This window comes from Dermacentor variabilis, chromosome 6 (genome assembly GCF_050947875.1).
Source record: "Dermacentor variabilis isolate Ectoservices chromosome 6, ASM5094787v1, whole genome shotgun sequence".
Classification (NCBI taxonomy): Eukaryota; Metazoa; Arthropoda; class Arachnida; order Ixodida; family Ixodidae; genus Dermacentor; species Dermacentor variabilis.
This window is the reverse complement of record NC_134573.1, coordinates 98,001,128-98,145,306: the sequence shown is the minus strand read 5'-3', so window position 1 is coordinate 98,145,306 and position 144,179 is coordinate 98,001,128. Positions and strand designations below refer to the sequence as shown.

Here is a 144,179-nt window from a genome sequence, read left to right as displayed (position 1 = left end):
TGTAAGAGGAGCTGAACATAGTACTTTAGACATCATCATTCAAACAATGATCAGTTCTTCCACTATTTGATAAATTAAGAAAATTCTTACAGTGGAAATTTAGGATATTTGTGCCATCTTTCCCAAGATATCTACAAAATGATGGATGTCACAAAGGCATGACACATTTACATTCGACTGCATCCAAAAAGAATTTAGACAACACATACAGGGCGTCTAGTTAAGTTTAGTTAGATTTTGAAAATATGCCAATGCACTCTAAGACGACGTGACGAAGTGCATGTTCCTGACTATGTTATGGAGTAAGTTACACTATTTTTTGTATTCTGCTTAATTGTATAACTATTCGAGATAACTTACCCCCTTCACAAGGTACAAAGTTAGGCAAAAAATTGCAATTAGAATGTTATAGAGGGGTTCGCGAAACGTCCGAGTAATGTCTCCAACATTCCATCTAGTAGATATTAGTTTTTTTTCACATCCTGTGTAAAAAAGATGTCATAGCACTGCTTAAGACTCAAATATAAGTCATAAAATATATACTCGGGGCAAAAGCAGCATTCGTCATATTTCAATCATGCCTATTGAATGTTTTATAAATGGTTCATTCGAGGATATGATTATTTGTTAAGGGCACCATGAAAAAAAGGAACAAAATGGAAAGAACAACAGTGAACTAACCGCTGTGTATAATAAAACATGTGTTCACAGCTTATTCATTGGTCTTGTGGTTATTTATTTAGAGCCATTAGGCCTGAAATCAACCCATACAAGTTAGCTCAGTTTTCTACACCTCTGAGATTGGAACGGTACCTGCAGAGCTTTGATAAATTGCCAACTTTCAAAAGAAAGCCTATAGAGATATTCTAATTAATGGTTTCTTTAAGGTTTTGTACTGGATACCAAAATCACTGACATATTAAAGTAGCATTCACATAAAAAATACACAGCACATGCACAGACTTCTGTGGCACCATTCATTGCCTGGTTTCTTGCAACATTCGAGTTACCAGCAGCAAAATTACGCACATAGCCATTGTTCAAGCTCTCCTTCAACTGCAGGTATGAAGCCACCAGGGACCCTGCTGTGGCATTGTAAATCTTTTTCGGTACCAAGGAATAATATTTTGGCAAGATTTAATTGAGTAAACAGAGCAAGGTTAGACAAGTGCTGAAGTGATAAAAAAAGTTAGCTTCACATTTAAGTAGTCAATTATGCATTTCTAGTTTTTGTGCAAGTAATTCCATCCTCTTGAAGCAATCAACGTTGAAGGTTGGAATTATTTTATCTGCTACAGGCGATTAAAAATTTGTCTGATCATTTCCATACATGTGGTATATGGTATGGTGTGGCATGTGGTATGGAATGAGGTATGGTAAACACCAACCTGCCACGCAGAAGGCGCTTTCCGGTCGTGTGCAGACGCCAACAGAGCCCTACGTCACGTACATTCAGGACGTCTTGGCTCTATGCCGCAAGGTTGATTCACACATGACTGAGTCAGGCAAGGTTTCCCACATCCTCAAAGGCATTGCCGATGAAGCCTTCAACTTACTTGTTTGCAAGAACGTGGTGACGGTGGATGCAGTTATAAAAGAGGGCCGCCGCCTGGAACTCGCTAAAAATTGACGTATCGACCAGCAATTTGCCCGTCTGCCCAACACTCCAGCGACATCTTCCTGTGCCGACGCTCCTCGTCCCAACAACACTGGCGATGTTACTAGGGTCGTCCAACGTGAGATTGGGGCTGCCTATGCGTCTGCCTTCGACTCCAGCCCCTCCGACGCACCTGCAGTCACGGTTTCCTTGATGCAGGCAATTGTCCTCCAGGAGTTCGCAAACATGGGTGTTCACACCATCTGCTCGGCGCATCGCCCTGATACTCACCAGCCTTCTTCGACTCCGCCCCATCCCGCATCTTATTACCCACCACGTTTCCACAACCCGTCTGAATGGCGCACTGCTGACGTCAAGCCCGTTTGTTTTCACTGCCGTCAAATCGGGTACATTTCTCGGCACTGCCGCAGTCGCTGGAGTTCTCCGACCCGGTCTACTTATAATGCCTACTCTCGCCCCCCAGGTGGCTTTTCGCGTCCCTAAGCCATACGCTCCGATAATGCCGCCACTGATTCTCCTGCACCGAAACGTCCCTATTCTCGTTCGCCTTCGCTCTCCCCAGCCCCGTCTCTCCTGTTCGCCGGCTTCCTTCCGATGCCGCTCCCAGCCGGAAAACTAGGCGATGGAGCGCCTCGAGGTGACGCTGCATTGCTCCCTACGCCACCAACTCCTCTACTAACTCACTTGAACCTTCTTGACGTGAAAGTCGACGGTGTTTCTGTGTCTGCTCTTATAGACACTAGGGCGAATTTGTCGGTAATGAGTGCTGACCTTCGTAACCAGCTGAAGAAAATAGTCACGCCCGCCACGACGCCTGTTGTCCACGTCGCCGATGGCGGAACAGCCCCAGTAATTGATATGTGTGCCGCCCGCGTCTCCTTCGCCGATCGCTCCACTATCGGCATATTCACAGTCATCGACCACTGTCCCCACGACCTCATCCTCGGCTTAGACTTCCTCTCCGCACATTCAGCTCTCATCGATTGTTCCGCGAGTACTGTCCGCCTGGACCTGCATGTTCAGGATCCCGCTGAACAACACCCCAGTCGCCTCCGGTCCGTCGACTTCGTACACTTGCCACTTTCGGCACTGACTTACGTTGACTTAACGTCATCCCCTTCAGTTTCTAACAGTCACTACATCGCGGCTCCTATGCAAGACGTCCTTCTTAGACACGGGATCACAGTACCTCACAAAGTTTTATCTGTTACGGCGCATTGCGTCTGCCTGCCAGGGGTCAATTTCGGCTTGACGACACAAGTGCTGGCACGCGGGATGTCTCTGGCCCAGCTTTGATCATTCGAGGATGACTCAGTAGCATCTATTGCAGTAGACGACAATTCAGCCTATCCTCTTCTACCATCGCAGTCGGCAACTTGTACCATCGCCGACACTCAGAAAATTATTGTGCTCGACATGCCGTCCGAGCACGTTCATGAGCTCTACCGCGTTCTGTTTTCCTACCACGATATTTTTTTACTTTAACCATCGTCCTTTGGCCCAAACTACAGCTGTTAAACATCGCATTAGTACAGGCAATGCGCCTCCTATTCCTCGTCGCCTCTATCGAGTGTCAGCGGCTGAGCGTCTAGTTATTGACGCAGAAGTTCGCAAAATGCTTGCCAAGAACATTATTGAACTATCATGTAGTCCATGGGCGTCACCTGTTGTACTGGTAAAAAAGAAGAATGGCTCATGGCACTTTTGCGTGGATTATCGGCACCTTAACAGGGTTACCAAAAAGTACGTAGAGCCCCTACCTCGGATTGATGACGCTCTTGACTGCCTCCACGGTGCTGGCCATTTCTCCCCTTTTGACCTTCGCTCCAGCTACTGGCTGAATGTAGTAGGCAATCTCGACTGCGAAAAGGCTACTTTCATAACGCCCGACGGTCTTTATCAATTCAATGTGATGCCATTCAGTCTATGTAACACTCCTGCCACTTTTGAGCACATGAAGGACTCCCTTCTTTAGGATTTCAAATGGTCCACGTGCCTGTGCTACTTGGACTACACTACAGTATTCTCCACAACGTTCGCTAGGCACCTCGAGCACCCCTCAGCAGTCCAGGACGTTTTTCGTCGATCCGTTCTGCAACTCAACGCATCGAAGTGCCAATTCGGCCGTCAGCTGATTACCGTCCTTGGAAATCTCGTTGACGCGAGCGGAGTGCAACCGGACCCAGGCGAGATCCATGCTGCTACGCACTTCCCTGTTCCAAAGTGTGTGAAGAATTATTGCACCTTCATCGGCCTTGTTCGTACTTCCGCTGTTTCGTGAAAAATTCCTCGGCCATACCATGACCACTAACCGAGCTTTTGAAAAAAGACGTCCCTTTCCAGTGCGGCGATAACGAGGCCTCTGCATTCTCCCATCTAATCGACCTTCTCACAACGCCTCCCATTCTGGCCCATTTCGATCCTTCTGCACCTACCGAAGTCCGTACTTATGCCAGCAGTCACGTAATTGGCGCAGTACTCGCTCAACGCCCGCGCGGCCACGACCATGTTATCGCTTACGCCAGCAGGCTCCTGTTACCCTCGGAGCGCAACTATGCCATCACTGAGCGTGAGTGTCTGGCCCTAGTTTGGGCGGTTGCGAGGTTCAGCCGTACTTATATGGCCGACCCTTTTTCGTCGTCACAGACCATCACGCGCTTTGCTGGTTATGCTCACTGAAATATCCTACATGAAGACTTGGTCGTTCAGCCTTACGCCTCCAAGATTATTCGTATTCTGTAACATAGAAATCTGGCCGAGTACACAAGTACGCTGACTGCCTGCCTCGCTACCCGGTAGACGAGCCTGACAATGCCCGGCAGTAGTACCGCCAACGGCATTTTCTCTGTGTCTACCTTCGCTAACATCGCCGATGAGCAGTACCGATATCTATCGCTGCGAGCACTCAGCGAGCATCTGCGCTCTACACCTACCGACACATCCCTTCGGTGATATGTCCTCCAGGGCGGCATTCTGTACCGAAGTAACTTCCTTCCTGAAGGATCTTATCTTCTTGTCGTGCCAAAACATCTACAACAGACTGTGCTCTTTGAGATGCATGACGCACCCATTGCAGGACATCTTGGGGCAACACGCACGTACGACCGCATCCGCCGACGCTTCTATTCGCCTGGTCTTGAGCGCTCCATCCGACGCTATGTTGCTGCCTGTGATCCCTGCCAGCGGGGGAAAACAACTCAGGTACTACCTGATGGTCATCTCCAGCCGATTACCGTCCCTGTGGACTAGTTCTTTCGTGTTGGATTAGACCTCCTCGGTCCCTTTCCCACGTCATCCTCTGGGACAAAATGGGTAGCCGTCTCAACTGATTACGCCACCCGATACGCTACACCGCGGGCTCTCACTACCAGTTGTGCCACCGAGGTCGCGGACATTCTCTTGCCTGACAGTATCTCCCTTCATGGCGCCCCACGACAGCTGCTTACTGACCGGGGTCGTATCTTCCTCTCGAAAGTTATCGCCGACATTGTGCGTTCCTGCTCTATTCAACACAAGCTGACTACCTTATCCCAACCTCAAATAAATGACCTGACAGAGCGGTTAAACCGTGCTCTTACCGATATGCTGTCCAAGTAGGTTTCCAAGGACCACCACGACTGGGACATTGCCCTTCCTTACGTCACAACATTACCGCAACTCCGTTAGACAGGATGCCAGTTATTTATCGCAGGAGATGAAAGATCTGATCAAGAAACGCCAATGTGTGAAAGCTCTAACCCTACAGCTAGAATAGATCTGGCAGAACTTTCCAAGTTAATCAACAAGCGTAAGACAGCTCACATCAGGAAGTATAACATGGATAGAATTGAACATGCTCTAAGAAACTGAGGAAGCCTAAAAGGACTGAAGAAGAAACTAGGAATAGGCAAGAATGAGATGTATCCCTTAAGAGGCAAAGCCGGCAAGATCATTATTAATATGGATGAGATAGTTCGAGGGGCTGTGGAGTTCTATAGACACTTATACAGTACCAGTCGCACCCGCAACGATAATGGAAGAGAGAATAATCTATAGGAATTTGAAATCACACAAGTAACGCCGGAAGAAGTAAATAACACCTTGGGAGCTATGCAAAGGGCGAAGGCAGTTGGGGAGGATCAGGTAACAGCAGATTTGTTGAAGGCAGGTGGGCAGATTGTTCTAGAAGAAGTGGCCACCCTGTATACCCAATGCCTCATGACTTCGAGCGTACCGGAATCTTGGAAGAACGCTAACATAATCCTAATCCATAAGGAAAGGGACGCCAAAGACTTGAAATATTATAGACCGATGAGCTTACTGTCTGTTGCCTACAAAGTATTTGCTAAAGTAATCGCAAATAGAATCAGGAACACCTTAGACTTCTTTCAACCAAATAACCAGGCAGGATTCGGTAAAGGCTACTCAACAATAGACCATATTCATACTATCAATCAGGTGATAGAGACATGTGCCGAATATAACCAACCATTATTTATAACTTTAATTGATTCCGAGAAAGCGTTTGATTCAGTCGAAACATCAGGAGTCATAGAGGCATTACGGAATCCGGGTGTAGACGAGCCGTATGTAAAAATACTGAAAGATATCTATAGCGGCTCCTCAGCCACCCTAGTCCTCCATAAAGAAAGCAACCAAATCCCAACAAAGAAAGGCGTCAGGCAGGGAGATACGATCTCTTCAACGCTATTCACCACGTGTTTACAGTAGGTATTCAGAGACCTGGATTGGGAAAAATCGGGGATAAGAGTTAATAGAGAATACCTTAGTAACTTGCGATTCTCTGATGATATTGCCTTGCTTAGTAACTCAGGAGACAAATTGCAATGCATGCTGACTGACCTGCGAAGGCAAGGCAGATGGGTGGGTGTAAAAATTATTCTGCAGAAAACTAAATAATGTTTAACAGTCTCGGAAGAGAACAGCAGTTTATGGTATGTAGCGAGGCACTGGAAGTGGTAAGGGAATACACCTGCTTAGGACAGGTAGTGACCGTGGATCCGGATCATGAGACTGAAATAATCAGATAAAGAAGAATAGGCTGGGGTGCGTTAGGCAGGCATTCTCAGATCATGAACAGCAGGTTTCCACTATCCCTCAAAAGAAGAGTGTATAACAGATCTGTCTTACCAGTACTCACGTACGGGGCAGAAACCTGGAGGTTTAGGAAAAGGTTTCTATTTAAATTGAGGACGAGCAACGAGCTATGGAAAGAAGAATGATGGGTGTAACGTTAAGGGATAAGAAAAGAGCAGATTCGTTGAGGGATTGTGTAGGCTGGACGGAGCGGCAGCCATGCAACCGCATCAAAGCCCGTTCTTGTTTGTTGTACAGATTCTGGCGTTCCTCAGCACGTGGCAGTCCTTTGATTCGTTTTGCGAAGCTATCGTCGTGCCTTTATCACCATGTTACGTCAGAGGTCAACACTATGGCGGGAACGCCACATCATCAACCCTTGACGCCGCGTACATCGTGCCCCGATTTGGCTGGGCATTCCCATCGCCTACGACACCATTCAGCCGGATGTATTTAAGAGCGACGCTTTCAGCGGCCCACTTCGGTGGGCTGGACGGAGCGGCAGCCATGAAACTGCATCAAAACCCGTTCTTGTTCGTTGTACAGGTTGGTAAACACCTGTCGTTGCACGCTAAGCGATCCAGTAATATCTGTCTGCTGCTCTTCCCAGGCCCACTGGTGATTCTTTGTGATTTTTTTGTGTGTATATATGTTGTTATATTGCTCATGTTAGCTGGGGATGTGAAACAGAACTCTGGTCCTCAAAAGGAGATTCTAGACGCCATTGCCGCCTTGTCGGCTAATAGTGACGCACGCCGTACCGAGGTGATAGGGATGCTATCAGAGGTCCAAGCTAATCAGCAAAAACTTGAGGGAAAGGTTTCCAGCTTAGCCAGTAGGCTTGCAACAGTTGAATCCCTGGTGGAATCATATGAAGCAAATCAGAATGGTGTTGATCTACCGAGAGTAGTCGATGAAGCCGTGAGAGACCAAACTGCAGCAATAACTTCTTGGTTGGACGAGCTGGAAGACCGCTCTCGCCGTGACAACCTTAGATTCTACGGTATTCCTGACGTCCCCGCTGAGAACTGGTTCGAATCTGAAACTAAAATTCGAAACTGCCTTACCAATCTACTACAGATAACTTTAATAGACGAAGCCATTTCCCGCGCCCACAGGCAGGGTTCCTATGCAGTAAATAAACACCGGCCCATAATTGTAAAATTCTCGTCATCAAAACTTTAGCAAAAGGCTTTCACTGAGCGAAAAAAATTCAAAGGTTCTAGAATTTCTGTTAGCGAAGACTTCTGCCGCACCACACGCTTGTCACAGACAAAATTGATTGAATTCGGAAAGGCTAGCGGACAGAAATATGTGCTACGGCTTAACCGCCTACAAATCGACAAAAAAAAACTTACGTTTACTGTCCGGTAACTGATCGAGTCTGCGAAATCCACACAAACGAGCTTGGTTCAACAAATTCTTTCCCAAATGAACTTTCTGATGGCCCTAGCAATTCACAAATACAGCGGAGTCATGGTCCGATGGCAAAGAATATTTCTCTTTTGTATTGAAATATTCGCAGCGTATGCAACAAGCGGGATGCTTTATCTTCTGTCGTCGACACGTGCAGTGCCGATATTGTTATCCTGACAGAGACATGGCTTTTTAGAAAAATTGAGGACCGTGAAATTTTGGAATGCGAGGGTGTTTACCGTTTCTATCGACATGACCGTGATGTACGGTGTCGTGGCGGTGTACTTATCAGTGTTCGTGATTCGATTACCGCTGCTGCAACTGAGCTTGCGCCACCATTATCTTTTATCTTTTGCGTCGTTTACAGGCCCCTTTCCTCACCTAACACATTTTGTTCACACCTTCACGATGCGTTAAATAGTCTAATTTACGGTTCCCTCTCACCACTAATACTCCTTGGGGACTTTAACTTTCCTGGCATTAACTGGCATACTGATCCCCCTTTCAACCCAAGAGTGCTGTTCTGAATATGCCGAATTCATCAGCTTTTGCCTCGATTTTAACCTGCACCAGCTTGTTCTGAAGCCTACTCAATGTTCTGCACACTCGGCTAATATCCTAGATTTAATCCTTACTACATCCCGGAATTTGTTTCGCCCCTAAGTTACCTACCGGGTATTAGCGACCATTGTATATTCCAGTGTAATTTGCAGTTAACTATCCCATCTGTTACCTCGTCGAAAGTTATACGTGATTACAGAAATGCTGATTTTGCCGGAAATAATAACGAACTAGAAACTTTCATCACTGACTACATTCCAAGTTTCCACACTCGATCGGTTGAAGAAAACTGGTCGATATTCAAAGAAAAAGCCAACTCCTTAATTAACCGGTACATCCCGCAAAAACGTATTTATTCTAATTCTTGCGCACCCTTGTTCAACTCACGTCTTAAACGTTTACTGAACAAAAAGAAACGGCTTTTCCGACGAGCAAAATTAACTGGCAATCATGAGCGTTGGAATGCTTACACAATAGCACTGAGCGACTACAAGAATGCTGTAGCAGAGTGCAAAACAACATTTTGTGAGCACACGTTGCCTTCTTTATTGAAAGACAACCCACAGAAATTTTGGAGTGTGGTCAACGGTAAAAAATCTAGTGCCACTGAAGTGTGTGATCTTAACAACGAACCTGTCGATCGCAGTGTCTGTTGTGAAGTATTGAATGACGTGTTCATCTCGGTATTTTCGGATTCTGTGCCGTGCCCAAGCGCTGTTTTTTCTGATGTGCGTTATTTTCCAATGCTTCCTATTACCATTGACCTTGATGGCGTTGTAAAGTTGATGCAGACCTCAAAAGTTTCTGCATGCAGTGGAGTAGATGGTATCAACACGAAATTTCTTAAGGGAACTATTACTTATTCATCTATAATTCTGAGCGAAATCTTTGCTCAGTCACTTAAAACAACCATCCTTCCGAATGATTGGAAGGCAGGGATGGTGATTGCCGTACATAAGTCCGGCAATCGGTATTCCGCACTTAATTACAGACCTATATCCCTAACCACAATTATATCCTATATCCTATATCCCTAACCGCATGGCCACAATTAGTACATGACCGGGGTTGTTGGAGAAGTATGGGAGAGGCCTTTGCCCTGCAGTGGGCGTAACCAGGCTGATGATGATGATGATGATGATGATGATCCCTAACCAGCGTTCGCTGCAAGTTAATGGAGCACATAATTTACTCACACGTGGTTTCGTTTCTCGAGTCAAACTTATTTTTCACCCCCTACAAACACGGATTTAGAAAACACTATTCCTGAGAAACACAGCTTTTGTCATTCACTAATGATTTATTGCAGGCGATGGATGCTAACGTTATTATTGACTGCATTTTTTTATACTTCGCCAAAGCATTCGATACTGTTTAACACGAATTACTTTTACCTAATTAAGTAACCTCAACATTGATCCTAACGTGCTTGCTTGGATCAAGTGTTTTTTGTCTAACCGTTCGCAATTTGTTTATGCTAACGAATACTTCTCTTCCACTGGTGTACCGCAAGGCTCACCAGTGCAAGAGAAGTACCGCAAGGCTCGGTTCTAGGACCATTATTATGTTTCATTTATATTAATGACCTCTCACACGAAATTAAATCATCAATTAAGTTATTCGCCTATGACTGTGTTCTCTATCGTGTCATTTCTAACTCTGGCGACTGCGATACTCTTCAATCAGACATTGGCATAGTAACATCATGGTGTGCTAGATCCCAAATGAAGCTCAATTCTAATAAATGTAAGGTGATGCGTGTGTCCCGTGTTGTAAGAAATACCACCCTTCCTACGTGCAATATTAACTACATACCTGTAGAAAATGTATCATCATACAAATATCTTGGTATCTATATTACACACAATCTCACATGGAACATTCATATAAATTGCATTTACGGTAACGCTAATCGCATGCTTGGGTTTTCACGGTGTAATTTTTCATCGGCAATCGCAGCTGTCAAGTTATTTCTGTACAAATCCTTAGTGAGGCCTAAACTTGAATATGCATGCTCCATTTTCGACCCTTCTACTCTAAAGCTAAAAAACACCTTCGAGTCCATTCAAAACCGAGCTGCTCGTTTTATTCTTTCGAATTATTCTCGTCATGCAAGTGTCTCATCAATAAACTAACCCTTGACTTGCCTAACCTAGAGATACGTCGTAAATACTTTCTATGCCTTTTTCACAAGATGTATTACTCTAACGAAACACTTAAGGATGAACTAATCTCCCCGCCATCATACATATCGTCACGCACGGATCATCGTTTCAAGGTTGCAGTTCCCTGTTGCGCCAACGTTTATTTCGATTCCTTTTTACCAAGAACGACGAATGACTGGAACCGCCACCTTGCCTCCATCACTGCCAATTCTGACGCCACAAATTTCAAGAATATTGTTAACAAATTTGTTTGTAATAATCACCATTCTTCTCTGTAATGCCCCCGGGCCTTGAGAGTATGACAATAAATAAATAAACGCGAGTTAATGACATATCAAATCAAATAAAAAAAAAACAAATGAGCATGGGTTGGACATGTAATGAGGAGGGAAGATAACCGATGGTCTTTAAGGGTTACGGGCTGGATTCCAAGGGAAGGCAAGCGTAGCAGGAGGCGTCAGAAAGTGAGGAGGACGGCTGAATTTAAGAAGTTGGCAGGGAGATAGCCAAAATTATTGCATGACCGCGGTAGTTGGAGATGTATGGGAGAGACCTTTGCCTTGCATTGGGCGTAACCAGGCTGATGATAATGATGATGACGTCACATCTGCTTATAATTCTTCCCAAGATGACACCACCGGATTTGCTCCATTTTATGTACTTTATGGTCGCGAACCGACCTTGCCCCTAGACACGGCACTTCCTCCGGCTGCGATCTCAACAAACGAGTACGCGCGCGACGCCATCGCCCTCGCCAACCATGCACACCAGCTTGCCCGTACTCGACTGACGGCCTCGCAAACCACTTAGCAGCGTCAGTACAACGCCCGCCACCGTGACGTACAGTTTTCGCCTGGTGCGCTCACGCTGCTGTGGTCGGCCTCTTGTCACATCGGATTTTCAGCGAAGCTCCTTTCGCGATTCACAGGGCTCTACCGCGTGCTGCGCAAGGTGACGCCTGTGACGTACGAAATTGCTCCTGTGCATTGAACCTCGTCCTCTACTCTAGAATCTAGTGATGTCTTTCACGTCAGTAGGCTCGAGGCTTACTACACCGCTTCCGAGTCCGGCCTTTAGTCGCTCCGGGATTTGCGCTTTTGCCACCGGGGTATTGCTACGGAGTAGTAATGGCAATGACGAAGAGGCTAGCAGTGTGAAGACGACGACGACGACGATTAGAGGCTAGTGCTAGCAGTTTGCTTCTTGGCCAAGTCTGGCGTATTTCCTTTTAAATATGCTTGTATATGTCTTTTGGTCTGCGTCTTCCTACGTAACAATATATATAAAGTTTTTTTTTTAAATGCGGCCATGTCATCTTTTTAATACTAAAAGGAAATCTTCAGGACAAGAAAACAATCCTCAATAACTTACTCAAAGGGCACCTGGTTAACTTATGAACCCAATGGAGAAAATAGATCCATAGGTTCTTTTCCCTGTACATGTGCTCACTTGCAGATGTATAGCCTGACTAAGACCTAAGTGCTTAGTGCAGTTTATTAAACATATATGCAACCGGCTTCCCTTTGGCTGCTTTGTGAACAGGTGACTTGTACAATAATGCACTTGCTAGCAAAAGGAATGCAATAAAAGTTACACAACTGAATTTGTAATACACGAAACCAAATTTTTGCACAATATTCATATTTGCTTATATTCCAGGTGATGACAAATCTTAGAATATGCAGTCAACAATTCCCCTTCTCAACCGGTCTGGAACATGGCCTTTTCTCATTGTCTTTAGCTCCACTGCAAGTCAACTGGCATTTGAGGCAACACATATTCGTCCGCCTCTATTGGTGAAGCTTGTGTGCTGCCCAGCTAGTTTAGGTCCTGAAGCACTATGTTTGGTTGTGTAGAACATAGTAGCCACAAGTAACAGCCTGCTGAAGCTGAGCGCAAGAAAGGCCCTTAGCTCTGTGCAGTAAAGTGTAAACAATCAAAAATCAATCGATATAGGCAGCTCTGTGCCGAAACTGGAATGACTCGTAAATCCGTCTATTAACTTTCCATAAACGCGGATACTTTGCCACATGGTGCTTCAATAGCCACACCAGAATTAAATGCTGCGCAGGTAGTCGCTCCACAACAAAAAGTAATTACATGCCCACAATAAGTCACAGCGGCTTCGCGAATCAACTGCTGTACCGTCCCCTTAGACTTTATGAAAACTGAGTAAAGGATTGATGGGGACAACATTTTAACAATTAGCATGTTTTAATTACTTGTTACATGTTAAGAAAGTATGACATATAAGAATATACTCAAAAATAAAAATTGAATTCTTTTATGAAATCACTCCACAAGACCTTTCAGAAATGTATCCACATAAAACACAATGCAGCAAACAAACGTGACAAAACTGGTTAGAAAGTGACCTCAGCAATGGTTTCGGTCGTGTACTGGTGAGCACGACATACATAAGAAACGTGTAGATGTACCTCAAAAAAGAAGTTATTTAGGCGCTTATTGAGTAGAGAATCCTTACTTTTCTGCTAGTGATCGGTTAGTGTCTTTGCAGACGAGCAAATTAATTTTTGCGCCATCCTCAATTTCTGTCATCGTCCAGGTCCACGATACACTGAAAGCGTTCATTGTATATCCGAAAATGCGCAATCTCGTTAGGATAGCCTGCTGGCATTGGGGCTGAATATAATGTCTTAGAAAACACAATGTGTTTATTTAGTGTTTAATGCTTTACGGAAGCTTTTAACACTTCAGTACATTAAATAAAAAATTTTCTCTCTTGGGTTTGAAGTTTACTCAGCTTGCACAAGCTGACAAATATTAAGGCTATAGTGTGCTTAAATTTACAAGCATTTTACAGCCACTAGCAAGGTACAAACTACTGACCTTACTTTGAATGGCATGAAAAAGAAAATAACAGCAATAACAATAATAATTTTATTATTATTGCACTACGTTACTGGCAGGAGGAGGAGGCAACACTTTATTTTCATCAGACCTTCGAATTACGTGCATTACGGGGTTATTTCGTTTCGCAGGTAGCATGAGGTGGCTGTAAGCCCTTGACTATCAGCGATCTCCAAAGCCCAGTTGACGGGCCGCAGCTGGACTGCGGGATCCGAGCTGGACACCGCTACATCCTGGTCCGAAGTGTTAAGTTGGAGTTCCGCGCAAGGTTTTAGCCTTGGGTTGAACTCAGTTGTTGCTAGTTGAACTCACTAGTTCCTCAGTATCTGTGTCAGGCCTGCCTTATGGGTTTTGAAGTTTTTGCACTTAGGTGAGAAGCAGCCCTGATATATCAGTGAGTACTTGTAAGGGTTGGTAAAACATCTTTCTTTCAAAATGCCCACTAAAATGCTGCAAAACGGTGTGTACAATGCGATGCTTTAGTTCACTAAGAACGGAATTGTTCTCAAAGCCAAAAAACATTTTTGTCTTTTCTCTCCACTCAATACTGCTTTAATTAAACTGCCTTTCTACCTAGAATAAGAATCATAATCAGAATCCACTTTATTTCCAACACACTAGTTGGGGGCCACCAGGCAATAAACTGTCGCAGCCAGCTTGACGGGACCTGGGGGCCTACAGAGAGCAACAGGCAGTGGATTTCACAAATTCGAACAATTTCAAGTACATGCAGTCATTAGTAAAGAAATAATCATCTGGTTTTACGTGGCAAAACCACTTTCTGATTATGACGCACACCGTAGTGGAGGACTCCGGAAATTTCGACCACCTGGGGTTCTTTAACGTGCGCCTAAATCTAAGCGCACAGGTGTTTTAGCATTTCAGCCCCATCTAAATGCGGCCGCCGTGGCCGGGATTCAATCCCGCGACCTCGTGCTCCGCAGCCCAACACCATAGACACTGAGCAACCACGGAAGGTCCATACATTCATTATGAAGAAGAAATGAACTTGCTTGATACATATACAGCATACATGGTGGACACTATCACAGAATGCATAAGCACTGCTGGAAATGTAGCAGCCAGGAGAAAAGAGAAAAAATTCATTGCTTCATGAGGTAAACACACCTCCAATTTAAATGTGCCGAGGGGGGGGAGACCTAAATTAATGTGAGCGTTTTAGGGGTTGTACAGTGTTGGTATGCATTAATCCAGCCTAGATCTACCGTAGTTTGTACGTGTACGCGGCACTGGTTACGTATGCTGTAGTCATAAAGTGTATGTTCTGTATGGTATGGGAGTTTATTTCTTTACATATAACTAGATAGTTTGAAGTAGATCGTATCACTTAGACGCTTTAAACATATTATGTTTAATGAATAGGGGACCAGTGGGTAATAGGCTCGGGTGTCCATTAAAGTTCTCAAAGATTCTTAGTACCTTCTTTTGGAGCCGCTCCAGTCTGTTATAGTTGGTGGTCGTTGTAGTACTCAAAATTAAAGCGCAATATGAAAGGCGTGAATAACAATTAGCATAATATAGTGCATTCTTTAGTCTAATTGGAATTATTCTCTTAGTCTGTAGAGGCAACCAAGTGCTTTGCCTAATTCATTTGTGAGCGCATTAACGTGCATGCTTTAAGACATTGTTTCTTCGAACCAAACCCCCAAAATTTTTCAAATGCAATGCGCTGCAAGGCTATTTCTTTAACGTTTAGGGTGAGTTCGAAGTCACTTTGTTTGTTAAGATGTTGAAAAATAATATATTTAGTTTTATTACTATTTAAGGTTAATCTCTTTGATTTCACTCACTGTTCAAGATTAATTAGGTAATTGTTTATCGTTGTGTTTGGGTGGGCTAAAGTTGGTGCGGAAAAGAAAATAGTATCATCAGCATACATGACCAGTTGGGAGAATTAGGCACATCACATAAGTCATTGATGTAAAGTGTAAACAATAAGGGACCTAGAATCGACAACTGAGGTACTCCGTGTTTTACCACAGTAGTCGGAGATGACAAGACATCGACTTTCACTCGCTGTTTTGTATTGTAAAGATAGTTCTTTATGAGATCAAGGGTGACGCCACGTATACCGTAGTCATGCAGTTTTGGCTGCAGAATATTATGATTTACACAATCAAGTGTTTTCCTTAAATCAACAAGCAATCCCACAGTAAAAATTCTGTTTTCAATGTTGCTAAGAATTTAATTCTTGATTAGTAATAACGCCATTTCAGTAGATTTCCCTTTCTGGAAGCCGTATTGTGAATCATTCACAACGCGTTATTTAGTGCGAAAGTTTTTGAGCCGTGTATGAATGACATTCTCAAAAACATTGGACAAGATGGGCAGAACAGGTATCGGTCGGTAATTTGCTGTATCACTGACGGCTCCACCTTTGTGAAGAGGGGTTATACGTGCCAGTTCAAGGTCAAAGGGAAATATACCAGTCCCTAACATTTGATTAATTATGAATGTCAGCGATAAGGCTATATTAGACGCCACATGCTTAATAGGGACAACGCTCAGGCCATCCAACCCGGCGGCGACCTTGTTTATAATTCTGAAGCTGAAATTTGTGACTTCTTGGGCTGTAACCGGAGGATGAATAATTGAATTAGCCAGTTTTGTGCGTGCAAACAGTGTCGTGTTAGTACAATCACTATGACTATTCGGAGACACGTAGTCGCAAACATTGGCAAAATTCGTTCGTTTCTGTTAGGACGTCTTCATCCATCTTGCCGTGAGCAAAACTGCAATATTATGCACCTCAGAGTTATTAGACAAATTATTGATTTCCTGCCAAACTTTTCTTGGGCTGTTGTATATTTTAGCAAACAAGGACTGATACAAGAAGATTTCTGCCTTTTTTAAATCAGCGTTTCATTTATTACGCAATGATTTGAATTCTGTGAGCAAGGTAGCATCACGTGATTGTCATATTGTTATGATTGTCGTGCTGTTATTGTTATAATAGTATGACGAGGATGCAATCTCCGATAGTGAGACGCCACTACGATGTTCCGTATAAAGCCCAAGTGCGATAAGATTCTATCACCACCCCTCAAGCCACATCTTATGTGTGCTAAGGGAAGCGTGCAAGCGTGAGGTGATCTGGATGGTGGCTGAATGTTAGCCAATTTTTCACGCGTTCCATTTGGGGGTGCGGGCGGCAGGGTGTATAGGATGAAGAATGGGAGCATGAGTCTCCTCCTCTCGACCACCTATGAGCCGCCGCACCCTAACGCGGAATTAATCTTCGTAGCGGGCAAATGCTGGGGTGCCGAGACGGCTGGTGATTGCAGCTGCGCTTTCTTCGCGCTCGGCAAGCACTGCAGGTTTCGTAACCTCATGGTTTGAAGAAGCGTTGACGGGAGAGTCTTAAAATGATTTCCTCTTCTAAGTTTGCATTTTTGATAATGCTAGCGTTCAGACAGCGTGTTTTCGTGTTCATACAATGAGATCGCGGCAGGTCTGTCTGTGGGCGTATGACTCCATGCTCGCTAATTTAATAGGCAAAATAATGCTGTCTGCAATCATATGTCAGGGAAAATGACGAACGTTACCTTGAGCAGTCGTTTAATACTTTGCTATCGCAATCATTGCTACGCCTTTCAGGCACCCATGCGACGGTCTGGCTAATCATGCAGAGGTAATGGTAGAAATAGAATAAAAGCAGATAGGAATAGCGTTGCGCCGCTTGCCGCTCTGCGGGCCCGGGTTCTATTCCTCGCAGGTATTTGATTTTCACAAATATTTTAGCAAAAGAGTGGATGTTCACTTAATATCATAGCTAAAGTAGGACAACTTGAGCGACCGGTGCTGAGCCTTCAAGTAGCCCAATAGAAACGCTACGCGGCGCTGCAGCGCGGTCCCAGAGCTGATGTCACACGCAAGAAGGGACCAGTTTATAACTATGTATACATATACGCGCGCGCACACACACACACACACACACACACACACACACACACACACACACACACACAGATATATATATATATATATATATATATATATATATATATATATATATATATATATATATATATATATATATATATATATATATATATATATATATATATATATATATATATATATATATATATATATATATATATATATATATATATATATATACAGAGAGAGAGAGAGATAGACGAGAAGGAAGAGGTCCGTTTTTTCTAGTCCTTTCATAAAAACCCAACAAACACCGAAACCAAGGACAACATTGGGGAATCTACTTTTTTTTTGCTTAATAAATGAAATAAACTATAAATAATTGGGAATGAAAGTGGATGTAAAAACAACTTGTCGCAAGTGGGGAACAATCCCACAACCTTCGCATTACGCGTGCGATTCTCTATCAATTGAGCTACCGCGGCGCCCTTTCCACATCCACTTGCTTGGGTATTTACGTTCCCTAGTAGAACCCTGGGAGTGTTAGCGAACGCCACCACTCACAAACCTTGGCGGCGAATGTGTAACATCCTTTCTACCGCAGGTGTCACGAGAACGTTATCTCTCTGGGTGAAAGCAACTGGTCAGTAAACCCACCCATGCTACGTGAAAGCATCAATGTTGCCGGCTTCCAGACCCCCGTTATGCAATCAACGAGAAAAAAAGGGCTCTATCCGGGGGGCCAAATTTTTTTTAGTGATAGCATAAGAAGCCAACAAACATTGACACCAAGGACGACATAGGGCAAATTACTTGTGCTGAATAAATGAAATAAAGAAACGATATATTAATGGAAATAAAAGTGTATGAAAAAAGAACTTGCCGCACGTGCGGAATGATTCCACTTTAGTCCTACACTGAAATTTCCAGTGCGGCAAATTCCCGCACTGGAATTTTCAGGCTCCGCCAAAATGCATTGGCATTCCAGTTGCTTTTGCGTTTCATTGCATAAAACAGCGCTTTCTTTAAAATGTAACTGGAACGCTAATGCACTTTGTCGGAATGTTTGAAAATTGTTATCTAAGAACTGCTACTACAGACAGTTCGTTCCAAGTGGGTACGCTGTGCGAACTCGGTGGCTATAATGGTTGAAATATGTAGCGGAAAGTAATCAACTCAAAATTGAATTACCGTCACTACTTTATTATTCAGTTGAACATTCTGATTTCTTGTACAAGTAATGGTAGCCTGATCGAGTAACGTAGATCACGGGTTAGATAGAATTTCGCTAATTGACATAGGCTATCTTTTAAAAATTTAAAAAAATTTTTTTAAGTATATATATATATATATATATATATATATATATATATATATATATATATATATATATATATATATATATCTTCAAATGTGAAGGGAAGCCCGGGGGTCTGACTTTTATTGCTCCCAGTCATATGAAACAATCATAGTCACGCATGCGCAATGCTCTTAGCAAGGTATAATATTGCGCATGCGTTGGCTGTTTGATGTTCGAGGGTTGAAGCGTGTTTTTAAATATATATCAGTTTCTAGTTCAGCGTTGTGGTGTCTCTTCTTTCTGTCATGTTTGCGTCTCAATTTCTTCGCTGGTTTACACAGGTGCCTCTTTCTGGATTGTCACTTCTGACTGCATGTGTTGTACCCATCGAACCAACCGCAGCGTGCACAGCCGGTGTGATTATTCAAGACGCTAAGTACATTGTGGAGTTTATGGTTCTATCGTGCTCCCACGGGATTATTCTAGGGTGGTATTTCTTCTCTTGTCGCAACGCAGTAACGGATTGTGTTTGCCCTGAGGTTGAATTCAATCAACTCAGTGACCTTGCCTTCATCGATCCTAATTTTTCCGCTAAGCTTGTCACCGAAGACATTAATATACCGTCGCGCTCGTCCACGCTCGTACCAGTTTCATGTGCTGCTATCTCCGATGAAACGGCCTTCTTCAGGTCGTCCGACCTCTACGTTGCCCGAAAAGCCCTTTCTCTGCCGTCTGCTACTTTTGACTTCACTGCCGGCTTCAGCACAATGCCCGTTTATAACCCGCGTTCATCCCCACTCAATTTGAATTTTCACGAATGCCTTGGTCATGTCGAGACCATCGATTCTATACAGGTTGCCTCCGTCCCCCATGAGGCATTCCTACGACCGTCCTTGATCTGAGCGCTCTCTCCGCTACAGACATCTACGAAGTGCTGAAGACATCTACGGATGTCTTCAGCACATTCATGGCCGAGGATCTCACACCCTCGCAACGATCCCAGCTTCTTACCATTCTGCTGCACTTCCGAACTTCTTCCGACGTCGGACAAGCGTTCGCACTTCCGAACTTCTTCCGACGTCGGACATGCGTTCATAGGCCGCATATCAAAAGGCGAGCACCACATCGACACTGGCTCCCACTCACCGCTGCGCCGACATCCATATCGTCATACGCTGCGGAGCGCCGCCTTATTGCAGAGTAGCTCGAACACATTCTCCGTTGAGGAGGGACTAAAGCTTGGCAGAGCCGGTGACATTGTCCCGGGGTGCGTGTCACAAAGAAAGACGGTTCCAGACGTTTCTGTGTGGATTTTCGCCGCTTAAGCAAGATCATGCTGAAATGTGTCGACCCGCATTCATGTTCTTGACTGCTTACAAAGCGCAGAGCTCTCTTCATTGGCCTTGCGGTCAAGCTACTGGAAGGTCCCAATGGTGGAGGCCGTTCGCCCAAAACCTTCATTCATTATGTCAGATGGCCTATCTGAGTTCACCGGCATGCAACGCGCGTGCTACATTCAAAAGAATGATGAACAACATTCTGTGCGGCCTTAAATGGGAGATTTCTCGATGTTACTTGACGACATCTTGGTGTTTGCCCCTCATTTTGCAACATACCTTGAACATGCACTGAGTCCCTTGACGAACGCCGGTACGCAGCTTAACCATAATAAATGCTGCTTTGCCGTATGCAAGTTGACGACCCTCGGCCACGTTGTGTCTAAGGATGGCATTATTCTGGATACAGAGAAATTACAGGTCATCGCTACGTTTCTTAAGCCCACTACATTGAAAGAACTTCGCAGTTTCACCGGTTCGTCTTCTTATTTCCGGGGCTGCTTTCAAAATTTTGCATCTATCCTGTCACACCTAACGCCACTGCTTCGGGGAGCCGTAGACTTTTCATTGTGGTCCCTTACCTTCGGCCATGCGGTCTCCACCTTGCGCCGTCTTACGACGTCACCTATTCTTCGCCATTTTGACGCTGGAGCTCCTACTGGAGTACATGCTGATGCAGTTGGTCTAAGCCTTGGTACTCTGCTTGCACAGCGTCGTGTTCGCCACGCAGAACATGTCATGGCTTCTGCGGGCCCCCTGCTAACCAAGGCGAAGGGCCATTACAGCGCCACGGAAAAGGAGAGCTGGGTCATTCCCTGTGCACTTGGCAAGCTTCACTCTTATTTATGAGGCTTATATATAGTGACCTACCGCCATGCGCTTTGTTAGCTTTCGAATTTAAAAGAGCCATCCCGCCGCCTCACTCGCTGGGCGCTGCGAATCCAGGACTACGACATTTACGTGGCGTATTGTTCCGGGCGGAAGCATTCTGATGCTGACGCACTTTCCCTCTCACTACTTGCACCAGAGGTCAATCGTGAGTCGCTCTGTGAGCTCACGTTATCATCTCTTGATGTTGACAGTATTGCAGTCGAACAACGCAATGAACCCTGGACTGCATCCCTTTTCAACATTTCTGAGATACCTCAACAGTTCCGACCTCAAGAACACTTCTGCGCGATGTTACACATTTTTTTATTAGTGATGAGCTCCTGACCGACGAAGCCGTGCCCAACAGAGACATACCTGGTTGCTCATCATGCCGAGAGCCTTCAAATGAGAGATCTGTTCTTCTTGCCCCTCTGAACCCCAGTGTGGCCACGCCAGCGTTTTCAAGACGCACGAAACACTTCGGCCCCACTTCATTCGGAACATTCATTCGGAACTGCATCCGCTCTCGCCGTGAATGTCAGCAACACATATCTCCACCGCACCTCTCAGCCGATAAACACCAACCCCTGCCCTGCCCATCTCAACGCTTGGATTGTGTTAGTCTCCATGTATGATGGTGATTACGTCAGCCAACTGGTGGATTATTGTCGCCGTTGACCACTTGATACGCTACGCTGGCACTGCTGCACCCCTAGCCGCTACAGCGTAGGAAATCGGCACTTTTATACTACACCACTTTGTGCTTCGTCTTGGAGGCCCTCGTGAACCCCTGGGCGACCGAAGCCACGTCTTCCTGCCTGAAGACACTCAAAAAGTGTTCGCTCAATACGCTATCCTTCATGAAACATGCACTGCTTATCACTCGTAAAACAAAGGCAGGATAGTGGCGCGACAACCGCCTCGAAAGCAAGTGAAGCTAAGGGCTTATGCACACGTAAACCGCGAGAATAGAACACACTAGCGCGCTCGACCTGAGCGGCCACGCTGTCGGCCGTTCACAAGATGCCGCTGCACCCTGGCTGGCCAGCCTAAATAAATCGTGGCTACGGAGGCTACCTCATCGCGCCGCCTCCCACAAATTGGTGACCCGGACGACCGAGCACAGCGATGTCAAAGTCCGCAAATCGACTCTAACAAGGCGAGTGACGTGTCCTCACGCAGTCCGGCAGACGTCCCGCCGTTGTAGGGCGTCGGGAAATTCTATATAGACATGCCGGACAACTGGTCCATCCAACAGGACAGCCATTTCCTTCTCAAGCACGTTCTAGGCTCCGGCTGCGTTCGAGGCTCCGGTTGCCACAAACACTTCGGGGCAGCTGTCCTTGCTCACTACGTCATCTCGAGCGCTCACTCTCCTCCAGCTGGGGCTCTGTCAAACCAGCTCTCGCCACCTGAAGCATCGCATCACTCCGCGTGTTGCCGTCCCACATCGCCTGCGTTAACCACTGCCGATCCTCAGCATGCTACGGTCCCAGCATCAAACTACAACTCAGTCCGTGAGCCTCCTGCCCAACTGAAAAACAGCTGCGCGACTCTTTCTAATTAATTTATTGGGACAAACGTGAGCACTTTCAGCTACTGTACGGCCCACCACCCTCCTTCCTTGGATGTTTCCGCAAGCTGTAGGCTTTTCGTTCAGAGACACCTCATTCATGACTGATTCGGAGGCTCTGCCACCGGCTCATCTAGGCGCAAATTTCGCCCTCGCAGGCACGGCGACGCCGCAAGCACAAACCGTCCTGACGCTGTCAGCGACCACCGCAATCTTGATGCTATCGGTATGTGAGATTTCACCACAAGTAGCAGCAGATCAGCCTACCAATTTTCTCTGGTCCCCACTTTCGCGGATGCGTGTCCTAAAAAAGTCTTACAGGAGCAGCCGTCCCATCTGGTTTCTTCAACTCAAGCATAACTTGTACGTCGACAGCGTGAGTGACCAACACTTGCGCTATCTCCACGCAAGTTCCGAACTGCCAGGCGGTCTACTTTTCGAGCTTCGAATTCTACAGGCCCGGGCATTGAGGAGAACCTGCAGCAGGTCACGTTTTCGCAGTAAGCCATCACTGTGGCTGCGCCTCACTCACAACATACGCTAGCGCTGCTGCCTGGTACATCTCTCCCGGATTGCGTGAACCCAACACTAACAACGACGACACCATCTGCACACTTTACCTGGACTTTATTTCAGTCGTTCATTGCAGTAGGAGAGGGGGGGGGCATTTAGCAGCGCGACTATCACCTCCAAAGCCAATGAGAAAGTAGAGCGTACGTGCGCAGGTAGCGCGAGAACAGAACACCTAGCGCGCTCGACCTCAGCAACCGCGGAGTCGGCCACTCCCGAGATCCCCCTGCATCATGGCTAGCCGGCCTAAATAAACCGTGGCTACGGCGGCTACCTGGTCACGCCACCTGCCACAGTACCACATAATGCTATAATCGCACCCTTGGTGAAATTCTCACAATACAGATCGCATCCGACGACTCCAATTAGGACCTAGTTCTTCTATTCGTCGTCTACGCCCACAGTACCGCAACGCAAGGCACTACTGGTTTCTTCCTCTTCCATTTTCTCTATAGCGGTCATCCTTCTCATACAATCGGTACCATTCTGGCCTACCACCTAGACCCATCGGAATGCCTGCCAATCTTGGATGCCACGAGACAAGAAGAGTGCCATCAGTTGGACCGCCAATTCCCTTCAGACGATCAAAATCGACAGAAATGAAAACGCGATGCCCGCAACTCGACTCCAACTTTTTTACCAGGAACATTTGCTTGGCTGTCCGTACCGAACCGCCAACCAAGACTCGCTTCAAAATTTCTTCCTAAATAGTGCCCAGCTTCACCTCCTGTGTAGAGTAGCAGGCTGAAGCGCGCTAGCTCAGGGAAACCTATCTGTCTTAAGATAAATTGTCTCTCTCTTCCTAAAAACGATGGACTAAACCGCGTCCTACAGCGAACTTCTCCCGTGAACTACCTCATAGAGCCATTCACACCGCCGTTCGACGTGCGTCATCGTAACCACGAAATCGTCTACGTCCAGCAGCTGAAACCGTATCATTATTCTGCAGGCTCATGTACAGTCTAAGCCGTCAGGATGGCTCCTTTTCGTAATGGGGCCATCAGGCCGATGTCGAATATATATATATATATATATATATATATATATATATATATATATATATATATATATATATATATATATATATATATATATATATATATTGGCGCGAAATAACTTTGCACGTGAACGTGATGACACGGGACCCTTAAAGGGAAGCTGAACGCTTTTCCAGAAAAAATGAGTGAAGAGCAGTACGCCGTGGTTCTCAACCCTCTGAATTCGAACATCGCATCGAAATTGAGCGAAAGAAAGCGCACGCATATTTAATTTCGACGAAAAGTGCAGCAGCAGACACGCCCAACTCGCGCGCCTCGTTTCCGCCTGTGATTGGTTGGGCGCCTCGTGACGTCAACAATGGTGTTCGTCCGGAGCGACTGCTGCCGCTACACACGAAGCACGGTTCAAAGTATTTTGCTGAGACCTTCATGGAAATTTTCGACAATTTGCGTTTCTCTGAGGAGTTCGGCGTTAAGTCCAAACTCTACGAGAGCGATGTTGCGCGCGACGGTGACGGGCTACGGCTCCGAGCGACAAAACGGGCCGTCGCTTGAACAGATCGCTCGGTGTTGTCGCTCGGTCGCTCGTTTCTAGAAATCTAGAACTCGTCGCTCGTCGCCCGGAAATGCTATGAGCGACTAGCCAATTGTGCGAAGCCGAAACTGGATGTACATACCTCAAATACTACTGTTTGTCGCACGGAACGGTCAAGCTATTGAATTTTACACGTGCAAGAATAAGAACCTAGTGCAAGACCTTCAGAAATATTTTATGCTCCTTCTTCAGTAAAATACATCAACCTAAATTGATAAAGCATGCCTCACGCTAGTTTCGGCGCGTATATTGCTGCCCTCATACCGGGAAGTCATCGCTCAAAGCCGTCGCTCGCGTAGAGTTTGGCTTGCAGAAGACGAGTGAACGCGACAGCCATCGCCTCGCTTGTAGCGCTGTCGCTGTCGCGTGCAAGATTACTTGTAAGGGGTTTATACTTGTACATACTACACGTGCGTACATACTTGTACATACTACATGTACGAGCCGATTGCGAAGAGCCGGCCTCTCCAAGAAGCAAAAAATGCTGGTGGAAGCACTGCTTTCCACGCGAACGAAGGCGGTGTTAACATCTCCTGGTGTTGGAAATGATCTTTGGCGAGTACGTTTTTTGCTAAGCTGCATTGAGCGTTCCAGTGAGTACGTTTCCGAGCAAACAACTGTACTGTTGTGTTCCTGCATGCCTCCTCGTAGAACGAAAGCGGTGGTGCGATCTTCAGCATTTGTGCGCTGCCTGAAAGCTGTCGGCAATCTACACAGACGGTCTAAACGCGGGAATAGTTTACCGGCTGCTGTAGCCCGTGTAGTATAGAACCTTCATCAGCGCGCCATCCCCACGCTACTCGTAACCGGCGAATTCCGTCGGCTACGTGAGATGGTCGGTTTCTTATGTGTGCAAGAGAAGGGGGAGCGCAGCGTGTTGGCGTGAGCAGGCTTTCCAACACATGCAAACTTTGCGCTTGCACTGTGTTATGGTAGCTGCATGCAGGCTGCTTCATAACACACGTGCGAATAGAAAATTCTCGGCGCTTGGCGATGAAACCTGCGTCAAGGGTGGGCGATAAACATGCACCTTCTGTTCAGCGTGCTAACTATTTTTCAGGAGAACCCAAAGCACGCATTATTGATAAACTCCGGTAGTAATCGTCACGGAAGTGGTTAGAGCACAACACTTGTTCTTGAGCGCTTGAAGTGGTTTCGCTTCACAGCAGCCTCCCACTTAGCTGAAAGCTTCTTGTCTTGCAGGAACTAATGGAACATCGGAACATCGTCGTGGCTGCTGGTGTTCGTGCAAGCGTAGGCTGCACAGAACGCCGGCATGATCGGCCTATAAGTTCAATTAATGCTGCGCACGTCAACTACCACTCTTATATACACACAGATAAAGGCATGTAGGGTCGAGCGAACCAGATTAGGACGGCACGCAAGCAGAAATAAGCCCGGTCAGGCACGGTCGCGGAGACTGCGAAGGAGCGTAACACCAGTGTTGACGTCACTAAGCGGCGGTTTCCGGTCTCCGCTCGCATCGTCAGCGTCAGCAGCAGCGCGCGGTGCTTGACGGGGGCGGAACTACAGCGCAATTTTAATCGATGATTGCGTCGCTCCTAAGTGAAAAATCCCCCCCCCCCAAAATTTTACCTTCATGGTTTATAAGGTTCCCGCATCCGTATTTGAGCGTCTTATTGAATTCGACAGACTCTTCAGTTTCCCTTTAAGGAGAGAACGGCGAAGTTCGTGGTTGCGCTCGCGCTCTCCGAGGACCAGCGATCGCTAAACTGTTTTAGTTGTAATAGCTGGGTGAAATTTCTAGTGGAGGTGCGGCGTTCGGTCGATGTTAAGATCTCCGGAGCATACCCCAGACCTAAGCCCGGAGAGTAGTTTATCCGAACTTGCCCCTGTGCACGTACGTGCCAGCCGACGTCTCCAGGGACTCCAGCCACAGCACGGTCTGCTACCCGAACGAACTAGAATGACGAACCAACCACCTCCTGCCACTCCTGCAGCATCGCACGTTGTCGTCAATCACACCCGGACGCCGAATCTGTTCCACGGAAGTGCTTCAGAGGACGCCGACGACTGGCTTGACCATTTTGACCGGGTTGCCAATCTCAGCGACTGGACCCACGAGCGTAAGCTACGCTATGTGTACTTCGCCCTTGAGGATTGCGTGAAAACATTGTTTGAGAACCACTAGGCGACACTGACGTCATGGGAAGAATATCGCAGGCAGTTCCCCAATGCCTCCGCCTGGGCAGACAGGAAAGAGAGGGCGGAGTTAGCGTTGGAGGTAAGAATTCAAGGCCCGAATGAGCGAGTGACGGCGTACGTAGAAGACATGAATCAGCTTTTCAGACGTGCGGACCCTTCTATGACTGAAACAAAGAAGGTGCGCCATCTTATGCATGGCGTCAAAAAGGAAATCTTTGCTGGCCTCATTCGAAATCCGCCGACGACACTTGCAGAGTTCCATGACGAAGCTACTACCATGGAAAAGGCCCTTCAACAGCGGGTCAGGCAAAATAACCGCGACGCCATGTTTTCAAGGGACCTCTCTGTGGTTACCCTGTGGTAACCTGTGGTAATGACGTTGGCGCCTTGGGAGAACTCATCAGGGCTGTCGTCAAGGAGGAACTGCAGAATATGCAGACGACCACAGCCCCTGTGGGACAACTTTCCATTGCGGAAATGGTGCGCGCCGAGGTCCGACAGGCCGTCCATATTTCTGGACAGTACGAGGCACCACAGCAGGGACAGCACGCCGAAATGAGTTACGGTGCAGCAGTACGCCGTCCGCCACCCTCTAGTGCGTGCCGCATAGTACACCCCACTCAACAAGTGGACGTAAGCTTCAGGCCACCTCGCAGCCCACGGCACATCGCCGAAGCAAGGACTAGGAAGGGCGACGTCTGGCGCACCACAGACTACAAGCCCCTTTGTTTTCATTGTGGCGAAGCCGGACGCATCTGCAGAATGTGTCCTTATCGTCATTTGGGGCTCCGTGGATTCTCGCCGAATGCACCTTGTCCACAAGCTGGTGAGCGGCCGCCGGAAATAGAGAGTTTCGTCGCCAATCGTCGCAATGTTGATCAGCGATGGCAGGAGCCCCGTTCGTCGTCTCCTGCTCGTTACAGGTCACCCTCACCAAGCCAAGCCTTTACTCGCGGCTCTCTGAGACGCCACTCGCCTAGCCCGGTGGGTCGGGAAAACTGAGTTCAGCGACCTCCGAAGCTGAGGCCGCTGACGACGACCGTACGCGAGATCCTCCACTACGAGGGCAACGACGAAAACAGAACGGCGCAGATGTACAGACGGAGTCAAACACCTTACGAGAGGTAGTAACGTCGAACATTCACGTCACCTTAGACGACGAAGGAATAACTGCGTTAATCGACACTGGATATGAGCATGCACCTTGCCTGCAAGCTGAAGAAAGTTTCTACCGAGTGGACTGGATCGCAGATTCGAACTGCTGGAGGCCATCTGCTAACCCCGATAGGAAGATGCACAGCGCGAGTGAGCATTCGTGGGTTTACGTACATCGGAGATTTCGTTATCCTCCTAAGCTGTTCGAGGGACCTAATTCTGAGAATGGACTTTCTGCAGGCTAATGGAGCTGTGATTAACATACAAAAGTCGCGGGTAACGTTTTCGACGGCGCAGGCCTTAGTAGGGAGCAGCACTGATGACACGTATGTGAACGGCTTGAGGATTGTTGACGAGAACATGACGGTGCCGCGAAGGAGCAGCGTATTGACCCTCGTCACCTGCGGCGCGTTCGACCGCTATGAGGGTATTGCCGAGGCAAATATCCCGCTGCGGCTCTAAAGACACATCTGCATCGCCCGGGGCCTTGTTCGAATACAGCATAAGTGCTCACAAGTTTTGTTGACAAACTTCAGCCATGAGTATCAGCACGTCCCTCAAGGTAGAGCTGTGGCATTCCTGAACGACATTGCTGACTTCTCAGACATCGGCACATTACAAGTGACTTCACCGGATGCAACAACTCACGCCAGCCTGAATACCCGCGTCCACATTTACGCTGACTTAGCAGGTGTACAGAAGGATCAGCTGCTGGGCCTACTGACAAAATTCTCCGGCTGTTATTCCACGGAATCCAAAGTCCAGCGCACTTCCGTTACGCAACACCAGATCGTTACAGAGAAGTCGGCGCGGCCTGTTCGTCAGCATCCGCATCGCGTGTCACCTATGGAGCGGGAGGCGATTAAGCGTCAAGTTCAAGAAATGCTAAATGATGATGTCATCCAGCCGTCGACAAGTCCGTGGGCATCGTCTGTCATATTAGTAAAAAAGAAAGACAACACACTCCGCTTTTGGGTTGACTACAGACGGCTTAACCGAGTCACCAAACACGACGTTTATCCCCTGCCACGGATCGATGACGCTTTGGATCGTCTGCGTCATGCTTCTTTACTTCATTACTTTACTTTATTTACTTCATTAGACCTACAGTCAGGCTACTGGCAAATCGAAGTAGACGAGCGTGACCGTGAAAAAACCGCCTTCGTGACTCCCGATGGGCTGTACGAATTTAAAGTGCTGCCTTTCGGTCTCTGTACCGCGCCTGCCGCGTTCTAACGAATGATGGACACTGTACTCCTTGGACTGAAGTGGCAGATGTGTCTAGTGCACCTAGACGACGTTGTTATGTTTTCCAGCACGTTCGATGAACATCTCGTCCGGCTACGAAGTGTCCTTACCGCAATACGCAAGGACAACCTCACCATCAAGCCTGAAAAATGATACTTTGGCTTCCAGGAACTAACGTTTCTAGGCCACGTGGTCAGCTCCCCAGCAGTACGACCAGGCCCAGAAAAACTCGCTGCCGTTGCCGAGTTTCCTCGTCCTAAAGACAAAAAGGCTGTTCAGCCGTTCCTGGGCCTCTGCGCTTACTACCGTCGTTTCGTTGAAGGCTTCTGAAGGATTGCTGCCGCTCAAGAGACTGACGCGACAAGATGTGCCCTTTGCGTGGACCGAAGACCAAGAGCAGGCTTTCACCGAATTGCGTAAACGCCTTCAATCCGCTCCAGTGCTGGCGCATTTTGATGACACCGCGGCAACTGAAATACACACCGGCGCCAGCAACGTAGGACTCGGGGCCATTCTGGTTCCATGGCAAGATGGTGCAGAACGTGTAATTGCGTAGGCGAGTCGTAGTCTGACAAAAGCAGAAGCTAATTATTCAACGACCGAAAAAGAATGCTTAGCAGTCGTGTGGGCCATCAGCAAGTTCCGACCCTACTTATACGGCCGGCCATTTCGAGCGATCAGCGATCACCGCTCGCTCTGCTGGCTTGCCACTCTACGAGACCCGTCGGGTCGCCTCGCTCGTTGGAGCCTCCGCCTCCAGGAATACGACATAACTCTTGTCTACAGATCCGGCCATAAGCATAGCGACGCTGACTGCTTCTCACGTTCTCTTATTCCCTTGACATCCTCCGACTTGGAGCTAGATTTGCCGTTTCTTGGTGTCGTCGACGTGGTGCGCATGGCTGACTATCAACGTGCAGACTCTGAGCTGCTTCCAGTCATCCGATATCTCCAGGGAGCTGACGTTGTTGTCCCACGCCCACTTTCACGAGGATTGACATCGTACTGCCTGCGAAACGATGTCCTGTACAAGAAAAATTTCGAGAACAGCCAGGAAACGTTCCTTCTCGTCGTTCCGATGGCACTGCGCGAGGAACTTTCACAGGCGTATCACGACGATCCCTGTGCCGGCCACTTGGGCTTCGCGAGGACATTAGCGCGCATGCGGCAAGAATACTATTGGCCACACCTATTTTCATCGGTTCAGCGCTATGTACGAACGTGCCGTGACTGTCAGAGGCGTAAAGTTCCACCCGTCAAGCCTGCCGGCCTCCTTCAGCCTTCGGATCTGCCTCCGGCGCCGTTCCAGCAAGTGGGAATGGACCTTCGTGGGTCGTTCCCCGCGGCATCCTTGCAAAATAAGTGGATAATCGTGGCAACTGACTATTTAACTCGCTATGCGGAGACGAAAGCTGTGCCGCGGGGAACTGCTGATGAAGTCGCCGGCTTCTTCGTCCACAACATCGTGCTTCGCCACGGTGCACCCGCTGTACTCATTACTGACCGCGGTGCAGCGTTTAAAGCGGAGTCATTGCAACAAATCGTCACACTGGCGCACACCGGCCACCGAAAGACCGCAGCCTATCAACCCCAAACTAACGGCTTAAGAGAGCGCCTAAACAGAAGATTAGCCGACATGCTCTCCATGTACATTGATGTGGAACACAAAACATGGGATGAAATTTTGCCGTACGTCACGTTTGCTTACAATACCGCATTGCAGGAGACCACCGAGTTTACACCATTCGAGCTTGTTTACGGACGTGGCGTTACAGCCCCCTTAGACGCCATGCTCCCGATAGACCACGGAACCACAAGGAATGACACCACTTAAGATTTCGTGTAGAAAGCCGAGCAAGCTCGCCAGCTTGCTCGGAATCGCATCCGCACCCAGCAGAATACCGACACCTACCGTTACAACCGGACCCGACGGAATGTGCAGTACTTACCAGGCGACCGCGTGTGGGTGTGGACACCTATCTGACACCGTGGGCTCTCAGAGAAATTGTTGCGCCGCTATTTCGGCCCCTATGAAGTTGTACGCCGGCTCAGTGATGTGAACTACGAGGTCGTGCCTCAAAGCTCTGATCCTGGTCCGAACCGACGCTGCCCCCGTGCTAAAGTCGTCCGCGTAGTACGGATGAAGCCGTACTACGCACGCGAAGGATAAGCAACCCTCACAAACCGCTTCAGCATTGTGTGCATTGTTGTATGTCTTTTTTTGTGCTTTCATGTTGGCACTCTTGCCCATAGTGCGCGCCCGCTACCCTTGAAGCGACTGGGCCGGTCGCTTTTGTGAGGGGAGCAATGACGCGAAATAAGTTTGCACGTGATGACACGGGACCCTTAAGGCGAGAACGACGAAGTTCGTAGTCGCGCGCGCGCTCTCCGAGGACCAGCCATCGCTAAACGCAGACGTGGTTTTTTGCCAATCTGTCGGTGGTAAACTGTTTTATTTGTAATAGCTGGAGCTGGGTTACAATATATATATATATATATATATATATATATATATATATATATATATATATATATATATATATATATATATATATATATATATATATATATATACATGTCTGTTTGTGTGTGGGTGTAGCCATGAAAACTTGCAGACAGAAACTTCTCAGGGTCTCTAAAAGAATCGGGGTAGCCGATTTTCAACTTTGGTTTGATTTGATTTGAATGTGAGACTTTTCTATTTATTTGTGGCGATTATGTTCAGTGAAAGAAGTCCTTGATGAATTTATGGACGTTTATTCGCTTAATGTCGACGAGCATATATTTCTAAAACGAGTAAAGCTTTGGTGTATTTTCTTGATTTACGGTGTCACTGCTGCCGCCTGCCACAGTCAGAGCTTTTCGAGTGCATGGCCATGGCCATGATCACAGAAGAGCCATATTTTTCAAGTTAGGCGCCACACCTGCATTTTATGACACGTCTTGGCAGGAGCTCAGAAATTTGTATCACTCACTGTGTGTTTTATAGATTACATGTCGCATGAGAACAGACCGCATTGCACTTCAAGACGTTTCGCTGAGGACGTTTTGAATATTTGCATAACCCTTACATTCAGTTCAATCAAAATTGCAAAATTGACATTCAACTATATTTGAGAAACAAACTGAGCTGCAGAGCCTTTACTTTTGCCTTATGTACTACAAGAAATGAAGTAGCCACAAACCAATACGTCATTGTAGTTTGACGTAGAATTCGTTATCATATATTTTCCATAGCGCTATTTTGCGTCCTAAATGTGAGATCCATCCTGTAGGTACTCGCACTTAAAAGAGTATTTGCAACTTGTGATTGCTTTATTGGTACGATAAACGATTATGAGAACCACTATACCAGATATTGAATAGACAACAAATTTTATTTGGCTGAAACTAGCTTTGTAACTGACAGCACCAGCCAAATGTGCAAAAAAAATTAGAAAGTATTGCGTGTCTAAGGCGTTACGGTTACGTGAACTCAAAGGGTAATAATGTAACGAATTTGAACAGTGCCTTAAATGAGTGCGTCAAAATGGCAGTAATTTCGTCCCTATGCCATGCCAGTGCGAAAAAATAGTAGTCCTTCAACATCCGGTTTGTACGGTACAGTTTTCATTGTAGACAGTTTGCTCCCCATTCTCATATGCTTGGCAATATTGATTATAGAAATTCAGGCATGCGGTTTGGCCATCCGTGATTGTTTGATTCCACTGGTGCGCCTCGCATTTAGCACGTTGATTGGTATCTGAAATAGTAGTATAAAATTCACAAAGGTTACAAAAGTTCCTAAATATCCAACTGCAGCAATGAAACAATATTTTCTTACTGGTAATCCTCCTCTAATATGTCTTTCTTAGAACAAATTAAATAAAATGTCGCTATCGTCGGGTAGAAAATTGCAATACTTCAGGCATGTTGCGGAACAAAGTTGGTATTACTTCTACAAAGCTCAAAATGCAGACTACGCTGATAAAAAAATGTGAGTATTAACCACAATTTTCGTCACATTAAGTCACATCTTGCAATTTATGACTTGTAGCTGGCGAGTTAAGTCATATCCATTTAGAAAGCATTCAGAGAATAAAACTAGTTTCCAGATATGCAATCTTAAATTAGGCGGCAAAAGGCTTCAGCGTTCCAGAAATATTGTATTGTAATACGTATAGAGATTATCGAAACAAAAAACTGCACGTTTAGAGGCGTACATCCCGAAACTTGTGTCATCCTTGGAATTCTTCTCAATTTGATATTAATTGGTTAGTGTTCTTAGCGCATTTAGTGCACTTTGCAGAGGTCTGTCTGTCCGTCTGTCCGTCTGTCCGTCCGTCCGTCCGTCCGTCCGTCCGTCCGTCCGTCCGTCCGTCCGTCCGTCTGTCCGTCTGTCCGTCTGTTCGTCTGTCTGTCTGTCTGTCTGTCCGTCCGTCCGTCCGTCCGTCCGTCTGTCTGTCCGTCTGTCCGTCCGTCCGTCCGTCCGTCCGTCCGTCCGTCTACCGGATGTTTCGGCGAAAACTTTCAAAAATTATTAAAGGCTGCCTGTGGCCGATAGTATAATTTTAGTTCATGAGGTGGCCTACTCGAAGTATCGCATACTATGTGCACAAATAACTGAAATACATAATTGACTAATTAAGAAAAATTCACTCATGAAGTTTTTAACTAATTACCTTATGATATCCCATATTGCTATGTACAAATTCTAGTTGTGGAGTTTGCACGGCGGATCCACTTGGAAGAAATTCTCAGAATGACACTAGTTTTGAGACAATCATTCCCGAACGTTGCGGAGAAATGCAGTGGCATTCCAGTTATATTCTTAACAAAATGTCGTTTCATGCATTGAAGCATAAAAGTGACCGGAGCGCCAATGGATTTCTCCGCAAAGTTCGGGATTGAATATCTGGAAACTGGAGAATTCATTCCTTGTGGATCCGCCTTGCGAACTCCAGGGCTGTAATTTTCAAATTGCAATATGGGTCAAAAAGTAATTAGTTAAAATGTAATTAGGTATTTTTGTTAATAAGTCAATTATGCACTTCAATCTTTTGTGCCAATAATATCCGCTTCTTCCAGTAGACCAGCTCATGAATTGGAATTGTGCTATGTGGTACAGGCAACATATGAAATGTTTTGAAAGCGTTCGCTGAAAGGCCCGGTATGTATGTGTATATCTAACCGTTTTCCCGCCTACCTAGGTCACTGTGTAGTCTGTTGGGAAAGGGTAGCATATCGGGCTGCTGGGCTGAGAAATCTGGGTTCAAAACGTACCGCCAGCCCAATTTGAGCTACTCGGTATGTGGCAACGTGTATATGCGTGACACTATTCAAGAAACTTCTTTCCAGCTGAGATGGCTCACCGAAGATGCGGGACTCGGTAGGTGCCGCTGCTCGTAGAATTTCATTGTCTCCGACTTCACGTACTAGGTATGTGCCACTCGGTTTGTGCTGGTCTCCAAAGAAACTATATGATATAAACTTGGGTGAATAGTTAAGTGTCGTTGGGATTTTGCCGCTCTCAATGACGAAAAAGATCCCTTAAATTTCTCCGATGCAGAGCGGAAGCGAAGAAACTTCACGAGGGTTCCTTAAGGACAGCTACCCTACGCATTAGCAGCCAGCGCCAGAAATGCACTGGCTATGTGCCACTTTTGAATGAAAGTCTTTTAAGCTAACGCTTCTTTGAGCTGCGGCATGAACACACTGCGTGTGTGCCGCTCTTCAGTGAATCTCTCGCCAACTTGGGTCAATCGCTACGCGCCACTGAGTGTGCGACAGACGAGGAAACAATTATCAACGTTCGCAGACACTAGTACGCCTCGCTTTTCATTACGGAGCTTTGGGTCTGCAGCGAGGAACTACTTAAGCTGAGTATACCTACTTGTACCTTCGCCTTTCCATCAGCAGGCCAACACCTCCTCTTTCGCTTCTTTGCCCCTCTTTGTATCATGCTTGTTCCTAATTACATAGTCACAGTAGCAGCTCACTGGAATTTCTGTTTCAATTTTGCAAGATTCCACATGTTGCTCAGCTATTGAACAAGCTACTTCGTAATTGCGGTTTATCATACAGGTAATTTCCGGCCCTTACAAAGGTCAACATCAAAAGGCAGAATAACGCTCTCTCTCAAAGGCGATTTTCTAAATATCTATTCAAATAAAAAATAAAAGAAAATGTTGGAATGTACGAAGCGTATATATTATATTTCCAAAAACTTTTCAATATGCTTGTTTAAAATAGCAAAATGTATTTTTATCTCAGCTGGATTGCTCGAAGACGCATATATTCTTTTGACAAGAAATCTAGATATATGTGACAGATTGCAGAAATTGCACTAATCAACAAATAAGTAATTATGTTTAAGAGCACAGACTGCCCTTTTCTGTTCGTAGTATTTGGGAACGAAAGGAAAATTTGTAGCAGGACCCATCTCACGCTGACCGTCGACGGTAATGCGTTAGCATTGAATCAATAAAGAGGCACAACATATTGTAACCGTCAAAAGGAGTTATGTATGACGCGCGTATTGCAGCAGGACTCATATATCGCGCTTGATAATGGGGATGATAACTTCTTGGTATCCTTTTGAGACGGGGTGGTGAAAATAGCCAGCTGGCATGTTTGAGTTAATCAGAAATACTATGTGTGCTTTTCGTTCTAGCATTTTTGTGTACATGTCCCTAATCTTTTTTCCTCTCAAAGCTTCTTTATATACCTTCTGTCGCTACCTGTGTTGCGGGGTTACCATTCTGGAATTAGAATGACGGCGGAATCATTCCATATATTCGAGACCCCAGAATGGAATGGAAATGGAATGGAGACAACGCTTGGAGGAATGAAAATGGGCGCCTTTTGCCAGGAATGGAACGGGAATGAAATTATGTCTCTTCCCGAAAATAGAGTGCTTTTTCATCTAGGCGCTGTTCTTTGTTAAAATATGCCGCAGAACCAACCAAGCCACGTTCACACATTAATAAGTCAGAGCCGGAAATTCATAAAAAAAGCTCTGTATTTAAGATGGCTTGGCTCATTACAAGCACGGTACATTTATAAGCCACGCGCCTGCTACATTTCTGTCCTTATAGCCTGAGTTGCTGAGAAGTTTGTCTCGATTATTCGATTAACGGCTGCTCTATGCCCTTGGTATCCGTCGTATGGAACTACGGTGGCGGCATACTGCTCCCCGAGCCCCTTACGCCTTGTGATTTTTTTTTACGTCGGCGGCGCCTTCGCCCCGGCCGCATTCGGTTTTCCCACCCTTGACTTTGTTTTTCTTCTGTCGCCATCTCACCTCGGTACTCCTACCCTCCCAACCCTTTTGCAATACTATCATATTTGTCTGGACAACCGGACGCCTATGCCCGAAACTCTGTCGACGAAAGTCTGCAAGTCCGCGCATCACACAGTCGCACACGACGAGCTGTGCGCCCTCTCCCTTCATACAGAGGGAGTGGAAATAAATTTTTGAAAGCATTGGTTCAGGAAGCCAGGCGATGCAGGAGAGCCCACGTAGCTGCGGTCACGGTGGCGCCTCCCCGAGCCCCGACGCGATGGTTCAGGCCGAAAAAGAAAAAGGCGCACGTTATCTCTGTTCCAGGAAGTTCTGTTCTTGGGTCGGGGAAGGGCGTGGTGGGGGGAGAGGTTCGGGTAGCACCGCCGCCGCACTGACGCCTGTTGGCGGCTAGAGAAGCCCAACGGTTCATAATGTACCTCGGTCACACTGTAAATGCGAGACAATCCTTGGAAGCATCGCCCAAGGCTTTCTGTGCCACGACCCCCACCCTCGTTTCCCGCCCTCAATTACAAAGAAAAGCAGTTCTATAATCCACTACCACACTGGCTCCTGCGCCCAGCGGCTCACGTACGCAGTAAGTCTGGCAACATGACACATTGGAAACATCTTTTTTAAAGTATCCGCCAAGAAAACTAATAAGCTGCTCGCTGCAAGATTTGCTCCGAAACTGTACATGCTGTAGCCGGAGTTTCATCTAATTTGATTCGGCACCCAGAAAGAAAGTACGAACGTGAGTACACACAAGAGAATGGTCTGGCAAGCGAGCCGAAGATAACGTCGGGTTTCACCGCTGAATGCTGCTCTGGGTCTGTGCATCGAAGGCTGCTTTTGACAACGCCAAGATCAACATGATTTGCACTAAGATGGAGCCCTTTCGTGTTGTCGGGAGGGAGGGATTCAAACAATTCGTAACGGTAAGTTTGATCATATCATAAGTCGCCTTCCACCGCTTATCACCCGCGGTGGAAGTCCCAGGTCGATGAGGTTAGGTATAATGATTGCATGGTCTATATTGTCATAAGCTTTCGTTATGTCTGTTGCTACTACCGTGCGCACATCGTGACTGTGTGGTTGTAACCTGTAAAACATCTTCTCATAAGATAGAAAGTCCGTATTCAGTTCCCAAGTAAGAACGGAATCCAATTTGAGCAGGATGATATTTATCCTGGCGTTTCCTTTCTGTGCCACGACCCCCACCCTCGTTTCCCGCCTTCAATTACAAAGAAAAGCAGTTCTATAATCCACTACCACACTGGCTCCTGCGCCCAGCGGCTAACGTACGCAGTAAGTCTGGCAACATGACACATTGGAAACATTTTTTTAAAAGTACCCGCCAAGAAAACTAATAAGCTGCTCGCTGAAAGATTTGCCCCGAAATATATACATGCTGTAGCCGGAGTTTCATCTAATTTGATTCGGCACCCAGAAAGAAAGTACGAACGTGAGTACACACAAGAGAATGGTCTGGCAAGCGAGCCGAAGATAACGACGGGTTTCGCCGCTGAATGCGGCTCTGGGTCCGTGCATCGAAGGCTGCTTTTGACAACGCCAAGATCAACATGATTTGCACTAAGATGGAGCCCTTTCGTGTTGTCGGGAGGGAGGGATTCAAACAATTCGTAACGGTAAGTTTGATCATATCATAAGCCGCCTCACATCAAATAAACTGCTTTGTATACTTTCAGATTCAAGTCGCCGTCCCGGGCTACAAGTTGCCATCGTGGGATGACTTCAGAAAGGAGTTCCTGCCGGGGAGTGTGCCAGCGCTGCAGACCAAACTATGATCGTCTTTGGCGGGAGCTGAGTACGTCTGTATCGCACTAGACGTAGAACGTCGCGGTCTATGGAAGACATCTTGGCTGTCGAAGCAGCATGCGTGCGCAGCGACTTCAGCAATGTGCTGCAGTCGAACATCGCTGACAAAGCGAAATATGTATTTTCGCACAATTAGGCCTCTGGTAACTGTTTTTGTTTCATTTTCTGGCTTCTTCGGGGGGGGGGGGGGGGGGGGGGCTGAAGAAGACGATGATGATGACAATTTCGACGACTGCCCGGAACGCTTAACCAATGAGCTTTTAAGCGAGTTTCATCATTTGGAGCAATTTCGACTTGGCTGCGCCGCCCACAGCCCGCAGGTTGCCTTAAAATACTGTATTCGGCAGGTAGGCGCTATTAAATAACATATTGGTTTCATCTTACGTCCGTCGATACGTCGTTCATTAATTATTATTTCATGAAAAATTGTTTCATTTGCCGTAAATTAAAGGACAAAGGATGTATAAATACCATAATTGCAGTTTGAAAGTATGCGCAAATAACTGGGCTTATTGCACATTAGGTGCTTTAAAACTTAATTATGCAACTACCCTGAGCTCATGTTTAGCCGAAATTTGGAGCGTTCTTCGCTATTTCATCTTGGAGGTTCGTGGTGCATTTGCTGTCATGGTGCAGGTCACGAACTCTGCTTCCAATGAAATAGTGGTTGCGGATCATTTTTCTGCCGCAAGCCAGGCACCAGGATTACGCGACTTCGATTTCTGCTCTCACCACGTCAACCACCGTTCTGAAATACCTCTAAAGACAAACAGAAACAAAACTGGCACATCATGTAAACAAGAAATTTTGTGCCCCAAAGATACATTTTAAAATATTTCGATTTGGTTGATTCCTTGTTGAAGCTATCTTTGTCTTATTTCATTTTGTGCTCCTTGCTATTTTTCTACTTTCCTGATCTCCCTCTCCTTTTCTCCACCTCCACGCCCCTCGCCCCCGGGGGAACGAAATCCTACGCGTGCCACTCCTTCTAGTACAAATCGCTCCACCCATCAACGCAATTGCCTGGCATATAAGGCAAATCGACGAGGCGGCAGTTGGCAGCTAATATGTTTATTTGAATTATGAAGCCCATTTCATTAGGATAATACCAGCTGTAGTGCTGTAGCCTTGGCACTACGTGCAAGACATTTATTTCTGAAGAACATGAAGGTGCCGCGTATGCATTAATGCGCGCTCAATCTATCGTAGGGCTGGATAAAACGGCTGTGTCTGTCCCTACTTTATTTTTTCTAATGTAGTCTTGAAGAGTGTCAGTGTATCGCCGAGTGCATAACTGTACTATTGCATATATCATAGTCGTTGTAGACTGCATTGCATTTCATGTTTACCATTTGCGCTACCTGTACTTGCAGCGGCAGTATTAACTGATTGTTGTTCTCGCTTTATTGTAGGACCCAAGTGTCGTGAAAGTCGTACAATAATGCGCGGCCATCGTTGCATCTATACGCCACCACCGACATGGCAAAAGTGCTAATGCGGCCGGTCTGCATTTGTAACCTCACAACGGGACGAGCTGGTATGTGCAGATGCGAATGATGAGAAAACTCGCTACCACTTTTTTGAGTCATCCAGGCCTGACAGAAACTGTGCAAGCGTGCGATAAAGCTGTCTAAATATGCAATGAGGCTGGCGACAGACTTGATTGAGCGTCTCTCGCCTGCAAAGGAAGCCATGGAGTTGCTTCAGAAAAAGCACGAGACAGACGAGCTTTTGATTCCCGCGTTGCGAAATATCACAGTTTCTCTTGCGAAAATCTTAAGCAAAGGCACGCTTCTTCGCACGGAGGCTTCTAAAGGCCTAGTACGTAGCCTGGAGACGCGGTTCGCAAGCACATGGACTGACTCTGTTCTTTTTTTGACGGGTGCCCTCCTACACCCACGATTTCAGTGTTCTTGGTGTTCAGCTGCAACAGCCGAACAGATGCGTTCTGGTGTGAAGGGGAGGGGTCTTTTGTTAGGGCAGGACAGCAACAGCACCGTGGTGAATGCAGACGCTGGAACAGGGCCAAGCATAGTGATGTTTAAAAACATTGGACGAAATGAAAATGCCTACCGAGACAATATGCCTGGATCCATTGCAGAGAAAATTTCTCGTTACATTAAAGATGAAACTTGTGTAGACATGGTTAAGCCCCTGCCCTATTACAAAGCGAACGCTAGCTACTTGCGGCAAATTCAATTTTCTAGAATGGAATGGAATGGAATGGAATGGGGGCGCCCATTCTGCAACACTGGTCGCCACCTATGCCTGTAACGTATCGGGTCGTATCAATCTCTTCCCTGCTTTCCTTCAACCAATACTCTAAACTTCTCTTGCTTATTTCAATTGTTGACCACTTGATGCTTCCGCATGCTTTAAATTCAAGCGCTTCTGGAATGGTCCCGTTACATCTGGGTCTGACTGGGTGAATTCTTTTTCATTCCATTAGGATATGCTGAGTGATCTCTGGTCTTTTGCTTTAACCTACACGTGCCTGACCCGGTTGCGAATATTTTCTGTGGTATGTTTTTGCCCGTAGGCAACTTGGTCGAACCTTAAATATCAAGGCATTGCTATTAGTATTATCGTGCCGAGTTTCCCTTCTAATATCTTTCTAGCCATTCTTGTAAATCTCTACGGTCATTTTTTTCTATTCAGTGCATCGAACCTGCTGTACCTGTTTCTCTCAATTACTTTCTGATTATCTCTGGCTGTCTGTTTGCAATTTCAATTACCTGGTACCTGGTTGCCAACTTTATTGACGTGTTCCTTTAACCTCTGTGCGACTGTCTAAGGTACAGATACCTGTGCACTTTATCCGCCCATTAGTTTTGATTAATGTTTCTAAGTCATCCTTGAAAACGAATTTTGCTCTTCGCTTCTCGGACTTCAAAAGAGGCCCAACCTATGTTACCCTGCACTGCTTCGATTGTGGTTTTACCCTAAGCTACCAAAGCCAACCAGCCTAACAATCTTTGGTTGCTTTCAACCCCGACGAGTTATGCAATTTTAAGCACAAAACGACACTTGCGAACGTTATCCCTGGCACAATTTGTAGTTTTCCAAATTGCACACACCACCTCATACTTATTGTGGTCCCGAAGTGCACTGTTTCCTTATTGCTGCATTTCACTTCCCTTTATTTTCAAATTATGTTGGTGGGTGCATGAGTAAGTCTTTCCTTCGTTTATGTACATGCCAAGGCTTGACTGTAGGTATGACATAATGCTTCACTATGGGTATGATTTGCTGTTGAATTTAGACCAAGTGATTACTCGTCTCTTCATGAGCGATCATAATTTCCCATTTCGCTGTGTTAAACATAAGGTCTAGATTGATCGCTACGGTTGCCACGGATATTTGGCATTGCCTCTGAATCTCTTGCTTTGCCCGCTAGCATGACTATGCCTTCCGCATACATCATACCGCCGACCTTCTGCGTTGCCATTCGTCCATTGCGCATGTATTATAAATCAACCCCTAATTCATGGTTCTTCCAGGCGTTTTCATGTGCCTTTAACATAAAACGTGAACAATGCAGACAGACGACTTCCTTGCTTCAGACCTTGGTGAATTTCGATCACTTTGTTTCATTTTTGGCTGTCCCTAACAAGTTGAGCTCGGTTATCTCTCTTTCTCTCTCTGTCTATATATATATATATATATATATATATATATATATATATATATATATATATATATATATATATATATATATATATATTGTTACGCGCGAAGGAGACCGTTTATAACCCTGACGGATGAAGGGGACCGTTTACTTTAGGTCGCGAAGGTGAGCGCAAGAGCTGTCAGCTGGTTTATCAACTGAGCGTCGTTCTCTTCTTCCTTCTTCCACTCGGGACCGCAAGCACGTTCACTGGTCTTCATTTTCTTCATGCGTAACATTTCTCTCGTCGCAGACGAAGCCCGCTGGGCGAGTCAATCCATGTGTCTTGACGTGAACAATTTCAAGCGGGCGACATGGACCACTTGTGTCTTGGCAGCTCGTCTACCACTCGCCGTGAGGCGAGCTATGTTATACGTGACTTCCGTGAGTCTGCTAATCACAAACGGTCCATCGTAGGTTGCCAAAAGCTTTTGGCATAACCCGCGTTTCCGTACTGGAGTCCACAGCCAGACTAAATCACCAGGGCGATAGGTTACCGGACGGTGGCGAATGTCGTAGCGTACTTTTGATCTGTCCTGCGATGCCAAAGTGCGCAAACGAGCAATACGACGAGCTTCTTCGGCGAGGCAGAGAGTCTCGGCGACAGTGGAATTTTCGTGACTGCAGAAGGGGAAAACAGTGTCGATTGTGTACCGGGGTGGCCGTGCGTACAGCAGGAAGAAAGGGCTATAGCCGGTGTTGGCGGTGTTGAATGCGTACGTGATAAAAGGCAGTACGTCATCCCAGTTCTTGTGGTCGGATGAAACGTACATAGATAGCATGTTTACAATAGTTCGGTTGGTACGCTCCGTAAGCCCATTCGTCTGTGGATGGTATGGTGTCGAGTGACGCAAGTGGGAATCACACAAACGAAGCAGCTCCTCTACGACGTCCGCTGTGAATTGTCGTCCACGGTCGCTGATGATCACGCGGGGCGGACCATGTCGCAGGATCACATATTGCAGCAGGAATGTTGAAACGTCAGTGGCAGTTGCGGAGGGCACGGCCGCCGTCTCGCAGTAGCGTGTGAGGTAGTCGACGCAAACAACTATCCAGCGGTTTCCCTTGGCTGATTTGGGAAATGGGCCTACGAAGTCAATGCCGAGAATAACATCATGGGTCGACCGAGGAATAATTACGAACTCTGTCGTAATAACATGGCCTCCCAAAAATACGTCAGCACTACACACACCAATAGGTCGCAACGGCTCACCACTCACTCCACAGAACTTTGAATCTTCGTCCCATTTAAACAAAACCTTTCGCCCTAACACGTGTTTAAACGAGACACTCATGACCGAAATTGTTGCGCCTGTGTCCACCAGAGCCATCACAGGGACATTATCTACAAGCACGCGCACTTTGTTTTTCAGCATCAACACAGGAGGTATTTCTGTCAGTAGCACGTCTCCAGCGACCTCACCTCCATCGGCCGCGCTAGCTAGTTTTCCGGTGACGAAGGGGACGCGGTGCGACGCAGCGGTGAGGGAGAACGGGGAGCACGACGTTGCGGTGGGGGTGTCAAACTTCTGTCAGATGCTGGGGAGCGATTCCGGGAGCTGCTCGGCCAATACTCGTCGCCAGACGATACGTGTGCTGGCCACGGGGCACCGTGTGGCCGTTCGGAGGGCCGAAAAAACTCTGACGGCTGGCCATACCACGTGGTTATACGCTGGTTGCAAAACCGCGATATATGACCCGGGACACCACAGGAATAACACACCGGGAGAGGTCTAAACCTTGGTCGTTCGTCGATGAAGCGGATATTATCATTTTCCCGCGTGTGGTGGGTTGGTTCGTGGCGAGTGTCACGACGATACATCGGGCGTCGAGAAGGCGTGCGCTGAGTGCGTTGGTCATAGCGCGGAGTCGGCGGGCGTGTTGTCATCCTCGACTGTGGGGCTGCGCTGTACTCCACGGCCGCTGCGGTAACCATCGGTTGCCGGGGGGCCGAATGTGGCGCCGTCATAGCCTCACGTGACGTGTACACGCCATGGTGGTCACCAGTGGAATGCGACAACCCTTCGCGGCGGGAAAGTTCCTCGCGGACAATCTGTCGGATGGTCGAAGGAAGGTCGAGGCAAGGACTCGTGTCCACACTGGCAACCGTCGTAACGTTTGCCAACCGACCAAACTTTGGCGCAATCCGACGCATCTTTAGCGTTTCAAAAGTTCTGCAGTGCCGTATGACATCGGACACAGAACTGAGGCTCTCCTTTCCAATTAGAAAATTGTACACATCCTCAGCCACTCCTTTCAGCAAATGCCCAACTCTATCTTCTTCCGACATGCGAGCATTGACCACCTTGCACAGCTTTAACACTTCTTCGATGTATGTTGTGCATGTCTCACCTGGTAGCTGCGCCCGTTGCGACAGTGTCTGCTCCGCACGCTTTTTTTTGGCGACTGAGTCCCCAAAACACGCCTTTAACTCGTCAACAAAATGGTCCCACGTCGTAAGCGCGTCCTCGTGGTTCTCATACCACACGAGGGCGGTATCGGTCAGCGAGAACACCACGTTGGTGAGCTGAGCGGTTGCATCCCACCCGTTGGATTTGCTCACTCGTTTGTAGTGGACGAGCCACTCGTCGGCATCTTCCCCCGCTTTGCCTCCGAAGGTGGGTGGAACTCGGTAGTATGGCAGCGGACTGCTAGGCGCTGCCCTCGGAGTGGCTCCTTCTTCTGGCATGTCGAAGATGGTCGCGGCTGATGGCGGGAGGCCGGCAAGTCGACGGCTTCGACGAAGCTGCGGCAGTGATGGTTCCGTTGTTGTGAGCGATACCCCGCACCTCCACCACTTTGTTACGCGCGAAGGAGACCGTTTATAACCCTGACGGATGAAGGGGACCGTTTACTTTAGGTCGCGATATATATCCCTCAGCAGCTCCCTCCTTTTCGTCATCTATGCGTTCGCGCTTCACAATGACAATACTCCACAACAATTGCCTCTGCACGTTGGCGTAGGATCATTTAACTTCTAGAAATAGTATCCATAAAGAGGGGTCTATGCTGAGGTACTGAAATATATCTGCACTGAGTTAGTACAAACATATCTTCTAAGCGTCTGCTTGATATCAACCCCTTAAGTAGTTCCTTCAGGATGCCATTTTTATTGCACCCACTTTTACAGTTCGAGTTCGTCTCAACCTTATCAGCCTTGCGGCTGTAGATGACGTTCATCTTGCTTTCACTACATGCAACCAGACAATTCTTCTTTCTGTTTACTTGTTTTATTACATTAGTCAGCAGTGCCTTTCTCTTTGGATCGAGGTATTTCATTAACTGGACTGTGATTTCATCAGGGCCCTGCGGTCGTGTTATTAGAGAGACTTTCTTGAGCTCTCACCGGCAAAAGATGTATGTGGTAAATTTTGATCTCTGAGGCTCCTTTGTTGCTGCTAGATCTGTTTGAGTTTGAAGAAGTACGCTTTTTTATGGCGGTGTTATCCCAAATAACGTGTCTTACAGTGTTGTTACATGCTTCCAGAATCTGTTTTGTATGCCTTTGTCTCTTTGCGAATGTTGTGCACCCAGCGTTAACTTGTGCATTACATTTGCTCTTGCACGAGCTCACTCGCCACCCCTTTCCGTTCTCGTTATTTGTTCCATCTACGGACCCACTGTTCTTGGTGTAATCTCAATTTTTTGGCGTTTTTGATGATCCCTTGACGCCTGCTTACGCGCGCCTATAGCTCGCTTTATTTTCTTGTTCCGCCACTTACTTGGTTTCCAATTCCCAATCCACTTTTTTTATCACGTCTGTCTTATCTCAAGCTGCAGAACATCTGCCACTTCCTCATATGCCCAGACTGTTGTAGGAAACGCCTCCATTTTCATTATGTTTCAGAACTCTTCGTTAGATGCTTTTAATTCTTTTTTAAATAAATTTTACTGCTATGGTTCTTGTTTTGCGTTATCTCTGCCAAAATTTAAGGTTAAACAATAATGAACGCTACTCAGGCTATTTCTTCCATGTTCGTATATCATCAATTCGTCTTGTTTCTAAGAGTAAGGCGTAGTTGATACAGGACTGCCTGTTTTCGCTTTTCCATGTTAGCTATCAGTGACATCTATTCTAGCGGTTAACTCCTATCAAGTTCTGTCCTTCGCACAGATCCCGGACTAGAGAACCGTTGTAAGTATTATATTCATGCGAATCCACCATGTGCGCACTCACATCTACTAAAAGCATCTGGCGCGATTTTTGAATTCACTAATATAGATTTTAATGCAATCAGTCATTTCTTTATTCTATCTCAGCTATCTCTACCTGTCCATTGGTAAGCTGCTCACAAGCCACGTCTTTTTGCCTTACGATGTGCCGCTAATGCATAAATGTTCCTTAGATGTCTCTTTTACCCTTTTACACTTCGCAGTTGGCCTAATTATGTGCCTAGGTCTCCGCCTTTACATGGCTCCATCATTTTGTTGCATACCTCCCATATAAAATTGTCAGTAATGGGCAGCTGCTCCAAATCTGGTAGATGGGCTTCGGTCAGGGCGTGCATGATAATGGCTTGGTCATTCATTGGTCCTGTTTTACAGTTACCTGGAAACACTGTCATTTCAATTGACAGGCATTTTCCCTGCTTGCGATCGCCCTGCATGCTTAGGTAACAATTTTTACCGTCTCTACACTTATCCTACCGGGTCTTTTCCTTACTTATTGTGCAATTCATTTTCTTGCTGTTGTCTCCAAATTAAATACTTATACATCCTTCCTGATTGCCTGGAACCTACCTAAAAGAACTACTGCCCCTGCTGGGAGTAGACGTCCAACCTATGCTGCTACACTATCGCTAACACCTATGCCGTCCCGCACGAAATTGTCTTCGGGGTGGGCTCGGCCCACTTCTCTGCTGATGTCAACCGCCGTAAAACTCATTGCCTGACCTACTTGTCCAAGCGTCCGTTTCTTGCAACTGACCTTTCAATTGCATACCCCTGCTCTTCAACCTCGGACCCCGTGCACACTGTGATTCGCACTTCCCTTGAAACATTCTGCAGATCAGTAACCCCTTCGGCTATTTGCTTGGCGATCCCCTGTCCTTGAAGTACGCAAGCCCCTCCACCCATTATCAATACTAGGTGCCTCTCCTCTATTGTGTCGCACGTGTCTTGCTTGGCTTTAGCTATCAATTCCCTAATCGGTCTTCCAGGAAGCGCGCTAACCTGAACACGCTCGCCTGCACCGACCCAATCTATTACCTCCTGTCTTACTTTACGCGAGTTTGAATTCCCAACAAAGACAAGTTTGAATCCTCAACAAAGGTAACGGCACGACGGCGCGCCAGATGCATGCGTCATGTGCCACACACGGCACCGCAGCTAGGGAGGCCGGTTGCGCATGTGAAGTTCGCCTGTTCGGCGACCCGTCTCTTTTAGATGCAGCTCGTTTCTTGGGCTCCCGGCGTATTCTTGCGTTCCTTCTGGCATTTCGACACGGCACCGGCGCACTATTCGAATACGGCAAGCTCAGAATTTTTTTCAGTCTGCGAGACATTTCAAGCAATTTTGGCTTTCCGTGAGTGCTAACGTTACTTTAACTTTTCCCACTAGTTATTGATGACGCTCGCTGCGCCCTGCCTTGTGACACAGTTAGCAAAAAGCACCTAGACCATGGGACGCAGTTTCGCGTGTACTGAATCTTACCTGGAAAAGTTTGGTGCTTTCTCTGACGCCAAACATTATTGTAACTAATTTCGTTACTTTTTGAGGTGCTTTTTTAGCACAGTGAACGCGCCCGGCGTTGTGACGCAGTTAGCAAAAATCCGCACGGCCACGTGTCGCAGTTAGTTTCGTGTGTACTGAATCTTACAGAGACAAGTTCGTGACGCATTTTCTTACCCGCAAACTTATTGCAACTAATTTCGTTACTTTCTGGGATACTAATGAGGCCCGCTCACTGCGCCTGGGCTTGTGACGCAGTTGGCGAAAAGGCAAGCCGGCTGTGGTAACAGTTTCACGTGTACGAAATCTTAGTGAGACAAGTTTGTGACGCTTTCCATCGTACCGCAACATATACCATCTTTTGGTACTCACGTTTGTGGAAGACGCGAGGAGTGATTGCCAAGAGTGATAACACTGGAGTGTGTTGCTTGCGCCTGCAGAATGCGCAAAAGATAAGGCTGAGGCTCTAAAAAAATAAGAACTCAAAAATTATGTACTCTGACCGACTGAAAGCAGGCTTTGCACCCACACATTTCTCTTGAGTGCGAGTAGAAGGCATTCTGCGAGCGTCTAGCATGGTCTCACTCAGAGCCTGTGCTGTGGCCACCTCTGTGTATACAGCGTACCATCGCGTCGGCTGAGGCCAAGCTGTTTTGAAAACGCTTAGTCACCTGTGTATTTTTGCTCTTAAATTGCAAGAAATAACGCCCGGGAATGGGGGAATGTTCGGAAATCAGATGTTTTCTTCATCATTTATAATACGGCTTTGAATAAGTTGGGCATTTTCGACGCCATATATGTAAAAGCGGATTGCTTTTGTTTGTAAAGTTGCCCATTGACCAAAGTCATTCGCCGAAGTGACACATGCTTGTTATTAACTTTCTTTCAGCTGAAAGAAACCAACGTGCACGGTATCGGTGGGCGAACAACAAGACGCCCTGCAGGAAGCCATCGACAGGACCGAGCATTATCTACACCGCTGCGGTGTTTGATGCGCACCGGAAAAGTCGGAGCTCCTGATCCTCAAGAAGAGGACAAGAGGGCGGCCTCCGCAGGAGACACCTGACCCGACGTTGACACTACATGGAGTTAACATACCCAAGGTGGACACCACTCTGTATTCTGGGCCTCACTTTCCAGAAGGGCGGTGCCGGTCTCGCCACCATTAAAGAAACTGCAAGCGACGGTTACCCAAGTCGCGCACTTGGTGCGAAGAGTGACAAACAAAAAGCACGGCCTAAAAGAGCAGGACACAATCAGATTAATAGAAGCCCTGATAATCAGCAGAGTCACTTACGGTACCCCGTACCTGGGTCTCAAGGACAGCGAGAGAGACAAATTGAACACCCTGATACGAAAGACCTACAAGCTGGCACTGGGGCTTCCACCGACGACCTCGACGGAGAAGCTAATTAGCCTGGGCATCCACAATGCTTGGGAGGAACTAGTAGAGGCCCATAAGACGAGCCACATAGAGCGACTCAAGCTCACCAGCACGGGTAGGGACACGCTAATAACACTGGGCTGTCCAGTCGAATATGAGACCACAAAAAAGCGGGATCCTCTACCCCTGAAGGAGAAGATCACGGTGGGGGGCAGCATCCCGAGAAACATGCGCCCTGAATACCACACACAAAGGAGGAGAGCGAGAGTGAAATCTCTACGTAAGTCCTACGAAGGACCAAAACAAGGAGAAGTCCGATACACCGACGCACCAAAGTACAAGAACAGAGCGGCCCACGCTATCAGCGTGATCAAAGGCCAAGGACAAGAGGTAGCAGCGGCCTCGGTAAGCACTCCAGACATCGACTGCTCAGAAGAAACGGCGATAGCCCTGGCGGCCACTACGGGCTAGCGAGAGAAAGATCAAATCACAATCATGAACGACTCACGAACAGCATGTAGAAATTACCAAAAGGGCCGCATTTCCAAAGAAGCCCTGAGCATCCTCGAAAAACGAGACAATTTTCCAGAACTGTACATTGTCTTGGCCCCGGGACGCGAGTCCCTGGCGGGTAATGTAGCGGCTAATGCCGTTTTCCGAGATCACATTCTCCGGGCTATCCCACCAGGTTCACGAGCACCGGTAGGCTAACAAGATAGCGTCCCGAAAAGATACGCCAATATCCTGAGCCACAACAGACTGGGTAGGAGGATCTATCCACCCCAGCATCCAAAGCTGACAAGAGAAGAGGCAGTTATCTTCCGAAAACTACAGACCGGCACATTCTCGCGTGGCACCCTGCTACACGCCATGTATCCTGCGAGGTATACTCACAAATGCGCCTTCTGCTCTACGCCCAATACCCTCTACTACATGGTATGGGAATGTCAACAAAACCCATCGACACCGCCCATCACCGGGCCAACCGTCGAGCAGTGGGAGGCCCAGCTGACAAGCTCGAGCCCCGAAGGCCAGCATCGCCTGGCCAGCAGGGCCAAGCTATCGGCTCAGGCCCACGGCATCCTGGATTAGGGACGCCACCCACTTCGGACGATTTTACTGTCGGCTCATATCTTGTAATAAAGCTTATTCCTCCTCTTCAGGTGATGCCTTCCGGTGGAGGTTCGTAAGGGAACTACTGCTGTTTCGCTGGTGACGCAACGTTGGATGAGTGCGCGAAAAGGCCGGAAGGAGCTTTTATATAGAGCGAAATAAACATTTCCTCATTTACAGGGCGTTTTGCGTCCATGAAACTGCACATGGCAAAGATTCGATGGAGGCTTCTCCAGGTCATTTGCAATCATTATTACTAAATAATAAAGCGATTCCACACTAAGACCACGCGATTGAGCAGCAGTAGTAAAAAAAGAAAAAAAGAAAGGGCGCCCAGTAGCGCAGCCGCCGTAACGCATGTCAGCTAGCGTTAACAACGCGCGCGCCGAAACCTGAATCCGGAAGGAATTATTTCTATCCGCTTCGTGCGCTACAGTCAATTCGGCCGCTGGGCTCTATGGGAGTGTCCGCTCAGTTTAATGCCTTTCTCCATGGCTGTACAGAGAAGGCACTTTCAGTCGGCAGATCATTTGCTTTCGGCGTCACTCGAGAGAGCCTAGCGAAGCGGGTTCGATTCCGCCGAGCATGAGATATAATAAAGGACCTTTCAGCGTTATTGCAGAGCAGCGCATACCCTGCGGCATATACTTAGGTGAACAAGCCCGAGTGCTCAAGTTGGGGTCAAAGAGGTCAATTTAGGAGTGACGCTTAGGTCTTGAGACATATCAAGGGGCTCAAGTAACCATCAAAAAATTTTGTTCAACAGCCTACATACCTAGTGCCACATACCCAGCGCGCCAAGTTGGTCCAATGGCTTTGATTGCAGACTCTCTTCGCTCAGAAAAGCAGCCCGATTTATTACCCATGGGACCATGAGCTCACCAGTGACACAAGTTGCCGGGAAAACAGTTTTTGACCCAGACAGACAGACAGACAGACAGACAGACAGACAGACGTAGACCTCCGACAGTGCGTCAAGTAGTATAAAAAGATAATAGCAGTTAAAAGCGCGGTGAGTTGCGCAAGTAATTGCGCTGTCCTTGAAGTCTGATTGCATATCACCAGAAAACTCATCAATACTTATAATCGCCTGCAGCAAAAAAGTTGCAGCGGTGACGTGGTTGCAGCGGTGGCGTAGAGGTAGAACACCCGCCTCGCGTGCAAGAGGTCGTGGTTCGAATCCCTTTGCCGGCATTTTTCCACCGGAATAAAGAATAAATCTGCGTGTTGATAAAATTGCATAAACAGGCCTGGAATGTGCCTGAACCAGGTGACCAGAACCGGTAACGCACTCCCTCACCAGAGCAGGATTGGCCACCCTGGTGCAGTTCTTGGCGACAACCTCCTATATGAACACAACAATCAAACCACGGCCCTCAGTCCCCAGCAGCTGCGAAGCAACTGTCCACGGTGGCGGTCAGACCTGCGACGCAGCAGAGGGTGCTAAGAATCCCTGGCTCCGGACAGGCCGCCGTTGGAATATGAACCTGGCAACGTTTAACGCTAGAACGTTATCTAGTGAGGCGAGTCTAGCAGTGCTATTGGAGGAATTAGAGGGCAGTAAATGGGATATAATAGGGCTGAGTGAAGCTAGGCGGCCAAAGGAAGCATATACAGTGCTAAAAAGCAGGCAGGTCCTGTGCTACCGGGGCTTAGCGGAGAGACGAGAAATAAGAGTCGGATTCCTGAATAATAAAAATATAGCTGGTAACGTACAGGCATTCTATAGCATTAGCGAGAGGGTGGCAGGACTTGTGAAATTTAATAAGAGGTACGAAATGATAGTTGTACAGGTCTACATCCACTCATGACGATTAGGAAGTCGAAAGCTTCTATGAAGACGTGGAATCGGCGATGGGTAGAGTGACAACGAAATACACTATACTAATGGCCGACTTTAATGCCAAGGTAGGCAAGAAGCAGGCTGGAGACAAGGCAGTGGAGGAATATGGCATAGGCACTAGGAATAGCAGGGGAGAGTTATTAGTAGAATTTGTGGATAATGAATACCTTCTTCCGCAAGCGGGATAGCCGAACGTGGACATGGAGCCCGAAGGGCGGTACTAAAAATGAAATAGACTTCATACTCTGCGCTAACCCTGGCATCATACAAGATGTGGACGTGCTCAGCAAGGTGCGCTGCAGTGACCATAGCATGGTAAGAACTCGAATTAGCCTAGACCTGAGGAGGGAACGGAAGAAACTGGTACATAAGAAGCCGATAAATGAGTTAGCGGTAAGAGGGAAAATAGAGGAATTCCAGATCAAGCTACAGAACAGGTATTCGGCTTTAACTCAGGAAGAGGACCTTAGTGTAGAAGCAATGAACGACAGTCTTGTGGGCATCATTAAGGAGTGTGCAATGGAAGTCGGTGGTAACTCCGTTAGGCAGGATACCAGTAAACTGTCGCAGGAGACGAAAGATCTGATCAAGAAACGCCAATGTATCAAAGCATCTAACCCTACAGCTAGAATAGAACTGGCAGAACTTTCGAACCTAATCACCAAGCGTAAGACAACTGACATAAGGAAGTATAATACAGATAGAATTGAACATGCTCTCAGGAACGGATGAAACCTAAAATCAGTGAAGAAGAAACTAGGAATTGGCAAGAATAAGATGTATGCGTTAAGAGACAGGGCCAGCAATATCATTACTAATATGGATGAGATAGTTCAAGTGGCTGAGGAGTTCTATAGAGATTTATACAGTACCAGTGGCACCCACGACAATAATGGAAGAGAGAATAGTTTAGATGAATTCGAAATCCCACAGGTAACGCCGGAAGAAGTAGAGAAAGCCTTGGGAGCTATGCAAACGGGGAAGGCAGCTGGGGAGGAACAAGTAACAGCAGATTTTTTGAAGGATGGTGGGCAGATTGTTCTATAGAAACTGGCCACCCTGTATACGCAATGCCTGATGACATCGAGCGTACCGGAATCTTGGAAGAACGCTAACATATTCCTAATCCATAAGAAAGGGGACGCCAAAGACTTCAAAAATTATAGACCGATCAGCTTACTGTCAGTTGCCTACAAACTATTTACTAAGGTAATCGCAAATAGAATCAGGAACCACCTTAGTCTTCTGTCAAGCAAAGGACCAGGCATGATTCCGTAAAGGCTACTCAACAATAGACCATATTCACACTATCAATCAGGTGATATAGAAATGTGCGGAATATAACCAACCCTTACATATAGCTTTTATTGATTACGAGAAAGCGTTTGATCCTGTCGAAACCTCAGCAGTCATGGAGGCATTACGGAATCAGGGTGTAGACGAGCCATATGTAAAAATACTTAAAGATATCTATAGCGGCTCCACAGCCACCGTAGTCCTCCATAAAGAATGCAACAAAAGCCCAATAAAGAAAGGCGCCAGGCAGGGAGATACGATCTCTCCAATGCTATTCACAGCATGTTCACAGGAGGTATTCACAGACCTATATTGGGAAGAATTGGGGATAAAAGTTAATGAAGAATACCTTAGTAACTAGCGATTCACTGATGATATTGCCTTGCTTAGTAACTCAAGGGACCAATTGCAATGCATGCTCACTGACCTGGAGAGGCAAAGCAGGAGATTGGGTCTAAAAATTAATCCGCTGAAAAGTAACGTAATGTTTAACAGTCTCGGAAAAGAACAGCAATTTACAATAGGTAGCGAGGCACTGGAAGTGGCAAAGGAATACATCTACTTAGGGTAGTGATGGCGGATCCGGATGATGAGACGGAAATAATCTGAAGAATAAGAATGGGCTGGGTACGTTTGGCAGGCATTCTGAGATCATGAACAGCAGGTTGCCAGTATCCCTCAAGAGAAAAGTGTATAATAGCTGTGTCTTACCAGTACTCACCTACGGGGCAGAAACCTGGAGGCTTACGAAAAGGGTTCTACTCAAATTGAGGACGGCGCAACGAGCTATCGAAAGAAGAATGATGTGTGTAACGCTAAGGGATAAGACAAGAGCAGATTCGGTGAGAGAACAAACGCGAGTTAATGACATCTTAGTTGAAATGAAGAAAATGAAATGGGGGCATGGGCAGGACATGTAATGGGGTGGAAAGATAACCGATGGTCGTTAAGGGTTACGGACTGGATTCCAAGGGAAGGGAAGCGTAGCAGGGGACGACAGAAAGTTAGGTGGGCGGATGGGATTAAGAAGTTTGCAGGGCCGACATGGCCACAATTAGTACATGTCCGGGGTTGATGGACAAGTATGGGCGTGCCTTTGCCCTGCAGTGCGCGTAACCAGGCTGACGATGATGATGATGCAGCACAAAAGCAGTGCGAGAACGTCAGTCGGAGATAACAGACGCAAGGTCCGATCGTGCGAGAACCAGATACTTCTGGCGGCGACTGGCAGCAAACAGCCCGACCACCCACTTGCGGAGCGCGTTGGCTCCGAGTTTTCACGGCAGCTGCGTATCCGACCTAACTGGTTGAATACAGTTCACACGCTCGAAGAGAAAATCCAACGCTAACATAGTGATCACACTGATATTGCTTTTTAGTGGCGTGCATGCAGCTTTATCAACATTACGAAGAGCACTGGTACAGTAGCTTCAATTTTCGCATGAAATTCGCTTTCTTCTGCACCCAACGAAACTGGGTATTCTGCAGAAACGCAAGGTTGTTTAAGAGCCTTCAGTAAAAGATTCGTGAACCTGTGAAGAATAGTTCACGGCACTTTACTCAGAAAGCACGTCGTCGAGAAAAGATGTTCGGCGAAGAGATGTACCTCAGTACAGTGAAATGCCGTCCTGAGGGATATCCAAGGGTGAAATCAACAGTAGGTCTGACTTCATGGATACGTGGAGGCACAAGGATAATGGCCCTTCATTAAAAGCTGAATGCTAAAGACGTCTGTCACATTTTATTCATGAACAACCCAGCGGTAACGGCCGCCGATCCGCAGAACCTACAAGCGCTTTACAATTACAGCCCCGAAGAAGGCGGACACAGCCAGTGTTAACATTTATCTATGCCTATAATGAAAACAAATGTTTCAAATATATTAGGTACAAAAGCAGGTAACGTTTCAAGCGCGCTTATTGTTTGACGTGCACGAAAATAATGATGGTTGGAAATTCACTGCCACGCCTATCCTTACGAGCCCATACGCACTCCTCCTGCAGACATTTTAATGCCCACAACGAAGAACATTTCAAATGGGGTTAAGGTGAACGCCATCTATACATGTTGCATGGTACCAACCATAAGGAAACCGTCGATGGAGTGCTATAAACGAAGGGCTGTGGCTAAATGTATATCCGGCGTCTACTTCCAATTTTTTTTACAAGGGCATTAGACGGATCCGGCATCGTTTTGATGGAAGCACGTCCGACGATTTCACTGGTTTTTGATGTTTAAGTGAATCCATGAAGACCCAAGAAATATCTACCAGTTAAATTTTGTTGATTTTTCATGCGAGATGGATCTTTTCACAATCCAACTGCATGATATGATAGCTTCATGCAAGTTTCATTATACGTGATTTATTCTATGAAACACTAACAATAGCATTCTTTAATTATATGCAGGGTCTTTATGGGAGATGACGTGATGCAGGTCATTTAATATATATGACATATTTTGGAGCATCCTAAATGAGAAAGGCTTGCAGCGAACAGTCAAACGAAACGTTAAGAAGTCCACATAACGTTCTGGTAGCAAAATTAGCATCTTAGTCGGAAGCAGTCTTCGCTGAGAGGTGCTTTTACTATTCAAGTGTGTAGCACGCCTTCATCAAGTAACGGAGAAGGATTTCTGTGTTCTTTTCAGAGGCGGGCGCGATGAAAATGTATTATTGGTGCACATGCAGGCGCGATATTTTACGATGAATGCAGACATTTAAGACTAGAGAATTCAGCATTTGGTTTAATGGTACTTGTAACATCCGCCCAAATGTTGGAGTATTCTCTAATGACAGTCGGTTCTTGCATTACAGTCCTGTCGTATGATGCGGTCCGTGACATTTTCGTTAATAATTTCTGACGTTTCAAGAGATGGGTGTCTTCGTCTGGTTCTCCAATGTAGGTTGCCCTGCTTGGTGGCATTTAGGAATGTGCCCAATGGAAGGCACATTCCGCAACCACCGAAATGCAACGGAGATGTGGCGCGTCTGGCATTAATGTTTCCCGAAATCAGAATTTTTCTCATATTTACAAGGCTTTAAGCCGCCTCTGTGTGTAGTCCTAGACATGAATTTTATTCCAGCGTAATCAAATCTTTCAAAAAAGCTTTAACGAAACTTTTCTTCTTTAACATTTGTTTTGTACCACCGTTACTAGACATTCATATGGTTCAGACAGATTCACCGTTTGCAAGCATGGGCCAAGTGGGTAAGAATATCGGGTTCTGAGCCTGCTGTCCTAGGTTTGGAGTTCACCGCCAATAATGTTTTTTTCTTGCGAATTCATTGTTTTGATCTTTACAGAGCGCACCGTGTTACGCGCAACGAACGAAAAGAGAGACCAGCGGATCGATTTCCTGAGTGAGTCGCCTAAGAATGCTTGCCCATTAAAATAGAGCCTGCTCCTTACGGTAAACTTGAATAAGATGCATTTGAGGGCATGTAAAGACTTTTCCGTTCATAATGTCGACAGGATCATCCAGTCCATTCGTATCCCATGAGTTTGGCGGGCTTCTTGGCGTGGCGATTCGTATTCCTTTGCAAGGAATACGAACCTTTAGTGCCAGATAGCTGACCACTACCTACTGTAGAACGAGATTCAAAATGATGACCATAAACAATAACCCCCCTAGCGGAAATAGCTGCTGATACCATCGCCTCTACTTTCACGCAGCATTGGATTTCCTGATTCGCTGTAAGCGTAAGCATAAGAACAGACAATTCGTGGCAGTTTTAATCAGCGCTACTCTTCAAAATGGTCCAACTGCTTCGTATTTAAGAGAATTCGAACGATTGGGTATCATAGAGAGCAATAACGAATTTTCCGAGTGCCTGCATCGCGAGATGAAAGCGGCGTTGAAGGGACACGATGCATAAGCATTACATAACGCTCTATATACCTCTGCTGTTGCTCGGCATCGGACTAGTGTTAAAATCTGATCGCGACTTCTGCTAACCTGAACTAGTCCTGGTGTGCACCCTCCACTGCCAAGCGAAATCATCGCAACATAAACAAGCAAAGCCTCGAAACACCATGGGTCGTTTACAGCCCGCCCCTGTGCGTCCTGCTACACCGGTTGCAATAATGAAATGAAGCTTTTGTTTGCCTACCCTTTCGGATTTAACGTGGCTGCTACAGCTATCTTCTGCTGTGTAAATCCTTGATAAAGCAGAATTATTTAAATTCGGCTTCTGAGAGCCAGTTTTAAACATGAGTTGAAACCAGCGTGCGCATTGGAGCCTATTAGCTACTATTGTCTTTGTTCTTCAGTAAAACACGCGAGCGCTTGCCAAATTGTCTCGTCGAACACAAGTTTCGCGCCGCCATCGCAATGCACGACAACAAAAGGAGAGAATTTTTAAAGACGATGCCATTCGTGCAGAGTTACCCCAAATTTCCATATAGGCCATATGGATATTTAAGTCTTTCATGGGGGGCTGAAATGTAACATAGTGCTGCGTAAATGCTGAATATGTGGGCCGATCAGGAAGGCAGTGCAGCCTAGAAATGTGAGCCGTTCTGGTGAATATGTGCCATCTAGAAATGTTCAGCAAAGCGCGCTCAATGGTGCCGGTCAGCCTGTTCTCAGCTGTTACGCTAGATCGTCTAGAGCACATACTATTCCCTGCCGTAGCGTAGCCACATAACGCATGGCTGCGCGCACGTCTGAAGCCGGATTGTATTGACATATTTATAAAAAGCGTTCTCCATCAAACGTAAACGCATTACGTACCTAAAGAAATAGTGTAGTCCTCACTGCGCATGCTCCGAGCCTTATTCGGTTTCTGTGGTCAACGTGGTCCGTGACAACATTCGTTATTTGGCTAGCTTAATCGTCCTAACAAATAGATTGATCCAAGAAGGCGGTACACATGACTCCCACATCAGTGTTAATTCTCGTGATGGCTACGCTTTCACTCGCGTTGACCGCCACTAACGATTAAAATCAGCTTTCGCTTAATCTAAACTCTCCTGAAATGTCAGTTATGAGCGCATAGCGCATCCAATATTTTATATCGGTGAGCGATTCCGGCTCCCTTATTCCTAACGAGACGCGTCCAGCTAGTAAAAACATAGTTGCTAGCCTCTTGGCCTGGATACGTTTGGCACGAGGCGCCAGTCGGCGTCCTGTTTTATAACGTCTTCCATACTTTTGCGTTAGCGCACGGTAAACCAGGTGTCCTTGAAGGATGCCCACCATAACATCCCGCAAAAGTGGTAATGTTTTACGCACGTAAGACGACAAACGCTATTTTAAAACTGTCTATTGACACGCCTACTTGTCCATCTTCCTCTTGTGAAAGCTTTCACCGGTTACCAAATGCTATACCAAGGTCCTTCAGCACGATCATTATTCAAGGGTTATGGTTGTACGTTATCGCTCGGCGCAGGACGCGCCCGCATGTGTCGTAATTTCTCGAATGTTGTCGATGGCTCTATCCGTTGTCTGGTGTCACCGCACCTTGTGTAACATTATCGTATGCGCGACGCCAATTGTGTAGTACTTTCTGGGAGGCACGCGGTCTCCAGCAATTAAGGTGGAACCTCCGACGAGTCGTGTCTAAGAGCCGACGCGCTTCACCCGCTCATCAGATTTTCGCCGATCGCCGACTGTGCTCGCCACTCTCGTTGTGCGCGAATGTTGCTTGTTTTTCAAGCGAAGCTTGTATTGGATCACAAGTGGTGTTGTAGTTATAACGCAGAAAAACCCAGTTGCTCCAAGATCAAAGCAGCTGCGGGAAAGGGTGGGTGGATGAGTTGACAGCTACGCCGAAGCCTGAGCGGGAGTCATTAGCAGACTTTCCAGCTGCTTAGGCGCGCACTCACACCACGCGCGCAGCCAATTGGAACCATTTCGCTTCCACTGAGGAGGGAAAGGGCAGGAAATAGCACCGCGTGCGCTGCCGCCGCCTTAGTTTCCATTCAGTTCAACCTCGAAAAACGGATGGGGCGGCCACGCGTTGTGCGTTCCCCGGAGAAAAAGGCAGCCTTCGACGAGCGGCGGTGAGAACTCCCCTGTGAAAGGCTTGCCTTCGGCGCACTAATCCAGCGGTTCGATGATGATGATGATAAAGCAACATTTACTGGGTCCGACATAAATCGGTGGTGCACGCAGTCACCAGATCGAGTGGTTCCCTAGTTACGGGACCCATAAGTTTTCAGCAGCTCCTAGACCCTGTCCGTCAGTGCGAGCTGAATCGGTAGGGCGGGGCTGGATAACAAGGTCTCCCATCGCTCAAGGGGTTGGGGATTGGGGGTGTTGTTGGAAAGGGGAGGGGGGTCTTGAGTTCTGTGCACTCTGCCAAGACGTGCGGCAAGGTGCCCTTTTCTCTTGTGCAAAATGGACAGAGCATATCGTATTCCGCATGGTACATGCGGTTGATCAGTACGGAATGCGCAAGCGATCCCGCCTGCGCTCGACGCAGGATCGTCTGTTGTTGCCTGGGGAGTTTGGGGTGCGGTTCTGGCAGTCTGCGCATTTCCTCTCGGTACATCGGGGTAATGTCACGAAAGCTGGTAACCGGGTGCGGTAGTTCTTCCGGCTCGTGCTCGGCCGGATTGACATTTCTCGGGCATGGTAGTCGGCGATGGTGTTGCCTGCTACCTGCGAGTGAGCCGGGACCCACACGAGCTCTATGGCTCGTGTGGGTCCCGGAGGCTTGTGCTTGGCAAGAACGGCTCGGGGTCGCGGAGGAGATTACCCCCTTGCGGAAGCTTCTGTAGGCTGTCTTTGAGTCGGTGACTACGATGTCCACGCTCGGCTGTGCGAGTGCGAGGGCCACGGCCGCTTCTTCGGCAAATGCGGGGTCTGTTGTCTTCAGGGACTCGCTGACGATCAGCCTGTCTTTTGATGTAACCACCACCGTTGCACGGTCTGCACGGTCACTGTGTTTTCGGAGCGAGGCGTCCGCGTAGAGAACCCTGGGGTTCTCTTCCAGCTTCCGGGCTAGGGCTGTGGCTCGCGCGGTGCGCCTCTCGTCATCCTTGCCAAGTTGCCGGCGTCAAGTTCTGGGGAAGGGGCTTTGCCTGAATGATCGTCTTCAAGTCTTCCGGAAGGGCCGTCTTGATGAGTGCTGGCTCGATCTGCCATCCTATCTTGCGTAGGACGGCTCGTCCGTCTTCCCTGTGACTGAGCCGGATTCTCTGATTAGAGAGGTGGGCTTCTATGAGCTCCTCCACCGTGTTGTGGGCGCCCATGTCTACCAGTGTTTGCGTGGACGAGTATATGGGCATGCCCAGTGCTTCTTTCGTTGCCTTACGAAGCATCGTGTTTAGGGTGCCCCTATTCGCCTTCGTCAGCTGGAGTTACGGGCGGAGTAGGTAACCCGCGACACGACGAACGCGCGTACCAGGCGCATGGCATAGTCTTCTTTAAGGCCTCGGTTTCTGTTGGATACCCTCCGATTCATACCAAGTATCTGTTCGGTTGTAGTCTTGATCTTTGTGATGGCGGCCAGTGACTTTCCGTCACTCTGAAGTAGTAGGCCGAGAATCCTAATCTGCTGTGTTGGCTTGATGGTCGTTCCGGCGATCGTGACAATCACGTTCGTTCGGCAGCAGCTCCTTCTTGGATTTTCCCAGTTGGATCATGAGAAGCTTTGATTTCTGGGGAGCGCAGCTAAATCTGCACGACTTTGCGTACTCGTACATGGTTGTTGCCGCCCGCTGCAAGACTTCCTCCATCCAGGCATCGGATCCGGCTCGGGCCGTCTACACCGTAATATCGTCCGCGTAGAGCGCGTAGTCCACGCCTTCGATTTGCTTGAGTAGATCGGGCAGGGGCAGCAGGGCCAGATTGAAGAGCAGGGGCGACAAGACCAATCCCTCAGGGGTGCCCCTATCGCCGAGCTCGACAGGGTCCGACTTCTCCTCCCCTATCCATATGGTCGCCGTTGGGTTTGACAGAAAATATTTTATGTAGCCGAATGTCTTTCGGCCACACCGGGTTATGTTTAGATTCTGCAACACGCTCGCGTTGGACACGTTGTCAAACGCTCCCTTCATGTCGAGGGCGAGTACCCCGCGCGGCGCGTGCCTCGTTGCCGGCTTGCGACCAGTTCGTGGAGTTGCATCATCATGTCTTGGGTGCTGAGAGGCTGCCTAAAGCCGTACGTCGTCTCTGGCATCTTATCCGTTTCTTCGAGGTGCTTCTGCAGCCCGCGAAGCATCATGCGCTCCATCACCTTCCCCACGCAGGATGTGAGGGAGATGGGCCGCATGTTGTCTATCGTGAGGGCCTTGCCGGGCTTTGGAATGAAGCGGACCTCGGCGTCCTTCCATTCCTTTGGCAACTGCGAGCTCTCCCAGGCTTCGTTAATGTGCTCTAAGAGGCCGCAGGCCGCTTTACCGCTCATGTTACCGAGTAATTTGTAAGTTATGGTGTCCCTGGCGGGTGCACTTCTCTTATTACTGTCATCTATCGCTTTCCACAGTTCCGTCATGGTAAACGGCCGGTCCAGTTCTTCGTTGTCTGGTCCTTCGTACCTCTTGGGCACCGGGTACTGGCCCTTCTCTGTCTTTAGGTACTTGGCCTTCAGGTCTTCCAGGAGCCTGCGGCCGTCTCCCTTGTACGTGTTCAAAACTTTGGTGAGGTTGCGATTGGTCGCAGTTTTGCTACTGAGCGGGTCGATCAGATGCCTCAAGAGACACCACGTCTTCCACGTCGAGAGCTTGCCCTGTCGGCCGTCGCAGGTCTTCAGCTAATTTTCCTTGCATAGTTTGGCCGCGTACTCGGCGATCTGTTTGTTCAAGACTGCTATGCGCTGGGTCAGCTTTCTGTTGTGTCTCTGACGTTTCCACCGCCGCATCAACGAGTGTCGGGCCGCCTACATGTGGGTCAGTCTGGCGTCCACGTACGGTGTCTGCGACGTCGTTGCAATTTCATGGGTAAATTTATCGAGGGCCTTCTTCTGGTCCCTCGCCCAATTGGCGTAGGTCCTTTGTGTTTCAGCTTGTCCCGTTTCTTCCTCGGATGCCTCTTCTTGTTCTTGGGTAAACTTTCTCATCTTGTCCCAATGCGTGATCCGCGCCGTCCCCAGCACAGCCCGATATCGGGAGCCTCGGATCGTGATGCCGATCACGCTGTAGTCAGACCCCAGGTCCACTTCTTCGCTTCTCCAGGAGACGTCTAGCGTGCCCGATAACCACGACAGGTCTGGCGTAGTGTCCCTCGCCGCACGGTTGCCTCTTCGGGTGGTTACGTCTGGCTCGTTCAGGAGGGTCATCTCGTGATCCTCCATTGCTTTGGCCAATGCTTTTTTCCTCTCTTGGGCTGAAACTTATAGCCCCACCTTTTGTGAGGGGCGTTAAAGTCGCCGAGGATCAGGAGTGGCCTGGTCCGTGCCAACCCTTTCGCCTGGCTCACGATGCGGTCAAATTCATACTGCCGTTGTGACGGCCGGCAGTACGCGCTCATTACAAATAAATTGCCCGAGCTGCCACTTTCTCTAGCATGAATTTCGACCAGCGTGTGCTTGAACCCACCCTGCGCCTTGACATGTTGAGTTGCCGCCACGTTGCTGCGGACGAGCACCGCCGACCCGTTCTCCGTGGGGTCCGTGTAAGTGGCGTACCCCGCGGTTTCACGTTTGTTTCTTGTAGAGCAATTACATCGGGCTTGTTTTCTTGCCCGTCAATGTGTAATAATAGTTCCGCTTCTTTGTTGCGAATCCCGCGGCAGTTCCATTGGTAAATTACGGTGGTATCTCCCCCGGTTTTCTTCTTGTGCGTCTTACTTGGCTTCTGCATCATTCTTTCCGGACGTCTCGAGTTGATTGCGCCTTTTCGCGATCACGCCTTTGATTTTTCGGACCGCTCCTTTTTCAGGGACGTGAAGCAAATCCTCACCGAAGTTGAGGCTACTTATGGCGCTAGGCGCTTGTGCTTCACCGATCGCGTGTGAGGCTGACTTTCGACAGCCTCGAGTCGGGCGTCCATTTTGCCTAGCCTTTCATTAATTTCGGAAATTGCGGTCAAAATGCCCGTCAGCTTTCCTTCTCGCGGGATCTGTATCGTTGCCGTGGTCGCGGTCTCTGCGGTCCCCGCTTCCTCTCAGCTCGCGGGGCTCATTTCGGCGTTCATCGCCTCTTGATTACTTGATGCACGTTGCGTGACCCCAGCCTCTCCCGCCGCCCGCCCTAGCCGGGGCGAGGAGGGGTCCCTCCGCGGCAATATGCGCAAGCATGCGGCGTTGTTTACCGCCGTACTGTTTTTTGGGGGCTTGCATTTGCCATGCTGCCGTTATTCGCCAGTGTTTCGGTATTATTCATAAGCTCCCGTATTTGGGCGTTTTGCTCCTGGATCTGAGCGTTCTGGCGCTTTATGATCCTCTTAAGTTCTATCACTTCGCTACTGTCATTTTGCGGATTCGCTTGTGAGTTAAGGGGTTGGGAGGGGGTGAGCGGTCGGAATTCGGTGTTGTTGGTTCGAGCGACGGGAGACCTGTTGGTCCAGACCTCCTTTTTCTCGACGATCCCTCGGCGTCCGGTTGGCTCGCTCCGGGACCTTGAACTGGCCCCGGATCTCGAACTGGTCCGGGAGCGCGAGCGGCGGTTGCCGCCGCCGTTGCCGCCCTCGGATTGTGTCTTCGATCGGGAGTGACTCCGGCGGCCGTTTCCGTCGATCGAGCCACCCGAGACCAGGCAATTAGTGAGCAAAGAAAACAAGATCCAGAGCTGCGGCAGCGGGCCGCCAAAACAACCCGACAACATTATCTGTGTGTTATTTAATCGTGGCGAAGGTAACAAACACGTAGGACAAGGTTCGATTACGCAAATTTTCGGGTAAGGGAATGATTGCCGTATTTTATTTCTGGACATAGGTTCGACCGATGAAGAGTTACCTTCGTGAGCCACAGTTTTTGCTACTGTGTTCTTCACCGTCACTATAATGTGACAATATTCACGCCTTTAATAATGAAGCTCCAAATAATAATAAGAAATGCTGCCCGACGGTTTGAAAGTAAAGCTTGGGAAAATGAGGGTTTGTTCTAGTTTGTGTTCATGGCTCACCTATATGAATGTATCATTTGTTCGATCGGTGCAAAGCTGTTTTGTGGGCTCTTTGTATGGTTCTATTAGGCCGACTTTGTTTTAGTGTATGTCCTGTTGAAAAGTTAGTCTGCTATGAAAGTGAGGGTATCTAATCTTTAGCAGTCCCAGGCCGAAGCCACTCGAAGGAGTACTTGTCTATCTGTCTTTTTCCTGCGGCTTTTCTTTTTGTTTGCAGAATGGCTCTATACATGTACAATTTATGTAACGCTGTAAACAGCAGCATTTAACTAGAACATTGCTTCTGTAATAATTGTGTAATAATTGGAAATTATAGTGCAGCTTCCAGCGTTTGACTCACCTGCCTGTGAGTCCTTGAACTGTAAAATGCCACACTTGGTAGATTCGTCCCAGTGAAGAAGTAAATATTCTATGCCGCCTTCATCATCTGTAGGATGGAAAATATTTCTAATTAGAGCAAAGAAACTTTATTAGCTCTCGCACTTTTACAAAACAAAAGAAAACATCAAAAGAAGATAGATAAACGTTAATAAACTTCGTTGCACAAAGCAAAAATTAACGGCGATTTAAAGGGGTGGAGACACCAAATTTCGAGGCTATAAATAGTCTGTCGTAGGCTGCTGCTGTATGTGAGAACACCCACAACGAGGTATTGGACGCTACAAACATTTCAAAATATTTTTAGTTCAGGGGCCCTATAACGTAAAACCATTCCAACATGTTTCTATTCCAATCTCCTGACGTCAAATTTGCGTAACCACCAACGCAAGCACCGGGCGGTCACCCGCAGGGTTGTCTGAACAGACCAATCAAACGCTCTCCTCGTTCATAGGAGGTCACTTTTGTTTGCTTGAAAAACGAATAACATTGCCTACACTGAGCGGCTTGTCGTATCTAATTGGCTGACAAGAGGCGAGGAGAACGCTCAAGTGGAGAGAGATTCGATGGGGCCGAGCCACTGCACTGAAAGTCGATAACCGGATGAAAAGGGTGGTTATTGGTCGACTTTCCCTTACTTAGCTTGCGGTGGCTGGTCGAAAATCGCTGCGGCATGCAACGGAAGCTCAAGAATGACGCTAAAACGGACCCTCAGCAAAGAAGAGTTGGCAGAATGAGGAGGTAAACGTGCCGAAAGTGCTCGAAAACGTTACACGGCCACGCAAGAAGTTTATTATACGCAAATACACCCATGCTCTCCGGCAGGTGCGAGTAGCCAGCGTCTGAGCGATCGGCGGCAGCCGCCTTTTATTCCTTGCGGAATGGGGCAGCCTGCGGCTATTCCGAAGAAAATTCAGTTTTGTTCGGCATATTAATGCATGTTTATCGCGTACACGTCACTTTGACGCGGTGAGTTCTTGCGGTTTTGTGACGTCGCGTGACAGGCAGGTGAAGTGGGTGCAGCCCGAAAACTTTTTACCAATAGCCGAGGGCTAATGGCGAAAAGGGGTCGAATCAGAAGTAACTGTCTTTCTTTTTTTTGCCAAATCATGCATAATCGGTGTGTACACATCATATCAGATGGGGAGGTAGCGCGGTTTTCGTGACGTCGCGTGATAGACACGTGAAGTGGGGATGGTCGAAAAAAGTTTTTGACCAATCGTGGAGGGCTGATAGCAGAATTGGAATAGAAAAGTTTGGAATAGTTTTACGTTATAGCGCCCCAGCTCCAAAACGTCATTAAAAGCTCCTTCTCGTGGTCGAGACCCATCGCCAGCGCGACTGTTGTGATGTCACAGCGGAGGAACGATAATATTGACGTCATAGCACAAAGACGTGACGTGTGATGAGTAGCGATGAAATATCGATTACGGAGCCTGCTTAACCGAGCGACCGAACATAGCCTGCACTATGACCGAGCTACAGGCATATAGACATTCTTTCTTAATGCAAAGAAGAGGTAAGGCGTGCAGATACGGACACAAGAGGAGAGAAGTGGACAACACGAACGCCGCACGGCGACCCCAGAATGGCAAACGGCGTGCGGCGAGTTGCCGTGCCGGTAACGTGGACGGGCCTTGAGTGTAACACGTAGCCGGCCGGCTCGGAAAGGGACCCGGATATGCGGCATTCGTGTTGTCCATTTCTCGTCTGACCGTGTCTTAGTGCCTTACCCCTTCTTTGCATTATGAATCCTTACCAACTAGCTCAGCATTCTGTCGTTTTTAAAATCCTCTCTCTATGCTACAGGCTTCTAGAACACTGTAACCGAGCTAACTCTGGCCCCTGGCTTACCGAGACATGCACAGGGCAGTAGCGGAAGCCAGTTGACGTAGCATCTGCGAGTCGCATAGTTCGGCAGCTCGGAGCGATCTCTCGTTCGCTTGGCGTTTCTCAACGTGTAAAGGCGCGTCCACGTTACCGGCATGGCAACTCGCGGCACGTCTTGTGCCGTTCGCGGGCCGCCATATGCGACGGTGGTTTGTCTCGCGAACGGTGAGATTTCCTTGCCGTAGAGAGTATCTGGCCGGGACCCATTTGTGCGGCAGTTGTACGGCGAAGTGGCCAATCAGCGATCGAGGAGTCGTTACTCTGGCACTGCCGGCAGCCTCATCGCCTCTGATCGTTCGGCGGTGCCGATATCGTCGCTAGGCCTTTCCCGGTTCTCTTCAAAGCTGAAAATGAGGGCGCTTCGGAATGAATCGCCGACTCTCACAAGCCGCACTATTTTCTTACCGTTGTTGACGCTCTTCGCAATAATTATAGTAATCGCGACATGCACTTCGAGTCGCCAGTTGTTTACTTCTTCAGGCAGAGCACGCGTATGCGCGAGCAGACGACGCCGCATAGTTTTACGTCACTATTTTTTGTGACCCACGTAACCAAGCCGTGTTGCGTTTCCTCTCCTTCGACGTCGTAGCATCACCCGAAACCCAGAAACCGAAATCACTCGGTATAATAATGCTATTATTAAATTATTTATCGGGCATATATGAATCCCGCCGTGTGTATCGTGCTTCCTGAAGCAGTACGCAACGCTTGAATCGAAGAACGCATGAACGAAAATTTTCATGTCACCACCCTTTTAAGTTAAACGTAAGTGCATCGTAAGTGACTGAATTCGTAGCACATGCCTACTTTCTGTTCGTTCACTTTTTCGTGTTTTAACATGAAACACTGAAGTTCTTGAAAGGTACTTGGTTTATAATTACATCTATACAGTTTCAAGATTGTTGTGGATTTACTTCATGCTTCTCAATTTTGCTTTGTTTCAGAATTTAGATTTATTGCAAGGATATGCCTTAGTTTAGTGCGTTGCACAGTACTGGCGGGTTCAGGCCAACTTCGGAGCTTCTGCCTCATAATCAATTTCTATCTCTATGAGCAATGACTCGTTTGTGCTTTTACTGAGCTCAAATATTTTTCTCATGTGTATAATGCTCGAAAAATATTGCCGTGCACATTTCATCACACTATAGGGGATATGCCTTATAACATTTCTGTCACCGTGCGAGAGGTCCTCGTAATTTTAGCAGAATTGCGATAAAACTCACGTTGACGACACCACCTGCCGCAAGGAGGACAACGAGGTGCTTTTCGGCTTTTGTCTTGAGCTATTTTCCTGCCTTACTCCAGGCGAGCCTGCCCCATTAAATTCAGTCGACTGGCTCTTGTAAATGATCGTTTTTGGTGTGTTTGTCTGCACAGACCATTTTCCTGTAGGTGTACAATCTTCGTTCGCGCCACGGATCTCAGCAGTAGTCCCTGCATTGAGCTTGACACCGAGCCTTCCGAAGAAGACACTCTAGCGCAACGGCTACGACTCATGAAATTTTTTTGAATGGCTACTGATCCAGCATAAGCCACGATTGATTCAGGCTTTATGCCACAAGGTTTTGAAAACATCCTTGTTGTCGACACAATCCAAAGTCTAACACTTTTCTTGAGGCCGTCCTCGTTCACGGCATTCCTTTCCCGCCACCCTTCGCCACCAGTTCGTATGGCTTACCCTGAGGACTACCCTATTTGCCTTTACTACTGCTGCATTGGCCACTTAGATCGTCACTGCCTCAAGCGATGGTCACCGCCGCCGGCGTCATACGCAGCCGCTTATTATTGCGATATCAGTTGTATGGCCATTTCAAGCGCATTTCCGCCGTCGGCGCCGTCGCACATGCGCCTTACGCCGCATGTGCGAACGAAGGCGTGCTAGGAGAACCGACGATCACGACTAAACCTCGCCCGCGCGAAAGAGACGAAAGCGGTGAGGAATTGCACCGTCTTCCGTCGTGCACGAGGCACCTAACGTTGCGAAGCAGGGGGGGGGGGGGGAGGGCGGGCGGCGTTCTACTGCGGCAGTAACTGCGCATGCGGCGGCAGCGCGCGGTCGCGGGGCCGTATCCTGAAAGCAATCTGCGTTGAGGACAGAGTCTAGGCACGTAGCTTTGGGCGTGCTATATGTTCTCAGCGCTCATTGCGTTGAAGCGAAAGACAGCACGAATTGCATTTCACTCGAGGCTGCTGCTAAATTCCCTAAGGCAAGCGTTTTGACAGCGAGTTTCGGCGGTCATCGGCTCAGGTGTATTCATGTTTACTAGTGTACACGTGGCACCATGGTTGGTAATTTAGTTAGTGTTCATATGTTTACTAGTTTGTGCGGCTGATAAAACTATTATCCTTACTTCGTGCAGCAGTCCACTAATTTGCTATGACAATTGATGTTTCTCCTGTTGGGCGAAACTGTGACTTTTCTCGTCCCTGTGGGTCCACTCCGCACTATGCCATGCGCAATGAGCGATCCATCACTGATGTCCCTGCCTTGAACTTTCGCTACGACCGTTCACCCTCACTTCCACACAGTTAAGATTGTTCGCCCGAACCCAGTCGCTTCTCTGGAAACTACAAGGTAATGCTTCTGGACGTGAAGCTGCTTTGTCGACCTTACTATCAAAATCTTCGGCACACTCTACCTACCAAATAAAACCTTACTGAGGTGATGACATCGCTGTCTTCGAGCTGACCGACCAGCACAGGAGCCCATATTTTCCTTATGAGTACTGGCTTTCGCCGACGACTCGTAAAGCTCCCTACTCTTGCTAGGACGCAGGCTATCAGTGTTGCGCATAAAGTTACTGTCCCTGCCCTCAGCATAAGTGCAGCACGTGTCATGACCATTGTTGCGTACTCCGGGGTAGCGTACCGTACCGCTGCCGAGAAGTAGCGGCGCCTGCCTATCGAAGCTCGACCGACATTACTTATTGGGTAGCGTGGCGTTGTCGGCGGGCTGCAGGCATCCGGTAGATCATGGCGACCAAGCAAGGGCGAGACGATTTGCTAGTGCGAAACTTGCACTGTTTATTCAAAGGTAGTTGAAAGAAAATAAGAAGAGCATGAAGCATGAAGTCTCAAGTATGAAGTCTCTCAAAAGTACATTTCGGAGCCCCTTAAATAGGCTCTCTACAAGTGTGGGCGGGATCTTGCTTCCGTCGATGACACGTGACAGGCACCGAGAGAGGGGCCCTCCTCCTGCAATACCGAGCACGGGCAGGAGAAGTCGATCCTCTTTTCGACGAATCCGGGGAGAAGGTCGGGTGAATGACCTCTCCGGCGCCGTGGGGTCCGGCCAAGAGAGGGTAAGGGGATGACGTATTACCCACGTTGCCATGACCATGCGAGGGGAAGGGGATGACGTAGCACCCACGGTGCTACGACCATAAGAGGGGAAGGGGATGACGTAGCACCCCCGGTGCCACGACCATGAATGGGGAAGGGGATCACGTAGCACCCACGGTGCCAGGACCATTTAGAGGGTAAGGGGATGAAGTATCGCCCTTGGCGTCCGGCCATCCCTAACACCATTGGCCACCACTCTGTTGTCGTCTCCACAACGATCGCTCATTGCCCCATGACCAAACCTCCGGCCGTAATTTTGCTCTCCGCAATATCGCTTCTTAGTGAATGATCTGCCGGTACTCTATCCCTAGTCTTTCCTATTAATTTGGAATATACTGACGCGAACTCCCGTTGTTTAAGACGCAATGACTTCGCTCATATGCTGGCAACATCACTAGTCCATATTGAGCTGTCATTTTCCCCGCCTGCTCCTCATCCATCCACTGCGTAAAATTCCTCTGTAGTATGACAACCACACAGTAACCTGTTCATACTATGAGGACCAATCGGACTTCCAGCCCTGTGGTTAAGATTGGCATGACCAGCCAAATTCTGCTGCAAGGTATTTGTATTGCAGAACTTTATACTTAATGGGTTAATCCCGTGGCAGCTTTATCAAGGAAGGCTTCCTCCGAGCCTAGGAGGACTCAAAAGTCTACTTCTCTCCCCATTCCCAACGTACGAGAAATTATGGCAGTGTAAATTGTATCCGCGCAGACTGACGCTCTTTTTCGTGTTTTGTGTTTTTTATATCCGAACATTTTCGACTTGGACAATTGGCCTTCAAGGAGAAGCTCGCTCTGAAACATAGCGGTCATAATGGCCAGATGCTACGCCGATTTATAGAGGACCATATTTTCTCTGTCGGAATGCCAAGTAATTGAAACTGAAGTGAACAGGTGCTCGACAAAAACACACTGAGCCTTCTGCAAGTTCTTGCGAAACGCGAGGGGTATTTGGTATAAAAATTGAGCATGGGTGCCTCTGCGCGAATTATCACCACGTGAACGTTACTAAGAAAGACGTGTAACCACTACAACGTATCGAAAGCACCCTTGACTGCCAGTACGGTACCACCTACTTCTACTTTATTGAACTTTGCTCTGTTACAGGCAGACTGCTGTCCACAAAAGGGGCAGATAAAACACTGCGTTTATGACATCCGCTAGTCTTTATCAAATAAACATATTGCGCCTTGGATTATATAACGCTCCAGCCACCTTCATGCGTATGATTGGATCTTTTTTTTTCAGTTCTCGTAATGGTCCACATGGCTTTGCTGTTCCGACGTCCATCATCGACTTTTCACCTACATTTAACGCTCAGCATGAGCGTTTATCTGGCATACTTTTCTTTTCTTAAGACCAGACTGCAACTCAATTAATCGACATGCTCTTTGTATCACCGTTAAATTTGTTGTGGGACATGACATCGACGCTTTTTGACTACAATCTGACCCAGACAACATTCATGCCGTTTGAGACTTTCCGCTTTCAAGTTCAGCCACAGGCGTTCGACGTTTTGCTGGTATTTGCTTGTGCTACCGCTACTTTGCTTGAGATTTACCGTAATTACGCGACTTCTCTCTGATCTATTGAATAAGGATGTGCGTTTCTCTGGAAACCCTCAGAAGTCGCGAACTGTTATCTTTTCATCATTCTTCTCTCCTCCCTAGCGATATTAAGCCACTTAATTCCTAATGTCGTTACAGAATTTTGTATAGGTGCGAGCGGTCATGACGTAAATTCTATCCTAGCTCGGCAGCAGCGCGGCGAAAGTCGCATCAACGCTTAGGCCAGTCCCCTCATGTCTTAATCGGAGTGCCACTATTCGATTACGGAACGTGAATGTCTTGTTGCAGACGGGGCCATTGCGAAGTTCCGGCATTACCGATACTGGCGATTTTCTCGGTAGTGACCAACCACGATGCTGTCTGCTGGCTTTCATTCCTAAAGGTGCCCACGGGCCAGCTTAGTCGTTGGGCATTGAGGCTACAATAGTTATTGTATTCATTTTTTACAAGTCTACGCGTCCACACCAATCCGCTTACATACACTTTGTTGCTATTCACCTATTCACACAAGCTTGACACTTCGGGAACCAACATCGCTGCTTGCGTTCTCTCTGCATTGCAGCTCAAGCTTATTGCTCACGAGAAAGGTCATGACGCCTCCTTCCAAGCACTCACTGATCGTTTTCAGTACTCACCGGTCGATGCTACCTTAGGGTGCTTCACCCTCCGGGACGGTACTCTATAGCATCGTGACCTTCATCACGAAAGCCCTGATTTCCATCTTATTTATTTTCACCTTCTGACACCCACTCAACATTTCAAAAATCCTCACGACGCAGCTTCTGTTCGGCACCTCGGCGTAGTTCGTACCTACTACCGAGTATACGCCATCATTTTCTCTTTTTTAGCCGGTTTTGATTGTTCCGTACGGTGATACGCCACTGCTCCTGAACTATGCTAATGTATCAAGAAGTCAACTCTGTTCTTCGCTTGTTGCCTGCAGCTTCTCGACATCAAGGCCGACCCTCCCCATCGCGCCAGTTCACAACTGTTTGGCCCTTTTTCGGCATCTACATAAGGAGCAAATTGGTTGCTGTCCCTGCGGACAGCGCAGGTTATTACGCTATTACACTTGCCCTTTTAACTAATTGTGCTACACATGGTCCCGGACTTCCCCCAACATGACGTTATCTTGGTGCATTGTGCTCCACGTGAAATGCGGAGACTGTGACCGTACGTTCTTGTCCGAGGCTTTAGATAAGACCATGCTTCTTTGCTCTATTAAGCACAACTTAGCAGCTCCTACCAACTACAAACCAATGGCCTTACCTAGCATTTCAAGGGACCCTTATACACGCCCTCTCGAAAGAAACTACCGCGATTAGGACCCCTCTCAATTCTACGATACCTTCGTCTACAAATTTTGCTGTGGCGACACTGCTCGCTTTTCCCCGTTCAACCTCTGGCATGGTGAAGAATCGCACATTACCAATATGCACCTTGCTTCCATTCACTATGACACCAACAAGCAGCGCCACCCGTGTGGCCATCTCCCGTGCTGATCACACTCGGAAACTTGGACGCGCCCCTCCAAAAGTATCTCAAGGTATTAACGCTTATGACCGTCCCATCCAAAAGTATCTGAAGGAAACTTTAGCCTGCGATGGACATTGTCACAGTGATGGGCGCGTATTGTCTGGCTCCGTTGTGTTCCTTCGGTCGCCATCTCAGAAAGATGGTGTTTATAGGAAACTATTCTCCTGTTACCCAGACTCATGCTACGTGCTTCCACAAGTGACGGATGTCACCTCTGAACTGATTCTAACGAGGCCCACTAATTCCTTGGTTGTGGCAACGAGTGACTTAATCGACATAGCTATGCTCAACTCATACCATTCTCCGAAAGCCCCACTTATTGAATGCCTATGGGATGGCCCTTATGCAGCCGGGGCAGTATTGCGATAGGGCAGAGACTGAAGGAGATCAGCCCCGATGACGAAGGCGACCAGGTCCTTGCACCAGCTATCTTCACTTTGGCGTTTGGCGAGTCTGCTATTGATATATACGTGTAAATAATCTCGTTAGACTGCGTTTCTCCACACACAACAGTATGTTACGTGCGGATCTCGTTCTGAGCACGTATAGAGACACGCCACGGCACCACATGCGTGTACACGTCCAAACAGGTTACTCTATAGCGCAGTCTGAATACTGAGCGGATATAGCAAGTAATGAAGGCTATGTGATAACATGCTGCAGTTAAAGGCCAACTGAAACAAAATTCTGAACCGCTTAAAAAGCCCGTTTCAGATAATGCAGATATACAATAGCTTCTATGAAAAATGTTACGCTTGAAATGCGGAAAGGCGCTTCGCAAAACTCACAGAAATGGATTCTTTCATACCAAAACTGAAAACAAAGCCGCCATTACCAGATGATGGAAGTGATGTACTATTCCGACTGTAGAAAACCGGAGTCCCGGTCGTCTACTTGCCTTGCTTGTATGCTTGTATAACTTTCCTGTGTATCAGCGAAAAAGTTCCGCACATCTGCTAGCCGCAGAGTTAGTAATCTTTGCTCGCTCCTACGTGCGCTGAAAGAAAACTGTTGCGTGCCCGCCATGCTCTTTTTATGCGAAGTATTCTCCGAGTCAAGCCTGTTTTCACTGGTTGTCTACGTTGAACGAGCGTTCTATGCTCTCTGTCTCTGCTTGAAGAAAAGCGCATTGGGCTGACCTTCCTAAAGGCGTGGATATTGTCCCGCTTAACTCAGACGTGCTTCACGCGTGGCTCAGTTAAGCTACGTTCACGAAAATTGAGCTGAAGAAGAACGACAGTTTGGGCGAGTTGGTAGTTTTCCAGAATGTTTTTAAAACAGCGCTAATGACATAGGACACACAAAAGAGTATGGGGTGCACACGGTGCTTCGTACTATGTTTACAGCAAAAACACGTTTGCCTTTTGAAGCCTTTTTGAAGTCAGACAAATCCCCTTTTCCTGCCGCCTTACATACATTAGGCAGACAGGCTGATGCAATATTGTGAGGCTATCGGAGCACTATAATTCCTTAGACAATAAATCTACTAAACTGGCAAAGCACTGTTTAGAATGCGAGTGTGAACCCTTCTTTGATGACACAAAAATTCTATTTGTGCAGAATGATAGCAGTACAAGTGAAGTGGCGGAAGTATTTCCCATAGTGAGAAAAGGTAGTGGCTGTGTTGGTCAGCCTTCACTAGCTTTGTGTTTGAGAGAAGTGGGCTTGTTGAAAAGGGGTGAACAAATGTGCTAATCTCACCCGAGACCACGAGGCCATGTTTTAGGAATGACAGGTGCTTTTATTAACATTGAGCACGCGCGCATGCCTCATGTAAGGGGTTAGAAAGCAAACGTGTTTTTCGGGAAACGCAATTATAAATCAGCGGCGTGTGTATCCCATCCTCTTTTGCGCATCCTGTGTCGTTAGCGTTGTTTTAAAGCAAAGCTGCATATAGCTAGGCGATTCGTCCGTCCGTCGGTCGACTTTACGCCGAAAATTTTTTCAGAAAACGAAACCATAGTTGTTACAACTCTAACTCAGCAGCAAAAAGTGATAATACAATTCCGTGAGTTGCATCTGGTAGTACATCTGAAGCGAACAAAATTTATTGTTACACATGAATCTCAAAAAAGTTAGTAGTATGGAAATACAGCTTTTGCAGAATCCTTCTAAACAACGTAACAAATTCACGTAAGATGTAAAATGACATATCGCATTTGTCCTCTTTGAATGCTCTAATGGATGCCTTTCATAGAACCGCGATATCAGTTCTTGCTGCAGAGCTATGAAATTGTAAACTTCATGCTTCTATTTTTTTTTCAAACGGTAAAATATTTGAATATGTTTTGAAGAAAATTCAAGACCTAAATCACAATTCCGATTCCGACAATCTTTAGACTTTAAGTTTCTTCTCAAATTAAACAAAGTTCATTGAAATTGGTACAGGGGTTATCTGAGAAAGATGTTTTTGCCTTTTAGATGTACTTGAGTAGGTCGCGTTGGAGCCTGCGCCCCAGCTAAAGCTTCCTCTTAAGAGGAAGGTTTAGCTCGGGCTCAACTCCGCCGCGGCCTACTTAAATACATATAAAACGCCAAAACGCTTTTATGAGATAACGCCTGTACCCATTTTAATGAAACTTGTTGCATTTGAAAGAGAAAGTTAAATTGTAGTGACTGTTGGAAGCGGAATTTCTATTTAGGTCTTGAATATTGTTAAAGAAATTTTCAAAAATTCGAATGTTCGAAAATATAGACGAACGAAGTTTACAAATTGATAACTCTGCATCAAAAACAGATACCACAGTTCTGTAAACTGGATCCATTACACCATTGAAAGCGGACAAATTCGATATGTCACTTTATGTGTTACGTGAATTTGTTGCGTTGTTTACAAAGGTTTTGCAAAAGCTGTATTTCCATATTACTACATTTTTGAGATTCAAGTATAGCATATCAATATTGTCCGCTTTAGATGTACTATTAGATACAATTCACAGAATTGTATTATCATTTTTGTTTCTGAGTTACAGAGATGTAAACTTGATAGTTTCGTTTTTTGAAAACTTTCAATTTTTCCCAATTTTTATTAACAAATTGAGGAGCTAAATTTCGATTTATCGCTTGAATTTTATTAAAAATATTGTCAAATATTTGACCATTTGAAGAAAATAGAAACATGAAGTTTACAATTTCATAGCTCTGCAGCAAGAACAGATATCGCGGTTCTATGAACGGCATCCATTAGAGCATTCAAAGCGGACAAATTCGATATGTCATTTTACATTTTACGTGAATTTGTTACGTTGGTTGTAAGGGTTCTGCAAAGTTGTATTTCCCTATTACTAAATTTTTTTGCATTCATGTGTAACATTTTGTCCGCTTTAGATGTACTATAAGGTGCAATTCACGGAATTGTATTATCATTTTTCGTTCTTGAGTTAGAGAGTTGTAAACTTAATAGTCTTGTTTCTTGAAAATTTTTCATTTTTGCCAATTTTTAATAAAAAATTGACAACCTAACTCAAACATTGGAAAAAAAAAACGTCACTAGAGTTTAAGTTTTTCTTTCAAATGCGACAAACGCCGTCGAATTTGGTACAGTGGTTTCCGAGAAAAACGAATTCACCTTTTACATGTGTTTAGATAGGAGCACCCGAGGTTAAGCTTCCTCTTAAGCATGCCCCATACGCCGACCGATCCCGAAGACAGTATAATGCCGGGCCGACCCGTGACAGAGGTGAAGCCGCCTTTCAGCACTCCCCCTATTTGGGTCGATATTGAAGATACTGCAATACCCTCCCCCCTCACAGCTGAGATAAAGCAGGCCTTAAGCAATCCCCGTACGTGGGCGATCACGAAGATAGTTCGATGCCGGGCCGATCCACGGCGGAGGTGCAGTTAACCATTAAGGGGCCTACATACACAACTTCGCTGGTCATCCTTCTTCACCCTCTACAGTCTAGCGTAGCTGGCGTGGGAATAGAACATATCCAGTCCCATGCCGGAGCCGCTGGGACAGGGTGCATCACGCGCTAGCTTGGCTGACCAGTAGCATGTATACAGTTCTGGTTCACTGATGCGAACGTGTTGAGTTAGCGCCATCGACAAAGAGCTAGATCGCCGCGCACTTTTGTGCTTGCGTTACGGCAACCGATTGACATGCTTTTGCGGTTCACGTTTAAAGCGCAGGGTAAAATTTTAGCGATCTTAGCGACTCCGGTATGACGTATCCCACTTCGCCGGCCGCTGCGTGGCACCCTGGTTACGCCGGACTCGTGGACCGATCAGACAACTACGGTCATCTGTAGCAAAAAGTGAGAAGTAGCCTAGGCCCCGCACGGCCGGGCTAAAGGGGCCTGCCCTCTAGCCCAGCCATGGTCTATCTGCAAAATGCGCGTGAACTCACGGCCAGAGAGGCTGGACTACGGCCGTGATAATGTTTCACCCGTTTCGCACTAGCGGCATGGCAATCCTGCATGGTTGGCCACAGCTTATTCAATATGGGCAATGCGTTGCCTTCTCCTCCGTGACAAATGCAGCATTAGGTTTGTGCTGATGTTTCTAGCACTCTGTCAGAAAGGCTTTCGTTCGTCTGCTTTGACGCACCCGATGTAGAAAGAGAGAGAGAAAGCAAATAATAAATGAAAGGCAGAGAGGTTAACCAGGAATGAGCCCGGTTGGCTACCCTACACGGAGGAAAGCGAAAGGAGATGGAAAGATAAAGAAGAAGAGAAACTTCACTGGGGATATCGACCGGTCACTTAGTCCGGCTCACAGACGGTGATTCAATATTGGTGACTCAATATGCTTTCAAATATCCCAGCACTGCTTTTCTGGCCTTTTGTAGATGCGGTATGCGACGTCATGGTCCCAAGATCTTGTTCAAGGCGAACGGTTTTCTATATAACTGATTTAGAACTATGCAGAGGTCATGTCTTTCATTTTCAAAACACGGGCAGGAGCACAGTAGATGTTCTAGACGCGCGAAATGTCTCGGAGATGATGCACTACCGGAAATGATCACTCGAGAATACCGTGCGCCATCGTAGCTTATAGCACTTATGGTCCTCCACAGAACGCATTTACAAAACAGAGCTTGCATGGATAAAGTGACTATGCTGTTCAAACGTAGCTTGTACAGCTTCGTCAACTGCAGTTTACATGCTTGGTGCGCCTTTGCTGCTCCGCGTCGCATGTCCTGCTGCGGCGCGGTACACGCATGCGCTCTTAAAGCTGGGACAGGAAAGATATGTTCCGGGGGGGGCCTTCCTCTATGTAGCATTGTGTACTTCAAGGCCACAGCTCAGCACGGCCACGCAGCGCGCAACTTGCAAATGTTGAGCGAGTAACGCGCCTGGGCGCCTAGCCACACTTGAGAGTTCAGCAGTCGTGTACGGTTCTGAAACTTTCACCATTTCAGCATCATTACCGCTCACTGTGTGTTTAGGAGCTATTTAATGGTCGGTAATGACAAAATCTGGCAATTTCCAGCCCTACGACTTTACCAAGAATACATTGATAGATTTTTCGTGAACTTAAACTGCGCTACGGACGAGACACCGCGGTAGAAAAAAACATAACTAATGCGGACTAAAAACTGGTTTATTCAAATCACGCAATGCTGCCTCTTCAAACCATTCGCAATCCCAAGCCAGCTCATAACCACGTGACCATGGAATACTCCTTCGCCAAGTCCTTATGTACACCAAAAATCAAGCTCTTTCTCGAAGAGATACACTGTCGGTTCGCTGACGTATACCAATCTTGGCCATGTCTTGCTATCAAGGAAGCTTCGAAGATTTCCCGTGTCCTTTGGTTCTTTGCTTGCCCTAACACCTTCGTTTTGTCAAAAATTGACTTGCACTTGTTCACATATGACCTACAATGAACTGGCAGGTGCTTTCAGCTGCCATATTTTAAGAAGTTAGAGTGCTCCATTAAACGATTGTTAATACATCTTCCGGTTTGCCCTACATACAACATTGTTGACTGGTCAGTGGACATCCCTTACTCTTGAGATTATCTACGTTCGAAAGGGCGCATCAACGCGACGACCTCCCCAGACGATAAAATTTAGACGATAAAATATTGCAGAAGAAATGCAGGAAATTGGTAAATTATAAAAAATTAAGTATAAAGTTCACGAATTCGTAGCTCATCGCATTTTAATAAACAGCATCCTTTGGAGCCTCAAAATCCAACAAATTTATGCATGAGTTTACAACCTATGTCAATTTATTACAATGTTTGAAAGGGTTTTTGCAAATGCGCTATTAACAAATTGTTGTTATACTTGAGGATGGCGTATCATTATTGTCGGGTTTAGATATATCAATAAGTTCGCTCTACGGAATTGGGGTATCGTGTTTTGTTGCTGAGGTACAAAGTACTACACGTCAAATTTTGTATTTTGAAATTTTCCAATATTTAAGAAATGTACGTATAACGTAGAGGCTGAACGAAATCTAATTTTTTGAGATCACTACATGCTAACTTTTTTTTTATATTCAACATGACTAATCAGATTTTGTGCTGTGGTTTCCCTGAAAAATGATTGCAGATTTGCGATGTAATTTGATAGGAGCCCCCTCGCTAAAGCTTGCTCTTAAGTTCCACTTAGAATAATATTATTGTTGGCAGGATATGTTCATAAAACTGCTTTACAAAAAGAAAGAAAGAAGACAGTGATGTTGCTCAGAAGAGCGTCTGGTTGGCTTAAAATGACCAAATGCCTACTTCTGCAATTTTGTAAATGTTAGATTAAATATTTCGTACCATACAAAATCCACCGACATTTCCAGCTAAGCTGTTTCTGTCGAGCAGTCGTAAGGCGAATTTTAATTGCCAGTAATGCAGGTTAAAAATTTCCTTTATTATTGTGCAAAGAATGCACGCTTGAGCCACATTTGCTCCCCATTGGATGCACGTGGCGCATCTCGTTCTACCACGACGACTAAGAACCTGAGTATAACGCTCGTGTAATGCTATAATAAACAGAAACGAATGCAACTTTGCACGCACGTCCGACGTAAGGTGCACCATTTCCAAAGATATGAAGTTGATGCCTAGTTCAGCTGACCGAGAACAATAGGGATGCCTACTACTTGACTCGTATTACGTATCAAAATAGGGGTAAAGGCTGTATTCACTAATTTCTTCAAAGCTAATCTTAAACGCAGGGAACGCGAAGGGGGTTGCTCAATTAGCAACTGCTAATTTCTTTCACTATGCTGGTGTCATCAGCCTCCACCAATTGCGTGACAATCGATTCAGTGAGCAATTTAAGCGGAAAATTACACAATAATTAAATTATCTGGCATCAATTTTTTGCTAAGCAAAGGAATACGGCTATCACAGGCAGAATAGTGAAACACGATCAGTGTTAGCTGCAAGTTTAAATTCTGAAATCTTTTGAATTACTACTAATCCGTCTATTTTTGACTGGTTTACAAGCGACTCAAGCAAGTTACGCTTGCCTTTTGCATGCACGACATCGTAGAACGATTAAGCAAAATTATTCGCCTTTTATCGGTTCACCGATAATGAAATCTATGCAGAAATTAAAAGGTGAAGCTGTCAATAGAGTCAGCTCTGAACTTGATGACGTAACTAATTCGTTTACCCATGTCTCATGCAAACAAACGCTAACCAATGCAAATCTGTGTGGTTGTCACGGATTATTCTAAATTTATTCTGTATTTTTTCATTCATACATGACCTGCAGCACTGTTAGATAATTGCGGGAGGCAGTAAAAGAAAAAAAAATATTGCTGCGTCAAGACATGAACAGAATGGTTCTTGGAAAAAATATTTAAAAAGTTATGCAGATCCCGCGCACTGTGGTAATCGTTGTAAGCGAAGCTTTTTGTGTTCTTTCCTTTATGCGAAGATAACTAGCGGTGATGCTGACGGCGAATGCTTACTTCAAAGTTTAGTTCAACACGATAGTGTTGAGTTGACGTTACGCATTACCTTGCGGGCACCACTGCTATTTGCCTGCGTAGCAGACAGAACACACAGGGGGAGGTTTTCGCATGAGGCGTGGTTGTGCGCCATACTTTTCAGATTAAGCGCGTTCGTTTTGAGTAAGTGCATAATTTGCACTGAGGAGCGTTAGTAGTTCCTATAGCACGTGTCCTGTGCGGAAGTGTGTGATCATGGCTACAGCGCTATAAGTTTTCGAATAAACGTGCGTGAGAGTAGGTATCAGCAGACGCGTTTTTTAGGGTTCTTGTGAGTGCGTAGGTTACGCAAGTTTAATTTTTTTGTTCATTTAAGGTGTTTCATGTATAGAGAAAGGGAGATGTCCGCGTGAGATGCAAGTATGCGTTGTGAATAGTGACCACAAATTTGGCGCAATTTTGAGTATGTATCCGCAGAATTGACGCGGCTCCTAAGGGATACCCGTGGATGCGATGAGTAGACCACTGTGATAGAGTATGAACAGACTGTTCATGAAGTGAGGCCGCCTAAGGTGTTTTGAAGCGTTGGTTACTTTCAGACGGTTGCAGTAAACCGACGTATTGCCTTCCTTCCTTTGAATAACGAGATATGTAGTTTTATTATGTGCTGGAAATCATCCTCGCAGCTTTAAAACTGCTTGTGTATGGGTATAATGACTGTTTTCATTTAGTGTTTAGCTTCTGAGGGTTCTATTACAATAACAATATTACTCTGGCCTTGCTGGTATTCGAGGAGATACGGAAAGCTGTTTAAAAAGATGGTTTGATCAGCATGATGAAAATTATGAAAAAGTAAAACACAGGGTTGAGTTTAATATAGTAATAGAGTGGCGAATCAGTGGTCAAGAGCCTGCGCTGGCACAGAAGGCAGCGTTATATGTTTCGTTTGCTTGACGTACGTTCTCCAGAGCACGAGGTCCAAGAATTTGTCACACGAAACTCTTCGCTTGTGGACTTCAAGCATACTCGATGGTCTTCATGGTCCCCGAATGGAGTTCATCGGTCATTCCGAACTTCAAGGGCGATGAGGAGCTAGCTGTTAGATACGGACCATTAATTAGCATCGGTCAAGTTATCCGAGCGCAACCACTCGCCGTCGCATTCCAATGATGGTGCACCGGTGCGCTTCGACAATGCTACCGGACCCGTCAGACAGGCTGGCTATCCGGCCCTCATGTGTCGCGGGTGTAACTTTTCTTAGAAAAGCGGACAGTGCTCGAGGTAGTTGACATTAGTCCCGAGAAAAGCTGTTTAGTAGCACTGTAAAGTCGTTCAAGGATGACCAGGCAAGGCGGTAACACGGGACGGATGCAGCCGTCGAGGGATAGAACCCAGTAAGTTAGTTAGCCGAACATGACGCCACTAGCATGGGCCCTACGACTGGAGGAAAATGACGACACCTACGCGTGCTCCATGACTAGCTGGAAATAACGTGGCCTAGACGGACTGAACGGGTTATAAGCCAAACAACCACCGGAAAGGGAGAAACGTTTTTGCCACGGGCTGCAGCGTACAATTTTCCACTGGCCGTCGAATAACTTTTCCTGTAATTTTAGCTGTTTCTATTCCTTCAGATAATGTTATTAAACCTTAATTTTCCAAGTCTGCCTCATCGTCGGCCAACTACCGCACTCACAGGAAAGACGCAATAGTGTCAAAACCATAATCGTATTATGAGGCATACCGCAGTGCCGGTTTTCAGATTAATTTTGACACCTTGGTGTTCTTTAACGTGTCCCTGAAACTAAGCGCCCGTACGTACATTCTTTGATTTCGCCGCTGTCGAAATGCCTCTGCCACCGTCGGGATCAAACACGCTATCTCGAGCATTGCCGTAGCCGCAAAGCTACCGCGGAGGGATAGAAGTGTTGATTTCACGTGCGACTACTTCCATAGTGTCGACGAGAGCCTACGCCTAAGACTAGAGCCTAATGCGCTCTGCTTCAGCACACCCTGCGTAAGTTGTCCGCTTGACAAATTTGCATGCTGTTTATTTTTCAGAAATAGCAGAAAACTACAGTACCGTGCCTTGACCTTAAGTTTGTCTCGTTTGCCCGAAACCGCTGCCGTGTGGCGTTTCCTTGCCTTCTCACGGCACCTTTTCCTATCCCGACCCGTCCCCCTTGTCTGGTAACAGCGAGCGAAGAGTGGCAAGGCTGTTATTCACTTGTTTCGCGACTGCATCCGTTTTACCCTTTCTCTGCCTCCTCTCCCCACTCCTATCAGCTATTCTATCTTGCTTTTATCTGGTCTTACATGTTAATAGAAAGGTAAGCGCTGCAATTTCTGCAACGCTTTTGCGGAGGGTCACAGATAATAGCAGCTATCGAGAGGATAATGTGACGACACACAGGAAACTCCAGAAGGTACTGCGCACATTTGACGGAGTGCAAAAATTCAAACGAGTTTCTGGCATGACCTTCACTCTCTGCCGCGCTCCTGTCATTTATACTCACGCTCTGGAGCACCACCCCCCCCCCTCCCGGACGCGGTGTGCCAGACAGCAGAAGCAGCAGTAGTAGTGGGACACTCGAAGGAAGAGGCAACGAAAGCTTCGTTTGAACAGTTCCGGCAGAACTGATCTCATGGTGACACGTCTTAGTAATGCGATTATCATTGGAGCATTTAGCAACACACTATATTTGTGAGGTCAAGCTTGTTTAATATTCGTAGTTGTCAATGTGAGACTTCCGTTAGTTTGGTAATATGTGGCCTAATCCGGCATCCTCCTATATTGCTATGACATTCACTTTTGTTTATTTGCTGTATAATGTTTTGCAACACTGATCACAACTATGTGCTTGTTGAAATAGTTCCTTGTCCTCTCGCATTACTGATGCTATACTACGTATAAAGTGTAACAATCTTGCTTTTCTGTATATTTGATTGCTTGCCGCATACATTTTGTTCTCCCTTTTCTTGTTTCTACTTTGTTGCACTGTCTTTTCGTAACGTTCGACCCCCTGAGCAGTGTATGGGTAAGGGGCTTTGGCAGGCAGTTGAATATTCCCTTAGCCCAACATCTTAGACAATGTGTTGTCTAAATAAAGCGTTCAAACACTCAAACAAACTTGCGATAGTAACGTTTGAGCATGGCGGCATGAGGAGGGCTGTATGACGCGGTCGCACTAACGACTCTGGTAGGAGAGAAGGAATGACGTCGATGGAATGACAAAGGCGGTATTAAGAAAACGTGATGATTTCAATATTATAAACTTTCTTTATGAGGGCAATTGGATTACGGTGCGTGAATAACGACGGTATGACGACAACCCAATAACGAAGCCCGAATGACGACGATGGCATGACCGGCGATGACGATGTGACAGCGCATGCATGGTAGCGACTGTCTGAAGACAACGCCATGACAACGATGGCATGACAGCGAAGGCATTATCAAGATTGCATGACGACCGCGTAATTATGAAAAAATCAGGAAGACTAATTGATGTCGACTGAACGATGAACGCAGTATGACAACGACTGTAGGACGAGAACAGTCTGACGACGACTACAACGCGAAATGAAGAGAGTTGGTTGATGGTGGATAATGACGACAATAGAACGGCCGCGGGAGCATCACAACAACGGTATGATGACGAATGCATGACAACGACTCTATGACAAAGACGGCGATGGCATGAAAAGGTATGAGAACAATCGCATGGCAACTAATGCATGAGAAAATGGCACAACGGCATCTGTATCATGCAGCCTGTATGACAACGATAGCCTGGCGACGACGGCACGACGAGTGGCGGTTGACGGAACTGGAATGCCGTTGTTGCCACGACCACTACGGCATAACTACCGCGAGCGCCATGCCTAGTGACACAAGCTATTGGACAAATTGACGACGACGGCATCACAAGATGACAAACCTGCATTGTCGACGATTGAATGACCATGACGACATCACGACCATGATCATATACTGTGCGACCGGCGTTACTATGGCTGCATCGTTCTTGAACTTCTTGCTCATGATGCCGGCATGTGTCGGTCAAGCATCATGCGGCTCCCGCTGTGACCATCACGTGAACGATAAACTGGCTTCAACACCGCTGGACACCACTGGACATCACTCTATGTTGATCGATGAGGCGACAAGTGGCAGGGGATACGACATAGATCTGGGGACTTTCACAGCCGCCAGTTTTCGTCTATGCCCGTTACCGCATGAACGACCATGGGCCAGCGTTCTTTCAGTTCGCGTAAGTTGGTAAGAAAAGGTCCGTTGCAACAGGCCATATGGAATGTATGCATATTCTTACTATTTTCCAGACGTGCGTACAATAATGAGGATTATCCGCAGTCGTAAATTCTAGACATGAAATTCTTTGAGTACTTGTGACGTGCAGATTAACCTTAGGAATTTGTTAGGTTGAAGCGTCATAGTACCTGTAAATCGTATTTTTATGGGATTGGAATAGAAATGTCTACACCCATGAAACGACATTAATGCGGCATTGAAGCACTCCTGTGATTGCAACAAGAATAAACCCCCTGTATTCTCTCGAATATTGAATGCTACTGCTTGTATGGTAACACGAAAAAAATATATTGCAACGTTTTTAATTTATATGACGATTAGTATTCCAATGAACAGTATTACGATGGTTTGTACTGTTGTGGTTAGTATTTCTAAACTGTTATTTGGCTAATGGAGTATACAGCGTCTTCAAAGGCAGTATTATATCCCGGTGCGTTGTGCTGAGAAAGCTGTTAACAAGACAGAATTAATAGAATTACTCACCTTTATTTTTACGGACAATCAGTTTAGCCCCCTGGTTACCTTCAGTAGCTTCACCTTTCGTACCTGTAGCCGCGGCCAGCGTCGCGTACAAGCGCTCTTTATAGTACCTGAAATTGTTGTAGGGAACAAATTGTCTCACAAGAAAGGATTACGAATTTATCCAGCCATGTCATCGTCTAATAAGGTTTACAAAGCCATCTCAAGTCATTTTTTCTACACCTTGAACCGTTACGCAAAGTATGCAGAAAAAAATTAAGCAGCGTAGTGTGCGACTTTGCATAATGACAAACCCACTTCAATTGAAGCTGTTTATTTTGGGCAGTAACAAAAAGAGTTTCAGTTGCCTCTGGGTAAATCACATGTTTTAAAATGCCACCCGAACTTATGATAGCTTTTTTTAAAACCTTCGCCACATATGCCGCTTTCCAATACTTTTAGAGAATCTGTACGAAGGCAGTAATTCAACCACACACAAATAACAACTATACAGCCACCGTGTTTGCTTAGAGGTTATGTTGTTGGGCTGCTAAGCACCAGGTCGAGGAATCGAATCTTGGCCGTGGCGGCCGAATTGCAATGGGGGCGAGAACACCCGTGTACTTCAATTCAGGCGCACGTTAAAAACCCCAGGTCGTCGAAATTTCCGGAGTCCCCCACTACTGCGTGCCTGATAATCAGATCGTGGTTTTGGCACGTAAGAAACCATAATTTTTAATTACCAATTATGTTTCGCCAGAACCTTGGCTATAGTTCCCTCTCGATTCGTCTTTCCTCCCCCTACTCCTATATTCACTTCCTCCTCGGTTTTTCAGCGCAGCGGCACAATATCAGCGTTGTTTGTAGAAGATAACATTTATGAGGCACTTTATCGCTTATATACGTAAGTTACTGAAAAGCAGTGATTACTGCCCACACTTTAGAACTTTGCGTGCTGATTAATTGGATGAAGCTCCTTCATACAGGGAAAAGATAAACAAGGTACTCCTTGTTAACTTCACAGAAGACACCGGGAATACCAACTATAGAAATCATAGTTCGCATGAAATAAGGAAGGGAATGACGGGTAAATAATTGATTGCAACTTTCATGATTAGCCCATTAGCGTGAGAAATATGCCACCAAGGAACTTAGCATTACCCACCTTCTTACCAAATATAAACATGACAGTTACGCCGAGAGAATTAGAACTATATGTGTTAGGGGCCGTATAGCGCTTCCTAACATTTGAAATCATTCTTTCTTCTTAGAAAAACTGCATTTTATATTCACAACTCTTTAACTTCACACGGGACTTTCCACGGGTTGTCACCAAGTCTCGCTTAATGTGATCTCGGTGACATTTGTAATCCTGCCACAACAACAGGCTAACTAATAATAGTAATGCGTCTCTCGTTAGTCCCCCTTATAACGCTGAAATAATGAATACGTTATCCATTCTCAAGGTCCCACTTGACTCACAACAAATATTTCAGGGCCTGGAAGAATTCACAAAAAGGTCTTGCGGTAAGCTTTTGCAAGACGAGATTCCAGAAACTCCGGATGTTTGACATATTAAAACCAAACTCTGCCAACAAATGGCAAAAAACACTTACGAATGAAAAGCTTCGTTAATAGTGGCTCAGTCATTCCAAAGTCATCTCTGTGCCACTATTCTGTGTTGGAAACAACCGAGGCAATCTAACTTGACCTGAACCTTCGCCTATATTGCTTCCCCGTCGGAGCAAGGAAATAAAATGGCACGGATTGCTTCCGGACAATTCACCACGCTATTTCAAGTCGCGGTAGGCTGGACACCGCTGGAGAGGCTGCCATTTTCCGTCAATCGTAGCCAGCCTAGTGCCGCTCACTTTCCGCTGGCTACCAGCATGATATTGCAGTGGACCATGATATCGACGCGAAATGTGAATTATGTGGTCGACAATACGCTTATGTATGGCGAATCTGCGTGCTTTGGCATCTTTCTAGAAGAAAACCTGCTTACTCACTGATTCATGATGTACGTCCCACTGCTGAACTACGCTACTGCCGTGGTTCCCAATCTCAATCTACAAGGCATGCGAAAAAGAAGACAAAGTGATTCTCGTAGAGACCACTGTACCTTCGCGCTGCAGTATTTTCGGCTTTTGCCAGGGCAATGGACGCCGCTCCCATTACCAGGGCAATGGAAGTGGAGTCGGCATGCTGACGCGATGTGACGGCTTCGGCAGGTACCGGCCCGAGGAAGATAAATTGCCCTCCTAGTCAAGCTGACAGCGAGGACACTGTGTTGTACACCTGCTCAAGTGATGACGCCTGAGATGACGAAGGCTTCAAAAGAGTGGTACACCGCAAGGGCAAGAGAAGACAGATCAGTGGACGGTCTTAGTCAAGCAAATCTACAGTCATGCCACAGCGAAGGCGATCGGCGCACACAACTCTTTTTGTGCCGGACACACCTGCCGACAACCTCAACCGCCTTAATAGACAAGCGACTTCTGTTTCGCTAGAGGCTCTTGTCCAAGAAAAAATTAATGATATCAGAATTTTTACTCGAAGGAACGTCCTGGCTATTGATGTCCACAACCAAAGCGCATTCGATGCTTTGATAGCAGTAACTCGCCCGGGCAACATCAATGTCCACTACCTCATTCCACAGGACAACGAAACCACGGCTGGTGTCGTTTATAATATTGACACATCGATTAGCGACAGCGACCTGCCAATTTTAATCCAGCCTGCCACAGATGGTGTTGCCTTACTACAAGCTCGGCGCCTTGGTAAGTCGACCTGTGTAAGGCTCGTGTTTAGAGGTTACTGCCTACCATCACATGTAAAGGTTGGCCACTTTCGTCATGTGGTACGACCTTTCGTACCCAAACCACTTCAGTGCAGAGGGTGTCAAAGAATTTAACATGTGAGTGCTGTCTTCCGAAATACAGCGACATGCCTACGATGTTCCGAACAACACGAAACTGACACTCGCCGTGCAACAGAGCTCAAGTGCCCAAATTGTCAAGGCTCGCACGCCGCATCCTCAAAAGACTGTACACGCCTAAAGCAATAGCAGAAAATCTTGAGAAAAATGGCTACAGACGCAGCATCACACAGAGGTGCTTCTGCAGTGATAAGGCGACATCGCTCCCGGAAACGAAAGTCTACGAAATCCTCTTCCGGTTCAAGGTAAACGTCTTGTCCGGCAATGCCGCCTCTTGTTCCATCTGTCTCCAGTAAGAGCACGAATGCGAACGATAAAAGCGGCCCTGCTATTCCTCCTTCATCAAGCGAGGTGTGGCCATCACTGCCGTATACATGCCACGCGCCAGAGCCACAGCACATGATTCGCCACTTAACGTCCAATGTCACTTCAGTTGACCAAATGCGATACAAGGATTCTCAAGTGATTGCTATGCTCAAATCGCTCACGAGCGTTATGCGCCTAATACTGACAAACATGGACACTCCGGCTGCTCGTAGCGCACTGCAAGTGCTCGACGCGCTGACTCCAGTACTTGAAAGAATCGCATAGCACCGTGGCCCACCCCTCGATGCCCTTCCAGAAGGAAGTCAAGAAAGCATCTCTATTGCAGTGAAACGCCCGTGGTCACAAATGGAGAATTTCAAATTTTAGACACTGTATCTTCGAAAATCGATTCCCATCCTCGTAATTTGCGAACCGAACGTGCCGAATGGTATACGCATTCCTGCTTATGAGGCATTCATGTCTTCTACCTGCGACGATGTGAGCAACGTAATTGTATATATTAGATGTGATCTGACATACGCATTGCACCCAATCCCGCCTCACGACAACCAGTACGTTCGTTTAATTGTGAAAATGAATAAGCTTACGTTCACACTCGTCCCTGTTTACATTGCTCCTTCATGTGGCTACGACTCTAAACGACTGCACGACGTGCTTTCAGCGACACCCGGCCCCACGATTCTCACAGGAGATTTTAATGCTCACCATCCGCTGTGGGGTATATTGAAGATGGACGCCAGGGAAAGGCGACTAGCATCCTTCGCCGTACAGCACAACCTTTACTGCGTCAACGATGGTAGTCGAACATATTTACGCGGGCTTACATACAGCAGCTGCCTAGACTTGACCCTAGTTCGTCGGCATCTTGAATGAAACGTGCAATGGTTTCCAGACATCGAATCACATGGAAGCGACCACATTCCGACGTACCTGAAGATCAAGAGACTACCTAAATGCCCCTCCACGAAGCTCCAGAGAATTGACTGGTTGGCGTTTCGGTCGCACATGGAGGAAGTATGTCAGCAAGGGAACCATTCAAATCTGGAACTCGAAATTCAAAAAGCCATGCACGAGGCTACGCGTGCTTTTCAGCCTTTCCTGAAATACGAGGAATTTGAAGTCGAACTGCAGTGACTACAACCAATTCGCTGGCGGGCTGAAAGAAGATACAGGAAAACCAAATCCATCCATGATCTCAGAGAGGCAAGGCGGATGCAAAAGAAGATTCAACCCCGCATTGATGCGTTACAATCTCAAGGATGGAAACGTTTCTGTGAGTCGTTGGATCTGCGTCAGCGATTATCTCAGATATGGAGAACTGTGCGTTGACTTCGCGTATCACCGCAACAGCGTGTTCCTTTCAAATCCCTCGAATTTCACCAAGGTCGCAGCGAAATGGACATTGGTGAAGAATTTTGCTCAAAATTTGCCAGCTTGCAGCTCCAACGCACACTTACACCATGCACCACTCCTGTGCCACGGGATTCCCGCATGGATGTAATGTTTTCGGTGGAGGAGCTTGAAGCAGCACTGGGGACTTGCAGGCGCTTTTCGTCACCTGGGCCGGGTGGCGTTACCCATGCGGCGCTCGCCAATCTCGGGCAGAAAGCACTATTCATGATGCTAAACCACTACAGCGAGCCTTGGCGCCACGGTTTGGTTCCATCTGAATGGAAATGCAGCCGCTTGATTCCACTTTTAAAACCTGGCAAATCACCGTTAGATTTGTCATCGTACCGCCTCATCGCTCTGACCAGTTGCATGGCGAAAATAATGGAAAGAATGATTTTGACTCCCTTGGAATGGTACCTGGAAAATTGCAACGTGTACCCAGATTCTATGGCTGGCTTCCGGCGTGGGCGCTCATCCATAATGTCATCGATTTGGTCACGTTTGTTCAACATCAAAAACGCATGAAAGCACTCACTGCGGCATTATTCCTTGACATAAAAGGCGCCTATGATAATATAGCACATTATGCCATTATAGAGGCTTTGATTGAAGCCGGAATTGGTGGCCGCACTTTTTAGTGGCTGTGCAGTTATGTGACCGAGAGGCATTCCTTCGTGATGACCGAGGATGGCGCCGCGACTCAACACCAAATGTACCGTGGAGTACCGAAAGGTGGAGTGTTCAGCCCGATGCTATTTAACCTAGTGCTGGTTGGCCTAGTCAGATGCTTACTCGACACAGTTCAAGTATCAATCTATGCCTACATTTGCATTTGGGCGTCTTCTGTAACACGACTGCAGGTACGAGCACGGTACAAAAGGCAGCTACCTTAACATCACTGTACTTGCGAAAACAGAACTTAGAGCTGTCTTCAGAGAAATGCTGCTTTGTTACTTTCACTAGGAAGGCAATGAAGCGTTACTCTGTAAGTGTCAATGGACAAGCAGTTGCAAATGCACGGAAACACTGCTTTTTAGGGGTAATTATCGACCGCGACCTATCATGGAGCCCGCACGTTTCATACCTAAAGAAGAGGTTAATGACAATAATACATCTCCGATTTCTTAGCGTAAAGTCATGGGGCACATCAGTGCGGACAATGCTGCCAGCTTTATAACGCATTGTTCCTCGGTTTCGCAAGGTACAGTCTCCCTGTGCTTGCTAACACCCGCAAAACAAACCTGCGTGTACTCCAGGCGCTACAAGCTCAAGCCCTAAGGACGTGTCTCGGTCTTCCTAGCTGTGCGTCTACAGCGGCAACGATTGTCATATCTCGAGATCGCCCAATATCAACGTACTTGGTAACCGACGCTCACAGGGCGCATATTCGCCACGTTGCCCGACTACGTTCTCGCCATCTTGCCGCTCTACCCGCTAAAAGGCCACACGCAACTATCAGCCGTATAATTGTTCCCAATTGTACGTCATTGCCATCGAACTACATGCCTGCAGCAAGACCATCCTTACCTTTATGCTGCCTGCACAGACCTGAAATACGCCTCACCATCCCAGGAATCACGAAGAAGGCTAACATGCCGTCGTTTGCCCTGAAGCAGGCCACATTAGAACATTTACATGAGGTGCACAGTGGCCGCGTACAGGTTCACATCGATGGCTCATGGTTCACATCATCAGCGACAGCTGCTGAACTGGTAGCCTTGCGTGCGGCTCTTCCTTTCATTCAGGTGGAACCACCCCATGCATGGTCAGTCTTCTGTGATTCCAAGGCAGCCCTACAGAGTTTAGTCTCAGCACTGCTCGTCGCAGAGATCAGAGAAGTACACCATCGCATAGTTGACGAAGGACACGATATGATATATCAGTGGCTGCCTACTCACTGTGGTACACATGGCAATGACCGACCAGAGGCAGCTGCCCAATCTGCCCATGACGGCGTCAACTGCGTTGCCATTCCTCTTTCAAGAGCCAACGCAGCGACAAAACATGCCGCACTTGCACATGACCTGACAGTAGCTCAGTGGAATTCGTCCGATTTCACAAGTACACGCCTTCATATTCAAGACCCTAATTTACAACTCCGTATTCCGCCCGAGCTTTCACGATGCGACTGCACCCTTCTATTTAGTCTATTGCTTGGAGTAGCGTTTTCAAATGCGTACTCTTTTGTTATCGGAATGTCCAACAGCCCACTTTGTGATTTCTGCGGGTGCAATGAAACAATCGCACACCTTCTTTGTCAGTGCTCTCGTTTCAACCCGCAAGGAGCAGTCCTCTTAGCCACCCTAGACAAAGTGGACAAGCGCCCAATGACAGAAAACAAGATATTTGGAAACTGGTCTACGCGAACGGCTATGAAGGCGCTGCTGCGGTATTTAAAAGACTGTACTTTCTGGCAGATTGACTTCACTGTGGGACACAGGATTGTACGGTGACACTGCATAACACTAAGAACGCCGTTGCGGGCTGCGTAGTGCCCACAGAAACAGTTTGTGTGTACGCGCGCGTGTGTGCAGGGTTTTTTTGTTCTTCTTGCTTAATTTTTTAAAATCCTTCTCTCTCTCACCTATCGCATCCCTTTGCCCCTTCCCCAGTACAGGTTAGCCAACCGGAGATAATGTCTGGTTAACCTCCCTGTATTTCTTTTGCCTTTCTGTCTCTCTCTCTACAAGGTATGAGTGTAAACATCTCTTTGAAGGAAGCCCCGAGAACACTATTTACTTGCTGCCCTTCAGGCAGGCCGTTGCTGCCCGCTAGCCCAACCTAGCAAACGCGGCGCTGTTATTGCTGTACATTGCGAAGAGTCGCTACGAGATGTCATTTTCTCAACGAGGCCACGTCAGAAAAGCCCGTAATGTCTTGGATTAACTCTGAAATCCTGCAAATGTATATGATATGTTGCGTCAACATGGGCTTGTTAGATAGGCATAGCCTCATGCCTCGAGCGAAATGTGGACATGTGCAGTTCCATTTGTGCTTTTCGCTCAATTCGTTAGAAAGCCGCGGAGTATCATACGAGAAGCAAGCGTACCATTTACTTGTCTACACTTCATCGCCACGGGCTTTCTGTTTGCACTAACCCTTTCCACCTACGCCATATATAACAGCGAGAAATAAAGCAGAACGTTTTCTCTTGTCACCGAGGCAGCCCACCTTTTGTCGTCCCACACGAGGCCGGTATAAGGTGCGCGAAGCTGGATAAAACTGACCAGCTAAAATGACAGGTTCCTGAGCTAACCGAACGGGATGATCGATGTCACGGAACCCTTTATGTAGCCTGAGCCGCTGCGTTTGACAGCTGATGTAGTAAAGAGCTGGAACTTCGACTTTTTTTATGTAGGTTTCGCATGCAGCTACAAGCCGAGATTGGATTCGGCTAAGACAGTATTATTGCGCAGCGAAGCGGAAGCGGTAGCTTTGGACGTGCCCCAAGGCTTCTTTGTTCACTCTCTTATTCACTGGGCAACAAACCAAAACGACGCCACTGTGGCTGCCATATTCGAAGAACATTATGTGGAGCAACAAAATGAAATCGACGAAAGATGTGTCTTCCTTTTCTATTTTCAGAGTAAGGCGGAATCTTTAAAGTAGTTTGTACGTGCGTTGAAAATACAAGCACAGTACTGCAATTTCGAGGCCATGGCAGACGATCTGATGCGCGACCAATTTGTGTTTGGAATCAATTTGCCAAAGGTTCGAGTGAAGATGCTCACGGACAAGAACTTGACCTCGAGAAAAGGTGTAAACTTATGCAAAGCGGCAGAAACACCAGCTCCTCAAAAAGAATTCCAGCCTAAGGCTAACGAAAAGCTTTATATGGAAGCTCTCACGGCTACCAGAAGCGCTCCGACAAGGTCCAGGGGCGCCTAAACGCTGTAGAATAAAGGGGCCTTGCTTTCAATGCATCCAAATACCAGTTCAGCGTCCACGAAGTTTGCTTCCTGGGTGACATCAATAACCACATGCAAATTAAGTTCAATCCCGACCTCACGGACTGCCTTCAGAAAATGTCAATACCTCAGGTCAAATTCCGGGACGTTGGTTATTGGGATTCCTTAATTGCTTTGTAGGTACCTACCATCACTTTTAAAGCGCAATTTTACTCATATAGCAAGCCGCCCTAATTGAATGGGCCGCGAATCACGCAACCAAATGGCAAGGTTTGTCTAAAGGGTTAGGTAAAACACTGCTGCTGGCTGTTTCATCGACCGTATATAGTGGCAATTATAGGCATGCTAACTAAATTAACAAGCATGGTGTAACGCGCGAACAAGCAATAATGAACACATTCCCCTCGATGGCCACGTGAATTAGCTGCCACAACATTGGAGTGAGGAAGCGCGGCAGAAGTACCAAGCGAATTGAACTTCGTGCTGCCTCTCGCAAAACCGCGAACCAAGTCGCAGCAACCACAGTGCATGGGGGACTGTGACCCCGTCGCAAATGTCTTTAAGATATACAGCAGCCCGAAGTAGAACATGCACTCCTCCCTAACCTTCCCACAGAGGCATGCGTGCGATGGAAGATGGCGCGCCTCCTGCCAGCCTTTATCGCTTGCGTGCCCGAAATTGAGCCGCTTTCGCAAGCTCATTCTAGCATGCTTTCACTAGCCCCTACAGCATATGGCGCGTGGCGACCAATTTATTGCCCTTGAACTGTGTAAGATATCTTACGGCGATGGGGACGGCCGAAATGCGCCTGGAGTGTCTATATAATTGCTATCGCAATAGAAAATAACGTCAGATGCCTCTCAAACTGGCCTTCGCTTGGCACTCCGACAAAGTCACGGGGGCTGCAGGAAGCCGGTAGCTTATGCGTGAAAAACACTGATCGAATGAGAACAAAGGTAATCGAATATGTAAAAGGGGCGTTGGCTTTGGTCTTCGGTTGCGAAAGGTTCCATCATTTTGTTTCTACCCTCCTCCTCATCATGGAGGGGGATCGAAACCCTCTGATTAACATTGCAATCAAAGGGATAGGCGATATGCCGACCAGAGTGAAACCTTTTAAACATTAAGGATTCTTAAGCGAGTCAGCCGGGAAATGTGTGCATCGATCTGTTGGTCCGTCGCTAACGTGTAAGACGATGCGCACCAAAAAAAAAACGAAAAAAAAATGAATGCGAAAAAAATTTTAACCAACAAAAGAAACACCTAAGCACTCCGTACAAAGGGTTAACCGGCGATGCTGAAACCTGCAGCCATGCTGTTTGTTACTGGATTAATCCTTGCGGTTCAAGAAACGACGGCTTGGTAGGCTGACGGAACCTCAGTACGCAATTGCTTGCGCTTGGCTGCACGAGCCTGTTCTTATGCCCGGGCTGCACCAACGGCATGACCTAGACGAGTTCGTTCCCATTTCTTCCCGCTGCATTGCTGATCGAAAGCTGCTTGCTCCTCAGGAGTATGTATGAGGCGTGGAATATCCATTTCGGAGCCAGAGAGAAACTGCAGCGCGCACGTTCGGCTACCACAGAGACCAACGACATCACTAATCGTGCAGCCAAATGCGCGTCACTTTCACATTTTTTTTCGCGCATTCGCATGGCGGGGCGTCGGAGGAGTTTTCGGCGTACAGGCGATAAACGGACGGACCAATACAGCTTCGTTGTAAAACATTCGTAGTCGCGAGTTTCAAACCTATGACCTCAACCTCAGAAGCCGAGTGTTACCCACTGGGCTGTCTACGTACGCTTGCAAAAGGCGAAAATATCTGATCCATATGAATGTGTGGTACCACGTTGTCTGTGTTGTTGCGCCACACAGATAAGCTGTCGATGAGTTGATAAGGAGTGACGATGAATTATATGGTTCTGATGGCGGCTGACATTGGTACGACGCGAATGGATATGGACTAAAGGCCGAACAGGGATTATCATGGTCGGAGTAATTCTGTTAAGGCTAATAATGACCGATGAGGCTTGATAAGGGTCCAATCAAGTCAGCTAAAGTCAGCTAAAGATAAAGTTCGATCATGCTGATAACGCCATCACATCCTACATCACTACTATGACCAGCTTTAAAACGGGGGCAACTACCAACGGCACTTTGTGCTCTTGATGGCTTCGCCAGTGCGCAGGCCACTAAAGATTTCGTCTTCGTGATGCATGTTGTTGATCGTCTCAGCCTGTTTGCCAAAAATTGTAATAACTACTTCTTAATAAATCTATCAAGCCCACAGTGCCTTAATGCAGTTGTCGCTAACTGTTTTCATGTCGTTTTTCCCTGCTACTCTTACTTTACGGATATATAAAAACAAGAAAGGGGCTGACAGATGGAAGAGCACACTGTGGTATAAAGTTTGTAAACAGGGATGAAGTGCCTCAGACAGGCTGGCCAACGTTTCGATAGGAGGACCTATCTTCGTCAAAGGCGGCCTCGTCATCCTCGGCGTGTTATGGCGTTTTTCACTGGTCGATCCGGAGCAGCCGCCTGAATCCTCGAGCGAGCGCTCGGCTTTCACCAATCCGAGTCTGCCAGTGGAGCGCACGAACGCTCCGCGGGAGATCACACAGGAAGTCTGCGTGCACGTGACACAAACCGGTTCCGCAAACTATGCCCAACACAATGTTGTGCGTACCGACCGGGCATGGACCGGGTACCGATTTCGCTTGAAGACGGAAGTGACGCCATGTGACGCGTTCTATTTCCGCCCGAATCCGCGTCTCGGCGGCGGAGCAAGTGAGAGCGATCCGGCGCGGAGCGAGTTGATCCGAAACGACCAGTGGAACGCGCGAACCCGCTCCAGATCGACCAGTGAAATGCGGATTCGTTGCCGCGGAGCAAAAAATCCTGCTCCGAATCGACCAGTGAAAAACGCCATTAGTTTTAAAGGGTTAGTGCAGTGACGTCACGTGCATACATTGCACGTGACGTCACTAAAACCCATACATTGCACCGCAGACTCCTCGTCGCCACCTTAACTATTTCAAAGTTACTCGACGTATTACTACTATGCTACTCAAGTCACTTTCAACTCATGTTTTTTTTTTTTTGTGTGTGTGTCTGGGTTTTTCTCGTTTCTCTTTTTTTTTGTCTTTTGTGTTACTCGCGCGCTGACCCCTTGACCGACCGTTTTAATGCCTCAAAAACATGCCGCCAACGACTCCCCCTGAATACCTCCTAACCTTTCGCATCCCCAACACGCTCCCAAGCCCCCGTATTTCTTAAAGATTTCACTTTTCTCTTTCTTTTTCTTTCACTCCCCCCTTTTTTGTCTGTCTTGGTGCCGCCCTGGTTTCCCCCCCCCCATTTTTTTTCCTTTTTCTTTTTTTCCTTTTTTTCTGCTTCTATTTCTTTTCTTTTCTCCCTGCGTGCCCACTCTCACGCTCTTGTCCCCTCGTCTTGAGAATGAAGCTCACAGACGTCGGACGACACCGCTTGTTTCCTCCTGTAATCCCTCTCTTTAAAACCAGCCGCCAGCGAAAACACCCGCACGTGACGTCACTGCACTAACCCTTTAAAACTAATGGCGTTTTTCACTGGTCGATTCGGAGCAGGATTTTTTTGCTCCGCGGCAACGAATCCGCATTTCACTGGTCGATCTGGAGCGGGTTCGCGCGTTCCACTGGTCGTTTCGGATCAACTCGCTCCGCGCCGGATCGCTCTCACTTGCTCCGCCGCCGAGACGCGGATTCGGGCGGAAATAGAACGCGTCACATGGCGTCACTTCCGTCTTCAAGCGAAATCGGTACCCGGTCCATGCCCGGTCGGTACGCACAACATTGTGTTGGGCATAGTTTGCGGAACCGGTTTGTGTCACGTGCACGCAGACTTCCTGTGTGATCTCCCGCGGAGCGTTCGTGCGCTCCACTGGCAGACTCGGATTGGTGAAAGCCGAGCGCTCGCTCGAGGATTCAGGCGGCTGCTCCGGATCGACCAGTGAAAAACGCCACAACACGCCGAGGATGACGAGGCCGCCTTTGACGAAGATAGGTCCTCCTATCGAAACGTTGGCCAGCCTGTCTGAGGCACTTCATCCCTGTTTACAAACTTTATATTACGGATATATAGAAACTAATCGCGGCCTGGTTACTGCAGCTATCCTAGCTGAGCTAAAGAAGAAATGTACTGGTCAGTCCAAACTTATTTTTGAACTCCAAGGTCTAAAATCTCAGTAGCACAGACTGGAAATTGTCTCACCTCGCCAAGCGTATGGCTGAACTTGAGGGCCATTACGAAAGCCTCCTAACACTTAAAACAGATACAGGAGCTATGCACACCGGCGCAACTAAACCTACTCACTTAATTTCAAAACTAAAGGCACGTTTTCATGATGCCGACATCCGAACTCGACGGAACAACTTGGCATTCTACGGACTCTATGAAACTACATCAGAATCATACGCACAATAAGAACAACTTGTCATTACACATTGCCGCCAGCATTTAGATATGCATATTGACGACAAAAAGACAGAGCACGCTCATCGTCTTCGACGTCATTTGGATGACCAGCCCGGTCCAATAATAGCAAAATTCACGTTTTTCTAAAGAAAAGAAGCTGTTCTGTCGAACTCGGGGAAAATAAAACATACCAATTATAGTATTGTCGAAGATTTTTCTCGTGCAGTTCGAATTGCTGGAAACCACCTCGTTGCAATTGCCAGGAAGCAATCCACCCCGTTTAATCTGTGTTAGAAAACCCTTCACAATGGACCGAAGCTCTAGGTCTTTGATAGCGTATCTCAAACCGTAAAAGAAGTCTCATAGCAAACATCCGCCAAGGAAAATGTGAGTACCTGGCCCCAAGCCATGCCAAGCAATAATCTTTCATTATCTGTAATATTCGAAAGATTCGCGGTTTCATACCGGAACCTGAACTCGTCTCTAACATGATGATTTCTTCAAACAGCAATATACAGATACTAACCGAAACGTGGCTTACCCTTGATGTCGCTGATTCGGAAGTACTTCCTGACTTAGCAGGTTTCCTAGTTTTCAGAAATGACCGCAGATGCAATTGAGGGGGTGGTGTCTTGATGGCTGTGGGCCTTGATTTATCGTGCTCACCAATAGACATCATCTCCGGTCTAGACATTTCATGGCTTATTTTTCGCTCGTTGGCGCAATCCGTTTTACTTGGTGTTTGCTACAGGGATCTACATACTTGACCTAACTTACCGGTACAGCATACACAGATTCACAGATCCTACTATTCGGGGATTCCAATTATCACGGTATCAACTGGCATAAACCAGGTACCTCAGGTACGAACCACACATAACAAAAGGATTTCATAGAAGTATATAAGAATGTCAATGTCAATCAGTAAAAGCGCCACCACGCGTTGCTGGAGACAGTGCTAATACCTTGGATCTTAGACTAACTACGAATCCCGTAAACGTATCATCTATCACGTACCTTGAAGTTATTAGTTATCGCAAATCTATCCGCGCCGATTTTTCGTTCTTTCCTGAACGCCACTAAAAACGTAAAAGAAAAATATTTCTCTACCAAAAAGGTAACTACAACACGATTACCAATAAGCTTAGAATTTTTTTTCCTTTATTTGAAGCCCAGTTTTCCGGCATGCCTCTCCAGGAGAAAACTGCGAGATATTCAAGTGCAAAATAGAGGACGTGGCCAATAAATTCATTCCTAGAATTACGTTTTATGAAAACCATTTAAAGACGTGGTACACGAAGAAGCTAAAGATAATAAAAGGCAGAAAAGAAGCGCTTTTGTCATGATGCTAAGCTCAGAGACTCGTCTAATGCCGTGCAGTGGTATTATATTGCTCACAATGCCTACCCGATTGCTGCGCGGAATGCGAAGCAGAAATCTTTCAACTGCGATTTGACAAGATTGTTAAATGTTAACTGGGAAAACTCTGGAAAGTCATCAAACCTATTAAATCACGTGCTATCACTCTAACACTGAATTGTGAGAAGCCGTCAGGGACCTCAAATGCATTGCGAACTTTAACATTGCTTTTGGCACAATCTTCAGCAATGAACCAAGCACATTTTATCTACGCCACTTGCTAGAACTCTTCCTACCAATCCTGGTATCACAATACGTCATGATGTAATTTAATTTATTTAATTTATTTAATTTATTGTACGGATTCCACGTACCGAGATGCGCATATTAAGGACCTATGCTGGTTAGATGCTCCCTCTACAGGAAGGAGATTGACGTGTGCTACGAGTGCGGAAGGCTGGGACACCACGCCGAAGTGTGTCCCAATCCCAACAACAAGATTTGCCGTGGATGTGGACGAAACAATACGTCGCCTGATCATTGATGCGAGCCGCGGTGTCGACTGTATGGCAAGAGACACTTTACGGGAGACCGCAGGTGCTAGGCGAGATACAAGACCCCGTACATAGTCAAGCGTCGCCAACTAGAGCGAAAAAGACAAGAAGAGGAAGAAGCGGCCACAGCGTACGCCAGCGGTTACAACAGCAGCAAGGACTGTAATGGCAACGCCGGCTACTACCTCAATTTTCCAGACATAGACCGTCATTCAGTCGCTGACAACCGATGAGGACGCTCCACTAGCCGCGGCGGGAAGGGCGGCGCGGGAAAATCCCGATGCCGATCCCGCTCTCGTAACCAGGCACGGAGGCCGAAAAGCACATCGATGACGCGCGGTGCCGCCGGTCCGGGAACCGCAGCTGTGGGCCACATTAATCAACAACGTCAGCAGCAGCAGCCGTGGCAGCAACAACAAGATCAAAGGAGCACTGAGCAACAGGTGACCTGGGCGGCTGTCGCCGCTTCTCCCGGCGGCGGAGGCACTCCAACGGGCCGCCCTGGCGGGCTCACCGTCGGCGGCGGCGGTGTGAACAAGCTCGAGCCAGCGATAGAGCGAGTACTACGACAACGCCAAGAACCATTAGAATCGATGAGTTCCGAGCTTAAACGCGAAAATGCGCTCCTTAGAGAGGAAAATGTCAAATTGAAAGTCGAGGCTTCCCAACTGTAGCCACCATAGCAACGTCACACTACGATGCCGCCGTCCCCGGCGCCTCGATCACCGACTCCATCATGGCCTGAGCCGGCCGGGATGGCCACAGATGACGAGGGCAGCTCGGTGGACACGGCGGATGAACGCAATAATCGTCCAGTTACCACGAAAAGGATCGCATTAGATGCCGCAAGACCCGACACCAAACAGCGATGCGGCCGTTACGAGAAACTACAGAAACGAATAGACAGCATGGAGAAGAGCCTCAATGAACGTTTTACAAAACAAACGGCACATTTGAACGAAATGTTCGATAACGCGGTAGCTAAGCTCTCTGAGCAAATAACAAAAATTTTCGCCGCGCACCTGTAGAGCATAGACGACATAGAAGTGAGGCTGCCGCCAGCTGCAGGCAGACCAATCATAACGATGAGCAAGCCGTACACTAAACAGCAACAGCACAATCTGCAGCAGCAAAAATCGCTCACAGACGTAGAGACGCAACCGCAGCAGCAACCAAGTCGCCTCGATGGCGACAGCTTAAATTAAACACAAGCATCACCATGGCTACACATGCAACGAACCACACTAACACTGGGAAACTACAATACACAATATGGCAGTGGAACTACCAGGGCTACAGGAAGAAGCGGGATAATCTCCAGTAATTCATACGCAGCCGCGAGACAAAACCGGACGTGATTCTTTTGCAGGAGACAACCCATCTGGTTAAACTAGCTTGCTACAAAGCCATAGACGCGACCGCAATGGACAGCAGGCAAAGAAGGAAACGGCCTACACCCCGCGTGGCAACTGGCGCGGGGCCGGGGGCGATGGTAGCGCGCCGGCTGTCGCCCCCGCCACGCCCGTCGCCTGTCGCCGCAGTGCTCATTCGACGTAACGTCACTGTGGCGCAGCGAGAACTTGCCTGCGTAAAGATACCTCACGTGTTCGTAGAATGAATTCCTAAGAGCGGCCGAGGACTCTTCGTCTTTAACGTATACAGTAAACGCACTCTCCAGCACCGATTCCGGGACCTGCTGCGGGGCGCGTGTGCGGCTTCCGGCGGCGATCCTCTACTTGTTGCGGGCGACTTTAACGCGCGCCACGGAGCCTGGGGCTACACCCGAGAAACACCCAAGGGAAAACACCATTGGTAAGACTCGCAAGACCAAAGGCTTCAACTCATTGCGAATCCCGCCGATCCTACACGCAGAGGGAACAGCGTGAGTGTGGACACGCTACCAGACCTTGCGTTCGTTTCGAATATAACGACAGCGCACTGGCGAAATACGCAGGAAGATTTGGGGAGTCACCACGCGCTGGTAGAGATCACGATAGGCACGGGGCCGAGCGGTCGTGGGACTAACCCTGAAGGCAAAGGCCGTAAGCTCAAACTGGTGAAGTGCGATACGTTCCGCAAGAAACGCGCAGAAGCGGGACGAGGCGACGAGCCGATTACGGACATAAACGAGTGAACCGAGACGCTCAGAAGGGACGTGGACGCTGCAACCAGCGACGTTCCACCCGAGGCGAACCTCGAAATAATTGACAGCAGGCTCCTCCACATGTGGGAAGCAAAGCGAGCCCTCGTAATGAGATGGAAATGCGAAAGACATAATAAGGCGTTGCGCAAACGCATAGTGCAATTAGACAGATACATCGAAGAACATGCACTCCTGGTATGCAGGGCACAATGGGAAGACACGTGCAACGGCCTCTAGAGGCAGAAGACTGGGGCGAGCGCTTGGCGCCTCTTTCAACACCTATTAAATCCCAAGGAGACGGGCCGCTCAAGGCCGCAAGCCTCGTAGGCTAGTAAAAGATTATAAAGGCGAAAACTTCCTCGACACAATACGTGACCGTTACTTTAAGAAGGCTGAAAGCATCCAGCATGCCGAATACTACGGCGTCGCAAACGAGAAACTGGACGCGGAATTTAGTGAATCAGAAAGTAAGATATTCCTGTTCGAACTAAACAGCCGATTGGCGCCCATCCCGGACCGTGTTACCAACAAGACTCTCCCGAAACTAGACGACGAGTCAATCTCCCGACTCGCGGCCTACGTCAACGAGTGCTGGCGAGGGGGTTCCCTTCGCGAAGCGTGGGAACAGGCCCGTGTTCTCATGATTCCTAAACCTGGCAAGCAAGTTACGCTCGAAAATCTAAGACCGATTTCGCTCACGTCTTGCGGCGGCAAAGTCATGGAACACGCAGTTCTCATCCGAGTGACGGACTTTCTCAAAGACCATGACGCGTTCCCGCACACCATGCTATGATTCCGTCGCAACCTCTCCGCACAAGACGTATTGCTACAGCCTAAACACCAGATCGTAGACGACACTACCAGCCCCACTAAGGCCATTCTAGGCCTAGATATGAAAAAGGCATTTCACAACGTTAATACGAAGCGATCTTAAAAACAATTAGAACATTAGGACTATGCCAAAGAATGTATAATTACGTTAGAGATTTCCTCGCGGGCAGGCCCACATGCGCGGTCGTCGGCGATGAGGAATCGCCAGAATTTGGGACGGGTCCTTGCGGTACGCCGGATTTTGTCTACCCCGGTACCGCACGTAGACATAATTAGATTCCTGAGGTTACACCTGCAGGCAAATGGCCATAACGGAGAGACGGTGCGAAGACTTCGTCGTTCGGTAGATGATACGATCTTACTCTTGCGTCGCATCACGAATAAACACAATGGTATGCGTGAAGAGTGCGCGATCCGTCTCGTGCAGGCGTACGCGGTAAGCCACATAACGTATGTTGCCCCCAACCTGAAGTGGATAGGGTCCGAAAAAAAAACAAAGTCCAATGCATGATATGAAAGGCTTGTAAGAGAGTGGTGGGCTTTCCGCTCAACGCGAGCACCGACAAGTTTCTAGAGCTCGAACTTCACAACTGACTTGACTAGCTAATCGAGGCGCACGACGTTGCGCAATACGAACTATTATTGAAGTCAAAGAGCGGTCGATGCATCCTCGAGTCACTCGGCATCACGTACCACACTCAGCATGGAGAAAAGATGGCGCTGCCGGCCTCTGTCCGCGACCGCCTGATGATCCTGCCGCTTCCCAAGAACTTGCACCCGACGCACCACGCCGGGAGACGCAACAAACGAGCAAGCGACCTTCAGAAGAAGTTTAGTAAGAGCAACGAGGCAGTGTACGTAGACGCTGGCCAAAATGGAGGAGCGAGAAGCGCACACGCGATTGCGGTTGTAGGCCGCACGGGTGTGTGCTCGCGAGCGCCACGGTGACCGCGGTGTGCCGCCGTGTAAGCGCCTCTACGGGCGGCTGCAAAGCAAACCCAAAAACACGGCGCGGGCCATTTGGGCAACGGCATGCGTCTCGACGAGATTGTTTGGCACACTTGAGTAATGGCTGTCAACGGTTGACACAGAGCGGGGCCTTGCAAGCAAGCAAAGTAACCACGCTGTCGGCGCCAATGGCTGCCGCACAGTTCGGGGAGCGGATAGGAATACTAACGGCACAGTAGCGGTCGCGCATCACAGTAAAAAGGGAGCTTCAGACTCCCGTCGTATTGCGCTTCCTGGGAATCCCCACAGACGTTTTCCTTGCGCGCGGCCGGCTGGCGGGTGTGAACTCATTCCCAGCTAGAGGTTCCCCGAATGGGCGTCAAACGCCGTAATGGGCGTGCGTGTCTGACTTCTTCGCTGCTCTGGTGGGTGCCCTTGGAGAATGCGGGGTTCAGGTCTGGACGCGGGCAAAGGGGATCGCGCCGCATCAAACAGGCGCGCCAGCCTGATTACTTTTTATGGGATTGCAGCTCGCGCTGACCGGCATGTCTATTCTTTGAACTCTCGGTCTCGGTTCTGAGGTGCCGCGGGAACGTCTTCTTCGGCTTACGGCCCGGACACGTGGCTGACCTTGGCGGGTGGACAATTATCCCGTGCTCCTCTGTGACAGTTTGGCTTGCAAACAATTGCTTGTTTATGGCACCGCATGGCCTTCGGTTTCTTGGAATCTGGACGCGTCACGCACGTGTTCGAGCACTGAGAACATGGTCCCGACGTTTCCTGGCTTTTAGGTTTTGCGAATGTGTTTTCTTGGTCAGTGATTGTTACGCCAGCTGTGCTCGCGGGCGTTTCTCGGAACTTGCGACGTGTACAGCTGGCGTGACCCTCATTCCTTTGTTGTTATATATTGTGTATTTTGGGTGAGGATTCTACACTGTGAACTGTACTAAAAAAGATCTTCTTTGATTGATGGTTGTTCGACTTGCCAATCACGCGCGCAAGTTCTGCTGAACGCCCTGATTGGTGAACGGACTGTCCAGTTGGGACGTAATCCGGCGGTAATTCAACAGCTACAATTTTTGGCGGAGCGTTGCGTGTAGAAAACGCGGCCGCAACGCTCCGATCGGGAGTGCTGGACCTGGCTTCGGTGCTAAGCACCATCGGCTCTGCCGAAATAGGGTCACCCTATGTGGTCAAAACCAGTTTAATTATTTGTAACCAATGTACTCTGGGAACTATGCAATCTTGTAACCGAACTTCGTAATTTTATTTGTAAATACAAGTTTTTGTTCGTTCGCTACTCGAGCGTCTTCGTCCTTCGAGCCTAAGTCACCCATTGAGCCACCTGTGCAGACCGTCTCTGACGGTGCTTCTCGGACGAAGAAGGTGGGGGTGAATTTCAACGAATCAATCGATCGATCATGGCACGGAATTCTTACTCGCGGGATACACGGAATCGGCGGAAGAAGCCGTGATAGCGCTAGCACTCTCCGCGGTGCCGAACGCTGCGATCGTGATTGGTCGCGTCTCGCGGGAAGCGGCCCGCATACTCCAAATTTCATTTCTGACGACGGCGACTCGTCATCACCCTGTTAACCCCAAAATTCTACCGTCTTCCTCCTCTGGACTCCGGCACATACCGATGTTCCGCTCGCGGGCAACGAGGCGGCCTACGGCACGGCTCAAGGTCTCACACGACAACTTCATGGCAATACACATGCGCAGCTGAATGGGCTAAATTTTAAACAATTTCATTTCTGTATAATTGCCGAATGTCAACAAGTTTCAACTGTCTGCGCCAATAGGGTGGTCCTTTCTAACAAAATATGCATTTATGGCACTTAGTCGGAACATTGGTGGTGCGTTAAAGCAGTGTTCTGGTCGGGGTTAGGCGGTTATGTCACACGACAGGAGCGAATGGTTTCGTACACTCTCAGCAGAGCACACATTGACTTGAAGAAGCACGAAATTTAAAACCATAAAACGATTTATTACAGCTGGAGTTTTGCACGGCAATTGCAGAGCGAGTGTTAGTCTGTCTGCACGCATACGTTTTTGGGAGTCAACAGAGTAGGGGAGGGAGTGTATGTAGGTGTGAATACATTGAGCGTGCGTGCGTACTTGTATTTGCGTGAGCGCGCGTGTTTGTGTCTCAGTATTTGAATGTGCGTGTGCACTAGTGCATGTATGCGTGTGCGAGCTTACGCGTGATTATGTGTGTGTGCAGTTCCGTGTGCGTGCGTGCATGCGTACATTTTCGTGCATGTGTGCATGCGTGGGTGCCTGTAAATATGAATGCGGGCGAGCATTTGATCGTATCTCTCTGTGTTTGCATGTGTGCGAACACGCGTGAGCGTGTGCGCGCGTCTGTGTGCAAGCAAGCTAGCGGGCATATCGCCTCTTACACCTACTTTTGGGGATAAATGTGATATAGCGTTTATTTAAGCCAATATTTAAAGCTGCGTGACAAGACCGAGTGACATTAAATTTAAAGCATCATTTCTTTTTAAAAGCGAAATCAGTGAAAAGAAAAGCAAAGTAAAACACAGTTTTCTTCAGGATGTGAAGACGTATGACGAGCGAAGCTTTGTATGTGGGCCCTTAATGGCAAACTGCACCTCCGCCGCGGGTCGGCGCAGCATTGCATTATCTTCGGTATCAGCCCACTTATGGGGAGTGCCTAACGCCTGCTTCATCTCCACTGCGGGTCGGCCCGGTATTGCACCAGCTTGGGAATTTTCTGCTATATATACACGCGGACACGGCGGTGGGGAAAGTAGCCCTTAACAGATTCGCTGTAAGAAAAAAAAGGGGGCGCCCCAGCCGTCCATATCGCAGCCCCAGATATCGTCACGATGGCACCGTCACTATCGGCATGGCTCCGTTAGGAGCTACCAAGCTGTTCACTTTCGTTTTCTTCCTTCGCTTGGCGGCCAGCGACGCGCTAAATCTGCACCATCACTGCTTCATGCATCGCTTCCGTGACCAAGCAAACTTTCGGCGGCACATGTTCGCTGCTATATTAAAACTAAAGTTTTAAGCTACTTTCCTTCGAAAAAACATTGTGCATTAAATGGAAAGTGGCCTGGCCACAAGGAACTTTCTCGCGGGGTCATACTATTGATGACAGCATCACAAAAACTAGGTGCGGTCAGGTTGACTTTACAGCTTTGCAATGATTGACTGACAGGCTAGTTGGTTCATTAGCACAGAAAGAACAGCGCTTCAAGTTGTTAGCGCAGTGTGTGTGTATGGTTTCTCCTTAGCACCCCGTCTTGGAGCACTGGGCTGCCTGTGCCATTACAGATGTTTTTTTTTTGCGTCAGTTAAGGTTTTTAAAAGCGTTTACTTGGAAATGTTTTGTTGGAGTGGCTCTTACAGAAGAATCTTTAATCAAAATTTCTTCGCTCGGCCAGATAATCCCGAGGACGGGCTCCAAACAGCTCCTTTATTTGGCCAACTATGATCAATTACTGAACATTTATTTAACGTAGCTTTGCTAATTACGCACACATTAATTATGCAAAGAGTCCTCAGTCAGTGACCGACTTCGTCACTATGCCAAACCTATGAGGACTTACGCAGGCAACGTTCGTTGACACGTCGCCCTTTATTGCGCGGCGGTAACATTGCTCGCTCGGCTACCATCTCCGACCAGTCAGTGCTGCTTCCAGAAATGGAAAGCGTTTGTCCGGGATGACGTTGCACCCAAGCTCTCCTTGGTGACCTTCGTTCTGCCGCCGCGTATACAACAGCCTGCCTCGAATTTTATGCCTCCGCTCCAGCGCGCGATAGCTCAGGCAATCGCCGGGGTCTTATCAGATTAGCGCCACCATTTTCCTGGGGCTGCCCCATTAAGCTACGCCGAAGTCGTTGCGCCGCCCCAAGAGGTCCCCGTGGCTGCACCACGCGGCTACACTGAAGTAGTCGAGCTGTCTCCCAAGTATGCCTCTTCCAACGGCCGCTGCGTTATGCCGACGTCGCGGCTAAGCCCCACCCAGCTTCGTAGCCGGGCCAGCGCGCTGCTCTAGCTGCGCTTGGTCCTGGCGCCATCTCTCGCTCAAGGCGCGAGCCTTGCTCTCTTCGCTGCTCCATAATGCCCCCCCCCCCCCTATGCGGCGGGAATCAAAGCTGCAGACCTCCTGGCTGAGGACCCTCCGACAAAACCAGTGGCGGTGCTAAGTGACTCACGACCGGCTCTCCAGGCACTCTCCGATCACCATCGACGTGGAGTCACTAAGACCCTCCTGAGAGCAAAAATCTCGGCCCTCTCTGCAGTGGGGGTAGCCATCTCCTTCCACTGGCTGCCTTCCCACGTAGGGATTGCTGGAAACGAGGAGGCGGATGTCCTTGCTTAGGCCGCCCACCACCCGACCGTTCCACTCACCAGAGCAGTCGCAGCATTGGACTTCTCCAGACAGAGACTCAAACAGCTGCTCACATCCAGCCATCCGGATAGCAGGGTAGCTACCAACCACGCCCCAAAGCTCCTCCCTGAGAACGGCCTCTCGCGACGGGACCGTTCCACACTCCTTCGTCTGCGCACGGGCTCCGTGTGGACGGCAGCTAGGCTCCATGCCAAGGGACGCATCACCTCGCCGGCCTGCAGAAGGTGCGGTGACGCCGAGACCCTCGAGCACCTACTCTGCACCTGTCCTGCATTAGCCCAGGAGCACGCTCCAGTCACTGCCACCTACCGACGGTATGGACTCCCGGCTACTTCAGAGACACACCTGCTCTTCCCGGCCCGCTACCACCTCCCAGCACTGGCAAGCCTGCTTGAATATGTGTACACAAACGGGCTCCTAGATCGCCAATAGACTTCGGCCTCGCACGGCCTCTGCCCGACCGCCGGCCATCGCCCCTGGATGATGCTGACGTCTGCTGCCTGAAACCTACTCTCCCTTTCACCCTCTATCCTCTCATCTTTCTCTCCCCGCCCCCCTTCCCCATTACGCTGCGCCGTGCTCCCACATGGGCTGCAGAACTGAGCATATTTTCCCTCTCCCAAATCACGAAGAAGAATCAAAGCACGGCCTCGGTGGCGGCTGATCTCGATGATGTGCTGCTGCCCAAGCCGAAACACACAGCCACCATAGAGAAAGAAATTCAACAAGAGGGGACACTCTTCAAAAACTGGCAACAGGAAAGACGTCACGCCTAGTTTCAACAACATCCGTTAGTTGACGCGAGCATCAGAAAAAAAGAATGTGAAATAAACTTCCAGACAACGTTTTATTTTTTTTATTCCTTCCCACTAAAGGTGAAAAAGTTCTGCGTGTAAATGAACTTTGCAACTTCTTGTTGCGTTGCCTAGCAACAAGCTAGCGGCACGCCAGACGCGCGTGCATACGTCATACGCCAGACAAGCCGCAGGAGTGAGTGAGGTAGGCTGCGCATGTGAAGCTCGCGTGCTCGGCGAGCCGTCTCTTTTCGATGTAGCCCGTTTTTTGGGCTCCCGGCGTTCTCTTGTGTTCCGTCTGCATTTCGACACGGCACCGCTGCACTACTGGACAACAGCAAGGTGAGGAATTTTGTTTGACAGTCTGCGACGCACTTCAAGTACAATCGCCCAATTTTTTAACCTGAACGCGCGAGCATCGACCGGCCAGTCGATAAGCGCCGTATAACGGAGTACAGCGGCGAAGTGTGCGAGAATACGCGCGTGCGCGCAATGCACAGTCCAATGCAGCTTCCCTCTGCCAGGCTGTTCCGGCAACCGGACCCCACCCCACCTGCTTTTTTGTCCTTTATCGACTGGCCGGTCGATGCTCGCGCGTTCAGGTTAAAAAATTGGGCGATTGTACATTTAGGCTTACTGCACAAAACTGAACCTATATAGTGACGCAGTTATCGAAAAACAGCTCCGCAGTCCAAGCCTAGTTAATATGAGTTAATTACTCGTACTGGGAGATGTTTGCGACGCTTTCCATGAGCCCAAGCATAATTATAACCTGTTTGGGTAGTTTTTGGGCACGCTCGCCGCACCTGGCTTTCTGACGAAAAGCACCTTGGCCGTGTGACGCAGTTTCCCGTGTACTGAATCTTACCGGGACAAGTTTCGGCGCTTTCTCTGACCCAATACATTATTGTAACTAATTTCACTACTTTTTGGGGTACTTTTCAAGCACAGTGGCCGCACTCAGCGTTGTGGCGCAGTTAGCGAAAAGCAGCTCGGCTGTGTGCCGCAGTTAGTTTCGCGTGTACTGAATCTTACTGGTAGAAGTTCGTGACGCATTCTCTGACCCGAAAATGTATTGTAATTTATTTGGTAACTTTTTGGGATATCTTGAGGCTTGCTCGCCGCGCCTGGGGTTGTGAAGGTGTTAGCAAAAAAGCAAGCCGGCCATAGTGAGTTAGTTTTGCGTGTACTGAATTTTAGTGGGACAAGTTTGTGACGCATTTTATAGCCCTGCAACAACATATACCTTATTTCGGTACTCCCGTCTCGAAAACGCGACGAGCGATTGCCGAGAGTGATAACACGGGAGTGTTGCATGCGCCGGCAGGAAGCGTAAAAGATAACACGGAGGAGCTCAAGAACATGACATTTATGTATTCTGAGCGACTGAAAACAGGCCTTGCACCCACGAGTCTGACTTGAGTGCGAGTAGAAGGCATTCTGTGAGCGTGTAACATGGTCTGGCTGAGCCTATGTTGTAGCCACCTTTGTGTACTTGGCGTACCATCGTGTCGACTGAGGCCAAGTTGTTTTGGAAACGCGCAATCCCCCGTGTATTTGTGCACACAAAGTGCAGGAAAAAATGCCCGGGAGAGGAGCGGGGCTTGAGATCGGATGTTCAGATTTTATGGCATTGTTTGGGAGGAGTCTTTGCTGCAGAATGTACGAAAAAGTGAATTTATCTGTAATGCCGCTCATTCACCACTTACGCACGTTTCGCCTCTATACGCAATACTCCTGTTATGTCAATATACCGAAATGATACATGCTTGTAATTTACTTTCTTTCAGCTGATGGCATCCGGGGGAGCATCACGGTGCGCGCTTCCCAAGCCTAAACGCAGAACCACTTTCAGTTGACTCGCTAGCAGCGTTAGCGGCGTCAGGCAGTCGCTGTCATCTTTTCGCCTTGCGACGTTCCTATGCGCCTACGCTCTGCCTCCCTCGACGCCACGATAAGCGAGGCAGGAGCGCCAAGATACGCTCCTTTTGCGGTGGCTGGTGCAAAATGTCCCGCACTAGACGGATTGTCCGAGGCTCACAGACAGTTTATATTGTAACAGAATTCGTCTCCCTATATAAATAGCTTACTCTCAGCCAGTTCATTCTGAGCCATGAGCGAGGAAACCGGTGGAAATCCTTCGTCTGCTGCTAAAACGAGCTCCACGAGCAGAGGCCGAGCGCCGCCTCCGCAAGAATCCACAGGTGCGGTACGCCGAATCAGGCATTGGTGCAGCAAGTCGAGCATATGTCCACCTATTTCTCAGACAGAAACTTTCCTTCATGACAATCAAGAACTGGCATTAGTGTTTCTTGAAGAAGGAATATGTGTGAAGAGGAAAAGGTGGTCTGTAACTGTACATACATGTCTTGCTCGAATTCTGTGCCTCAATATATTGAAAAGCCGAAATAGCTGAAAAGCTGCGCTCAAATTTCGCATTAGCAAGTAACGTAATCGTCGTAAATTTTTTTCTAAAATGTTGTAAATGCAAACTGTTTCAAAGTTTTAGCTGTGTCTGCTACCATCCATTCTTAGACTCCAGTGAACCTATCACCGCTGTCCTTAGCGGCACGTGGACGCCCACGTGGACAAGGAATACCTTTACCCTAGAGAGGAAGGAAGTAGAACGTCAGATTCGAAGACATTTAGTAGCTTTATCATAGGCTGCGGGTGGTGCTGGTGGTTGTGGTCATATTGCTACAGGCCGGGTTAGCCTGGCAGACCTAGCTGGCAATGGTTCCGATAATATGTCACCAGGTGTCCGTCAGTCCTGTGCCTCGCCGTAATGTGAGCGCAATGCGTGACACTTCCACTGCCATTGTTTCGACGGCACTGCAATAAACGGGCGAGCATGGTTGCGCATGTAGGCGCTCTAGCAGACGTCCGGAAAAGGAAGCTACAGAATAGGTGTGCGCAGTGATTCGACGTACGAATAGAGCCTCAACTACAGATACATGATGTGGAATCTAGCTATCACTTTACCGCGTTTCTTTGATTTCTTGTCATTTAATTCGAGCTTTCGTTCCTCCTTGCATTCATATGACGCTGTAAGTAATATGTACTTCGACTGCGATTCCACCCTTACCTTATCCGAAGAACGTTTCGGCTAAATTGCGTACGAACAGTGCAGTTTAGTAAAATTGCGTCCCTGCTCTACCACAAGTTTACCCCAGGGTCATTCTTTCTGAAATTCTACAACCGCCCAGGCCGTTGCACTGACGAAAGTAGTCGACATCTTTTGTGTTAATTCATGGCAGCGCATAGAGTGTTACGTATGTAACAGTCAACTTGCCCGTCACAGTGATCTCAATAGTTGACTTAACGGTACGCGTTGTCAGTGCAGACTGTCGATACCTATTAGCACCCGTTCATGAATGCAACATATCTATATTTCACACTACGGAATTTGTTGTAGCTGTGGAATACGCGACTTCCTTTTTGAATTTTGTAAGCTTCGCAGTTTATGCACCTCCTCATGCCCTAATCGAATAAATGCTCGACGAAATTCAAGTTGGTCGCTCACATCATGAACTAGTTGATAATCGTCGTGAGCGACTCTAATCTGAAGCACTAACTTTGGGGTCAGGTGTACGGAGGGGCACATCATGTTATCACAATTCGCATCGCCCAATGATCTCATGGTGTTCAATAGTCATTGATACCAACCTACACGTTAATGGCATGTTCCCAACTACTGGATAGATGGCTCGTTGGCATGTCTTGCCTTCGTTTTGTACAGCTACAACTGCTTCACTAGCAATTTTGAAAGTCTGACAATGAATATGTTCAGTGCTCTCTTTTCTAACAAAGAAGTACATACTAAAATGCCTAAAACATTTTGAATACAGTACTTTGTCACTTTGGTACTGGTACAGTACTTTGGACTACCTCTATTATTTTAATTGCTTCCAATTGTCTGAATAAATTACCCTTCATTCAAAAGGTGTACAGTTTCTATACTAGTTTCGAATCCTTGCGTACAACTCATTTACGACAAGCTGTTCCGCAACTAGGCCGGATTCATTGCATTAGAGGACGCCACATTTGAGGATTCAACGTAAACTTAGCACGCAAATGTGCAGCCGTTTTCGAAAAAGCGACAAAACTCCGTTTCGGGGTCTTCCAGAAATCTCAATACAACGTCGCTTTTTCCACCTATAAATCGCACAACGATATCGCCAGAACATTGGCCTCCAAGTGGCCTCGAAGCGGTGTCCACCATCCCCCGAGAAGAAAAGGGGCACACTTATGATCTTTGCCAATGCCTCCGTGCCTTTGTCAGACTTAACGCCGCACGCAACAGCCGCGTCGCATCAGAGCTGAGCTTTGCACCGATCCTCACCCTCTTTCATGCGTAGTCATGCGAACGACCATTAAAATTTGGAGTCCGATATCTCGGAGCCCAGACACGCTGGAATTCTTCCAACTGATGCTATGTAGAAACATGAATGCCTCTAACTTTTCAATGGAGACATACCCACGTAGTGCGGCCAATAAAAGTTAATCGTTCAGTTACTTAATTGGGCTGCTGACAGATAACTATCATCTCGCTTTGTGTCCCCCTGGACACATGACGTATTTGCACAGGTGGTCTTCCCATGCCGCCCAGTGCCTAATTTTAAAAAAAACCCATAACGCTTAATTTTAAAAACCCGGTACATTACACGTTTTGTTAAAGCTAGGTGTAATTTGAAAATACACACATTAAACATTGGTAGTTACGAATACATTAGATATTCATTTCGTAAAATATGGACAACGAGCACGGACGACTTCCACCATTCATTGAAGCATATAATTTGGGAGAGTGGTTTGCGGTAAGCGAATGAGGTATATGCACAGAGCGTCACAAAACTAACTGAACGTACACATTCCGACGCCAAAATACAACTGCGTATTGCGCATCATCTTGTGACAACTTTTTGAATTAAATGCCTTCAAAAATGCCTGGAAAATCCATGCCTGTACAAGCCTTCCATGCCTTCCAAAATCCATGCCTGTACAAGAAAACGAACTTGCACCGCTAAGCCATCGATATGACGTTTGGCTGAAAGCCTCGCGCGTTTTTCAACAGAACGCTCTCAATTTTTCTTTTTCTTCGAACCCTATTGACTCCGTATGAGGAGCTTCAGGATAGCTCAAAATAGTTCGAACCGTTGTCATTCTCGCGCCGGAGCTGAACGTGAACCAAACCGAAACGCGTAAACCTGAACTTAAAATGAACCTGAAAATACTTAAGTCTGACTGCCCACCCTTACTTGTTCAGCTATATGTGTTGCGATGGCAGAAATATCCTGCACCATATTAAATGTCAAGAAAACTTTTTTAGCTGTGAACAGCTTTTTGCTAATGACGGATCTATTAAATATTAATCGTTATCATTTGTTTGTTGATTATAACACTCATTTGGTGGGTGTTCTACTGGAATTACGCTGGGACGCCGCTGTGGCAGAGCTGTACTGGAGAAAAAATGTAAATACAGGTATGATTTCCGCTTCTAGCAATATCTTTACCTACATAACGATTTCACATTATTTTTATGCATAGCGCTTACAATGTTTGTACAGTGCCTACATAGGTTATTTCTTTAGGCGCATATCACGGTTTATTGTCTCTGAATAGTTTGCGTTTCGATACTCGAACGCGTGCAGCCTTGTGCGCCTTTCTTGTTTTGTGTAGAAAGGAATTGCACGCGCTATTTCTGTGATTAGCGACCTGGCTACTTGTGTTAATTTAATACATTTCTGAGGCATCATGCGTGTTGAGTATTTTTTTCTTCTTATTTTGATAAGGACGCCAACAACTTCTATTTTGAGCGTGAAAGCGTCGCTTACGCGTATGGCCCTTGGCATATGTGAGTCTCCATTTCCTAGTGAAATGTACCAGGCAACTGAGCCACTGCTCAGACCGAATGATTTGACCGTTTGTACTACCATTGAGTTGATGCTTTTTTCATTATTATTTCGACATTGAGTTTAGTTATACCTAGCGGTGTTGCCTACTCGGTCTATAAAGAGAAGTAAAGAGAAAAGAGACAAGGCAACAACTGAGTGTATATATCTGTGTATGTTGCATAAATGGAACACAAACACACACACACACACACACACACACACACACACACACACACACACACACACACACACACACACACACACACACACACACACATATATATATATATATATATATATATATATATATATATATATATATATATATATATATATATATATATATATATCGACCACCATCACTGGGTCGAAAGGTTCCTCCCTTTTTTTCAACTGCTACGCTTTGATTCCGCTGAACACATCCGAGTTTCGTTTAGATTCGTGTTGCAGCCGCGCGGCTAACACTTTCTCGTTTTTATTAGATTATCCCTCCTTGCAGCTTTCTGATAAAATGATTTGCCATGTTTAGTGTCCCTTTGTTTCGAGTTTTCTTTTATTATTTCGCGTTCTCGCCGCTATCTCCCAGCCTCGTGGTTAGTTAAGATGGCAGATACAGCGACCTATCCGGAAAGGTGTTGGTCCCGGGCTCGATCCCAGAACAGGGCCAAACTTTTCTTCCACTGCCAAGCTTTATTTCTGAGAAATCCATATGCGCTTTTTCCGTAGCTTTGTGCTACACTCAGCTGGATTAAAATATCTCCTTTTGATGTCTACAAATGTACATGTATCGAATTTTTTTCGCAAAGAGTTTTGTGCTTTATGAACTCTCATTAGACAGAGGCTTTTCCGTTATGAGCTGTTTCAGGAACAATCCGCATGCAGCATTCGCACAGCTCAATTACACCGTGGAAGAATGTAATTCTGTGTATTGACAAATCAAATGTTTCATGTAAGAAATCAAGTGGCAATCTTGGGTGCAGTGAGTCATATTATTTTATGGTTTTTGTCATTAGGTTCATTGTATTCAGTACACTGCATATCACATTTAGGCAGCGTTCACAAGAAACTCATATTCATATCAATTGCAAGCACTAGGAATTGCAAAAATTGTGGTAGTGCACTGAGGTGCCCACATTTGAATACCATTGAAATCAGAGAAATACGCGAGCTCTCTGAAAGACGGAAATTGGGCACACATGCCTAAATGACATCCTTAATCGCGCGTGGGACTGCAGTGTTAGGTGAATTTCTGGACTGCCTTTTAACAGAAAAAAACAAAACACTTTTGATTTTGATGCTATTTTCCATTCGTTCCGCTAGTATACTTTGTATTTTCCTGTCATTGCCACCACAATAGCTACAACGTCCGGCAGAATGTTCGCGCAATTGTTGTTCAGACAATATGCGCCCACAATACAAATTTCTGGTCTAACTTTTTTGGTATCAGGATACATTTTCATTGTTTCATAGTCATAATTATAGGCGAAGCAAATTTAGCACTGCTTCAGTGCAGGGACTCTAACCACCTACAGCCCACCTAGAGTCAGCAAGAAATGTATATATGCTACTGCGAAGTGCACGCTCAAGTTGAAATCACAAACAATCCAAGATATTTTTGCTGTACGTGACTTCGTCTAGTCCTTTCTGTCACTAGGACATATTGCTCATGTGTAAGTGGAACGAAACTGCATATGAAACTGCTTATTAAACGATTCCTCAAATTATTTAAATCCTCATGCAATCGTGGTTAAATTGAAAGCAACGTTTCTGGGGATAACATCAGTAAATTTATGCTCGTGTATATCCTGCGTTCTCGTTTTTTTTTGCAGTCGAGTGCGTGTTTGAAATAAATTGTCAAGGCCACACCCAGCAACAGGTAAGCAGAATCCAGAAAACTACGAATGCAAGGGAGAAGGGAAAGAAGAAGCAAGAACTCGAAAGTGTCACCTGAAACATCTGGCCAAGTTAGGTATCACAAATAAACTTTAATCTTAAATGCCGGTATTTAAATGGGTGCAGATGAAGTGTCGTCCATTGCATGATGTAAGCTGCCTATGCTGGCTATCCTATAGATAGTTAACATAGCAATCTCTGTGTATTCTCGCGTACCCAGTTTCGAGAGTCCGTCCATAGGATGTAAAAGAGAGTCTCCAAAAATACCAATATGAAAATTTTTTCTCAATTTTAAACATTCCGTTTTTTAGACAGGGTAATTCTGCAGGTAAAAAGGAGGAATTATGACTTTCTTCTTCTGGTATAGTTGGGCGGAAATTATCAAAAATACATCGACCTCTTAGATCGAGCATTCTGCGTGTCAGGGACATCCACAAGCCGACCGCTATTGAACACCTTCTGAATGGAGATCAAGCAGGGGCTTGAGCAGCCGCCAGTTACTCCCGCAACGTTCCCCAGAATGCCGGCAATCAGTTAGTATTATAGATTTTAAATGTAAAAGAGCAGAAGGAAGACATGCTGTGTCGTGAAATGCAATAACTGCGATCGAGACTTGAGAAGAGACTGTGTACAAGCTTCACCCGCCGTGGTTGCTCAGTGGCTATGGTGTTAGGCTGCTGAGCACGAGGTCGCGGGATCGAATCCCGGCCACGGCGGCCGCATTTCGATGGGGGCGAAATGCGAAAACACCCGTGTACTTAGATTTAGGTGCACGTTAAAGAACCTCAGGTGGTCAAAATTTCCGGAGTCCTCCACTACGGCGTGCCTCATAATCATAAAGTGGTTTTGGCACGTAAAACCCCACAATTCAATTCATGTACAAGCTTCATCCGCCTCAGCCACACAAGAAATGCTTCTACAATTTAGGGGGCTCAACAGATTGCAACAGCTGAAATTTATAAATTGTAATGCTTGGGAAAGGCGTAACCACTTGGAATAAATTACCAGAATCATACCAGTTTGGGAATATATACCATCAAACTCGTCCTAAAAATTCACTGTTCCACTAACTTTTTTGAAGAAGATACTGTTGTATGCACTGAAGCACCATAGTGATTGGTTCAACCATGTATTTCGTCTCATACGTTGGGAAATATTATCAGGAAACAGGTGTACTTCTGGAGATTCATTTCAAGTGAAAACGTATTACAAACTAAGAGGCTACAGCTTGGAAATTGCAATATGTGCAGAAAATAAATATTTCGAATTATTGAATTTTTTTAAGCAGTCGAATATGTGTTTCCATGTCTTGTGCTAGTAATGTCTGCCTCTTCGACTAATCCAGATGAAGGGAAAGGTTTATGCTATCAGTCGCAGGCAATTTTAAGAACATTCCGGAAAACATGACAGTTTTCATCGCGTACATATTACATAAGATCGTAATTGTGCGTTTGGTCATGAGCCACGAGGTGTGCTAGGGGGGGAAGATATTGCGTATTTTCTGTAAGATGCGACAAAACTTGGATTTTTGTGCTTGGAGTGCAGCAAAAAAGATTGTAGCGATATAATGCACTCAAGTGCTACCCCGTAGAAAATAAATAATATAATTACATTGCACCAGGAAAGCATAGTGAATCATCAAAAATGCCAACTTGTGGCTTCTAAACTGTTGGTTATGAATTGAAGAGGCGATGAACGATTGAGAGTAATTGTGTTTTATTAGAGCGGCTGAATGTGTTTGCTTACCGCTGTGCATTGGGAAAGAATTCCTAGCTCATCACGGTAAAATAATGCTCACACCAGTTGGACAATGCGTATTAAGCTAGGAAAGGTGAATATGCTACATTTACATGTCTTCTGAAGCCTTTGCGAAAGTTTCGTGCCGCCCAAACAGACATTGCCAGAGACAAAGGCCGAACCAGCGGCTTCCTTTGCCCCACCAGCATTTAGCGCGGCTTTTGCACAAATAAGCAGCGGAGGCCAGCGGGTGCAAAGAGCGGACACGTCAGCGCGTGACCAAACATTATGGCGGCGCCTACGGGAGCGCGGTGAGAATGATCTATACTCACAGGCTTGAATTCTTGTAATATTGATTGAATTCATACTCAGTTTGATTCAGAGATTGTTTAACCGTATATACGCAGCCGCGATCGCTTTCGTTGTAACTACGCTTGAGCAGCCAAATCGGTCCACTGGTGTTTAGTGCCTGGAATATGAAAGTGCCATCATGTTCAACAAGTTCTCGATAATACGCTCTACACAAATACCATTCAGTTAAAGTAGAGATGGTCGTCGGTAATAAAATGTACACCCTTTGCTTGCGGAACACCTACAAGGTACAAGTTAAGCTGTTATAAAACAGCGCCTGTAGTAGTGGAAGCAGAAGTGTGACTGTTCTCTTATCCGGAATGGTGCACTGTCAATGGAGACCACCCTAAAATATATATGCCGCGGCATAGAGTGGTGAATTTACATCGAGCTAAATAATTATTGCAGACATTATCTCGGTCTCGGACTGCACGCCCAGGTCGTAATCTGCGCATTTATTTGCAACTGTCGGCCAGCTGAATGCATACACTTTAGGTAAATAAAGAACGCTTCATATTAGGACGTATTTTTCCTTCTACCCGACGACCGATCTACGAAGCTTTATTATCGGGATACCGCTGTCGCGCATTTCGCATATTCCATATTCAAAACATCGTGAACGTTGTCGGGTAATCGATGGCGAGAATCAGTGTTTTTTCACGAGACTGCACATCCGACGCAAAATGTGTTTCCCATTGCCTGGCTTACATCAGCACTTGCGATTTCTCTGACATTTATAAGGACTCGTTTATATACGGCGCGACCATGTTTCGGTGTTGCATAATTAATAAAAAATTGCCTGCAGCATTCAGCGTAATTCTTGCTTTTGAACTAGATTTGTGAAAGAGGCGCAGAATATTTGCACAAGCAACCTAAACTGATTATCGGCTTATTTTAAAGGTTAATAATTTAGTTCTTATATGATTGTTCTATAGCACACATTGAAATTTACCAATTATAACCGGTGAGATTTCAAGGTGTATTTTCTTGGAATTAATTTCCAGGATTACAGCAGTTTCGGGATATGTGCCAGCAAATTCGCTGTAAAAAATTGCTGTTGTTTCACTTATATTTTAACCAAACGCCCTTTTATGCATTGAAGCACTAAAGTAATCGGAAGGCCCACGTGTTTTGTTCCTCACTTACAAAATTAAGAATATCAAAACTGGTGTGATCCTGAAAATTCATTCCAAATGGATAAGCCTTGCAAGCCTTCTTGACCTCCTGATAGCCTTGCAAATTATTTGTAATATCAGGCGCAAATAATTAATTAGGCAGTTAACTAGTGATTTTTCTTAATCAGTTTATTATATGTTTCATTCTCTCGTACAAGTTAGGCTCGCTTTTTTGAATAAGAAATTCGGCAGCAAGTTACACACCTGCAGCACGTGAAGGCAAAAGCCTGCTGCCCAGTTGGCAATGCGCTCAATTATGAGATCGGGCGGGTCAGACATTTTGCAAGAGATAACGAGCCACAGTTTGAAGAGAACGTGTGGCAAGGCGTTGTCTCCGAGCTTCGACGTTCTCGGTACGTTGTCGTCTCGCATCGTAGCGTGGCTGCTTACACAGTTCGGCTTCTTCGGCTCGTGTTCGACGCTTAGCTGCGGCTTCGCGCAATCGTATAGTGGGGCTAGACTCGCGCCAACAACGTTTTTCTTCGACTTTACCTTGCATTCTCTCAGCAAAGAAAAGCATCCCTCGCGGTCGGACGCCTTGTTCCTCCGCTTCGCACATCGCACCTCGTTTCGCGCTTGGCGAGTATCCCCGGCCTTAGCGTTCTTCTGACGGGGAGGGGGGGGGGGACTTGCAATGCTTTATTTGGGCTTCGGTTGCTTGTTTTAAGCTTTTTCTTTATTTAAACGTATGCTGTCCTGTGTGTTGAACGGACAATATCAATGAACGTATGCATTGTTACTTCGCTTTGCTGAGCGCTTGTAGACTCTCCCTTAAAGGGGTTTGAACCATTGCACTTTTTTCTTGCTTACTGGGGTGTGAGCCATTACTGATCATGATATTCTTTGTCCCACTCGACTAGATGCCGCGATTTTTCAGATATGGACCATTGAAACTAGCCACTTATGGCCGTCGCGTTAAAGCAGTTCAATGATCAGAAATGTGCAATGGCCACAGGCAATTTTTAAAGATTCTGCAGAACTTCAAAACGATGTTCCCATATCGGACTTGTATACGCTACAGACCAAAGGTAACAAACAACAATTAAAATTATTTTTAATACCACAACTAATTACGGTTACCAATTACAGCCTCAAGGACATAAATGAGCAATTACTGAAAAGTAAATAATGACTTTATCGTTGGTTTCCACCCTATTTTTTTTACATTGCACAAGTGCAGTAAATAGAAGCTAGACTGGCTCTTTCAGTACGTTGTCTGCAGCTCTTAATACATTCCTTATTTTCGCTAAGAATTGCTTTTCATGCAGTTTATTCAGTAATCTTTCCCTCTTTCTTTGTGCGAAGACATGAGGCCGCGACATTCAAATCTCACTCAATGGGCGCGCTGTAGAGAAGAGCTGTGTTGCAACGTACGAACACCTTGTTCACAAGATATGATCTGCTAACAGGCCAGCATGATTATTTAAGACACGTTAATGAGAGCAGCATTCCGGTCAAGACACATTATACCGATTCTACGAACTTGTTATTTGTTTGTTTTTGTTTGTTGATTAACTTGCGAAATTCGTGAAATTTGGCTAATCAAAAGCGCGACATCCAAAACTCATTTCTAACATGCACACATGATAAAACTACAAGAGGGAAGAAATTATATAGAGAAACAAAAGAAATAATCAAAACCTTTCCCAATCGCACAGAGTAAAACTTGCTAGACTTACTCTATAAATATGCAAAACTCGTGATAAAAAAAGTAAATCGCAAGTCCTAGGCCAACCCCATAATATGATTTTACTGTGATCCATGCGAAGAGACAAGGGACATTGAACACTATCCGTGGTCTTGCCGAAAATACTGATGTGAAGATGACGCTCTGCTTGAGAACATAGAGAAAGAACAACCTTCCACAAGCGTTAGAGAGACACCTTGCATTCCCACAGGTGCCATTTATATCTCGCAAAAAATTTCGTCACCTTGCATTCCTAAGAAAGGCTGATTTGATGGACATGCGGTGACATGCCGCAGGAACATTGCAAGAGATGCCCAGCTGGAGCGATTTCCGGCCTCGAGGGCCAGGATATATCCACCATCCACTACAGCCCACGAATAACACCACCCCCTACCACCACCACATGATTGTGGTTACCCATTGTCGCGTTTGTCGTTGTCTGGGTCCTCCTTGAAGCGAAGCAATTCATGTTTGCTCAGGCTAGAGGAACGTATTCCTGAATGGGGAAATGAAAAATAGAAAAAAGCGTCCATAGCTGATTCTCTGCAATTTACTTCCGAAGAGGCCGTCACTATCAGGCCATAGATGTGCCTCTTTAATTTGCTTAACTAATTGGAACTGACGCCAGCAAACCATCACGTTAGTTTAGAAGGTGGCAAAATTTGTAAGGTAATTTATTACCAAGTTGTATAATATTCTTCCTTGAAAGTACTTTGTGCATGTTATAATCGGAAGTGTAGGCCTATAAATACAGAGATGCCGAGCGTTCTTGCGAAGCCTCCCGTGTATACAAGGTGTCTCTACGGCAGGTAGCCAGTGCGCTGCGGCAACCTGCCTATGTTGAGGCGAGTTCAAGGTTTCAATGCCGGCACTTGTGGAGCTCGTCAGTGTGTGTAACATGCTGCCACAGACACTTAAGATTCGGAAGTGGGAAGGTCTTGCGGCTGCCAACTTTATGCTTGTGCGAAATCAGGTTTAAACGTCACCCAACCCACAATGAGTTCTACTGAAAGAGTGTGTCTTTGCAAGGTGCCAATGGTTGGACCACTAGTCTGTAGGAAAGGGTAGCTCGCTTGTTGCTGAAATAGACAAAATGTTGCCAGCTCTATGGCGTCAAAAGAAACACAGATTTTGTACGAAGCTTTAGGAATTGCGAACGACATCAAGACTTCATTATATGAATGAGAGCGGTAAGTAGAGCCTCAAGTGCAACATTCTTAATTTTTCGAACCGGTTGTTACCCACAGCGACTGCTCAGAGGTTGTCATTGTGCTGCTGAGGGTAAGTTGCCGGTTTATATTACGTACCTTGGCAGCTCACTCGTGTGCTAAGGTTTCAGTGCACACCAAGGAAGCTTACCTCATGGAAGAGCATTCCAGTGTTCCTCGCTGCGGCTTCTCTTATACCAGGTGTCTTAATGCTTCTAACGTTAAACGTCATGTTTTTTTTTGCTTCAAACCACACTTAGCTGCACCATACCCACATGAAATGCGTACTGGTTCACAGTCTAAAACGCCGCAATAAGTCTGCACTCCTTCCATACAACTAAAACTGCGGTGCCATGTTTTTGCATATAAACTAGGTCAATAATTGCAGCATTTCGTGGTTTCGGACAACAGCTGCATTTCCCGTTTGTCGTTGCTTGCAATGCTGAAAACGGCACCTTAACGTTGTTAAAGGCAGTGACATCCTCAGATGTGCCTCTTTTCTACACTGAGTATCGAGGATGACAGCTCGCAAGAGCACCGTTCTACTCACAGCAGCGTCATTTTTGCGCCATGAAGCGGAAAAGCAGTTGTCTAGGCTCGGTCGGCAAGCCTACTCATCTAGCGACCTTATCTTTAAGCACCCTGTTCACAGAACAAGAGGTCCTCCTAAAAGCCGGCTTTTAATAAAACACTTTGACAACGGGCCAATGGCAAGCATAAAATACAGGTGACGAAGCAAATCCCTGCCTGCCCTTTTTTTAACATCAAAGCTTCGTGTGAAATTGCTCTTAAGCGATAGCTCACTCTTGTTCGCGATTACAAGATACACGCTGCAGACGGTTGTACATGTGGTTCTAAGGCCGCGTACAGGCTGAATATCAGCTTCCTCGGCAGCCTGTACCATCTGTAAGGTGCGTCGAGTGCCATCTGATGACGAAACGCACGCTCCCTTCGCGCAAGATCACTGTCGAGCGAACAGAGAGCTATAAGGTAGCCCTTCAAGAGAAATACAGAAGTAACATTCCCGAAACATGTCAACATTCCCAAAATTATGGCACAAAACTGCACTAACTAACATCCGCAAGTCCAAGTTTCGCTACTCATCCCACTCTGACGTTCTGCCAGCGTTCATCAGTTCTTCTTGGCTTCTTATCAGATGATATAACATGATGATGCGTCCCACTAGGTCAAGAGTTTGTTCTGCAGATTCAAGCAGTCGCATTGAGACAGAGGCAATAGGTAAAAATGGGTGCACACTTGAATTTTGAAGACCGGTAATCAATCATATGTTGGTGACAATAGGGCGCGGAATCTCCAACTACCCTCTTTGTCACTACCAACTGGAACTTCATAGAAGTCAATGCTGTTTAGTCAACATATCCACAATCATAAGCGCCAACGTTTTCATAAGTTTACCAGCCTTATAAGAACACAAGATCAAGTGCACGTCGGAATACTAGAAAGCACCACACACGAAGCACATCCACTCTAGCTGGTTTCGAAACAAATGGGTTCATGTAATCAATCTTGCTACACTGGCGCATTTTCGTAAGAGCCGTCCCTGTACATATAGGACGAGGACAAAGTACAGATGCCGGTATCTAAGAGGCGCGACAGACACGGTTCTGTAAACATGCGAGTGCAGCCTTGCTGTACAAAGAGAAATGCAGCTCAATAGAAACAGTGTCTTAAAATTTTGGACGAATTTTGGAAGTTACAAAACGTCATCACACAATTTTTGCGCTCCCTACAGGACGAAGGCCTCTCGCAGCGATCGCTAACTACTCCTGACCTACTCTAGCTGATTCCAAGCTGCGCGTCCAGATGTTCCCATCTCATCACCCCGCCTAATTTTCTGACGTCTTCGACGGCACTTCCTTCCTTCTTGCACTGAATATGCCTCGATAATGGCCCACCGATTATCTGCTCCACGAATTACGTGGCCTGCTGTCCAATTTTTGCTCTTTATGTCAACTGCCACTACCCCATTAATGCTCTGATCTACGCCGTGCTCTTCCTGCCTCTTAACGTTATGCCTAACATTCTTCGTTCCATCGCTTTTTTGAGGGGTCCTTAACTTGTTCTCAAGTTGCTTTGTTAACCTCCAAGTGTCTGCCCCATAAGAAAGTACTGGTGCAAAGCAATGATTGTACCCATCCCTATTCAACAACAGCGTTGAGCTCCCGGTCATGATTTGGAAATGTGGACCATTTGCGCTACCACTTATCAACATTTTTCTGCAAATCAGGGTTGATTTTGTGTAACTTACCTAGATCAACTTACAACTGCACTGGCTCTAGAGGCTCACTACCAATCGTGAATTCTTGTTTGCTTGACAGGGCTATTCAAGATTACCTTCGTCTTTGGCATATTAATCTTCAACCTTTTCTCACACTTTCTCGTCTATGGTCCTCGATCGATTGTTGCACTATACCGCCAGAGTTACTTAATAGGACAGCGTCATCGGTAAGCTGAAGTTTGTTGATATATCCGCCGTTAATCGGTCGCGCCTAACCGTTCCCAGTCTAACAACTTGAATATGTCTTCTAAGATTGCGGTGAATATCATTCGGGAGATTGTGTCTCCTTGTCTCACCACTTTCTTGACAAATATTTTTACTCTTTTCTTGCAGATATTTAAAACATGGAAGACGGAACTATCAATGAGGCAAAGACAAAACGAGTCTGAGGAGTTGCGGATACGTGCACCGTTGTTATGGAAATTACGCATAAATGTTATAGTTACATAAGAATGAAAGCTCTTTTGAGTTGCCAGCGGAACGCTGCATGCACCACAGCCTTGATGTGAAGCTCATTCAGTCCTTCAGTCAAATCAACACAGTAAGCACTTCCTCGCTAATGAAACTTAAATCTGATAGCGTCGACCGAACATAGGTGATCGAACTGTGCGTCGCCATGAGAGCACAAAAGAAAGCATAATTACAGCGACGCAAATCCTTATCTTGTCAATACGACGCGCTTGAGTGACCACGCTTAGCGTCACATACGTTTCACATTGTTCACTTCACGATACCAGCCCACTGTCATCAGCTTTTTCATGCCGTCATGTTGACCTCACTACTGCTCAGCACGCGTGGAGCACCATGAGACCGCCGTCAGCTGGAAGGAAATTCTTGCGCTGAGTTCACAAACGCCTACGAAGGCTTTCTTAGGTGAGATGAGGCAAAGATAGAACATCACACGAAGCGACAGGAAGACGTGAGTGACTTCATTTCACCCAAGACTGATGATAGTCTAAGGTTTAGAATAAGCATCGCGTGCCAGTCATAAAAGATGGCTGTCGTCTGCTCCCGCTTTTGTTTGTCGTCGGATTCTCCCACGGCCTGTTGCCTTCTTACTGGATTTGCGCAAGCAAAACGAAATCGTCGTTTCACTCGAAAGGTGCGGCATCAATTGCGATAGCAAATTAGTGAAACGCTAGACGAAGGATAGTAGTTTTTTCGGTCATTAAACTTGTAAACATAGGCATATTAACTAAATTACGCGCGCACAAATAAAGAACGAAAAGGAACATCAACGCATTTCACTCGATGAAACGCCCCGTCGAAACGCTGCAGTGAGGGAACGCCGCAGCAGCAACTAGTGAACCGACCTTCATGCTGAAGCTCGCGTCCCCCCCAACGCGAACTAAGCCGCGAAAACACAGCAGGGCGGACTCCGTAACCGTCACAGATGGCCTTAAGATACAGCGGCCCGGCTGGGCGCGCGCGGCCGGCAGGACCACCGGGAGTAGAAAACGCCCCCCTCCCCTCCCTGCCCTCCCTGCGAACACTTGCACGCTACGGAAGACGGCACGCTTCCTCCCCGCTTTTCTCCGTTGCGTGTGCGAGATTGAGCTGCGATCAACGGTTCACCTCGCACGCTTTCACTTGGACATACGGAAGACGGCGCAAAGCGATGATTTTATCGCCCTAGGACTCTATCAGGAACCTCACAGCGACGCTGGCTGGAAAATGCGCCTTAATTGTCCATTGAGCTTCCACGCCATTAAAACAATGACCGTTATGCTACGCGCTCTCTACCGACTGGATGACCAGCTAAGCTGGTCATTCACCTCCACAGAATGGAATGGCTCTTGATTTTTTAAATCTATTTTGTGCGTGGCTTTGCACTGTAGCTAATTTTTTCAGCACGACGTTGTTGCCGTGCTTGATTTTACGGAGTTGAAATTACGCTGAGTTTTCTCAAAATGATTACAAGCAAATGCTACTTTAAAAGCTTTATTTTTCTCCACAGTGGACAACTTTGATATTGTGGTTGCTTGAGAAATGTGTTAAAAGAGAGCGGGCTCAGGGCGAGGATTGCTGGTAGCTGCCGCATATTGTATTCTTGTTCGATTTATTTTCGCCGAAAAATTCGCATCATCTTTATGAATTAGTTAAACGTTGATGCTGCCTTAGCACAAGTGCTACGCAGAGTAATTTGTTTGTTTCACTGCTGAGTGCCTCTTTCCCTGTGTATTATTCAGTCCATGTAATTCTTTCTGTCATATATTGCGGCATTGGAACGCAATACCTACGTCGCAAAGGACGAAACCCGGCCTATCCACGAGCGTATATTATCCTTGGCTGGCGCTGCTCCGCTGCTCAAGATATTCTCTAGCATCCCTAGTCTGCAGCATACGAAAAGGAATACTCAAAAGTTGGCCAGGCTATATAGCTCTGCACGTTTCCAATAAGGTCATCAAGATAATGTGACGTTGCAAAAGCAGTGGAAACGCATCGGCGGCGCAGCGCTAACTTGGGTTTGCATTTATCCCTGTATTTGGCGACTTCGCTGAGTACGCATTTGTGTACGCATTTCCATTACCAAATTGCATTTGCCCTTTTGAGGCGACATTGAAGACACTTATTGAAGACACTACGGCAATAACAACAACAACAAAAGTGGCTACTTACGGCCACCTACACTTCGTATAAATAAGCTGCGTTGCGCTTCCCGTATACGCGTCCCGTATGCAGACCGGGTTTTGGGAAACCCAGGTAACATGTCTACATGTCCGCTCTCACAGACCTAGGCCTGCGCCTTTCCTGCAGCTGTCCCTCTGAAATAGTGCTCGGGCACCTGAACAAAGGGGAAATCGCAACCGCAAACTCGCGCCATCCTTGCTGCCAAGTGCTGTCGTCTGCTACTGCGCTCCAAGCGTACTTTTCAAAACGCATGTAGGGTGTCAGCAGTGGCGCCTCTGTAAGTGCTGCACTATGCACCAAGACGCACCCGCCAACAGACTCCGAGCTCTCAGAACAAGCTTCGAGTGTTTATGTCGCTCTTCGTCACGAAATCTGTATAGATAACTGTCAGCAATGTAATGAAACGTCCTTTTTTCATAATTACGACGTCCGCGCCTTCTGGCTGGTCCCCTCGAGACTGTTGAGCTGCAGCGAATGGAGCTTGTGGTGGCGTTTGTAGCAACTAGTGCCAGCGATGAGATCCGACATGCGCTATACTCTTTCCCGGTAGTTTGTTGCAGATCTGTGGAAGCTACGGAACATTTGAGCCAATAGGATGGGCCAACGCGCTTTAATATATGTTTATCCGCACCACGTCATCAGCTTAGCGCCTGCTCTGCCATTCTCCACTGGTTATCCATTGACAGAACAAATGTTTTGAAGGTGTAACCATAGAAAACATGCTTAGCGTGTAACCATAAGCTGTGTTTACTTGAAAGCATCAGCGGGTCTCCACTACATCTATGCGGTTTCTCAGCAGTTACTTGCCGACTCCTTAGGCAGTAGTAATGGCAGACGCCCGCATAAATTCCGCGTCGTATGCTCGGTATCTATAAGGCATTTGGTCGCCACCGTAGTCACTTACAATAGTAGAACGTAGTTGTATATTAATGGTGCAATGAACAAATAAGCGTTTATATAGTACAACATCGTGAGCACACCGCCACTGCTTATTGCCCCTAAATAAAATAAAGGTAGCGCCATCTCTCTATCTTCCTCCAGCACTGGCTCCCCCTACGCTGGGTCGCACTACAGATGCTTTCCGAAGCCGTCTCTGCGTTCCCCGCGCCTTTCTCTTTAACGCTAAGAAAGTGGTGATAACACAAAGCGCGAAGCTATATCAGCAGCCGGCACGCTTCTCCCGGCATGGAAGATTGATTTCGAGGTACGGTCCGCACTGCGGTCTCGCCACCCGAGTACGTTTGGTCACGGTTCATAACAGTTCGACGCGGATGGATAAGGCGCTAATTAGCGAGAACTACTTATAATGACCGTAAGGTTATCAGCACACTTGTTTGCCTACGTACCGACACCGTTTCGTAACGTACGGAGATACACTCAAAATACGCTGTCCGCATACATTCGGGCGAAAAAGAGAACACCACGTAATCTATGACTGAGTCGACAAAAAGCACGTGCGCTTGAACACGACCTGATTGAAGTCGGGCGCGAAAGTTACAAATAAAGGCAGTGCGAACATGCCGCACTTAAGAGAGCGAAAAACTAACGAAGCCGCACACAAGTGGCAGCAGATGAGATTAGTGAAAATAATCGCTCGCTTACCTCAAAGAATGGATGTTAGGCGAATCGAAAGTTCTTATTGCCTCTCTCGAGTCGGTGTATATGTAGGAATGCTCTGGGTCACACAGGGCCAGCGCAACGACGATTTGCTATGCGACACCCGGGGTGGCTCCTTACCGAGGCGGATGGGCGACGTACCCCCGCCCGTCTATAACTGACAACGCGAACATTCTCCTGCTCCCGTACTGCGGGGCATCGACAACGACCATGGAGTCAATGTCATCCCTAGCTTTATTCAGGATGGCTCGTGCACAGGCGTTAGGTCTACCCTTGTTGTGATGTGGATGTACGTTTTGCGGGATCGGCCTGAGAAGGTAGGTCGCCCTCGTATCCCGTGTCAGTGCTATCCGCCGGTCCTCCATTATCCTAGGAGCCATGCCAACCTCGTCAAACATTGCCTGACAACCCTGGTTGGCGACAGCCTAACCACCTGAGCTGTCATACATAATTACATAGACGAAACCTCTATGGTTTCGTCTATGTAATTGTGGACCCGGAGTTGGCCTAGCCTATCGGAGCTCTTGGCAATTGGCAAGCCTAGCGCTCTCTTGATGCTCTTGTGCATGAAGGTATTTAACTTGGTCTTTTCCATTTTTGTCCATACTAGAGCTTACGCCACATAGTTAATATGGCTCATGAGAAACGAGTAGTACATCCGAAGAAGGTTGTCCTCACCTAACCCATGCTTTCGGCTGGACAACCTAGCGATTAACCTCGGCACATTCTCCGTCTAGGTTGCAACGAGGGTAATTGTTCTGGCATTACAGCTCATCGTGTCTATGAGCCTAAGATATTAACTGAGTTGACTCTAGGAATTTTCTGCCCAGTATTATCGTATACAGGTACAGATAAGGTAAAGTTGAGGGGTGTCAGATGCTGCACCCCCTAACTGGCGGGTCTGTAAATTAACAGCTCCGATTTACTCGCAGACTGCTTGAGACCCATGTCCGCAAGGTGCGCCTCCGTATCGTCCTAGGCCGCTTGTAGAACTTGCTTCATTTCTGCTAGGGAGCTCTAGGCACCAGATCGTGATTTCACCTGCGTAGAGTGCGTGACCTGGGCCCCGGAGTCAGCCCTGCCTGTCTTACTCTTCACGACTATATTAAACAGCAGTGGTAAGACTGATCCCTTGGGAGTATCCCGAGCCCGAATTTGTCCCACCTGAATAGTAGCGGTTGTATTCATGAGAAAGGACCTGACAAAGGTCTCAAATTTGACTCCCAGGCCTATCCCAGCCATCGCCTGCAGTATGTATCGTTGGTTATGTATCCCTGTAGGTTAATCGCTAGGGTGTCCACTTTGTCGACCACCTTAGTGAGATCCAGGGCGAAAATTCCTCTCACGGCCCGAGTTCGGCTGTGAAAGATTTGCTTCTCCAGCATTACCATAACCTCCTGCGTCGAAAGGCCGGGCCAAAAACCAACTATATTATGTGAGAAGAGGTCCAAGCGTTCTATGTACCCGAAAGCCCTGTTCGAAATTGCGCGCTCCGCTACATTGCCTATGCACGAGGTTAGCGATATTGGTCACATGTTGTCCAAACCAAAGCGCTGTCCAGGTTTAGTGATGAGTGTCACCGCAGCCGCCCTACATCCATTGGACACCTGTCCTGCCTCGCGTACCCTGTTGACCTCTTTTGTAGTTCCACTACCTTATCGCCCATGTTTCGTAATAGCCTGTTAGAAACCTTGGGCCTTATAACGTTAAACTATTCCAATATGTTTTCATTCTAATCTCCTGACGTCAAGTTTGCGTAACCGCGAGAATCGGGCGGTGACCCGCAAGGTTGTCTTAACAGGCCAATAAAACGCTCTCCTTCTTCATAGGAGGTCCCTTTTGTTTCCTTGAAAAACGAATAATATGGCCTACACTGGGTGGCTTGTCTCATCTAATTGGCTGACCAGAGGCAAGGAGCACGCTACGCTCAAGTGAAAAAGGATTGGTTGGGGCCGGTCCACTGCACTGAATATCGATAACTGGATGAAGAGGGTGGTGCCGGCGTTTGCGATTGGTCCGCTTTCCCTCACTTAGCTTGGAGTGGCTGGTCCGAAATCGCGACGGCATGCAACGGAAACTTAACAATGACAGTGAAACTGATCCTCAGCTATGAAGAGTTGGCAGAACGTGGTCGTAAACGTTCCGAAAGTGCTCGAAAACCTTACATGGCCACGCAAAAAGTTTTATTACGTGGAAATAAACCCATGCTCATATATTTTATATTTAACCCTTATTTTATTCCTTTCGGAACGGGGCAGCCTGCAGCTATTCCGAAGAAAATTCAGTTTTGCTCGGCATACTAATACACATTTAACGCGAACACGGTACTTCGACGTGGTGAGTTCTTGCGGTTTTGTGAAGAGACGTGACCGGCAGGTGAAGCGGGTCCAGCCCCAAAACTTTTGACCTATAGCCAAGAGCTAATGGCGAAAAGGCTTCGAATCAGAAAAAACTATTTTTGTTTATTCGGTCAAATCATGCCTAATCAGTGCGTACACCTCATATCAGCTGGGGAGCTATCGCGGTTTTCGTGACGTTGCGTGACAGGCAGGTGAAGTGAGGGTGGCCCACAAAAAAGTTTTCACCAATGGCGTAGGGCTGATTGCAGAATTGGAATAGAAAAGTTTGGAATAGTTGTAGGTCATAGCGCCCCTTATCCGGACCCAGAGCCGATCTGCTGTTTAAATTGTAGAGCACCGCTCTGATCTACGGTTCTGTGAAGGGCGCGTCCAGCACCTCCACCGTCGCGCACTTGACCTGCGCATAATCTTCCTGCGTCGGCCCTATGTGGAGGTATCGATCCGCGACCGCATTCAAAAGCGACTGTTGCGTACCTGCCTCCTCTTTGTGCCTGTGTACGACCTTACTAAGTCATTGCCTTTGGTTCCCCCTTAGTCTGCGCGTCACCCAGGAGCTTTTTGAGGAGGTTCCACTTCCCTCCTGAGCGCGTGGACCTGTCTACTGCAGCGCAGACCTCGTCCCGTTGTACTTTATTGATCTCCGTGCAATATCTCTCGATCTCTCTATTCAGGTCCGCAGCCTTTTTCCTCAGCTGGCGGTTTAGCCGTTGTGTTTTCAACCTAATCACAATCGAGAATTTGACCTTGAACAAGTGCGTTAGGTGCGGGTCTATACTTGGGACCACGACTTCAGTTTGCATTACCTTAGTAGCCCGTCTACGTACATCGTGAGCAAGTCGATAGCCTCGTCGAACGAGGAAAATGTACTCGTTTGCTCCTTCCTAAGTTTCCTGAACTTCTCCCCGTCCGGGACCCGAAATGCCCTGCATATCATATTGAACGCAAATAAAGAGGGGGACAGCGGAAGAAAGCACACAAACGACATGGGCGGTATGATGTAATATGAATATGATATGCAGTAAACACCAACTAGGCCAAACTGAAGTTCTTCGAAATACCCTGGCAAATCGGGCGTCCAGCCTTAATGTTAACGGAGCTATGAAATGGTCACTGCCCAGGTTGTCCAGCTTATTGGCCCGCGTGATATTACCTACGTTGTTTACACATGCCAAATCTAGCGCTGTGTCTCGCGTAACTGACGTGCCCAGCCTAGTGGGGAACCCTGGGTCCGTGATTACCGTAGACGGGAGATCATCCAGTATCCTCACCAGGTTTTCTCGTTTTACCGTCTGTCTGACATAGCCTAATACAATATGAGGGGCGTTAAAATCCCCTGTAACTCTCAGGGGAAAGTTATTGGCTGTCGACGTCGCCTTCGTAAGCAGGGAGTTAACGTGTGTCTCTGGTCCGACGGCGGGCCATAGGCATTAAGGACAAAGACGTTCGGCTTAAGCCACCCGTGCGGTATAACTTCCACGAAAAGGGACTTCATCTTACCCCGTACAGACTGAATTGGATGCTCAATAACGGATAACTTTTTTGGGATCATCGTGGCCAGCTCTCTTCCTATCTCATTCCTGACCGACACAATTTTGAAGCCAGAGAGGGTAGGGACGCACCAGAATGTCTCCTGTAATAAAATCTGCGCTTCATCCACCTGATTCGCCAAAAACTGCCGCAGCGGAGCCTTGCTCCTTTGAAAACTAGGGCTGTTCCACTGCCAGATTACTAGCTCCTTGTGATCAACCGCAATCATGCTACATTACCATGCCTTGCTCCGCGCCCGGAGCAACCTAGGAGTGATTCGCTGCGTTTCTTTGCGCTCGCACCTTGGCTATGGGCCTAATCGCCGCGTTTTACCCTAATACCGTTACTCTTTGCACCGAAAAATTTACGGTTTCCTGATTTTCTCTACTTATGCTGAGTTGTTCCTCCAACATCTTTCTTTGCTGAGCCTCTCCCTCAGACGTTTCCGAGTCGTTTTCGTTCTTAGAAAGGGGGGCTTTATGCTTTGCTTTAGTGAGTCCTACGTGGGGTATAGGTTAGACTACCTCTGGCGTCTGGTTGCTCGCCTCCATTTCACAGGGCTTGTTGTTTGCCTTAGCCACTTTGAGTCGGCGTACCTCCTCACTAAGCTCCTTAACTTCCTTAAATAATGCGTCCCCATGCGGCCTAGTTCCACGCTCTAGCAAAGCCGACCACGTTACCTCCGTGGGTCTCTGTGGCTTCTTCTTAGTCTTCTTTATGACATGATCCACCCAGGCAGGCTTCTGCTGGACCCTCACGCTGGGCAACGACCGCCTGCTGGATCGATAGCAGTGCCTGGTTCCGTCGCTCTTCCGCGCAGCTGGCGTGCGAAAGCGGCATCTCTCGGTGCTGCGCTCCCGCACAGTTGGCGTACTCGAGCAGCTTCTGCCGCCCGCCGTGTTGACGTCGGTCCGCAGCTGCAGCTCCTCGGCGTATCGGCGCCCCTGCCACCGTCACCTTCTGACGATATAGGCAACTTGAAATTTGTCCCTGCACAACTTGGCCGCTGCGAGGTGCGGACCAACGCGCAACGTGCCTTTCGGGTCGCACTGGTGATCTTCCGCCGTATATTGTTTGCCGCAGGTGCGATGCCACTTGCGTCCTGGGTTGGCACACATGCCAGGCCGGTATCTCGGTCCTCCACACACGCAGCAGACTTCCTTATGGCGTCGGCATAGTGTGGAGCGAAATATGCTCACGCCGCATGCCACGTATTTGGGCACACTCAAGACTTCGAAAAGCACCGCCACCGCCGTGGTGTTCTTGATCCGCCTGGCCTTCAAAGCGCCTGAATTCCGATGATGTACAATTCTCACTCTGACTTGAGCCTCGCTGCATTCCACGTCAACTACTCTTCTGACTCCCTCACACGTATTCTCAGGTGCGGTCAGGTGCACCGCCACCCCGAACGTGCCTTTGCCGAGCCTGATTTCCTTCACTTGGGTGTACATGTCCATGTTTTTCTCGTACGGAGTGCACCCCACAAAAATGTCCAGAAGTCCAGTGAAACTCATCGTGTCCTCTTCGATTACGGCCTGAGCCAAGGGTGCCGCCATGGTCAAGGCTTTCTCAAAACGTATTTTACTGACCTTGTTTACAATCAGGCGGTCCTGTGGTCTGACAATGATGCGAAAAGTGTCCCTAGGCAGTCAAGGGAGCCTTGAAGCACCATCCGTGAGTGAATTTTTTTTTCTTGGAAGATTTGCCCACTTTCCTCTGTGACACATAGTCACTACAACATTTCGCTACCATCATTGCAGCGAATATTCACTCTACATACGCCGACAGTCAGACAGAATGGCACCACGCGTTTGCAGCACCACCCTGCTTGTTCGTCGTCTGCTACTTACACTCATGGGCACCACAATCTAGAAAGTGTACTTTTCACGCTACACCAAAGCTATAAAAAAATTTGGAGGATGCTTATGCTTCTCCTTTAAGAGTGGTACACGATAGCATTCAAAGATCCCGGACTGCTTCTCACGCTTCCCGGCAACTGAAGCGTATCTAACGGTAATGTTTACCGGAAAACGTTGGCCGTAAACGCTATGCACGAAGGTGGGCTTCTTTGGTAGGAACACGGCCTCTTGCGTAGGCCGCTACGCGGCGAAGGCGAGTGCAATGTGGGGGTATTGCAAGGAACTGGGTGCGCCGCTCAGTGGCCCCTAAGACACTGGCGCGCCGGCGCGCGCAAATGGCGGACGTCGTCGCCGATCTATGCGTGTTAGAAGCGCTGAAAAGGGGTTTTCTTTGAGTTTTTGCTTAACAAAATTATGTTTTCTCATATAGCCAAATTAGTATCCGACGTTATCATGTGTTTAGGTGGTGTGTAAGTCGTACTTTACGATTTTCTACGTATTTTGGCTTGAGAAATTCAATTATTTCCGCAACTTCCTTACGCCACACGGAGGGCCCGGAAATGGGTGGTCCAGGAAATTTCTTGCAGAACGACGTCCGACGCCGGGCGCCGAATTCTCTGCAAATACGGGAACTTTAACGCTTTCGCTTTTGAACGGCTCCGTGAAGGTGGGCGGAGCTGCACTTTTCTACACCAAGTAAAATATGGCCACTTCCTACACTAGTTAAACTCATGTGGACTAACTAAATAACCCTACTATTTAGAGGAAGGAGAGGCAGTAAAGAGCATAAATTTGGAAAGAAGCAGGCGTTCATGGCTGCATGGGTGCTGTCATGCTGCTACGTAACCGCGGTTAGGGCGGCTATTACTTTTGCTGGCCGTAAATAGCACAGTTGGGGCAAAGGGCTGAATATGTTATGTATCAGCGGAATGTATTATGTACCAACAGAAAATCGAGCTCTCTCATCCCACCCATATTCAGACAGTTACACCAGGAAGTATATTACGCCGCGCAATGATATTTCCTCTGTACACGTCGTGCGATCGGTAGTGCTGCGAGTTACTTTTTAGATATTGCATATTTGTCTGCACGACATGCTACCGCGCTTCGGGATACTCTACGCAGGTTCTTAGGCTACGAGGTTTGGTGAGTGCGGGGCTTTTCTCTAGTGAGCTTTACCACACATTTGTTACTGTAGGAAACAAAACGGGTAAAAGTTGTATTTGTCGCCAAGCGCATGTGAGCAAGCAACATGGAACTCAGCCACGAATTTGAAGCACTTGCGTAAAGAGGAGTTCTTGGAGCTTACGAAGGAGTTGTTTCTGGATGCCCCCGACATACCTCAAGAAGCAGATTTGATTGAGGATATTCTTGCGTTCTGAGCCGATAATAACGAGATTTCTAAACGCCTTAAAATAATTCGGGAGAGGCCAAAAAAGGAAGCCAGGGACATGCGAAAGATAATGCGAGCTTTAAAGGCAAGACTGCGAACAAGCCCGTGAAAGAGAAAAGTGTGTACTTGAAAGATAAGACGGTTTTTAAATGATCGCGAAGAGTGAGAACGCCAACTTGCGCTTGAAATGATGGGGCTTGACGGCGAACTAGAGCGCCTTCGAATAGCACTTCTGGGCAACAAGGAGCGAAGTGCAGGACCAAGTTTTGACCAAAAACCCGCAATAACTTCCTTCGAATTGAAAAAGTTGCGAAATGTTGAGTTGTTGGAGTTGCGTTGAGAGCCAGATGTAGACCTAGAGGAAGATTTGATGAAGGCAGCTATTCGTAAAAGCGTTTTAGAAAATGGAAGTGACTGCACTGAGTTGATATACCTAAGAAGAATTATTACGAAAGAGAAATTCGTGAAGCAAGCAAGTAGGTGGGAAGTAGAAACATTGGACAGATAGATTGAATAACTCGGACAGGAGTTGTGGCGCATACACTAAGAGCGCTAAGACCGCGAACGTGCGAATCAAGAAGACTGCAAAGTCCCCATTGCGGTTCGTTCTAATGCATGTGAACTTGCTGAAAAGGCAGTTTTCATGAAACGATGGATACAAATGACGGAAATAATTAGAAGGGAATCACAATAGAATTGAAAGCGATCACGTGTTGAAGCCAAACTACCTGTTGCGTAGGCAGCACGCGAAAGTCAGGTTTGAAGCGGCGAACACCAGCCAAACGCAAAGCGCATGGAAATTGTGAGAGCCGCCGCATTAGAATAGAATGTAGAGATGGGCCACTCAAGAGTAAACCCGATCTTTCGAGCTGCTTTTTACTGCAAAGCAGTCTAGCTCTACCTCCCAATCGGTGTGTCGTCTCTGTGGGCACGCACAGCGGGATGCATGTGCCACATGGGCCACTGGGTTCCTTGCAGCATCACGAGACAGCGCTCGCCTCCGCGCATCTGTGGCAGCCGTGCGGCGGGGGGCAAAAAAAAAAGAACCACAAAATCGCCTGAGCAAATAGGAATCGCCGCAAGCGTTACCCGGAAAAATGTTGGCTGTGTAAGGTGCACTTGCCGGGAAGCATCAACTATGGTATACGAAATAGCGAGTGACCTAAGCACCCTTTCGTACTTACAAGAACAACCCAGCTAGTCACTGATTTCTGCTGCGACAGTGCAATGCCACGGCCACGCATAGTGAGGACTCCACCGCGGTAGCGTGCACAGAGGGAGCGACGAAGAGAGCAGAGGCGACATTTTGAACAACGGCGTCGTGCTCGTGCCGCGGATCAACATCGTGTCCAGGATGCTCAGCGCAAACGCTAGGCGCCACATGATAAGGATGAATTTCCTGAAGCGGAAAACGCGGCCAACCGACGCAAGTGCAGTCCAGTCATTCTTATGAAGAGTACAAATTCTAAATTTGAGAAAAAATTTCTCCACGCAGTATTTGCATTCGGCTGCTCTGTCAATGATCGACTGTGGTTCCAGGATGATCTGGTGTTCATGTCAAATGCCACGAATAGACCACAGAAGCAAAGCTCACTCGACCTGTTGCCACGTTACTTTCCTGTGGAGGACGTTGTGAACATTATAGTATGTGCTGCCTCCAGCGATCTGTTACTGGAAGGTAACTTGCCTGTACTATCTAAGACTCTTGGATACTTATATCATCCGATCCCAACACGACTGCCTTAGCTAACCATCGTAGAAAAACGCCCGATTGCACCGCCGATTCCGTTCACATCACTAATACGCGTTTCTTAAGGAGGCGCGCAGTCTGCTATTAAAGGCGAAGTTGTACACATTCATACTAATGGGCACAATACTGTTGAGAGTCTTTCTCGAAGCATATGTTAGGATGTCGGCATCAAAGTACCCTTGAAACGGCGCCTGCTCGCAAAATTACATATTCTGTAGGTACCGTTCATCAGCGTAACGTCAATACATGGCTCGACGTTCTCCAGTGCCCCCTCCACAATTTCAACAACATTCGGTTGAAACCACAGACCTTCAAATGTATCCTTGAGGAAGAGGACATACATGCAGACAGGGTCTAGAAGCTAACGGAAGTCGATGACTTGAATAAGCCAACGCAAGGCACCATGGCTATGAACACATCGTCAGACGGTTGCGTACGATATTGTATATACCTAGGTAATCTGCGAAATCAGTCGGACTTCTTGGCTGTTGTTTCCGGTGAAGGTGAGACGCCAATCTCACTAATGTTTAATTCTAATCCGGTATAACTATCCTTTCCGCAAACATACCTCGGTCACCCTCATCAGATCCTGAGCGACAGGGTAACACTGTTCTTGCTTAAACGAGTGAAATGCAGTACACTGATAGAAGCGGTGTCCATGCGGCACATACGCCGTACGTGGCTCTGAGAGTCATAAGGCACATGATGGTTGAAAAGGCAGTCACCTTTAGAAGTAATCATAAACCAAAGGGCATTACACGGAAACTAGAGGATGGCGAGTTTGACAAATCTGCCATCAAGCAAGATCTGGCGTTCATGCGAGGAGTGCGGAACACGGCACACAACTGGACAGAGGGGAAGTGAGAGGTGTTGGTGATGATCCGACAGCTCACGAAGCCTACCGTCTTCCTCACAATGTCGGCATCGGAAATGCATCGGAAGCGTTTCGATGCACTCCTCGAGAAATTACGGGTGCTAGGCTGCCTGGAGTAGTAGAGACCGCACAAGCAGTTGCAGCTCATGAACGCACCGGACCTCGTAAACAACAATCCTGTGATGTATGCCATACATGTAGATCGGCTCTTCAACTCCATCATGAGCATGTTGAAGGACAATATAGTCTCTCCTTTCAGGCCATGCTACTTGGTAGACTTCTTCAACCGAGTAGAGTTTTAGCACGTACGCAGTCCGCACGTCCACATTCTCCTCGGGCTGCCCAATGGGCCGAATGAACAGTTGACCAAAGGCATGCCGCAGACGATCACGCGGACAGTTCCTTTGATATCTTTGGATTAGTTTTCCTTACTATGCACACATACTGTAAGAAGAACAGACACGCCTGTCGGTTCGGTGCATCGTTCATACTGAGTGAGAAAACAATGATAATCGTACCGTTGCCATCGAGTGATGCACCCAAGGAGCTAGACAGATGCGAGGCGTTCAAGCAAAATACCTGGAGACGTACGCTAAGTTAAAATAAACCGAATACGAAACGACGGAAGGCTTTAAGGAATTCAATATCACTTCTGCGCAACATTACATTGACATGCTCAGGGATGGTTTTTGTTAGGCCATGTCTCTTGCTCAAACGCACTGTGAAAGAGAAATGGATGAATATATTCAACCCATGCATTACCTCAGTGCTCAATTGCATCATTGATCTACAGGTCATCTTGGCTAATTACGCATGTACTACGCATCTCCTTGATTATGTCAGCAAGGCGGACCGTTGCATTTACAATTTGCCCAATGCGATTATCAATATTATGTTCGAAAAGCCGGAGATGCAGCACACCGACGCACTGAAGCCACTTGGTACTACTACGTTGAAGATAATATAAATGGCGGAGGAAGCAGCCTGGTTTTCGCTTGAAAGAAGACTTGTCCGAAAAAAGTCAAAGCGCTATATGTATCCCAACCTGGCCCCTGGAACAGCGGCTTCGTGTTCGTAAGAGCAAGCAGCATATGGCTAGCGAAAACGTATACGAAAAGGTAACCCAGGTGTACCTGCGCAATGTCATTCAAAAGCACGAAGATCGTCCGCCACAACTACAGCATTTCTGCCTGGTAGACTTTGTCACTCATTACAGTTACAACTTTAGGGCTAAAAGTATGACCGGAACGACACACCTTCTATCATCAGGCACAGGCATTACACAATCAGCTACCCCATCCACCATAAAAGTGAACAAGTGCTTGAATAAATTCAAGCAGCAAGTTGACGTTCTAGACAACACCAAGTTTGAGACAATCTATGAAGAAAACCTGAACACGTATTCGTTTTGCCTCGCTACTATTCGAAACAAAGCTAGTACATAGTGGGAAAGGATTATGACAAAATCATGGAGATCTCCCGATCCATTAAATCCGAGCAAAGCGAGTGAGCGAGGGGATGTGAAGGCGCAGAAGCCTCATTGAACGCCCGTGTCCACTACGACCAGGACAACGACATTCAGCATCAACGTTGCCGGTTCTGACGTACATGCGGCGGCCATGCCTAAAGACCCAATTTGCTTGCTAGGCTAGACCTTTTTCAAATAGGAGGGTGCTTTTATGTCCTTAATAAATATGAATAACATCACCACCGCAGTTCTGTTCGTTTAAAACTTTACGATTTTGTTAAAGCTTTCGTTGCCCTGGCTATTTCCCTATTCATATATGCGAAATAACTCCGAATTTGGTATGTAGGTAATGAAAAAGGAGGCATGCAGGGTAGAAAGGTAGTTATCAAATTCAAGCCTAAAGGATATTTTCATTGACAACAGCGTTCAGCGATGAAGCAAAAGGAAATACATAAAAAACGCAGTGCAATTTCAAAAACAAGTGGTCTTACCGTGTAAAGTTGTCCTAAAGAACCATGTCCGGTTGTCTGACTCGTATCATATTTGCCTAGTGCGCCACACAAAAGCTGAAGAAAAGTTGTAAGCAGAATTATCTCCATCGCAATTAACGAAAGTGAGAAACGAATGCAGTCGAAATAATGTTGGTGCTAAGGCACGGCATATATACGCTCGACAACAGCTGGGAATTTATTTTTCAGCGAGCTCACCTTTCCTAAGTTTCTTTCCCAACCTACGTCATTACATTCCCAGTAGGAAGGGTGGAATAAATGACGCATTCAATACTATGTGCCCTTAATCGCTGTCAACATTAGGCGCTGACATTTCTGTCAGCATGACTTTACTGATGAGAAAACGAAAGAGCGTGACACATTGTGGAAAACCTCAAGATTCGAATAGTTTTTCTCATGTGTCTAGAACAACGTTTTTCCAAGAAGCTTCGAGACTCAGCATTAATCCTAGAGGGCGAGAAGTCCTTGCGACACTTTATTTGGGTTGGGATTGGTACCTAATATAGGGGCATTTAAATACTTTCTGATGATAAGAAAATTCTACCGAACCTTAAGCCTGTTTAACATGATGGGATTCTCGTCGCACCGGAAGTGCGATTTCCGCCGTTTGCGACGAAAATCTCAGCCGCACTGCTGTCCCTCCAATTTTCGGCTGCGACCAACTAGTTGGTCGCACATTCGCACCGTCTAAGCGATCGTTGCGATTTTCCGTCGAAATTGCGCGGAGAACTGTCAAGGAGCTATTTCGCCGGTTTGTTTTGGAAAATGGCGTTTCGCACAATAAGTACAATGCGCGGAGACGTGGATTGTTGAATTTGGTACGTACATAAAGGCAGAATAAAAAACTTGTACTGCAGATTGTATTATCCCCACTTCTATGCGTTTGTTGACACGCTACGCTGCAAATGCAGTGCGTATTCACGTTTGCTTCGTACGCCTTTGCGAGTTGCCGCGAGACGTCATGGCCTTTTGGGGGCTTGAGAATTTTCTTTTGGTTAATAGCATACAAAAATCGCGCGTACGGAGCAGCTTAAGTAAGTTCAACCTCGGCGAGGGCAAATGACAAGACAGCAAAGTACCCGAAGTTTCATCGTTGTGCTGAACGCGGTACCGTTCAGTTGCATTTTCTTGTCGGTTTTCAAGCGTGATTTTCCCGATGCAGCTTGAAAGGTTATCTTACCTCACTTATTACATTTGAAAACGCAAAAGTATAGGCTATGGTATGAATTTTCTACGATGGCATTAAATCCGTGGCTTGAATGAACAGCGTCGTTCATTAGTTTTCGAATATTACATACACGTTAAGTTGCACCTCTTCTCTGGATATTTTTTCCTAGCACACAAACCAATAAACATTGGAATGCTGCGGAATTTGTATCCTTACTGCACCTGTATCAACATTTGCTTTAAAAGGTAATTAACTGTACAGCTATTAAATTAAGTAAATTATTCGCTTGCTACAGTGGCACAGTGACAACGTACCCTCCTGCACCGTCATGTAAAACTCGTGCAGTAATGCGAAAAGCAGGCACACAGCCTGTTCTTTTGGGGATAAAACAGTAGAAACGACACGTTAAAGAAAAGTAAATCAAAACTGTGCAGTGAAGTCAGCCAGTTGCATTCCTTCCAGTGAAACTTTGAACCTTTTAAGCACATGTAGCTGATCAGGTGTGCAGAAACGTTCATGCCTTACACGTTTCTAATAAGTTCGTGATCACACATATTAGTGTGTAAAGCCATATAATGATGTCCACTGTGATTATTATCTTTATAAGTAATGAAATACCATGCTAGTTGCAAGGACATATCACCCAGAGATTTTAGAACAAATTTCTGAATTTCAACTATACACAATATGTCGTTTATTCAATAAACGACCACAAACTGCTTATTGCGATGACAATATTATCCCAAATTTTACTTACGTACAGGCAAGGAAAAATTATAGACAAAAACATTGTTCCTCAATTTATTCACCTGCCACTTTGGCTATGGCGTTCTGACGCTAACGCAAAACGAGGAGTTGAATTGCCAGTCATGGAAGTTGCA

General features: G+C 47.1%; 1 protein-coding gene across 1 annotated transcript; it reads right to left on the bottom strand.

Moving 5' to 3' along the window:
- Nucleotides 1-32,757: 32,757 nt before the first annotated feature.
- LOC142584282 (uncharacterized) lies at nt 32,758-142,250 on the bottom strand. The gene is made up of 5 exons (XM_075694419.1): nt 142,113-142,250; nt 119,755-119,891; nt 85,886-85,992; nt 64,847-64,933; nt 32,758-33,164 (listed from the first exon to the last, which is right to left on the bottom strand). The coding sequence occupies exons 1-5, from the start codon at nt 142,218-142,220 to the stop codon at nt 33,004-33,006; spliced, it is 600 nt and encodes a 199-aa protein (XP_075550534.1). The 5' UTR covers nt 142,221-142,250; the 3' UTR covers nt 32,758-33,003.
- Between the last annotated feature and the right edge of the window lie 1,929 nt (nt 142,251-144,179).

Coding starts and splice junctions, on each gene's coding strand:
- LOC142584282 (XM_075694419.1), bottom strand. CDS start 142,220: ATGGAGATAATTCTGCTTACAACTTTTCTTCAGCTTTTGTGTGGCGCA. Junction 85,993..119,754: donor TATTACAAGAATTCAAGCCT/GTGAGTATAGAT, acceptor CAACAATTTCAG/GTACTATAAAGAGCGCTTGT. Junction 64,934..85,885: donor GATTGTCCGTAAAAATAAAG/GTGAGTAATTCT, acceptor TCCATCCTACAG/ATGATGAAGGCGGCATAGAA.